A 144,179-nucleotide genomic window follows, 5' to 3' on the forward strand; every position below is an offset into this window, starting at 1 on the left:
CTCTTTAGCAGCAATTTCCATAGATGCTGAGAAAGCGTTTGATCAGTTAGACTGGTCTTTTCTGTTAAAAACTTTAGCCTGGCATGGTTTAGGGCCTCATTTCATTTAATTTATCTCTTTGCTTTATCAATCCCCAATAGCCTTGATATTGGTGAATGGGAAATTGTCCAGATACTTTGTATTACGTCGAGGCATTCGTCAAGGGTGTCCACTTCTCCACTCCTATTTATCCTAGCCCTAGAGCCATTTCTATCCTGTATTAGAAATAACATTAACATTGAGGGCTTCCAATATGGTGAGAAACATTTCAAATTAACAGCATATGCAGATGATATACTTTTATATATTTCAAACCCTGAACTCTCGATTTCATCTCTACTTCGGGAGATAGAAGACTTTTCTTTGATTTCAGGTTATAACAAAGATATCCAATAAAACTGAAATCCTTCCTCTAACAAAATTTTGTTTTAGATCATTGTTCGATATTACTGGCTTTCATTGGAATACTTCCAAGATTAAATATTTAGATATTTGGTTCACCTCTTTCATGAAAAAGTTAATTGAAGTAAATAAGGTTGATAGATCCCTTTTGTTATGGAATCCCTTATTTTTATCTTGGTGAGATCGTCTTGACTCTATCAAAATGATGATTTCTCCTAACATTTTATATGTCCTATCCATGATTCCGATTCCTTTGCCTGTTACTTTTTTTAAACAACTGGACTCCAGATTGTCTAAAATCCTTTGGAACAATAAGAAATCTAGAATTTCTCTTAGTCACCTTTGCCATTCTAAACAGGAGGGGGGAGCCAATTTTCCTGATTTTAGACTGTATCATAAATCCTTTTGTTTGCATCAAGCTTCTAGATGGATCTCCTTGTCAAGCTCTGTGTTTACTCCCTTATGGTTGGATATTGTTTGTTCCTTTCTTCTACCTTTTTGACCACGTGAGTTGCTATCCTTTTCTTATAATATTTCGCTTATCTCCTCCCCGCTTCTTAAACATACTTGTGCTCTTCTGCGTTCTCACTATTTACCTCCAACCGTCACTTATTCCTCTTTTCTGAATTCCCTATTTGGCATAATCGTCTCTTCACTATCAATAAAAAAAAAAAAACCTTATTTTGAAAATCCTGGCGACAAAGAGGCATAGAGTGAGTCAAAGATTTATTTTCCAATGATACTACACTTTCATTTTCACAATTCCAACTTCTATTTCATTGTCCTAAGTCATTATGTCTAAATATCTTCTACTTATTAATGTTATTCATTATGTACTTTTTTCATTGCCTTCCCTTTCTTCTTCTTCGGAATTACCCCTTTCTTTGTCCTCCTTTCTTACCTCATTTCCTAAGGCATCAATTATTTATAAACTTTTTCAATCTCCTGTTTTGACGCGGCCTAAGTCTAAAATTGAATCCGAATGAGAATTGGATTTGGGATGTTCCTGGACTATTCCCTTCTGGAATAAGATATGGCATAGATCTTTTAGAATATCTAGATCAGCTTCTACCACACAGTCACTTTTCTTTCTTTACCACAGACTTTATTTTACCCCGTCTACTATAGTTAAATTTTCTGTATCTTCAACTTCAAATTGTTGGTCTTGCGATAGCCCAAAGGGAGACCTTATGCATATCCGCTTTGAGTGTCCTCCCACTGTCTCCTTCTGGAGAAAAGTTTGGTGTCAGCTTACCTCCATTTTTCATTTGCGATCCCAATTATCTCCCTCAGTGCTTTTTCTAGGTAGCCTCTCTGCCGACATTGTTTCACATGATGATAATATAAAGTTGTTGGATTTCATTTTAGCTTTAGCCTTTCAGCAAATTACTCTTAATTGGAAAAAAAACACCCAACATTTCCTACAAGGCTTGGTGGTATAATGTCAGCCACTACCATAGACTAGACATTGCTTTTACCTCTTTATGCTGCCCCTCCATAAATAGAGATCTGTACTGGTTACCTTTGACTGATTATCTGAATGCTGTTACTTGCAATTCTACTAATTGTATATTATCTGAGAATTTTAAGCCGCCATGAATGGTTTGTTATCTCTGTTCTTGATTGAATCTAATTTTAACTCATTTTATGCTTTACTGAATATCACTGTTTTTTAGCTTTTCAATACCCATTGTATCTTTCTTATTTTCATTGGTCTTGTTCCGTTTTCTTTTTTTTTTAAATTGTTTTCCCCCATTTTATACTTTAAAATGTTAAACAACTTTTACAATTCCTTTCAAGTTTATCTCATTATCATTGTGACAGATATCTTGTATTGTTATTATGAGATCCATATGTATTTTGATTTTAATAAAGCTGATTTACCTTACAAAAAAAGTACATATCCAACCTTTTAATTACAATGCACTTTGCCATATGGGTTATCTGGGGCCTACCTTAGGGGAGACTCATATGCAATAAAACAAGAGTTTAAGGCTTGACAAGAAAGTTATATCGCCAAGTCAAACTGCCAGTTTAAAACTTTGTTCAGGCTGCAGTGGCAGGCCTGGGACAAGTTTTAAGGTTCTACTTAAGTGGGTGGCACAATAATGCTACAGGCCTACTAGTAGCATTTAATTTAAGGGCCCTGAGTATACGGTATGCCACACTACAAGGGACTTATGAGAAATTAAATATACCAGTCAGGTGTAAGTCAATCAAACCATGTTTAGGGGAGTGAGCACTTCAGCACTCTAGCACTTTAGCACAAGTTAGCAGTGGCAAAGTGCACAGAGCCCCAAGACGAACAAAGCGAAGTTCAGCACAAAAATGGAGGTACGTAGGCAAAAGATTTGGGGGAAGACTACCCTAAGGCTAACAGGTCTAACAATGTTCAAATGAAAATAAAATTAAATGATTGTGACAAAAGCTAAAATGATTGCAAACTATACTAAAATAATGTGACATGCAATGAAATCAATATGGATGGGTTGACAGGGACATAACATAGCTTGACATTAGTATGGCATGTTTTGAAATTAATTTGAAATTAAATTGAAATTAATATGAGATGGACTGAAATGATATGAAACATTTTAAGAGAAATGTGACCTTTGTTAAAATCAATGTAATCTATGCTTAAGTGAGTAGGCCCAAGGTGGCGGTGCGGCGCGGGGCAGGCTCTGTGCGGCATCCGCGGGTCGTGGTGGAGACAGTCGCAGTTGACGACACTGGAGTAGATGGCGCTGGTGGCGGTGGACCGGGGCTGCAGTGCAGGACAGGACGGTGAGTCGTGTACCTCACAAGCGGTGTCCTCAGGCCACAGTGCAGACAGTGGCTTTAGTTTCAGCTTCGTCATTGGGGATGCCAAGTCTGAGGTGTGAGCAAGGCGATGCAGAGTGTGAGGCCCAGAGGTCACGGTGCAAGCAGCGGTTTGGTCACAGCATCAGGTGGCAGAGTCAGTGAGACCAGGGTTGCAGTGCGACGTCGTCAGGTCACGGTGCAGGCAGCGGAGTCATTGACGGCGCTGCAGTGGTTTTTCTTCTGTGAAAGCACAAAACACACAGTTCCTAGTGCTGTAGGCAGATGAAGGTGAAGTCTTTGATATCCCTGAGACTTCCAACAGGAGGCAAGCTCTACTCCAAGCCCTTGGATAAACTTTACAAGCAGGTTACACAACAAAGTCCAGTCTTTCCCCTCTTTAAGGCAGAAGCAGCAACAACCTCCTTGGAAGAGATTCATCTTGATCCAGAAGTGTTTTGAAAGTCTGGAGTTTTGGGTCCACTACTTATACCCCTTTCTGCCTTTGAAGTAAACTTCAAAGGAAAGTCTCTGTTGTTGACATGATCCTGCCTTGCCCAGGCCTGGCCCCAGACACACACCAGGGGGTAGGAAAATGCATTGTGTGAGGACAGGCACAGCCCTTTCAGGTGTAATGTCAGCTCCTCCCTCCCCACTATAGCCCAGGAGACTCATAAGGATACGCAGGCTGTAGGAAAGTGCCCTCTTCCTTGGCATGGTTACCCCCATTTTCTGCCTTTTGTCAGTGTGTTTCACTGTGTTCACTGGGATCCTGCTAGCCAGGACCCTAGTGATGATGCTCTCTCCCAGGGCTGGCTTTTGGGCAGTGTGGGCAGTACAACCGCACTGGGCGCTAACCTTCGGGGGGCGCTGTGTTTAGCAATAACTTCAGAAAATTGCGATTTAAAAGCACCTGCTGAAAAGTTCCTTGTGCGTTCAGCCTTCAGGAAACAATTAAAATGTCAAGATACCTCTTCTGATTAATGTTCCTGCTAGGGAGAGAGATGTGAGTTTTGCCTAGTGGCAGCTTTGACTCAACATAAAGTAGCGTAGAGGGTTAATAGGCCTGCTGCAAAAAAACAGAACTGTGGGGCATATTTAAGAAAAGTGGCGCTGCACATAGTGCAGCGCCACTTTTCTTGCACTCCTTAGCACCCCCCTAACGCCACCATGTGTACATCATATTTAAGATACGGTGCACCATGGCGGTAGTTAGGGGACTAGTGTCAGAATGTTTTATGCCAGTCCGGCGCTTTGCAGGATTAGTGTCAAAAATGTTGACGCTAATCTTGCTAACCACCCAGAGGCCCATTGTAAACAATGGAAGCCTCCTTTTAATGCCTGCTCTGAGCAGGTGTTAAAAGTGCCTGAAAAAAATGACGCAAAGAAATCTGACAGATTTATTTGGTCATTTTTTTGGCCTCCGTAATGGGGGGATGCCCCCTTTGCATACATTATGCCTGGCACAGGCATAATGTAGCGCAAAGGGTTACAAAGTGGCACAATGCATGAGTTGTGCCTCTTTGTAAATATGGTGCAGGGTTTTGGCCTTCTAACGCCACATTAGTGTAAAAAAAATGACACTAATGTGGCTTTAGAATGGCACTAGGGGCTCTTAAATATGCCTCTATGGCAGTGTTTAATTTGTGCTTGATGTTTCTGGTGTGGAGCACCAGCACTTATTTTTGAGGGCCAGCGCATATTTTTCTGCCTCAAGCATTTACTGCGAGAAAAAGACACATATGGGAAAGACGGAGAAAGAGAAAAACAAAAAAGCGTCACAATGGGAAAAAGCAGAAATCCGCAAGAGTGAGCTCAAGGGTCAGGGAGTGCCTGTAAATGGATTACGCTGCCTCTGTATTCCATGTTCCCACATTTAATTGCAGGAGCTGCGTGTTCAAGAGGAGGGCTTTGGGCACCGGCACTTTTTTATAAACAAATTAAGCACTGCCCTATGGGGCATACTTGGGAAAAGTGCCGCTGCTCACAGGGCTGTGCCCTTTAGCACCCTCCCTAACGCCACCATGTGTGCATCATATTTAAAATATGGCGCACAATGAAGGTAGTTAGGGGACTAGCATTAGAATTTCTTATTCTAGTCTGGGGCTTTGCAGGATTAGCATCAAAAAAGTTGACGCTAATCCTGCAAAGCACCCAGAGGCCCATTGTAACCAAGGGAAGCCTCCTTTTAATGCCTGATCTGAGCAGGCATTAAAAGTGCCGGAAAAAAGTGACGCAAAGAAATATGTCAGATTTCTTTGCTCCATTGATGGCCCCTTTGCATACATTATGCCTGGTGCAGCCATAATGTTGCGCAAAGGGTTACAAAGTGGCGCTATGCTATGGCAGAGCATTTTTGGCCTTCTAAAGACACAGTAGCTTAAAACAAATTACACTAATGTGGTGTTAGAATGGCACTAGGAGCTCTTAAATATGCCCCTATGGGGCATATTTGAAAAAAGTGGCACCAGACACAGTGCTGCACCACTTTTCTTGCGCCCCTTAGTGCTCTCCTAACGCCACCATGTGTGCGCTGTATTTAAAATACGCGGCAACATGGCGGTAGTAAGGGGAGTAGTGTCAGACTTTTTATGCTAATCCGGTGCTTTGCAGGATTAGTGTAAAAAATGTTAATGCTAATCCTGCAAAGCACTAATAGGCCCATTGTAACCAATAGAAGTCTCCTTTTAACGCCTGCTCTGAGGCGTTAAAAGTGCAGGAAAAAAACAACGCAAAGAAATCTGTCCGATTTCTTTGTGCAACCTTTGCATACATTATGTCTGGCGGAGGCATAATGTAGCGCAAAGGGATACAATGCATGCATTGCGCCACTTTGTAAATATGGCACAGCGTTTTTGGCCTTGTAACACCACATTAGCATTAAAAAAATGACACTGAATGGCGTTAGAATGGCGCTAGGGGCTCTTAAATATGCCCCTATATTTGAAGTGACTAGCTGAGTGGATTAGGAAACCAGCCTTTACAAGTGCTTTAAAACACATGAATGTATGTGAAATGAGAGCAATGGGGAGATGAGGGGCACATTTGCTGGGTGGTAGTGAGTGAAACCGAGGAAGAGGTCATGGGGGGAGCACCACAATAAACTGTCGCACAGGGTGCCACCTGTCCTAAAGCCGGTCCTGCTCTCTCCCTTCTAACTTGGTAACTGTACCTTTTTCTTCTCACAATTGGCATACTGGTCCACCAATGTGAGTCCCTAGTATATTGTACCTAGGTACCCAGGGCATTGGGGTACCAGGGGATCCCTAAGGGCTGCAGCAGTTATTCTGCCAACCATAGGAAGCCCATGCAAGGGATTCTGCAGGCCTGCCATTGCAGTCTGTGTGAACCAGGTGCATGCAGCCGTTTTCACTACAGGTCACTGCACCAGGTCACTATAAGTCACACCTATGGTAGGGCAGGGTGCAGGTACCTGTGCAGGTACCTGTGTGTGAGGGCACCCCTGCACTAGCAGAGGTGCCCCCACAAACTCCAGGACCATTTTCCTGGACTTTAAGAGTGCGAGGACGCCATTTTACGCATGTACTGGGCATAGGTCACTACCTATGTCCAGTTACATAATGGTAACTCTGGTATCAAACATGTTGGAATCATACCCCAATACTGTTGCAAGTATTGGAAGTATGATTCCATGCACTCTCGGGGCTCCTTAGAGGACCCTTGGCATTGATACCATCATCTTACATGGTTTTCCGGGCAGCCCAAGCTGCTGCCACCCGTCAGGTTTCTGCCCTCCTGCTGGCTGATCTGATCAAGCACAGGATGGCAGAAAAAAGGAGGTAACACCCTCTCCCTTTGGAAATAGCTGTGACTGGCTTGGGAGGGGTAGCCTCCCCAAGCCACTGGTATGCTTTGAAGGGCACATTTGGTGCCCACCATGCATAAACCAGTCCACACCGGTTCAGGGACCCCCAGTCCCGACTCTGGCGCAAAACTGGACAATGGAAAGGGGAATGACCACTCCCCTGTCCATCACCACCCCAGGCGTGGTGCTCAGAGCTCCTCCAGAGGGTCCCTGTGTTCTGCCATCTTGTTTCCAAGGTTGGCAGGGAACTCTGTGAGTATCTGAGTGACTAGGCCAAGCAGGTGACGTCAGGGCTATTTAGGGTCTCTCTCTTGGGTGGGTCCTCAGATTCGGCTTGCAAGATTCCAGCAGGAATCCTCTGCAACCTCCACTTTGAATTCTGGACACTGGAACCATGACTGGACCCTCCAGGTACTGACAACAGTGCAATTCACGAAGAAGACTAGTCAACAACTTTGTTTCCATGGCTCCTGCCAGCATTGCAACATTTTCCTGGCTGTACATCCTAAGAAGACAGCAATTCTTCAGCCTGCACAAGCAGAAGAAGGAATCTCCCTTGGAGTGAAGGAGTCACTCCCCTGCATCCACAGGTACCAGCTGCAATGACGACCGGCTGCGTGGATCTCCTCTCATCCTGAGCTTCATGGATCCTGCATCACAGTTGGTGGTCCAGAGTAGTCCTCTTCATCCTCTCTGCCAGCTGTCCAACTTTGGTGGAGGTAAGCCTTTGTGTTCCCACGCATCTTTTGCAGCGCCTAAGGCACGTTTACATCTCCTTCAAGGGATCTTCAGGCGATGTATACCTCCAGTCTCCAGCCCTCCTTCCTGCGATGCACAATCCTCTGCGTGGTTCTCCTGCATCGTGGGATCCCTTCCTGTAGTGCTGCGTGGGTTCCTTCTGCGACTTCTGTGTCCCCATCCTGTGAAACTCCTGTGGGTGCTACCTCTGCTCCTGCGGACTCTCTGTGTCACTGAGGGTCTCTTGTGACTCCTCCTCCTGGGTTGAGCCCTCCTGTACCTTGCTGGTCCCCGGCAGCACCACTTTTCCACTAACTGCGAGCTTGCTTTCGCTAAGGCTTGTTGGTGGAATTCCTGCACCGACATCTGTTTGCAATATTCATTCCAGCGTGGGACATATTCTGCATCCATGAAGAACTCTTCTCTGGCTCCAGTGCTGCAGTGCTGACCCATTCTGTCTCACTGTTGACCAACTCCTGCAACTACAGCTGGGTGGTTAGTAGCTCCTACTCCTCCTGGACTCCACTGAAACTTTTGGACTTGGTCCCCTTTCTTCACAGGTCTTCTTCAGGAATCCAGAGCTGATTTCTTGCAGTCTTGTCTGGGTGTCTTATTTTTCCTCCTTTTGAGGGGTTTGGGGAAATTCCAGTGATTGACTCCTGCTTTCCAGGTCGTTGGGGATTACTGTGTTACTTACCTCTGTGGTTGTTAAGTACTCCCAGCTCCCCTCTACACATTTCACTTACCTAGGTGGGGGGGGTTCTGTGTTCGCATTCCATTTTTTTAATATATAGTTTGAGCTCCCTCTAGGGTCACTATTGGTTATTGCTATTTGCACAGTTTTCTAAGCTTTCCTATGCCTATTGCTGTTTACTAGTGTATATAATTAGTGTATTACTTACCTCATATTGGAGGGTTGCCCTTCTAGTACTTACTGGTATTGTGCTCCAAAAATAAAGTACCTTTATTTTTGTACAACTGAATGTTTTCTTTCATGTGTGTAATGCTGTGTGACTACAGTGGTTTTGCATGAGCTTTGCATGTCTCCTTGATACGCCTTGGCTGCTCATCCACAGCTACCTCTAGAAAGCCTGGCTTCTAGACACTGCCCAACCCAACTGGGTATTATAATGCCCGTACTGAGAACCTTATTCTCCCCCTTGGTAAATGCATCCTCACTCACTCCCTCCCTGCCAAAGGGGAACTTCAACATTGCACCCGCTAATAGCCACAGTCATCCTCAAAATTCAATTTTAAAATCGGATCCTATGGAAACATGGGTGTCGCCATCTTGGTCGGCAGCCCTAAGGGCCTTACTTCTGCAGTCACCTCAATGTTGGCTGCTGCTTCCAAAGAGTCTTTCCTCAAATTTCTGATGCGTGCGAGGGTCAACTTGAATTCCTGCCCTCCTGCAATGCGCAGCCTGCATTACCCACCCTCTGCTGCCCACTGTCTCTCGGAATACTGAACCGCTCTTCCGAGACAGACTTGGCACTCCCCTCCTTAAGAAGCCGGTAAGGGCTCTGTCAGCAACTGAGCCTTCTGGAGCCATTGGAGCACTCAATCCACAACCTTCGTGTAACACACAAGTCTGCAGGCCTCCTTCACTCTTCTGCCTGCATTTTTTTGCTTATGTGCTGGGGCACAGCGTTATCACCACAGCTGCAAACCCCCCAGCCTACCCAGTCGTGTTCCAACACACCCACCTGAAACAAATCTTCTGACCCTCCTCCTGCAAAAATGTTAAGCCTCCACCACTTTATTCATTCCCGTTATGTTACTTACCACAGCAGTATATTTGGGCAACAGAATGAAACTCCAATCCCTTTTGGCCTACCTATGCATCACACCTATCATATTTGTCTGCCCCTGGGTGTGACAAAGTCAAAAAAGGCTGCCTTCCACCCATACACCCCTTATAAAGCCATCCATTATCTTCCCACCCATCAACCAATGGGGCCCTGTGCTTGCTGCCAGCGTGCACTACACGCCCAACAAGCCTGGGGAGAGACTGGGCAAGCCCATATCCCTCAAACCCAACTGGCAGCAAGCTGACTGCTGTTTGTCAATGTAACACTTTGAAACTGTAGAAAATTAAAACAAAGAATTAACTTAATCAATAAGTTAACTCTTCGTTTTAATTTTCCCCCATTTAAAATAATTCTGAAACAATATTTTGTTCTCACACTCCAATATTGAGTTGCCAAGGACTTTTATTTAAGAGTTAAATATCTCAGTGCTTCACAGTTCTTCACCCCTGATGCCCCAACCTGGGTCATAAAGCTAGACCACTGCTCAATATCAGGCCCTGCTATCTGCAGCCTGGTGATAAAAATGTAAAATAAGCCAGCCTCCCCAAGGAAAACCAACACCTATTTGTTAACCCAGTGCTTATTTAAAACTCAAGACTGAAAGCTACTCTGAAGGTGTCAGTGAGCTACTGGTATCTCGCAATCAACCAGTTGAAGGCACCTGACAGAGATGTTTGTATGTTGTGATCAGGTGCTGTTGTAGTGTCTGAGGATGTGACGGTGTTCCTGTAGTGATTTGCAAAGATTACCACCTGCTCTGAGCAGGAATAATACTTTGTAGGAATGTCCTCAGATCCTTCTCATTTCTAGAATTGCCAAGCTTTCTGTGGCTCATTAGACCATTGTCAAGATGTCTAGAGTGTAATGCTCATTCACCACCTGTCTTGTTAGATCTTTGGGGGTAGGGTGGCAGAAATGAGTTAGCTAGGGTTATAGATTGTGTTATTATAATGCTGTCTTCAGGTTTGAAATGAGATATTTGGGGCTAGGGTGGGAGGTATATTGAGTTAGGGAAAGAGATATTGCTGTTACTAGTTTTGTTACTAGGGTTGTCGGGGAGGTTTTTTTTTAAATGTAAGTCTTTGTTCACACATTTCTTAACAAGACAATATTTCATATCTAGGCTATATCACTTGAAGTCTGGGTTTGTGATGTTCTCACCCAGGAGCCATGTCTTTGGTGTTGTTTTCATCAGTTCACTGTAGCTGTGTGCACGGTTATTTTTGTACATTTGGCTTGGAAGTATTATTTCTGGGTATGTTTTTGTAATTTGTCATCATATACTGCCAGCCCTTGGTATCTGAAACATTTCAGGGGTATTTCCACCTATCGGACAGAATCTTCAGCAACTTGTAAGGAGAGTTTTAAATTGTACACAGTATTGGTTGTAATTGGACTGAGTAGTACCTATCACAACTCCATCTTGTGTCCTACGTGCTGTGGGTTTTAGTCGCTGGTCTTATGTCATCCTTCTCTTGTTACAACTTCTTGTCTCAAGCACTCTATGGCACCACCTCCCAGGAAGCTTGAACCATTGAACCTCCTGTTCTGTTGCTAAGCAAGTTTGGTCTGTTTTTGCACCTGCCAATTATCATGTGTCTTTAGAACATGTTACACTATCCACTGTGACCCACTGAACTGTACCATCATGCACTTGGAGTTTGGTTATACTTGATAATTGTTTCCAAATAAAGTTTGCACCTGCCACCTGTAAGGCCTCATATCTGTGGTATGTATTGGAATATTCCACGCTTCCACCTGAGACACGTGACTTCTGGAACAATCTTTTCTTCTAGCATAAATACCCCCTCTGAACCTTCATTTACACGTGGCCTCATTCCAGTTCTGCGCAAGTACCGTCCCTGCACTCACCTCCTGAATCGCTCGGAACATCCAGCGCTCTAGTTTTCTACAGTTCATGTTCCTTTGTTGAGTCCTTTGGCTCCAGCTCCCTCAACTCATCCTTCATCCCCACCTTCTGCACAGTTCCTAGCGACTTCAAGAGTCAAGTTCTCGAGACCTTCTATAAACTCCGGATAAACTTAAAAACTTGGCTAAGTGCTCAATATCAGATTAGTGCGCACCAATCCACTTATACTAATAGCAAGCCTGAGTATCTGCATCTTCAAGACTATACACTTGCATTCAGTTCCTTCCCCATGATTTTCCTCTAACTCTGTTTGCCTGCTCATGATTTGGACCCTCCCTGCATTCTTGGTGCTTGAGCTGTTATTACATACGGATTAGAGACTTGAATTCTGCGTTTCTCCAATGAACAGTAATGCCAAGGAGAATGTTCTTAAGAATGATTGATATTTGTATGTACGACATCCATTTTAGGACATCCTCATTCCTCACTCCTCATCCCTAATTCTCATTCCTGCTTCTCATCCATCATCCCTACTTCTCATCCATCATCCCTGCTTCTCATCCATCATCCCTGCTTCTCATCCATCATCCCTACTTCTCATCCATCATCCCTACTTCTCATCCATCATCCCTACTTCTCACGCATCATACATCATCCCTACTTCTCACGCATCATACATCATCCCTACTTCTCATCCGTCATCCCTGCTTCTCATCCATCATACATCATCCCTACTTCTCATCCATCATACATCATCCCTACTTCTCATCCATAATCGCTACTTCTCATCCATCATCCCTACTTCTCTTCCATCATCGTTACTTCGCATCCCTGCGTCTCATCCCTGCTTCTCATCCATCATCTCTACTTCTCATCCATCAAACATCATCCCTAATTCTCATCCATTATCCCTACTTCTCATCCATCATACATCATCCCTACTTCTCATCCATCATCCCTGCTTCTCTTCCATATCCCTACTTCTTATCCCTACTTCTTATCCCTACTTCTTATCCCTGCATCTCATCCCTACTTCTCATCCATCATACACCATCCCTACTTCTCCTCGATCATCCCTGCTTCTCATCCATTATCCTTACTTCTCATCCATTATACACCATCCCTACTTCTCATCCATCGCTCCTAATTCTCTTCCATCATCCCTGCTTCTTATCCACCATATGGCATCCCTAATTCTCATCCATCATCCCTGCTTCTCTTCCATCCTCCCTACTTCCCATCCCTCATACCTGCTTCTCATCCATCATATATCATCCTTTCTTCTTATCCATCATCCCTGCTTTTCTTCCACCATGCCTGCTTCTCATCCCCACTTCTCTTCTATCATTCCTACGTTCTCATCCCTCATCCCTGCTTCTCAACCCTACTTCTCATCCATCTTCCATCATTCCTACTTCTCATGCCTCAGCCATCACCCCTACTCCTAATCCATCATCCCTACTCCCCATTCCTAACCCATCAGTCATACCAACACATTTTCAGTCTTATGAAACACACCTTCACACTGATACATATGAAACTGAAACCAGAAGGGTTTTTGGTTGAACTGTAGATGACCTCTATAACCCTTTCTACAAGAGCTGATTTATGGCTCAAGGTGGGGCTCCTTGTATTTCCCAAACCAGCAGAGCTTTCTGCAGAGGCTGTGTAAACAGGAAAACACTTAGTTAAATAAAATGAAATATTGTGCAGCCTTGAATTCACAGGGAACAAATGCACAGTTGCATTTCTTCTCCTCCTTCTTCACCCACCATTTGCAACAAGAAGGCTGTTTTTCAGTGAAATAGAATGCAGCTCTCTGTCATAATTCTGATTGGCTGTTCCCAACCAATCAGTGTGAAGGTGTGTTTCACAAAACTGAAAATGTGTTGGTATGACTGAGGGATGAGGAATGAGGAGTAGGGATGATGGATGAGGAGTACGGATGATAGCTGAGGCATGAGAAGTAGAAATGATGGATGAGAAGTAGGGATGAGAAGCAGGGATGATGGAAGAGAAACAGGGATGATGGGAGAGAAGCAGGGATGATGGATTAGAAGTAGGGATGATGAATGATGGATGAGAAGCAGGGATGATGGATGAGAAGTAGGGGTGATGGAAGAAAAGCAGGGATGATGGATGGGAAGTGGGGATGATGTGTGATGGATGAGAAGTAGGGATGATGGATGAGAAGTAGGGATGATGGAAGAGAAGCCGGATGATGGATGAGAAGTAGGGATGATGTATGATGGATGAGAAGCATGGATGATTGATGAGAAGGAGGGTTAATGGATGAGGAGTAGGGATGATGGAAGAGAAGTAGGAATGATGGATGAGAAGTAGGGATGATGTATGATGGAGGAGAAGTAAGGATGATGGATTATGGATGAGAAGTAGGGATGATGGAAGAGAAGCAGGGATGATGGATGATAAGTAGGGATGATGTATGATGGATGAGAAGGAGGGATGATGGATGAGAAGGAGGGATGATGGATGTGAAGCAGGGATGATGGAAGACAATCAGGGATGATGGATGAGAAGTAGGGATGATGTATGATGGATAAGAAGTATGGATGATGGATGAGAAGTAGGGATGATGGATGATGGATGAGATGCAGGGATGATGGAGGAAAAGTAGGGATGATGTATGATGGATAAGAAGTAGGGATGATGGATGAGGCACAGGGATGAGAAGTAGGGATGATGGAAAAGAAGTAGGGAAGATGGATGAGAAGTAGAGATGATGGATGAGAAGTAGGGATGATGGATGAGAAGTAGGGACGATATATGATGGATTGGAAGTAGGGAAGATGGATAAGAAGTAGGGAAGGTGGATGAGACATAGGGATGATGTTTGATGGATAATAAGTAGGGTTGATGGATGAGAAGCAGAAATGAGAAGTAGGGATGAGAAGTAGGGATGATGAGTGAGGCGTGAAGATGTTCTAAAATGGATGTTGTATGTATGAACCTTGTAAGCTCCAACCTGTGTTTCTAACCTTGGGAGTGTTCCTAACTTCAACCCAGGTTCCCAGTGTAACCTTGGGAGTGACAGTAACTCCAACACATGTTCTGGGTATAACCTTGGGAGTAAAAGTAATTCCAACCGATGTTCCAAGTGTAACCTTGAGAGTCCCAGTAACTCCAATCCATGTTCCCAGTGTAGCCTTTGGGAGTTCCAGTAGCTCCAACCCATGTTCCGAGTGTAACCTTAGGAGTGTCAGTAACTCCAACATATGTCTCTAGTGTAACCTTCGGAGCATCATTAACTCTAACCTGTGTTCCGAGTGGTACCTTGGGAGTGCCAGTAATTCTGATCTATGTTCAATGGATGAGAAGCAGAGATGAGAAGTAGGGATGAGAAGTAGGGATGATGAGTGAGACGTGAGGATGTTCTAAAATGGATGTTGTATGTATGAACCTTGTAAGCTCCAACCTGTGTTTCTAACCTTGGGAGTGTTCCTAACTTCAACCCAGGTTCCCAGTGTAACCTTGGGAGTGCCAGTAACTCCAACACATGTTCTGGGTATAACCTTGGGAGTAGAAGTAATACCAACCCATGTTCCAAGGGTAACCTTAGGAGTGTCAGTAACTCCAGCTGATGTTTCAAGTGTAACCCTGGGATTGTCAGTAACTCCAGCCTATGTTCCAAGTGTGACCTTGGGAGTGACAGTAACTCCAACCGATGTTCCAAGTGTAACCTTGAGAGTCCCAGTAACTCCAATCCATGTTCCGAGTGTAGCCTTGGGAGTTCCAGTAGCTCCAACCCATGTTCCGAGTGTAACCTTAGGAGTGTCAGTAACTCCAACATATGTCTCTAGTGTAACCTTCGGAACATCATTAACTCTAACCTGTGTTCCGAGTGGTACCTTGGGAGTGCCAGTAACTCTGATCTATGTTCTGAGTTTATCCGGGGAGTGTTGAAGGCTGCAATAAGGATTTCGAGTTCTTCCTCAAAAGTCTCAGAGATTCTTATCCAGGGCCTTGGTTATTCTGCTCTCATGCTGTGATTTTGAAGAAGTCTGTGTTTGTCGCTGTAGTTAATGCACTGTTAAAGTATGTAGATGCCTGCTGGTGTATTGATGGTAATTACCTCTTCCTCCTGTTCTTAGTGTAATGTGCCCTCACGGAACCAGAGGTTCTGGTCCAGTTGACATCCACCTTCACAAACATAGAAGGTCTCATTAGCAACATTTCCGGTTAAGCAGCATTGCACCACACTGAGCAGATCTAGTACAGTTAGTCTCACTTTTCCTACTTTGTCCCAACTTCCCTTCCCCTAGGGGACAGTGCAGGTTCTAGGAGTTCCATTCTTGGATCTTGCACAGTCCTGAGAGGGAGAGGAGGTCCAGCATCAGCTCCAGTGTTGTCTCCGCAGTTGGGACCAGATTAGTGCGTCACAACCATATGGTAATACCTTTCCACACAGCTTGTAATGGGGGCCATTGTCTTTGTCTTTTTGCCCCAAACGCCTCATACAGCACATACTGGTACCAAAACCTCCTTGTACTGCATGTCCGTGTGCTACAATTTAAAAGTATGTGTAGACCTGACATCTTTTGGCGTGTTTCCCCAGTCTTTTTGTCTTATGAGCTCCTGTTTTTATGGTATGCTGGACTCTGTTTTTGCTGGTTTATTTTCTCTGCACACTTCACCATTGCTGATCAGTGCTTAAGTGCAAGTGCTCCCTATGTAAATTGTATTGGTGCTTGGTTTATCCACAATTGGCATATTTGATTTACTCATGAGTCCCTAGTCCTCCTGGAGTCTGGGCAGCCCCAGCCCAGGAAGGCAGAACAAAGGATTTCCTCTGAGAGAGGGTGTTACACCCTCTTCCTTTGGAAATAGGTGTGAAGGGCTGGGGAGGAGTTGCCTCCCCCAGCCTCTGGAAATGCTTTGATGGGCACAGATGGTGCCCATCTCTGCATAAGCCAGTCTACAACGGTTCAGGGATCTCCCAGCCCTGCTCTGGCGCGCAATTGGACAAAGGAAAGGGGAGTGACCACTCCCCTGACCAGTACCTCTCAGGGGAGGTGCCCAGAGCTCCTCCAGTGTGTCCCAGACCTCTGCTATCTTGGATTCAGAGGTGTTGGGGGCACATTGGACTGCTCTGAGTGGCCAGTGCCAGCAGGTGACGTCAGAGACCCCCTCTGATAGGCTCTTACCTTTCTTGGTAGCCAAACCTCCTTTTCTGGCTATTTAGGGTCTCTCCTCTGGGGTATTCTTCAGATAACGAATGCAAGAGCTCACCAGAGTTCCTCTGCACTTCCCTCTTCGACTTCTGCCAAGGATCAACCGCTGACTGCTCCAGGACGCCTGCAAAACTGCAACAAAGTCGCAAGACGACTACCAGCAACATTGTAGCACCTAATCCTGCTGGCTTTCTCTATTGTTTCCTGGTGGTGCATGCTCTGGGGGCCATCTGCCTTCACCCTGCACTGGAAGCCAAGAAGAAATCTCCCACGGGTCGACGGAATCTTCCCCCGCTAACGCAGGCACCAAAAGACTGCATCACCAGTCCTCTGGGTCCCCTCTCATCCTGACGAGCGTGGTCCCTGGAACACAGGAACTCTATCCAAGTGACCCTCACAGTCCAGTGATCCTTCAGTCCAAGTTTGGTGGAGGTAAGTCCTTGCCTCCCCATGCTAGACTGCAAACCTGTGACCTGCGTGATTTGCAGCTGCTCCGGCTTCTGTGCACTTCTCCAAGGATTCCTTTGTGCACAGCCTAGCCTGGATCCCCAGCACTCCGTCCTGCAGTGCTCAACCCTCTGAGTTGGACTCCGATGTCGTGGGACTCTCCTTTGTGACTCAGAGCCAGCTCCAGTTCACAAATCTTCTAAGTGCCTGCTCCAGTATTTCTGTGGGTGTTGCCTGCTTCTGTGGGGGCTCTCTGAGTTGCTGATCGCCCCCTCTGTCTCCTCATCCAAGGGGCGACATCCTGGTCCTTCCTGGTCCCCAGCAGCACCCAAAAACCTGTACTGCAACCCTTGCAGCTAGCAAGGCTTGTTTGCAGTATTTCTGCAACCTTCAGCACGCCGTGGGACATCTTCCATCCAAAGGAGAAGTTCCTAGCTCTCTTCGTTGTGGCAGAATCCTAGGTTTCTTCCATCTGGAGGCAACCTTCTTGCACCTTCATCTGGGGTTTCCTGGGCTCCTGCCCCCCCTGGACACTATCGCGGCTCTTGGACTTGGTCCCCTTGCCTTGCAGGTCCTCAGGTCCAGGAATCCGTCTTCAGTGCTTTGCTGGTGTTTGTGGTTCTTGCAGAATCCCCCTATCACGACTATTGTGTCCTATTAGGGTAGTAGGTGTACTTTACTCCTACTTTTCAGGGTCTTGGGGTGGGGTATCTTGGACACCCTGACTGTTTTCTTACAGTCCCAGCGACCCTCTACAAGCTCCCATAGGTCTGGGGTCCATTCGTGATTCGCATTCCACTTTTGGAGTATATGGTTTGTGTTGCCACTAGACCTATGTTCACCTCCTATTGCATCCTATTGTAATCCTACACTGTTTGCATTACTTTTCTTACTATTACTTACCTGTTTTGGGTTTGTGTACATATAATTTGGGTATATTACTTACCTCCTAAGTGAGGGTATCCTCTGAGATACTTTTGGCATATTGTAACTAAAATAAAGTACCTTTATTTTTAGTAACTCTGAGTATTGTGTTTTCTTATGATACTGTGCTATATGATATAAGTGGTAAAGTAGGAGCTTTGCATGTCTCCTAGTTCAGCCTAAGCTGCTTTGCCATAGCTACCTTCTATCAGCCTACGCTCCGAGAAACACCTCTATTCTACTAATAAGGGATAACTGGACCTGGCACAGGGTGTAAGTACTACAAGGTACCCACTATAAGCCAGGCCAGCCTCCTTCAGGAGCGCCATGTTACCCATTATTTGGTGACTTTTTATTGGTTGGGAAGGGAGACTCGGGTGAGTGCTTTAAAGCATTGCAAGCCTTTCAAAAGGTCATGAAGGAAATGGGAGTTCCATTTGCACCGGAGAAAACAGCAGGTAACTGTACAGCACTCCTGTTCCTCAATAAAGTTAGCTACCCACAGAGAAGCTGCAGACCTTGATTTCCCTATTTGGAGGAGGCAGTACTCTGCTGTAAGCTAGAATTGAGGAAAATTCAGTGCCTCTTGGGACATCTCAATGTTGCTTCCCGAGTTGTGAGAAAAGGTAGAGCATTCTGTAGATGGCTTGATTTTTCTGTGAAAGGTGCCTACCTCGTCATAGGTATGGATGAAAGCCAGAGTCAGAACAGATTTGAGAATGTGGATTTAATTCTTTAAGATTTCAACGGTGTCACAGTGTGGTTGAGGGTGAAGGATTGGCTGCGGCAAGTGCAAATTTTTCCAGTGCTTCAGGAGCGCATGGTTTTGGCCTTTTCTGGGCCGGCATTGTGTGGCAGAGAAATGACTGACAGCTTGGTTAAAGCAAAAGTATTGCTGACTTGGAGCATTTCCCACTGGGAGTGGCATTGGTACTGTGGGGGAAGCTTTTGGCCAAGAGTAGGGTTTTTTTTTCATGTGATAACCACACAGTAGTGACCTTGGTGAAAACTCAAAAGGCTTGTGATGAGAACGTTTTAAAGGGGTAGAGGATTTTCATGTTGAGTTGCTTGAAGTTCAATATCTTGTTTAAAGCACGCTATGTTCTAGGCATGGATAATAATGTAGCTGATGTCCCATCTCATTCACAGTGCCAAAGGTTCTGTGGGCTTGCACCGGGAACACACCAGGTGAAGACAAAGATACCTTGGGATCTGTGGTCGCTGGGAGAATGAGAATTTTGGATTTGATTGAGAAGTCAGTTGCAGTCTTGACAAGCATGTCTTACAGGCACACATGGGTGGACTTTTTGTGATCTGGAGCACGTAGGAGGAAGTCAGGCCCTTTGGATGTGGTTTGGAGGACAGCCAATGTTGTGCCCTTTGAAATGAGTCAGATTGCCTTAGGTGGGTCAGCAGTGACAATATCAGGTAAGATGGCTGGTAGTTAATTTTATGGTAAGTGCTTTTGGGGCTATAATCTGATGGAGGGTGAATTTGTAGAAGGATACCGGGGGGTTGAACTAGGGAAGTTGGGTTGCTCTGATTCTCAGAGACCGATAAATGGTAAGTTATTGTGTGAAATTTTACACCAGTTGGACAGGGTTTGTTCTTCAGCTTAGGAGGTAGCCCTGTTTTCATTGTGCATGGCATGGCTTTTTCACATTTCAGAATTGCTTGGTATCAAGAGACAACCTGGTTTGTTACATTCAAATGTCACTGTGTCGAAGGAGAAGATCAGGACTTTGTTATGGCGTTCCAAGACTTATCAATTGGGTAGAGGTCAGTATGTGATTTTACAGAGGGGCTGTCGCTCGGCTTGCCCTGTGGTTTGCTGGTTTGGTTTTCAATTAGTTTTTTTGGAGAGGCTACAGGTTTAGTTTTTGTTCACGGAGATGGTTCTCAGCTGACGCCTTTCTAAGTTTTGGTGGTTTTAAGGTTAGTTTTGGTGCAACTAGGTAGATGCCTAAGGATTATGGCACTCTTTCTTTTAGGATTGGGGTGGATACTGAATCAAAACAAGGTCTCTCAGAGAAACTTGGTAAAGATTTTGGACAGATGGAAGTCTAGTTACTATAAGTGCTATGTCCAGGCAGGTTTGGTTGAGTTGAAGTAATCATGTTTCCTGAAGTTTTAACTATCCGTTAAAAGGGGGTGTGAGCATACAGCAGTGAGGTCAGAGATATGGGCAAGGACCAAAGGGATGGAGGGGACAATGGTAACAATGGGCGAATGCAAGCTAATCAGAGGAGACCAGGAATTGTGTCACGATGTTGGGGTGGGAAGGGTGAATTAAGGAGGGTAAGAGTTTTAGGGGGTGTGGGAATTGTAGAAATGTGTAATATATTTGTGAGGCTGGTTTAGTTTTGTAAGGCATATTGCCCAGGTGGTTAACAGTTCTGTTACCAGACCTGTTCTATTAAAGTGGCCTTCAACCCCTCAATTTATGTGTAAGCAATTTTTTTTTATCGGAGACATTTAAAGTAAAGAAAAGATGTTAATATGAAACATTAAGTCTTAATGTTTTTCTCCACTTTTAATTAAACCACATACGTCCTAATGTTTTATGAAGTGTTTTTTTTACTTTATATTGCACCTGTTTAAACAAATGGCTGTGTGTTTCTGTTCTAAATATGGCACTGTGTCTACAGGCCACTGGAAGCACGTTGCCTGCTGATGTAATTGTGAACTTTGAAGTGGGAGAAAAATAAAAGGATGAGTTTCATGGAATCCATATAAACAAAGTTAACTGTTCAATTACATTTTCTCCCATTTCAAAATAGTGCATCTACACAAAGCAAGTGCCTGACTCCCAGAGGCTGGTAGACAGGGTGTCATATTTCTAACTGAAAAATACAGTCATTTTTAGGATTCGCCTGCACACTGCGTGCTTGCGAGCTGTGCTTGCAAAGTCTTTTGTTAATAAAAAAAACAAAACAAAAAAACTTAAAAAGAGGCTTAGAACCCGCCTCTTACTTAAACTGAAACTTACTGTTGGTTTACTCCAACGTCGCTCTAATCTACATGGCTCTCATTAGCCAGCAGGTTGTTCTGCATGTCATCGCGTGCACTTCTGCTGTTACTTTGACGTCCTTGCCTTCCTCGCTCTTGGACCAAGTACAGCTTCCGGGCACTGGCCTATTCACTGCCTACACACCCTGAAGGTACTTTTTATTATTATTTGTCTTTGCACACTCCATGCCATGCATCAGTAGGCCGTATTTTCTTCACCCCGGCACTCTTCCATTGGCCTTGCCAAACAGTAGTACAATCCACACTGCCAGATGGCGATGGGTATAAACACTGTATTCTGTTGCATCAATTCTACAGGAAAGTCCGCTGTGGACATTTCTGTTCTGAACAGATTGAAAAGAAAAAAATGTGCAACATCTGTTTTCAAGGTTTGAAACTGGAAGCGATTGGTGGCGACCAAAGAGGAGTCAAGATAAAAGAAACTAGTTTATCAACATGGACTTGCTCGCGACCGAGCTGAGGCAATGTGAAATGCACAGTCGATAGTAACCAGAAATGTGGGAGGGTTGTGATTATTACCTGGTGTTCAATCCAAAACTCAAATGCAGCTCAATATTCCCATCTGCTGGCTGATCGGTGCAGATGCAAATGACGGCTGCATTGACTATTTCCAAGCTCCAAATGTGTGACCGCTCAGTTGTGAATAAAAATGTAGATTTTCCTAGTTCATGACGGAAAGTCTTAATTTTATTAAAGACGTGGAGGCGAGTATTATGCGTTCTCTTCTTGCTTTATTAAAACAGCAGTCAAGACAAAAAAAGACTGCAAATCCCATGTGGCCAACACAGACAGCCAATGGGACTGAAAACGTAGTATAGAACATGTTGACCAATAGAGGTATTCCCCATGCTATTGTGACGTCACTTGACTGCAAGCAGCCCTCTTTTCTTGCAAATAAAGTCAATTGCTGAATAAAAGTGGAAACAGCGTACAAAGAATAAACAATGCCATTAGGAAAGCAAACACATCAGAAGAAAAGTCCAAAATTCTACAAATGAAGGCATATTCGGTGAAATCAGGACAGGATCCTGAACTTGTAATGAGCGAAGGATTCACACGATGTGAGGAAATCCTATTAGGATGCTGATGGATTGGCCGGACTTGGCGCTGGAAAAAAAAGGGAGGGAGAATCAGCATTTATTACCAGTGGTGGGATAATACTCGCCTCCGTGTCTTTAATAAAATTAAGACTTTCCGTCATGAACTAGGAAAATTTACATTTTATGACAAGACCGGAGGCTCCTATTATGCGAGTTTAAGGCATATTAATTACATTAAGTGAAACATCATCAACAGGTTTGCAATAATAGACTCTAAAGGTATTGTCATTAGACCAGTCTGCAGATTTTAGAATATCCTCTAAACGGGAACCCGCCCAGAAAGCTTTGGAAGCCATTGCCCCTCTGGTAGAATGAGCTCCAAATCTGGAAATATCGATACCAGCTAAGGACATAATCCATTTCACCCAACGAGCTAAAGTGGCAGATGAAACCGGGTGGTAAGGTTTCCTAAAAGAAATAATTAGTTGGGAAGAGGATGTTCTCAAATCTGCAGTCTTTTGTTCATAAACTTTAAGACATTGGCCTACACATAATTTTGGTTGCTGTGGGAAATAAGGATAAAAAACTGACGATAAATTGGTTTTGGTACGTCGAACAACCGAAAATAATACCCCCGAAGGGGTAAACTGACGGTTGGAGACGTCAAATGCTTTTACATCTGATAAACGTTTAATAGAGATTAGACATAATAACATTGTTAACATAGCAGATATCATTTTAAGAGATAACAACGTGTTATCCGGCAATGAGATTAAAAACTTCAGAACAACGTTAACATCCCATAATTGATTGTATTTTGGAAGAGGAGGTTTGGAAAATTTTACTCCCTTTAATAATCTGCACACCAGTGGATGCTCGCCTATGGGTTTACCGTTGACCTGGATGTGATTAGAAGAAATAGCCGACCTATAAAGGTTAATGGTACGAAAAGCCTTGCCTTTACTGGCTTCTGCGGCTAGGAAGTTAACTACAAAAATCACATCTGCTGAAAAGGAATCAAGTTGCCTTCCCAAACACCAGCCGTCCCATAAAGACCAGGCTGCTTTGTAGGCTTTCTTGGTACCCGGGGCCCATGAATTTGAGATGTATTGAGAAGCTTCTGACGAAATGACAGGGCTAGATTGGGGATTCCTGAGATCTTCCAGGCGGACAGAGTGAGGATATTGTCTACAATGAGGGGATGGGGACGCTGAAAGGGGTCCAACAGTAAGTCTGGGAAGGATGGGATTAACAAGGGAAAGTCCACTGAGAGTTCCAGTAGAGTAGGAAACCATACTTGGGATTGCCAGAACGGGACGATGAGAATAAGGGATGCATTCTGACGTCTGGCATGAGCTAAGACCCTGTTGATCATGATAAAAGGGGGAAAGGCGTAATTGAGGGAGAGAGACCAATTTTGAGAGAAAGCATCTGATGCCAAGGCTAATGGATCTGGACGCCAACTGTAAAATTGGGGAAGTTGAGTGTTCAGTCGGGATGCGAACAGATCTATGGAAAACGGACCCCATAAGGAATGAATCTTGTGGAAAACTGAAGGATGAATTCTCCAATCGCTGGAGTCTCGGAGGTGACGAGAATGCCAGTCTGTGATTGAATTGAGAGCTCCTGGAAGGTACTCTGCATGAACCGAAAGATGGTTTAAAAGGCAAAATTCCCCAAAACTCTTGGCTAGATCCCCCAGAGGTTTTGATTTTGTGCCTCCAAGATGATTTATATACCTGACTGCAGAGATGTTGTCCATCCTGAGGAGGATTGCTCAATGAACTTTGTGCTTTGCTAGGCTTCTGATTGCAAAGGAGCCGGCAAGCATCTCTAAACAATTGATATGCAATTTGGACTCCTCGGAAGACCATGTACCTCCAGTCAATATGGGAACACATCGGGCCCCCCAGCCCGGACGACTTGCATCGGATTCTAAGACAAGATCTGGGGCTGATGGAAATATACTTTTTCCGTTCCAAGCGTCCAAATGGTCTATCCACCATTGAAGCTCTGTTCGGGACTCTACGTCTAAGGGAATGAGGTCGGAATAAGATAGACCTTTTCTTAAGTGTTGAATCTTCAGTCTTTGAAGGGAGCGGTAATGAAGGGGACCTGGAAAAATAGCCTGAATAGAAGAGGACAGCAGGCCTACTATTCGAGCTAAGGTTCTGAGAGAGATGAGAGAGCTGCGAAGAATTTGCAGGATCTCTGACTTTATGGATCTTATTTTTTTGACGTGGGAAGAAGGAGAGTAGCTGAAATGGAATTGATTTGAAATCCTAAGAATTCTATGGTTTGGGATGGAGTTAGTAGGGACTTCTCTCTGTTTATTATAAAGCCTAGATTCTCTAGAAGAGAGGAGGCTGTTTGTAAGTGAAGTAGAAGAATTTGAGGAGATTGGCTTAAGATTAGGATATCGTCTAGATAAATCAGAAGCCTTATGCCCTGGGATCTTAGGAAAGCTACCACGGGCTTCAATAGCTTGGTGAAACACCAAGGGGCAGATGATAGACCGAAGGGCAGAGAGGTAAAGTGATAGGTTTGGTCGAACCAATGGAACTGAAGGAATTTCCTGGAGCCTGGATGTATCTGGACGACTAAATAGGCATCCTGGAGATCCAGTCTGACCATCCAGTCGTTTTGAAGAAGTATGTCCCTGATTTGAAGAATTGTTTCCATTTTGAAATGTCTGTACACCACAAATCGGTTGAAGTGTTTTAAGTTGATGACTGGACGCATCTTTTTGTTTTTCTTTTGAACTAGAAAGATTGGGCTGGTAAACCCTAAAGGATGTGGTTGGGTGACTGAAATTGCTTGCTTTAGTAAAAGGGAATCTACTTCCAGAGATATTAACTGGGTCATTTCTGTGGAGAATTGGGGAGAAGGAGTGTAAAATGTTTGAACTGGGGTGGAATACAGTTCTATTGTGTAACCTTGCACAGTATTTAAAACCGATACATCCGCTGTAATTGTTAACCAATTTGAAAGAAAATGGCAGATGCGACCCCCGGTTGGAAAAGAACCAAGCTGAGGGCTTACCTGTAGGGTTGGAGGCTTTGGAGTGTCTAAAGGATCTGGAACGATAGCCTCTGCCGCGCTGGGGATAGAACTGCGGTCTAAATTCATGTTGGTAGGAACCGTAGTATCCTCTGGAGCCTTGGTTGACGGAACCTCGGCCGGTAAAGCGGCCCCTGCCTCTACCGGCCCTGGCAAAAACCCGTTGGTTGAACATTTTCCGCATAGACTGTTGTGCTTTGTCTAATGAGGTAAATGTGGCAACGTACTTGCTGAGATTTTTGATGAAAGAATCACCGAAAAGCTGTCCTTCAGTATGAATTTGGGGTTGGACCGTTGCCAAATTAATCAATTTAGGGTCCAGTTTGATCAGGAGGCCTTTGCGTCTCTTGTGTATGAGAGAGGAGTTAGCATTCCCCAGAAGGCAGAAACAACGTTGAACCCATAAGGATAACTCTTCTGGATCTAGAAAGCTGCCATCCAGCCTGGCTGATTCAATCATGTCAAAGATTCTTGTAAGTGGACCTATGACGTCCAATAGTTTGTCCTGACAGGACGACCATGCCTTATCTACTCCCTTACGAGGGTCTTTGCCCTGTTTAGTGAAAAACGTTAACATCTGTTCATCAATGGAGGGAGTGGACGTAGCTTTGTGTGGAAGGACGGGGCGTGGACATTCGGACTTGAGCTTGGCTCTGGTCTGCTTATCTAGGGGAGAAAATAATTTCTGAGCCACGTAACGACCGACATGGTCAGCAGGGAGCCATTCGGTGGAATTGGGGCGAAGTATGTTGGAGGGGTCAAACATGGGAAAACCTTCTGCGTCAAACAAAGGGGGGAAACAGAAGGACCTTTGGGTTTCTTAGGAGGAGGTGAAAAGGAATCAGTGTCGTCTTTGTCAGAGACATAGAAATCTGAATCCGCATCTGGGATATCATCATCCGAATTAGGGGTAGAGGTATAGGGATTGGGAAGGGGAATGTGACGTTGTTTGGCTTTACGTTTCAAAGAGGATTTGGAAACCATATTGTTATACTCCTTGTCAGGAGCCTTGTGAGGAACCGCGTCCTCTGTCATATGTGAGGTAAACTCACTCTCCGTTTGTGCCGGAACCATAGGGTTGGCAGGCTGGCGCTGACTGCATTCCCCCGCAGACTGGGCCGAAGATTTGGATAAAAGGTTAGAAAAATGTTACTCCAAATTCTTAGATAATTTCTGCATAGATGACGCCATAGCCTGTTGAACAGAACTTTTGATAAAATTACGTAATTCGTTTCTTATGTCCTCAATTTCACTGGGAACACCCTGTTCCATAGCTGAGGAGTTGGTTTCCATGTTAAAGTTAAATTAATAACAAAAGGAAAAAATATTTCCCTGGTGAAAATATGGCTTTTAAATTACAGGAATTAAATTTAACAGAATTTCCTATGTGAGCTGGGCAGGCGGGGGTTAACTAAAGAGAGGACCGAATGAAAACAAGGAAGAACCCTCCTACACGAGGGCGGGGCCAAGGGAATTGGTGCCGTGAGAACCCAGAAGGCAGCCGATAAAGGCACAAGGGCGTTGAGGTGAGGAAGCGTTTAGGAGAGTGCTTTGTAGGGTTTCCTCTGCTCGCGTCAGGCAACCGAGTGACGGTTGGTCCTGTACGCGAGGGGAATCCTAGAAGGAGCGGCGCGCGCTGCGCGCGTTGCGCATGCAGAAATATTTCAAATTCCTGCCTCGGAAGCACCCGCAGTGTGCTGCCGAGGACAGGAAAAAACGAAAGCACGAGCGCAAACAAGCGCTTATGAAACATAATGCGGCAACATGCCGACCACAGTAAATAACAATATATTTATATGAATAAAACGTAATAAATATAAAAGAAAGATATGACGATAGAAAAGCGTGACTTATCTTGACTGCAGCAGCAAGAAAAGAGGGCTGCTTGCAGTCAAATGACGTCACAATAGCATGGGGAATACTGCTATTGGTCAACATGTTCTATACTACGTTTTCAATCCCATTGGCTGTCTGTGTTGGCTACATGGGATTTGTAGTCTTTTTTTGTCTTGACTGCTGTTTTAATAAAGCAAGAAGAGAACGCATAATAGGAGCCTCCGGTCTTGTCATAAAATTGGGAATACTTAGAACGAACCCAGTATTAACTGCGATATGGAAAAATTGACATATGTATTGCTTGTGTTCATGATATTTTGTCCAATCCTGCTTATTTCGAAGGTATTAACAATCCTTAACAACCGAGTTCCAGGGAATTTTGCAAAATTACAAATCCGCCAGTGTTGCTGAAATAGTGTTTTCTTCTTCTGGAAAATTAAGGTTTGAGTTGCAGATTTGCTTAATTAAAACAATACATTAAAGTAGAAACATGTTAAATTGTTACTTATAGTTTGCAGTGTGAAGAAAATGCCACACATTGTTTTTCCTGGCGGTAATTCTCTTTCCTTCCAAATGAACTTGGGTGAAGATGAAGTGCTGTGGCCGCATGTACAGTGTCCTGATTTTGTGAGCAGAGAGATAGAGTCCCCGAATGTGACTGGGGTGGGACACAGGCACATGACAGTTATTGTGACACTGATTGCCCACAATCCTCCAGTGGGCCCATGAAGCTGACATTGGGAGGGTGCTGGGGATGTTACTGGGGGTGTAATGTTTAGATGCCCTCATGTACAACCACACTGCAAAAACAATCCTTTTTGGGATTGTGCTAGCTGGACACTGTCCTCGCTAGACAAGTAGTTAATAGGTGACCCATTGTGAAATGTGATTTTCAGCCTTGCGTGGCATTTTACACATTGCTTTGTCTTATGGGAAATGTAGTCCCAGTTCTAATAAATATATACTGTTACCTACTATTTTTAACCACCTGCACAAAAACCTTAAAACTAGGCTTAAAGCCCACCTATCACTGACCAACACTTACCAGTGGTGGCCTTTCAAGTCACTCTTGTTTCCTTTTTAAAAACATTGGCAACGCCAATAGATCTTGCATAGGAGAAACCTATTGGTTTTGCCAATGATTGTTTTAAATGGGAGAAATTTAAAGTGTAGAAAAATGTTCCATATCATAAATACTTTTGCAGAAATGTTTTCTCTCATTTAAAAAAATGGGTATGTGCTTGTGTTACACATGTTCTGAATATGGCCCTCCCCGAAGGAATATAGCAAGCCCAAAACTGAATATGACTGCATAAAATATAATACAATGTTTGTGAAATGACTGACATGTTAAGAGAATTATGGCATATGTTGAAAGAAATATGATGTGCCTAAATGAACATAACCAGTGAAATGAATATGACATGTTAAAATAAGTGTATTGTATTTTGAAATGGATACAAATTGAGAAGAATGTGATACACCTTGAAATGAACATTAACATATTGTAATAAATATGATTGAGGTTGACATGAATATGGCCCTCATTGACAGGCAACCCTACCAAGTTTCAGAGGGCCATGTGTGATGTGCTGCTCCATTCCAGGTGTTTTCTTTTAATTCTGCGACTTGTAGTCCTGGTTTTTTTTCCATTATAAAATTAGACTACAACTCCCAGAATGCAAAGAAAAAACCTGAAGTGGAGCAGCACATCATGCATGGACCTGGAAAGCCTGGCAGCAATGGACACGAGTACGACTCACAATGAAATGAGTTACACATTTTAAAATGACAATAAGATGCATTAATATAAATACCAGATGTGTTGAAATTAATATAAGCCACATGGAAACTAATATCACACATGTTGAAATTAATATGGAATTTGCTGAAATGAGTATGGCAGGTGTTAAAATGATCATGACTTACGCTAAAATATATGCGATATGCACTTAAATCAGTATGGAATCCATTAAGAGGAAAATGACAAAGCATGAAATTATTATGGCATGTATTAAAATGAATATTAGAACATTAGAATGTTGGGGGCTCCATTGGAAACAATGGAGTGCTCTGGGCTTTAACTGGCTAGTTAATGCCTGGAGCGTCAACATTCCAATGTTCTTTGTCACAGTAATAGTTGTGAACAAAGGCCTCACGGATTGTAATCTCCTTGGGCTCCTGTGACCTTTGTTTTATTTGTTAGAACATTCTGCTGTCTAGTGGTAGAATGTTCTAATAGCCTTGTAGCCCTTCCTAGCTGAGCTATACCGGCCATTAAAGTCCTGCTCCCTTGTTAAAGGCCTTTGGCTTGGGCCTTTAACGCTGGAGAGGGCCTTTAATAGCCGGTATAGCCTGCTCCGGCGGGCTCTAAGGCTTTATTAGAACACTGGAATGTTGGGGACCCACTGGAGACAATGGAGTGCTCTGGGCTTTTGCTGGCTGGTTTATGGTTTATTCAATTTGCAATACGTCTTAATAGCATTCATTAAGTAAAGTCTTTATTGTTTTGCTAAATGGAATGCTGATTCTACAAAGTCGTTTTAAAAATATATATATTCGGTTTACTCTGAGTTATATAATTTTGCTGTTTGCTATGCATTTCAGGGGGTGTCATAAAATGTTAGAGCTGCAATATTAACATTAAAGGCATCCCATATAAGGACGGCATTCAAATGTCACACATAAAACAATGCAATGCCACGTCACAATGAACAAGCAGAAACAGAAGCTATGATACTACGGTACTAATGCTATATCACGAACATTTCTTCCATCCTCCTTGAGTTCACCAGAAGGTAAAATATGGATCCTCAGTCATCTCTTCCATCAGTTTTTATCAAGCGTCTTCTTTCCACATGACGACACTATCTCTTTTCTATTACTATTGAAAGCCCGCTCTAAAAGTTCAGGGGAGCTGATCAATAAACCAAGAATAAATGTATCGGGGCGCAAATAGGTATGTTTCTAGCTTTTTACTTGATTTCCAAACATCCAGCCAAGATTGTATCTTGTCTTTGATTGTTAAGAATACTTTTATGTTTCGCTTGTGGAATTCTGAAAAAAAACGATATTATACTTGTAATGACGTGCATATCGATTAACTTCTCACTGTTCCTTAGCAGGACTTTAACAATCCAATATGGCGTCCACATCGTCCGATGAGCGGTCCTGTAGTTCTCATAGTTTTCAGCTTTTACAAAGCACTTACGTACCTTTATGTATGTCTACTGTGTCTATGCTTAGCCATCCCGCCCCTTGTGTAATTGCCGCCTTTTTACGCCCTTAACAATGCTTAGCGCGGGAATTACGCATGTGGCGCATACCATTGCGTTTAGGGGGATATAAATAATATTGCCTAATAAATTACGTACTGTAAGTCGAAGCCGTCAAAAGTATATTTTACCTCTCATAACTAGAACATTTCTTTGGCTTCCTGGTTGTGTGGCGGTGACGAGAGTTTCTTTGACTGATGCTAATTTTTCCCAATCTAACCTGCGCCCCCTGCTTTGCTGTTGTATTGGGCTTACGCTCTCGCTCTGTGGTCCTGCTGTCAGGCCGGTGCGCGCAGTGTCCTAGGAGCTATGGCGGCAGACCAGGCTGGACAGAAGCGGGCACTGGAGCTGGAGGACGAAGTGCTGTCTCTCGAGGACGTTCTGGAAGAGCACGATGCCATGGAAGAGGAGGCGTGCGCTGTACTGGGTGGCAGCGACCCAGAGCGGTGCTCTTATCCTCAGGTAAGGAAATATTCGAGCCCTCGAGGAACTCCATTCCCTCTTAAGTGCTTGTGATACAGCTAAAAGGTTAGTAAAGTGACGTCTTCTCTTGAAGTGCTGTATTGATGGCCGTGTCCCAATTAGATACTCAGTTGGGTTATATTTATGTACCACGAAAAGTACTGTGCATAGAGATCCCAAAGTTAGATGATTAGTACGCTGGAAGCAGAGAGTCCAAGGGAACCTAGACTTCAAGAGAAAGTAAGATAGTGGTATAGGAGCAGCCACTCCTATATTTCTATAAATATCGTAGGGAACACCTAGACATATTGTACTTCTAAGGGGAGTGTCTGAGCAGCAGCTTGTAGTTAGTTTTTTGTTTGCGGCTTTATATAGAACTCCACCCTGTTAGCGCGTCTGACCTTTAAAGTAAACTTACAAGGGGACAAGAATAGGTTGATGGACATTTTGACTCTCAATTATGATGTTCTTATAACTCTGGTAGATGCAAAACAATAATCAATACGCCCTGTCAATCACCAACAATCAACCTCAATAATCAATGGAGTAAATGTCAGGCACCATGACCTTTCTGTCATGAATAACCACACCATTTAACAAAAGTTAGAAAATTTGTTTTCCTATATTAACAATGCTAAGGTCATGTAGATCAAAATAAAATGAAACAATACTGGTTGTCCAAAGCGCCGGAAGAAAGGTAGTCTAATCAAAGGTTGAACTATAACCTATTCTAGGGTTACAGTGCAAATTAATAAGTCATCTGTGTAAATATACATTCAAATTCAGCAGAGAAATTAATCCGGCATTATTCGCTATTAGCACAATTTCATTAGTGAGGATCCTTAACTAACACCAGATTAGCATCAGATTGTTGGGCATCATACAAAACAATTTAGTAACACAAATTTGGAAAAACATCTAACACTTGCGCTATCAAAACGATGCAGTTGGTACTTAGAAAGGAAAAGCAAATATGCATAATAAACAGTCTCATTCATAATACCTATCCTCAATGTGGATCAGCAAGCAGTCAGTCTTCGTTCTCAGGACATCAATCAATCAACAAGGCAATCAGGATTCAGCATCAAAGTTCAGAAAGCGCAAAGTCTTTAAGCATTAAAGTTAAGCACGTCTCTTGTCAAGACGCATAAGGAAATATTGACCTTTCGGCCAGCAAGAAATTGGGCAAAGAATCTCTCTTCTCTTAGTGCAGCGTCATTTTATTAAAACTACTTCCCAAATCCTCATTGGTCAGTTAATCGCATGTTCACACTTTCTTTCATAAAACTAAAACTCCAAATCTATGAATTCTACCATTACTCCGTTCACGTTGTTGATTAGTTTGTCCTGCAATGTCCTCCTCATCCAGCTTGTCAGGTAACAATATTGTTGCAGCTTCCACTCCAGTCAGTATCTCCATTGTTCTTCTCCTGAGAGAGTCAGTCTCTCACACATTACACACAAAATGTTACATTAGCAAGAACATCATCTTCTAGTAGTCGGTTCTCATGAGAAACGACTTCAGCTATGAACACATTTAAACAATGCAAAATAGAAAATCACAGTTTAACTCTAGGACAGCCATTTATTAAATGTTAAGAAATACAGCTTTGACATGAGGCCTGGCAACTAGGCCAAGACACTTGCTAAGTTAAGGCCCTTCAATTAATAAAGCTAAGGCAGAATACATAACCTTTAATATGACATATTACTACATTAGTCAAACATATATTCAGCATTTCACAATATTAATACCACTAATAAGTACACTTTGTGAACATTGGCGGCCACTCTTCGTAATCACATTTTCAAATGCATGCATTCTTTTTCTATGTTATTATATTTTCTGTATAAATCCCTTAATACATAAACACTTGTTAATAATTTTTATTAATACACCTGCGCTAGCAACCCGAAGGTATTGGAGCGCTTTAAATGAGCACCAGTTATATTACTGTGGAGAAGTGTGGCACAATGGTTAGAGCGGCAGACCCTGATGCAGAGATCTGGCCCGGGATCAGGGTTCAATTCCCGCCTCAGCAGATCTTGAGCTCAATTCCCTTGGACCAGCTAATTCTCGCCTCAGTGCCTAATCTAATTAAGGGTCCCACTCTGTAACTCTGGGCAATAGCTTGCTTAATCTCCACAACAGCCCTCACAGCGCTTGGATGCCTGGCTTCACCCTGGGGCTGTCCAGGAGTGGGCGCCTCACAGGGAAAAGCCAGGAGGGGTTCCACAGCGGTATGCGTACAGCGCCTTGAGACCCTAATGGGTGAGTAGTGCGCTATACAAGTGTGAAGTTTACAGTTTACAGTTTTATTACTGTGGCAGGAACAGTATGCTCGAGGTAAGATGCGCCATTTTTTATTTTTTTGCAGTTCTTAGGTCGAGCCTGGCAGCGTGCATGCGCTGTCTGTTTGCAAGACATGTTTTTTTTTTTTTACTAAAAGGGCCTTGATCCTGCCTGCTGCTCCCTATAGGTTCACTCCAGCGTCACTCTTCTTTGCTGGCTCCTGATTGGTTGGTGCACTCGATACATCACTTCCGTTTGTAGCTGAGGAGCACGTCTGAATTACAGATTAACTCACCTTAATTAGTGCCCATCCACTTTTATCGGGTACTATTTCTTTTACCCCACCCCACCCCCATCCTGTTTCCCCTGCCCTAGGGCTTTATTCACATATCTGCTGTGCTTTTACACAGCATGGCGGCATCTTGTTGTAGATGAGCATTGTTCATTAGTGCTTATGTTTTGTTTTCTATTTAGCGCGCTTTATTATGCAGCTACCTACTGCACAGCAACCGCTTAATTCCTTTACTAATCGGGACCGTGCTTTTTCCAGATGCACATGTCCCACGGTCCACAAATATACACACGTGTGCAGCACGGTCTTATTCTCCATGTCTTGATCTGGCACATGCTCAATATGATCGTCCTTTCAGTTACTTAGCTCACTTTCAACAAGGTCTGCTTTTTAGTCATATTATCCTGAGCTGAGGTCACATGGTGCCTCTCACTTTTGTGCTTCCTTTTGGCCATTAAGTAAAGTTGGCACGGAGACAGTGCTAGCAGTTCACTGATGTGTTGGCACCGAAGCAACGACATAGGTAACAAAAAACACTTAGCTAAAAGTCATTGTCATTTACAATGCCGGTAGCTCTAACTCTTGCAAATGTGAGACCTATTGCATTGCAAATGCTTTTTAATTGTGCGAGCAAAGCCTAGGGCATTAGATTGCTTTACAGTAGAACGAGTTTACACTGCATGTTTCAGTATTTTTATTTGTAAGATTATTAAGTAATTTGCTCTGAATAAAAGGATGTTGAGCTGGAGCTGAAATTGGAACCTGGTTCCTTCCTTATATTCCAAGATCTGCAACTCTTAACACAGAGCAGAGGCCATGGCGAAATGCTGACCTGCACACATTTGCACTATGGGGTCCTAGACAGTGGGGCTGTATGGTGTTAAGATTGCTGTGAGATGCTGTATTGGATAAATTGATCTCAACAGTTATGCTCTGTGGACCGCTTGTTTTTGAGGTTCTGTGTGTTGCGGGTACATGTATTGTTTGGGGTGCCCTGGATGTAGGTACCACTCAGTTGTATTTTAATAGGTACCTGATGCTTTTGATGTGTATGGTCATCGCAAAAGATTCTGTTTTCACCTGGCTTAATTCTTGAGCTTATACCACTGGGAGATGAGCAGGTTGCCAAGGTGAGCAAGTTATTAGATATAGTATAGACAAAACTTGTGGTTATTTCATTCAATAGTGAACTGGGCTAAATTGTTACTGGGATTTGTTTTACCTTCAACATTTTCAAGGTATTTTCTAAGTCCCATGATTTTTTAAAATTCTACAGGGACAAGCTGATCAATTTTACAAGCTCAAGTTACTGTGTGCTGTAAAATTGATGGAAGTGTGTATATGCATATCTTTCTGGGGGTGGGGGCATAGATGTGTAGCGTACGCGGTAAGACAATTCATTGAGTCTTAAGAATGGTACACTTAGACGGGGCAGGCAAATCTTGCCTGCTATCAGTATTCATTAAAAAAGACAAACATTTTGAGTGATCAATTTACTATCCTTTTTTCTTGTAATGTCTAGTTTGTAGGTTTAAAAGCAAAGCCTTTATCAGTATTTATGTTCTTGTTTTTTTCAGCCATTTTCCTCTTTGTGGGTTTTGCTATCACAGTGCATTGTAAATTTTGCTATCATAGCACATTGTAAGCAGATAATTAGATAGCTGTCCTTGCATCAGTTAGCTTTAATGCCCTTATGAAATTAATTCACCAAATTATTTTTTTTAATTATGTAGTGCCTAATGCTGGTATTTGACTAGATTCTATTGCGGTGTATGTTGTCAAATAAGGGCATTTAGATTTATGGAAATAGTGATCCATTATAACACATAGTGAAGTACGGATTTTTCAGTCTGTTTTATTCAAGCCTTTAGTCTTTTGCTCTATAAACGTTTTGTACGTTGCCACTAAACCAGTCACTGATTTTTATTTATAGGGTTATATAAAGCGACAAGCTTTGTATGCCTGCAGTACTTGCACACCTAAGGGAGGAGAGGCGGCTGGAATTTGCTTGGCTTGCAGTTATAAGTGTCACGAAGGACATGACTTGTTTGAGCTGTATACTAAAAGGTAAGCTGTTCTTAATTGGGGTAAATTATCCTTTTTTTAATTGACTAGCCTCTCATTCGTGTTTAAATAGTAACAACTGTACTACCACATAGATATCTGTTGCCCAACTTTTTTATTAACACTATTGTTTGTTTTTTCCCCAAATAGGAACTTCCGCTGTGACTGTGGGAACAGCAAGTTTAAAAATGTGGAGTGCAAGCTATATTCAGTGAGTACCGTGCTTCATTTTGTCCAGTGTCAGCAAGGCTCTTGAGACACCAACACTACAATATATGGTAGAATGCAACCACTCTGCTTCTTAGTGTTTTCTGCCTGCAGTGTTAAACCCCCTTTAGTTACTTTTTTTTTTTTCACAGGTTGAGGCTAGGCAGCGCGCAAGCGCTGTCTCTCAACATATATTCTACATCTGTGGGGTTACACCATGCCCATCTCACGCCCATTGCTTTCATTAGTTCCTTGGCCTGCCTCTCAAAATTCCCTTTATTTCATAGGTAAATGCTTTGGGTTTGTCCTGCCTTGAGGCTGCTTTGTTACCACCTTGGAGACTGACCCTGTTATATGAATTATTGCACAATCGGTCATTTACCTTAATGTAGCGCAGTACTCTTGTCTTTTGCATCACTACTTCGTGCTGCTTGGCTGTATGTTGTTTCTTCCTCTTCCTTGTTTTGGCCATGCCGCTGTTTCTTTGTGGTGTCTGCGCACAAAGGCTGGAGGGGGATTGTTTTTTATTTATTTAATAACTTTTTTTCAGCACACCAGGAGAGCAGATACTACAATATTTACCACACTCGGGGAAACACGGCCCATAATGCTTTGTGGTCATTTCTTTTTCAATTATTTTTTTGCCTTTAGCTTGCAATAGTAATCTCTACCACCATTCAATGCCTTTTTTTTTTGTGATAAAGAGAATTTATTGGTTTTGCATGAAACAATAATGTGCACAAATTAACATGATGCCTACGGGCATTAAACAATGATGGTCGAATCCTAAGTCCCCGCTACACAGTGTTGATAAATATAGTACACACTCTAGAAACCTAAAAGCCTGCCATGCCCTCCCACTTCCCCCATATCTTGTTATGTTTATTTAAGCAACCTCTGGCCTCATATACCAGTTTCTCTCGCTGCACACACCAGTCCACCCCGTCTCCATTTAGTCAGTGTCGGTGCATTCCTGGCCTTCCACTCTGCCATTATATCCCTCTTGGCCACCAGGCATGCCACCCCTAAGAAGGTCCGGTCTGCTCTTCGCAGCCCAATGTCTCCCATAACCCCCAGAAGAAGGGGCAAAGGCAGCCTCTCCACCTCTTCTTGTAAGACCTCAGAGATCTCTTGCACAACCGCTTCCCAATAAGCCGCTATTATTGGGCATGCCCATACCATGTGGAAGAAGTCAGCTGTGGGGCTCCCACAACGGGGGCATTCCGCCGAGGGGCAGAGGCCCGCTCTGTGTAGTTTGTCGGGCGTGAGATATGCGGTATGAAGAAAGTAGGTTTGTATTAATCGGAGGCGAGTGGCCATTGTAAGAGAGCGTGGGGCCATCAGTGCTTCTGTCCAGTCCATTTCCTCCATGGGACCCACCCAGTCTTCCCACCTTTGGCAAAGTCCTCCCTGGGGGCCCGCCGCGACAGTAGTTAGAGTGCAATATATCCGGGAAACCCCTCCTCTACCCAGGTTTCCCATCAGAGCCTTGGCTTCCATGGGGCTATGCTCGGGTATGGTGTCCCCTGCCTGTATGTGGACTAGGAGGGCATGACGCAACTGAAGATACCGGTGGAACTGTGTCTTGTTCAGAGAGTATTGTTTCTGGAAGTCCTGAAAGGACCGCATATGTGACCCTCCCCAGATATCACCTAGAGTAGAGATACCTATGTTTTCCCAGTTCTGAAAGCCCTCCAGACCTGCCACATGTACCAGCTGCCTCCCGTGCCATAGCGGGGTCTGTTGGGTAAGACGTCTCCACCACCCCGTCACTTTCTGAGCCGTCCGCCATCCCTGTAGTACCACTTTGGTCACGTCTGGGACATCTCTGGGGATCGGATTCCCGTATAGGGCGCCGAAGATCCGTGGGTAGCCCATTGTCTGTAGTTCTAGTTGATATGCGGGGTCTGTCCACCCACCTCCCACCCAGTCATTAATTATGAGTGTATGCATCGCTAGGTAGTAGTATTGGATATTGGACATGCCCAAGCCCCCGTCGTATATGTCCCTCTGACATGTTTTAAGCGACAATCGTGCGCGAGTGCCGCCCCATATGAATTGGCGCGCTAAGGAGTCCATCTCCCTGAACCATCTCGTGGGGACGGGAAGTGGAAAGTTCTGCAGAAGGTATAGGAGCCTGGGGAGGATCATCATCTTGTACAGCGCTATTCTGCCAAGTAGATTCAGGGGAAGCGCCTTCCAGCGCAAGAGATCGGACTTGATTTTCTTAGTGCCGTGATATTAAGTTCCAACGCTAACTCAAGAAGAAGTGAAATATGTATTCCTAGGTATTTGAAGCTGTTTCTCCGAACTGGGATGTTTCGTTGCCAGTCTATACAGTCGCGAGAGCGGTGTAGGGGAATTAGCAGAGACTTGGCCGGGTTCAGGATCAGTCCCGAGGCTTCTGCGAAAAGTCTCAGGATCTCTAGGACGCGTGGGCCGCTTTTGGGTGGGTTCGAGAGATACAGGAGAACATCGTCTGCGTATAATGCCACTCGGTCCTCCAAACTGAAGGGCCAGTGCCAGCCCTTGATCAGTGGATCGCTTCTCAGTAGTATCGCCAGGGGTTCTATTACTAGCGCAAAGAGTAGGGGGGATAGCGGGCATCCCTGTCGAGTTCCACGGCCAATGGGGAACGGATCGGAGACTACTCCGTTCACCCGGACTCGGGCAGTCTGGTTAGAGTATAGGAGTTTCACTAGTCCTCGGAATTTAGGTCAGAGTCTGTTCTTATGCAGGACCTGTTCGAGGTAAGACCAATCCACAGTGTCAAAGGCCTTTTCAAAATCAAGTAAAAGTGGTGCCAAGTGCTTGTGTGACAGAGTTTTGTGGTGCGCCAGGGCCAGATGTAACCGCCTGATGCAGTGCCTAGTACTACGGGTAGGCATGAAGCCACATTGGTCAGGGTGTACCAGCATGGGCATTACCTCCTTCATTCTGGAGGCAAGGATCGAGGAGAGTACCTTGATTTCAACATTTAGGAGCGAGATGGGTCGGTACGCTGAGCAGTGTCGTGATGGGGGTTGGGTTTTGGGGATCACCACAATTGTCGCTTGGTCAATCTCAGTGGGGAAGCGGCATTGGTTTTCAGCTTCGTCGTACATGTTAAGTAGGTGGGGACCCAGGATGTCGCTGCATTTACTATATAGTTCTGCTGGGAAACTGTCTGGGCCTGGGGTTTTGCCCGTTGCCAGGCTGGATGTTGCATTGCTGATCTCTGCGAGGCTGATGGCCTCCTCCAGTCTGTTTCTCTCCTCTGGGGACACCCTAGGAAGGGTAATATCGTTTAGTAGTGGGGTCTCTCTCTCAATGGCGGCGCACGGGTGCTTGGCATATAGACGAGTATAGTAGGAGGCGAAACTCTGTGCAATTTCTGCAGATGTTTTGACAAGGGAGCCTGAGTCCTCTAGGATCTCAGGTATAATTCTGTTGGCCATGGGGCGGGTGGCTAGCCAGTGCAGCAGCTTTCCGTTTTTATCCCACCATCCGTATATTCGGGCTGCTGAGGCTCTCCACATGTGTTTGGCCGACTCCAGCATTATATGTTTGATATCCTCTCTCACCCTAGTCAGTTGCCTCATGGTAGAGGCTGATGCCGAGTTTACGTGCTGGCGTTCCAGTCTTAGGGCCTTGGTCTCCATTTCAGAAATCTGGGAATTCTGGTCTCGATCACGGGACCGAAGGATGTGTTTGGCGTGCCCTCTAAGAGTAGCCTTACAAGCGGCCCATATTATTTCCCGGGGATCGAACCGACCCTACGTTTAATTCAAAGTATTGACTAAGGAGATTCCTGAGCTCCTGCGTGTAATCTTTATCCTGTAGGTGCCAAGCATTCAGGCACCACATAGGCCGCCTGGTGGGGTCTACTCCGCCCAGTCGGATACGTATTGGCGCATGGTCCGAGACCCCCTCGAGGGAGAATCTCCGCCCCGCGACGTTTAAGAAGTCCAGGGCGGGCATAAACACAAGGTCTATTCTGGATTGCGTCTGGTGGGCAGCCGACGTGTGCGTGTATTGGCGCTCTCTGGGGTGCCAGGTGCGCCACACCTCGCAGAAGCCGATGCTCTCCGCCCAGTTGCTTAGGGTTGAAACCCTCTTAGTTTTATTGGTGGTGATCTCCCCAGATACGTCCAGAGTTGGGTCAAGGACCGCGTTGAAGTCGCCTCCCAGTAGGGTGGTTCCCTGGGGAAGTCCCGAAGTCACTCGGTGGATCGAAAGTAGGAAGGCGTCCAGACCCGCTGGAGGAGCATAGGCGCAAACAAGGTTTAACGGGTGCCCCTGAAGAGTCCCTGTGACTACTACGAATCTACCCTGTGGGTCGGACTGCGTGGCTGTGATCACCATGGGTAGAGATCGGTGAAGTAGGATGGCCACCCCCCCTAGAGCCTCTGGAGAATCCCGCATGATATACTCTATCATATCCTCCTCGCGCAAGCATAGGACATCTGGACCCAAGGAGGTGGGTCTCCTGCAGGAGTACCACGGAGGGGGAGTATCTACGTAGAGTGTGGAATACTGCTGACCTCTTGATCTTGTCTAATAGGCCATTTACATTCCAGGAAAGGACTTGGGTCATTGAGGGCCAAGCGTGAGATGTGTAGGTGCTATACAAGGTTTAGTGTGCGGGTGCGAACCTAGGGACGACCATTTCAAACAATTCGGTGGAATCTCAAAATTACAAACCGGGCTAACTAACTCGTAGCCCTTTAAACCTAAATCAAACTCCCCCCCCCCCCCCCCCCCTCCCCATACTCCCACCCCGGAAGCATCTGTCGCCCAAATACCCAACCAGAACCAGACAGCCAGTAGAGCTGTCATTGGGGTGGAGTGGTGGACCCCTCCTTTCCTTTGGATCAGCTGCAATTAACGGTCACAAATCGAGCATCCGACACCATACATTAGGAATTCTCCGGTGTCGTCAATGGCAGTCCCACCGGGGCCCGCTCGAGCACACCAAGCGCGGCCAGTCTCCCCCCCCCCCCCCCCCCCCCCCCCCGCGTCCAGCGAAGGGGTCGCACATATCCTGTCAGCCGAGCATCGGAGATTGACTTAGGCGACCGTCTTCCGCCGCCTGGGCTGGTGTCTGAGGCCCCGGGAGAGCGTCCGAGGTATTCTCAGTCTGTGGGTCCGAGTCTTGGGCCGCCTCATTGTCTGCAGGAGTGTTCAGGTCCTTCCGCCTACCTCTCCGGGATCTGGTGCGCCGCCGGCTCCTCCGGGGCCCCTCTGAAGAGGAGGGTTCGATACATGGGGTTTTCCCAGTAGCTCTTGGGGGTCCTTTTCGGGCTCCGATGCCCTCCTCCGTCAGCCAGACCCATGCCTCCTCTGGTGATTCGAAGAAGTATGTTTTTCCAGCCATGAGAACTTTGAGGCGTGCTGGGAAGAGGAGCATGTACGAGAGTTGCATTGCCCTGAGTTTTTGTTTAACAAGCTCATATGACCTGCGGCGGGTTTGGACCTCTCTGGTGTAGTTCGGAAAAATTAGGATTTTGTGTTTTTCCCATTGAAGATCTTCCAACCTTCTAGCTTCTTTAAGGATATTGTCTCCGCCTTTAAAGTTAAGAAATCGTGCGATCATTGGGCGCTTCGGGCCGCCCGGAGGGGGGCGAGGTGCGAGCGCCCTGTGGGCTCGTTCAACTGCGAACAAGGGCGAGAGGGATTGGTCTGGCATCCACGATTTGATCCATTTCTCTAGGAACTCGGAGGCCTTGTCATCCTCTATGCCCTCGGGGAAACCGATGAAGCGTAAGTTGTTGCGTCTTGCCCGGTTTTCAGCATCCTCTGCATGGCGGTGAAACTCGTTGGTTCGGGTCTGCAGCTGGGCCACTTTGGTTTTGAGGTCAGACAAATCGCTTTCATTCTGAGAAACTCGGGATTCCACCTCAGTGGCTCGGTTTACTGCATTTCTAAGGTCTTGTCTGATGAGGCCCATGTCCACGCGTACTTCTCCGATTTTTGGTTTCCACGGCCGTCTGCGATGATTGGATAGCTCGGAGAATGGCGCTCACTCTGTCCGGGGCCGGGCCCCCGCTGGCTGTCTCCCCCCCTCGGCCCGTTGTCGTCGTGAACGGATCGTTTTTTTTTTTTTGCTGGGAGGGGTGGAGGTTATTTGTTCGCCTTGTCCTTTCCCATCGTGGCGCCTGGGGTGAGGGTCAAGTGTGTCGCACTCTCCGTATTATGTTTCCAAGCCCAAGATTTCAGTTTGTTTTCAAGTGTCTTGGACCGGGGAAGGGTTCGCCGCGTTGCTCCGCGCGGGGACGGTGGGATGTCACTGTCTCAAGGGCGTCCTCCAGTCTCTTTTACTCTCCCTTGGACCCTGTGGAGGCATCTCTTGCCGGCGCCGTTGGAGGGCCGGGTCGTTGGTTCCCATCCGGTAGCGCCCCTCCTCGCTCCCCCTGCTTAGTTGGGAGGGACTCGCTATAGATCAGGGCCCTAGTCCCCCCCCCCCCCCCCCCCCCCCCATACCCGGGATCTGGTATTTCAGTGGAAGGTCTTGTCTCGCCACACGTTGGCCTCTGATTTCCAGATCTGTTTCGACAAGGATCAATTATCTATGATTTGAGGCCTTAAATTTCAGACTGTTCTGGTATGTGTTCCTCCACATCTCGGATCCTGGTCTGCTCCTAGCTCTTGTTATGGTCCTTGGCGAACCCCTGCTGGTTGAAGGCCTGAGGGGGAGCAGGAGGTGGGCCACCGCGTGTCCCCTTCGTTGTGACAGAGACAGGAGAGGGGGGTATCACAAATCACCCCCCCCCCCCCTTTCCTCCTCCTCTCCTGGGCCTTTGAGTTGTGCCTTCGTCCTCTCGGGGGCTCCCAGCCGGGTCTTGATCCCCCGCGCGGCCCCAGCCCTTATTTCGTGTCAGAAGGGGGCCGCGGGGGGAAGGGCGTCAGCTGCGGCGGCGGTCCTCTTGTCCTCGTCTGGCCGCTTCACTTCCGTCTCCCGGGCATGGCAGGACAAATGGGGGGTCTCGGCTTCCCGGCCTGCACCTGCGGGGCAGGGCCGCTCACCTGGTGCTTTCTTTCTCGGCCGGGGTTTCAGCGGCCTCCCGGCCACTGGGATCCGCCGTCGGGGCCCGGTCCAGGCTCCCCAGGGGCTCTCACCGCTCCTTCAGTTCGCCGCGTACGCCATCAGCCCGACCTCAGCCCAGCCGGGTGCATCGCTTAGCTGCCGCCATCTTCTTTTCCCTTCCCGGGATCGGCTGGATCTCCACGCGAGCGTGGGATGTAGGATCCTCGTTCGTTTGCAGTATACGACCCCCTATGAGACCCAGGGTCACAGGGGTGCCCGAAACAGCGTCTTTCTGCTCCTTCAGACCGCGTTAACTATGGGCGGATGACGGAGGGGTCCAGAGCACTCTGAGTGCGACCGCCATATTGACGCCCGAAGCCACGCCCCCCTCAATGCCTTTTTAAAGCTCTTGTATGCCTGGAACTTTTGTTTTACAGTTGGGAGTAGTTTGCCTTTTAAGGGCCTTGTTTGTAATAATATTGCAGTAGGCCTGACAATGTGTAAGGTACTACGTACTCTAGAGGCTACATATATGGTTACACTGCATTACTTTCTACCTTTCTGTTTTAATGTTGTAATGGGGTCTGAATATATGGTTACATGCTCATGTTCCTTACAAGTGCTATTTTTATTATGGTATTCTGTAGGGGCTGTTCTGAGCATTACAATCAAGATACTACAATTTTCGTTACCCTTGGAAACTCGCCCCATAATGCTTTGCGGGGCATTCCTTGTACAAAACACTTTAGCCCATAGCTCACCGCATGACTTTCTTCCTGTCTAGGTCATCCCTGGGTCCCCACACTAGGTTGTGGAGGGGGAGACCCCAAAATAATAATACAAAAAAAATGACTATTCATTTTTTGCTGCAGTTAGACGAAGAAGGTAAATGGAAACGCATGAGTTATATGCAGGCCACTGGAATTATGTGGCAAAGAAAGCCAAATTATGCGACTGGGTTGACCAATTTACGTAGCAAGAAAAGTCCAGTTATGCATTTACAACGCCAATAGCTCTAACTCAAGCAAACACAAGATCTTTTGCATTGCAAATGCTTGTTTTTTTTTTTTGGGGCAGTTCGTGTTTAATACTGTGTACCCATTTTCCACAAAAGGTATACAGCTCAAAATAGTGTGTTTTTTTTTTTTTTTCCCTCCTACATTTTGTGGATTCTCCTGGAAGGAACCGAGAAAATGGCCAAAATATAACAACGTTTAAAAAATAAAAAATAAACTTACTGTGCAAGAAACCATTTTTTCCTTTTCTCCTAAGAATAGCATAATGAAAAGGTTTGCTGTACTAAAATCACCAGCTTTTAGAACAATCTGAGTGGTAAGAGAACCATATCCCCACCCCCACAGTTGCTGCATTTTTGTAACCAGCACTGTTTTTTTTTTTTTTTTTTTTAAAGTTTCAACCTAGTTTCTCTTTGTGTTGGAAATGGGTGTAAAGTCCCCGGAGTGAACCCAGAAAGTTATACATTTCTTCCAAAAAAGAGGTCAGTTGTGTAGATTGCTAATGGTTTCCAAAACAAATAGTTTAAATTAAAAAAAATATATATATAATAAAATGACCAGGTGGAGGGGGACAAAATAGCAATTGATGGCGTCTTTAAAAGAAAAAAAAAAAATCCGTAATTTTATTGCCCTGCTGGCTAATATACAAAATAATACATCATTATGACTGTAAGACTATACTGGCTGCTGGGGATATAAGGCGCCAACAATCTGCCACCATTAAATAGCTCATCGCATTCATACGCCCACAGGACAAACACCAATTGCACTGTCACTCAACTAGCCCACTTGCATACAAACATATCTCCAGCAAACCATACTCGTGTTAAGCCAGCCATCTGCCGCACCTTTGGCCAGCGTTCTTTCTGCCAACCAAAGTTTCAGGATCGTACCGTGACCAGAGTTTCACTTCTACCTTGGTCATCTGCCTTCTGTGTACAAAAGATCCCTATGAAACCAAACCTAGGCTAAGCTTTGACTACCTGTTCAAGTCTGTCTCAACCAGTTTTCTTATTCCCTGAGGGCAGGAGCTGCACCTTCATTAATGCCTCTTTATACAGCCTGCTTAAGCTCAAAGATTTGTCTTTCGTGAGCCGTTAGTGTACTCACGCTAAATCCAACTCTTTCCAGTGTGTGGGAATATGTTGGGGGTGTTAGACACCCCCCCGCCCCCCCCTCCCCCCCCTTGCTTGCAGAAGTGGAGCCCCAAGATATACTATCAAGTGCGCGTGGCACTGTTCTTAGCTGCTGCTCGTGTGAATCTGTGCGCTGGGCTGACGCAAATTTGATTTCTTGCCTTTTCAAGTACCCACACCGGTGAAGCCTCTGGCGTGAGCACCGGATGTTCCCTTGCAACCCCACGTGAATAATCGATTGATGTCCTCTGCACTGCTGAGGTAGCACAGAGGATATTGTCACGCCGTCCAGCGCGTTGTAGAGTTTAAGGTATTCGCTTGCACTTCTTCTTTGAAGAATATTTAAACCCAAGCTTGCACCGGCCAGTTCGCCGCCCCCCCCCCCACACTCTTCAGTTATAGATCACACAGACATACCTGTTAAATTGTGCAATTTGCTTGCTAGATTAAGTGGTTGGAAGACCGGGTTGGAACATTAGTAAGGGAAATCACTTTCCACCCAAAATTCTCACTCAGGCGTTAACTCCTGTCCTGCAGGTCTTTTTTTTGTTGATTTCGAGTCAGAAGAAATTTGACTTACAAGTGTTGGCATCAAACCATTATCTCCCAAAGTACAGCCTCACACTGGCATGTAGAAGTTGCAGCTTTAAGAATGGAGTTTTTCCTGTGACAGTAGATTTTTAATTTACTGTAAAATCATGTTTTTGCTATTGCTGGGCATGCTATCTGTATATATCTTTAATAGCACCCTACTGGCGGCCTTTCGCTCGGGATGCATATTTGAATTATAATTGATAATATAAAGCAGTTTAGCGACTTAAGTCAATATACTTTTTAGGTTAAAATAGTTGGATAGCCTTTGGTACAATGAGTTGGTACCATCTGGTCCTGAGTTAACACAGCCAGCAGTGGTTGACCATTTATGTTTGGAATACGCTTAAGTGTGCCATAACAATAGATTTTAGAAAAGTGTGCCAGGTTCCATAACTGATAAAAGTAGAGATTAGCCTCTCCACGTAATTGCTACATTAACTAGCTTATTTAAAGATATCAAATTATGATTGCTGAAAGAGGGCCTCCAGTTCTTAGATGGTGGAGGTTAATTTAAAGAAGGGGCGAACCCATTTTAAGTATATCCTTTCAATGATTTTTCCATCTATGGCGAACGCAGACTTGAAATTTCGCAATTTGTGTACATTGTATAGTTGATCACATTTAACAGTCCCCTTCTCCAGTGTGTGAAGAATGTATGGTAGCTTAGAAATATAAACCTCAATTGCTGTTACAAACAGACATTTTGTGTTTCAGGACAAAGACAGAGTAAATATACTCAATAAATATGATGACAACTTCTTTGGTCTGTATTGTACTTGCAAGAGACCGTATCCAGATCCAGAAGATGAGGTAAGATTCTCACACAGCCCAAGCTAGATTGATTTGTCTGGGTGTTTAGCTCAACATAGAGGATACTGAACAGATCTTTCACCTGTTACAGTAATAAAAAGTTCAAACCATATCCGTGTATGCAACATATCCACTCTTTGCTTCCTTGAATTTTTGGAGCGGGATTAGATGCAAGTGTGAATGCTCTGGCCAAATCAGTGACTTTTTTTTTTTTTTTTTGGTCTGGGGATGTAAGGTTCTACCACACTGCAGCTTTAAAAGTTGTATATTCAGCAACCTTCGGTAGTTTAACGCTTTAGTGTGTGTCCCTCGTTCCATGAATCACAAGAGTAGAGATGCACATAAAACTAGGAGTTCTGATTGTTAGTCAAGCTTTTATCCATTGATATTTGGGGAATTTCATAGCAAGACCTGTTTTGTTTTTGGTAAAGCTTCTCACACACTCAGTTCAACTGTTTACAAATATTTCTGCATTAGAATGCACACTACTCAATGCAGACAGCCTACAGACTCTGGTTAAATGATATTTGATTCTTTGTACTTGCAGACTCCAGATGAGATGATCCAGTGTGTGGTTTGTGAAGACTGGTTCCATGAAAGGGTAAATATAATAGTGTCCGCCTTTTGATACGTTTGGTTTTATTGGTGTGGCATATACAACTAAAGGCTGGGTTTGGCACTTTGAAGCAGCCAACTGTTGTAAAAACAATATGAATAGTACAGATATTCTGACGGGTTGAAAGCACACCATGGCCCAACAGGATTTAAGTTTCCTTAATGACTTTGTTGTAAATATTTAAAACCAACCTAAACCGAGGCAGGTTGTAAAATCTCTTCTCGACTGGTCACCAGTCACTGGTACAAGCTTGCCACTACATTTGTCTTATTTTAATAGACTGAAGCCATGCCTTTTGCTAGTCACTGTTTTGTGTGTGTGTGGGATTTTGAAGGGAAAGACTTCAGTGTTGTCACCAGGAATGTTCAACAGTTAAAACACTGGCAAATAATCCGATACACTGCCATGAGATAGAGTGATTTGAACCTTTAGCCTACTGAGTGACAGTGCAAGAGCTTTACCGTTAGGCCAGAAAGTGACCGTGTTCTGCTGTCTGTCAAAACTTTACTATTACGTTCAAACCAAACATCTTGCTAATTTGACGCTGTGAAATCATTGCATACAGTGACCATTAAAAGAGCAATCTCTCTCTCCAAAGAGAGAGTGATTGAGTGACAGGACCGCAGGGGGAGCCTCAAGGCCCACCGCTGTCCTAGCCTGCTCCTGGCATCCTGCTGGAGCTGGCATTGCTCCCACAAGCAGGGAGCTGCTTCTTGCGGGAGCAATGGTTTAATTTGTTTCCTTGCGCACATAACTGTTTTTTATTTTGCATGGGATGTATTTTCTTGTGGCTTTTTATTTTCAAATACTCATGCTTCCAAATCAGTCTTTCTAATATAGCAAAACAGGAGTTCCCCCAAAAAAGTCAACACGTTTCACACTCACTGCACTTCTTCAGGCAGGGCTTAGATGTAGTTTGTCTCCCTTGATATGTTTTCTTTTAAGTAGACCTAATTTATTCTTTTCCCATGGAGATTCTTTGCCATGTTATCGTATCCGCTGTACTGAAGTTGCTTTCAAATATTCCATAATATGATGCTGGAGTTCTGTGTGGATTCTTAATGCAATCTGTATTCCTCAAAATTCTCTGAACTCCGCCTTCCTTTTCCTTATAAACATCAGTTCGGTCTCATAGAAGTATTAAAGTCGGATATATTGTCGTCTGCAGTTAGCCCACTTTTTTTTTTTCTTTTTTTTCTTTTGTAAGAACCCAATGATAGGGGAATCTCCCCAGTAGCAGAGTCCCCAGGTGAACTAAGCAAGAACAAAACGAGGAGTGCTGCAGTCTGCTACTGAGGAGATTCCCATATCCTGGGGTTCTTATGAAAAACAAGTAGCTGGACTAACTGCAGAGGACAGTATATCTGATGGCTGTTTTGGATACGCTGCTTTGGAAGCATGAATATTTGAGAAGGAAAATCCATCCGACAAGACGTCACTGCTTTATATTTCTTCTCAGTATCTGCTGGTTCTATGGTCCTAACCAGCAATGAAGAGCACTGCTAGCAATCCTAACTATCAAAACTGCCTTAGTCATATTTTGTTCACGGTCATATTTGGTGTTTAAGAAGTTGTCATTGTCTAAATGTAATGTTCCCCCCGAGGCCAAAGCATTACATCTCCCTTTAGATAGGAATGATCACATTACCCTGTCAGGGGTCTTATCTCAATTTAGTAAGATCACTATTCCTTTTTATTAGCAACCTTCTTCACAAGGTGAGGCAGGTATCTAATATGACCAAAGTTCTGCTTGCCTTTAAAAAGCCCAATTTAGTCTGAATTGACTAACTAGCAGCAGGGAGTTAAATCTGTTGGTGAAAACATTCATGTAAGTTTTACTGTGTACATTAGAGAGGGTGATGCTTCTTTAACAATCACCTACTGTTTCAACGTTTCCCTGCTTGTAAATCACCATTTAGTTTATCGCCATCATTGAGGACATTGCTGCGCCTGTGTTCCAGAAGGAACCATACTGATCTGTAATCCTGTGGACCAGTTATGATTGGAATGTCCTGTAGAATTTGCTGCAAAATCAGTCCGAATCCAGAGCAGAGTTGTTCTTCACGTTCTTAGTAGCTCATCGGGGTTCCATTGTGACTGGTGTTTCCAGAGTCTTTGTGGGACAGCGCTGTCATGAGAATATTAAGTTTGTCAGGAAAAGCGTACTGTGCAACTGCAAACCTATAGCCCCTCAAACATCTGAATAGAGAAGCTCAGAGTTCCCCAAGATTCTATCTTGTAGTGGTCTTCATATAACCAATATGCCGCTGGACTCTCACCCTCTCAAAGTGCTGTTTTACTACATAACCTCAGTCGGAACTTACCCCTAGCAAATTGGGGGTGTAAAATGCAACAATATTATAGCGGTCTCCCTATTCGTTCCATTTACTAATTAGTATCTATCCTCTTAAGCTGCTCGTTGGATGCATCAAATAAAAAAGTATTGTGGAACAGGAATACTGATTTTGTTTCTGGAGAGGAATTATCCATCAACCAATTTAGATGTAAACTTACTTACGCATTACCTCATCAGCTGCAATTTTTGTAATGCTTTCACTTTGCTTGTACTCTGGACCTGTGTGAAGCATTAAGCCCCTTCACATTCAGCATTAAGATGTGTCAATGTGTAGAGCTCTACTTTTGTACCTTATGGGCCCTCTCTGTGCACCTTTACATCCTTTCAGTTTCACAGTCTAGATAAACATGACTAAGTACACCATGACATCAGGTCTACTGCCTCCTTCATAATAATCACCCTGATATAGGCTGTTCTGGGGTGATTTTACAAATGTTCATGTCATTTGCAATGTCTACAGGCTTCATCTGTCATGAAAAGGTCTGTGTTGTGACCAGGCCTTGGATTCTTTCTTTGTTTTTAGTGGCTATACCTCTAAAATGCAGAAATGTCGTATTCGAAACGTGTCCCCTTGGGTTCAGACTTGTTACTTTTGCCATGTCATAGCAGACCTTGAGAATCTCCGTTGTTGGGGGTGCGTCGTCCTTTGTCATTGTTAAATTAACAGGCCTTTCACTCAGCAACATCTAATCCAGAAAGTTTGAGACGCCTGGGAACAATTTCTGCTCCCAGTGAAAACTGCAGGAGAAGTATCTAGATACTTCTAACCTTTTCAACCCTGTAATGGTGCCTTCAGTCCCCAACATATTGCTTGGTCTGGCTCTTTGGTCATTAGGCCTATAGGCTCCTAGCTGATGTGACATCTTTCAAGGTTCCCTCTGCCCCCCCCCCCCCCCCACCCCCCCCCCTTTTTTTTTTTTTTTTTTTTTTTTTTTTTTTTTTTTTTTTTTTGCAGTAATGGGGTTTCTGGTTGGCTAGGGCATGCACCCAAGTCAGGCAGAACCCACCCACTCAAGTCAGGGCAAGTGGGTTACACGTCCAAGATAACCCCTGCTACCCCTTGGTAGCTTAGCACGAGCAGTCAGACCTAACACGGCAATGTGTAAAGCATTTGCACTCACCACACGTGACGCAATATATACATCACAAAGTACACACAACACTGAGCTATGTAAAAATAAACTGTACTGCACAAAACATATTTAGACCAAACATTACATGCCAGAGTTGTCAGAACGTTACACCAGTTACTAATACTCTGCAAGACTAAGTAGTAGTCACAATACAACACGTAAGTACTCAGAATTCTGCAACATAAGGTTGGCTGTTTATATCAGGGTTAGGGGGGTGGCACACACCCTCTCCGTTTCTATCGGGCCCCTCCTGGGACCCGTGCGCAGTTGGGTTCCCCTTCACGGGCCACTATGGGCCTCTCGATAAAGAGGGTTGAAGAATCAAGACCCTGCAAAGGGGAGGGGGGGGTGGAGATGAGACATAGCGATGCGCAAACCCACAATCTCAGGTGCTGGAAGGGAGGCGGGAGCCTCCGTTGAGGACTCCCTTCCTGCCTCTAGTTCCTCTGAAGATGTGGTGGGGGGGGGGGGGGTTGTGCTGCTGCTGGCTCCCTAATGCAGGGAGACGGGTGAGAAGGCGCAAGGTGAACTCTCCTGAGCCCAGTGGCTCCCTCTCTCCGCACCTGATCCTGGTGCGCAAACTCCTCCTGGGCCGCGCTTAGGAGCGCTGGGGCAACTTCATTGTGCCCGGGGTTGCGGCAGTGAATCTCCTTCACCGTGACTTTGCGGAAAAGTGTGGGGGGGCCACAGAAGAGTGCTTTCCAGGTGCTGTATGTGCAGAAGAGAACCATGCCTCGTGCTTTGTATTGCAGGGGTCAGGGGACACGGCACCCTGCCCGTGGAGACAGAAGGGGGAGGGGGCGGGGGAGAATCACAGGGTTAGCAGGCCCCAACAACAGGCCAGCTCAAGGGATGAAGATGGTGGCAGTTCCTCCTAGTGACCTAGGAGGTCACAGGTCAGCACAGCAGCAACAGTCCAAGGTGGGGTCCTGGTGAGTCCATTCAATAGTGTTCTGTGTCCTGAAGATGTCCTAAGAATGTCTAAATTGTGGGGGGAAATCCCCTCTACTTATACTCAGTTTACAGTGTGTTTCACAGGTGAGAGGAGGTTCCAACCAGTTACAACTGGTTCCCTGAATGCCCCCTCTCTCCTCCAGCACAGGCACCAAATGTTAGGGGTAAACGACCCTATTGTGTGAGGCCATGGCACAGCCTTTACAAATGCAAGTGTGCCCCAGCCTCTCTCTTCTCTCAGCCCAGGAAGACTATGCAGATGCACCTCTGTGACACTTCCACCCTCCTTGTGTACAGGCTGTCTGAAAAGTATGCATAAAGCCCAGCTGTCACTCTGCCCAGATGTGGATTGGAGTCCAGCTGCAAAACACCAGAGTCATACGCACAGAGAAATGCTCACTTTCTAGAAGTGACATTTCTGTAATGGTAAAATATCCACCTACATCAGCAAGCAGCATTTCTCACTACCGTTACAACCATACCAAACGTGCCTACGCTACCCCTCGTAAATCAGACAATACCCCCCTACACATAAGGAAAGGCATTTCCAATGCAATCCTACTAGAAGGCAACACTCACAGCAGTGAGAAACCATATAGGCTGTTTGCCACTACCAGGACAGGCTAGCTAGAGCCTACCTTAGGGGTGACTTACATGTAATAAAAGGGGAGTTCTGGGCCTGGCAAGTAAATTTAGATGCCAGGTTCCTGTAGCAGAAAACTCTGCACACAGGCCCTGTGCTAGCAGGCCTGAAAACCGATTTGGAAGGTACTTCAGTGGGTGGCGCAAGCAGCGCTGCAGGCCCACTAGTAGCATTTAATGTACAGGCCCTGGGTATAGAGATACCACTTTACATGGGACTTACAGGTACATTATTTTTTTATTTTTATTTTTTTCTTGGTCCAAACCACTTTCTTCAGGCCTTTACAATTACTTCAGTGCTGATGTTACACTGGATTGGTAGTCCTGTGTCAACAGTTTCTGTGCTCTGCTCAACTTCAACTGCTCTTACAGAAATGTGGGGCTTGGTAGCTGATGCAGCATTACTATCCCCCTAACCTTCTTAAAAGGAGAGTGCTTCAGTATTCACAGGAGGAAATGTACACGGCTTACAAATATGATACTAACTGGTTTGTCTTTTTGACTATCCTCCTTTTCTTTTACCCATCACACCAGTTAATTTGAGCCTTACCTCATTTGTGGAGGTGATTAAACTGCTACTGGTTGTTTTTCAGTTCTCTTGAATCTGAAACTAACATCTTTTCTGTTAGTTGTCACCGTTACGATATTTTGATTCTTAACACGTCAAAATTCTAGTGTGTTTATTTAAAAATAAAAAAGGATATTGCTGTCCTGGCAATTATTCATTCGCTTTTATTCTTTCATGAGTTTACAGCTTCGGTTAAGAAAATGGAGATCATTTAATTGAAGATGTCATTTCCCCCTTCTTTACATAAGGTAGCTAATATTCCCCTAGTTGCTTTAATTCCTAGTGGTTTGAAGACAAAAAGGCAACTTGTGGTAGAATAGAGAAGCACTTCTTAAGTGTGGTGCTCAGTTTTTAACCGTTTTATGAAGGTAGCCCAACAAATCTTTTTCATCATATCTTTGTTCTTATTTTAGCGAAGATTAATCGTAGATTTTGGCGTACATGTGATGTGCATTAAGTGACAATATAAATGTTTTGGCAGCACCTAGGTGCATCACCAGAGGAGAATATGGAATTTCAGGAGATGGTCTGCCCGGCCTGCATGAAGCTTTGCCCATTTCTTTGGGCCTACGCTGCTCATCTGTCAGGTAAATAAAATGGTGTTAAGTTATCCAATATTAGTTTTTGAATATGACTTTTTTTTTTTTTTTTTTGGCCCTTTTGTTGGAATGACCTGCAATAATGTGGTTGGGGAGATAATTGTGTGCTTTTCAACGATATATCGAGATACATCTGATGGACGTTTTTCCAAGTTTGGGGTGTGTTGTGTCCCATAGAGAGAGAATGTGGCTTCATTCCCATCCTAAGCCTAAGCTTAAATTAAGACATTTCATATGAATCTTTAAATCATCAGTGTTTTGCATACATTCTAAAAGTAGCCTAGGACCCCTATTAGTTAACTTTGTCACCGAAAGCTATGCGAATGGCAATAACCATGCACTTAGCCCTGGTTGTTTAGCATCAAACATTGGCAGTTATCAGTCTGTTGCTGCTTGCGTATCGGAGGGTAGAGGTCAATATTTAAGACAATCCCAACTGACACACATTATCATTTATTTAAAGCCTCGGACAATCTGCTGCAGCTTCTGTAATCCTATTCTGTACTGACAGCAGCACAATCTGTCAGCTGTTTAGGATGATGTTGCATCACTGAAAGTAGTCCTACTGCCCTGGTCACATACTTTGCTCTTCTGATAATCCTGTTTAATACTCCAGTTAACATCACATGACTTAAAATACCACTGAATATTCTTAGACGTAACCCTGAGCATGGCTGCATTAATGAGAAAATAATAAATGTCTACCCTCTTGTAAACTAAGCTTAAGAAAAAAACGTTGTTCCAGAGTGCTACTTGTCATAATCTTCATTATTTGCTAAACTCGACCACAGAAGTGTGTAGACCACCAACTGAAAAACAAGTGTAATGCAACTGCAGAATTTTTCACAGACCAAAAATAAAGGCTCCATCTGGCTGCAGTTTAATACCACTTAAATACCATTTATATCAGCATACAATTAAAGATCATCTTCCCCATATACAAGTTCCTTGCTGCAACAGCGGCCCTAGGACCTCCATTGAAAATACCCATCAAACTTCAGAGATTTATAATTCTCCTTCTATGCTCGCTCCTCCCCTGTACAGCAGAAGGTAGAGATGGGCATTTCTTTTTAAATGTAAAAAAACACTGGGGGGTGGCTGCTGTCAGAGCAGGGCTAGCTCCTTCACTAACTTAGTTCTTTATGGGTTTTTGTGTTTACTAACTAGGTGAACATTTTAGCCATATGCAAACATAAGTCGCCATAACTCATTGCTTTATAAAAGCATCCTATTAGGGTTAAAGTACCCCCTGCTGTACATTATAAGGATACTGCAAGTCACAGGAGTTCCATAATCACATAGAAGAACAAGACTAAAAGCAGAGTTCCTCTATAAGGTTACAGAACTCGGAGATGACTTGCAGTATCCTTATTAAGTGTTCCGGGGGGGGAGGAGGTACTTTATCCCATATAATACAAGCTCACACCATCATCTTTCCAACAAACCACTTAAAACCTTGGTGTGTAGCTCTTTCGTATGAAAGAGTGAGCATGTTAACAGACCTGATGAATAAAAATAAAACCTCTACTGCAAAAGTAAACATATCAATCACCTGTTATATATTTGGAAGCATATTAGAACCGTTCAATACAAATCAGTTTAAAATTGTAAGAAAAAATAAGCTTTATCTCAGAATGTGTAGAAAGATTCTAGCTTTTTTCTATCTAAGGGGTACAAAAAATAAACCACCTAACTGCTTGTCATTGTAAGCTATTAAAATAGATCAGAAGAAAGAAAAGCAACATTTTGTAACTTTAAACAGCTGCTTCAGTTATGCTCCGTGACCTGGCCTGCCTTTTCGTTCAGTTGCTTGCTGTTGGCAACAGGCATTGTGATGTCGGAACTTGTCTTTAATAAACTTTCTAATAGTCAAGTTCTGACGTTTTTTCCTTAATCTGTGACTTTTGGATAGTTTAATGGCTCAAGTTCCATACAAAGGTTTCATTTGAAGGAGGCAACAGAATGGAGAAACTGCAGTAGTAAAATGCATTGTACAAAAGATATGCTCTGGACTTTTTAAAGTAATCTTGGCTAGTTAAAAACATACTTACAAGAAAGTGTCCGTTATGGGGTCATTTTATAACACACTCTGAACTGTGTTTTTTTTGTTGTTGTTGTTTTTTTTTGTTTTTTGGGTGTTTGGACTTGTACTTGAAGAATTGATAAACAGAAAATGTCACTATTAGAAGTTTGAAAAATCACTTTACTTTTAGACTTAATATATGATCTCCAGTTTGGTTAATTGTATGATATTGATTCAATATTCTAGTTCCAACCGTGACCAAGGTAACTCCTCTGGATGACAGCAGTGAAGACCTGAAGGTTGAAGTGACTGAGGACTGTAAAACAGAAAGCACAATGATTGAGAATGGAGCAGGTTTGACCAGCAATGTTTCCCAGATTGGTCACAAAGGGCACTTGGCAAAAGAAGCTAGCATAAAGGAAGAGATAGAACAGTGTAATGGCCCATCTACATCAAAGGTAAACTAGTAAAACAAATTTACCTTAAATGACTGGTAAAATCTCAAATAAGACAAGCTAAGCATAAGATTACATAAACTCTTGTGCTTATTCTCAAAATTTGAGCGTGCACATCAGCCGGGGATTGTCTGGGGTTGACTTCTGTCTTTGGGCATTGCTAAGCTATGTGGTTGGTAATGGATTTGTAATGGCTTTCTTATTAGTGTGTAATGGCTAAGTTCTCCATTATTGTCATCTTTCAACATAGAATAACATGCTTGAATCATTTCCTGTTGTCTAAGTGGGAGGAAAACTGCAAAGCAGTAAAATAAAGTACATAGTGCCTATAATGGCTAGAAACATTAATTTGATTATTGTATCCACATAGTTTGAGGAATCAAACTCCAGCCAGTCAAGCAACAGCAACCTCTAGGACACCCCCCAGAGGCATAATTCCCTCAGATTTTCTAAATCACAGCGCGTGTGAAGAGATTCTCCCTGAGCTCTGCTCAGTTTATCAACAGTTTTTTCTCCTTTAAAGCTTTGTCATCAGGAAGGGCAACTTTTAACTTGCAACAGCCAAGATCCGAACGTTCATAATGCCAGAATCAACAAGAAAAGGACTCCTAAGAACTTGTGGGGGAAAAAAAGACTTCATTAAGGAGATCCACATAAGGAGTGTATTTGTTTGCATCCTTCTCACAAGGTAAAGGATTGTAAAATCTGCCATACTTTTGTTCCTCTAAGACTTTTATAGATGGATAGGCGAGGCTATTTATTTGGCTCCAAAAATTAAACACTAAAGAGGATGTGTCCTCTGAGGATAGTGAGGGTTCCTCATATAATGAAGTGAGGTCACAAAAAAAGGGAAAGGTCACGTGACCATGGGTTAACTAAGTCACCAAAAAAGACTCAAGTCTTCAAGAAAGGACATCAGAAGAGCGCTCTGAGAAAATGGGGGGGGGGGGGGAAGAGATCTCCTTAACCAGTGTGGTTTGAGCCTACTAATCGATCTGCCAGTTTGGCGTTGCAGTGGAAAAAAACCCTACCTTGGAACCATCAACAGCAAGTGCCAAACCAGCTTTCGAAATAATATTGCTGTAAACCATACCAATGACATCAACAGTGACGCCTGTGACATCGTTGACAACGGTAACAGCTCAATTAATGAGGATTTCATTGATAAAGACACTGTTGAGGCCATTGAAGTGCTCAGTGGTGGAAAACAAGTCTCCCGCGTAGATTTAAAAATAAACAAAAGAATCTTTAGCGGCACCACCAATGAGGGAAAAGATGGTCAGAAATTTTAAGGCCAGAACCCACCTCTCCAAACAAAGTTTTTGAGCAATTCCAGTAGTGAATTGTATTGGGGAAAAAGGGGATCATGATACTGAAAAAAACCCTGCAACAGTTTCTGCTGTTTTACCAAACTAAGACCAAAAATTCAAAGCACCAGAAATCTCACCAGCACGCCTGGCTGGTCATCCAAAACCAGATTCTGGGGTGACTCAAGTTTCTCAACTTCTGTCCAAGAATCCTTCTAGGTCCATCTCCACACCAACAGATAGAGAAGGCTGGTGCCTAGACAACATTTGTAAGTGTTTTTCAGTCATGTCAATGTTTGTTTTTGCTGCCAATTCGCTAGTGCAGGAAGCTGGCTGGCTATGTAGTGTATCAAATGTAAGGAGGTACCATACAGATAGTCCAGGTGACCCTTATTTGATTACAGGAGTTAAAATAATCCCAAATGCTCTCTTGTGGTAGTGTGGTTGAGCAGCTTAGGCTTACCAGAAGGTAGTGCTAAGCATTTGTTGAACAGTCAATAAATGTGGCACTCGGGAAGAAACTTGAGATCAGTGTTTAAAAAAACCCATAACTTTTATAGAATGTTTCAACACCAGAAAAACTTCAAAATAAGGTAATTACTGGTCCAATGTATCAGTATTTGCAGAGAACAATTCACTCTAATGCACTTTTACATGGTTAAAGACTTCTTTTGGATATAGTACTTTTACTGCATAGGTCATAGGATGCTAGGGGTACAAGGTCACAAGAAACACCAGCAGTTAAGTTTTTACCTACCTTGGGTCGTCTGGGTTCTGAGGTGCTGGATAGGTCGGGAGCCTTGCACACTGCACGGTTGCCTTAGAGGGTGCCATGTGGAAATAAGCTTCAGAAGGGTACTTGAGTGACAAGAGCCAGCAGGGGTCTAGGTCAGTGGGGTCCTGGGAGCAAAGGAACACTGTTGTTGTGGAGCCTGGGTGCAGCAGGTTTTGGACCTCTGGTGCTCCTTCATCAAGGCGCCCACAGTTCTTGGGTGGTCCTTCAAGGAGGAGACTAAAACTGGGCGGCTGGTCCGATCTCGGTGATGGCCTCTGTGATGCTGATGTCCCTTGACTGCTGGTCTCTGGTTGCGGCATTAAAGTGATATGGATTTAAACAAGCATTGTTTGCTGCAAGGGTCTGGTACCCTGGGCATTGGTGCAGGTGAGCTCTGGTAGGTCTTGGGGTTGTCTCACTTGGTGGGGAGACGGTCCTGCTAGAGCTCGGTGACCTCACTCCTGAGCTACTGCTGAATTAGTGGGCCAGGTGTTCAGCAGAATGTTAAACTGGATGTTGTGGTTGGTTCCGGCAGGAAAGTGGCTCTTCCCCCTTCAAGGAAGCCGCTCTCGGCTTGGCATATTGCTGGAGGCTCTCCGAGGCTTTTGGAGGATGCACAGCTGCAGGACGAGTCAGCTTGTCACAATAATCAGGACAGGAGCAGGTAAGCAGGCAGGGTTTTGCACCAGAGTCCACCAGCAGTCCCCGGTTCGTGCTTTTTCTGCTCCTTTTTTTTCAGTCAGGCAAATCTGTTCTTCTGGTGTCAGGGTTGGGGGGGCGGTGTGGTGGCACCTAAATACTGAATTTAGGGAGTGTTAGGGGAATGTTGGGTAGTAGCCGATGGGATACTTACCCTTGGAGTGATTACACCACCTATATGACCACTTCCTGTGGGAAGTGAGCCTAACCCTGTGAAGATGGTGAATCTCCTCTTTCGTGCAGCACATCAGGCTGCCCACGTTAGGGGTGTGACGAGCCTGGTAGTGCACCACAACTACCTGCATAGCTAATTTCCCACCTTTCCTGGTGCCAAATGGGCCTCAGGGCAGGGGATGGCAACTCCCAGGTATGGGGGAAGCCAGGGTTGCATACCAAAAAAGGGCAGGGTCTTTGAATTCCCTCAGAGTAACCTTTCCCAAGGGAGTCTCCATTGCATTGTCTAAGTGGAAAAACCTGGAAAGGGCGTTGGCATGGTCAGTTCCAGGTCCCTGTACCACTGTAAAGGCCATCCTCTGTAGGGAGATTAGCCACCTCAACAGTTGAGGCATACCCCCCCCCCCTTCATTTGCATCAACCGTTTTAGAAGCCTTGGTCAGTTTAAACAACGAAGCAAGTACCAAACAAGCATGGTCTCTGCTTCTTCAAAGATCAAACCACATAAAAGCTTCCCTCTCAGTGGCACTACAACGCTGTTCTCTGGGGAGTAACCTCCTTCTAATAAAAGCAACAGGCTGGTCCTGGCCATCGTTGTTGGTCTGGGATAGAACTGCTCCTATCCCATGCTCAGACATGTCTGCACAAAGAACTGCTTTGTACAATCGAGTTTTCAGAATGGGTGCTGAACACAGTGCATCTTTCAGGGTGTCGAAAGCCTTTTGACAACTTACTGTCCAGTTTACCCTTTTAAGTTGCTTCTTGGGGGTGAGTTTTTTGTGAGGGGTGCAACAATAGTGCCATACCCATTCACAAACCTCCTGTAGTACCCAGTCAAGCCAGGAAATGCCCTGACTGGAGTCTGGGCTGCTGGAGTCTCCCAGGCCAGAACATCCTGGATTTTGGATTCTAAGGGTGGAACTTGGCCTCCACCACCAAGATGATCGAAGTATACAACAGTGCCCTGCCCTATCTCGCACTTGCTGACCTTGATAGTGAGTCCTGCATGCCGCAGGGCCTCCGGGACCTTTCCAAGGTCACTCAGGAGATCCTTCCAAGTGGGGCTATAGACAGCAGTATCATCTAGAAATGCAGGGCATTATTTAACCAAATGGCATTAGTGAACTTGAAATGCTCATCTGGTGTTTGGAATGCTGTTTTCTCTTTGGCTCCTGGGGTCAAACCAGTCTGCCAGTGCTCTGATGTTAAATCAGAAGTACTGAGAAATGTGGCTGCCCCTAGCCTGTCAATAAGTTCATCAGTCCTCTGAATGGGATGTGCATCTGTCTTGACCGCATTGAGGCCCCTGTAGTCCACACAGAACCTCAGCTCTGGTTTGAAGCATAACCCCTGGGCTAGGAGAGGGATGTTCAGAGGGCTTAATCCCCACAGGTTCCATCACCTTGTTGACTTCAGCTCTAGTTCTTTTTCTGCCTTGATCAGACTGTCTATAGATTTTGCTTTTGACAGGCATGCTGTCTCCAGTGTCCATGGGAACACCAGGTAGTCTGACCAGGAGTCAAAGAAAAGAGCTCATCATACTGCCTCTTGACTTGCCTGCAGGCAGTCTGCTGTTGTTTAGTGAGGCTGTGTGAGAAGACCACTCCCTCCACAGCCCCATCTGCATGGTTGTGGGAGAGAAGGTCAGGTAGAGGTTCACTCTCCTCTTTCTGACCCTTATACGTGACCAGAATGGTCACATCAGCCCTGTCATAGTAGGGTTTAAGGTGGTTCACATGGATGACCGTGTGGGAGCTCCTGGAAGTGCCAAGGTCCACCAGGTAGGTGACCTCCCCTTTTCTCTCAAGGATGCAGTTTGGTTGAATCAATTTGTCCTGGAAGACCCTAGGAGCCACGGGCTCCAACACCCATACCTTCTGTCATGGTTGGAACGTGCTCTGTGGTAGCATGATCCACTACTACCAGTATAAATCTGTACCCTGATGCTGTCTCAGTGTTGAGGGGACAAACAATGTCAATCCCCCTACCCTTTCAAAAGGAGCCCAACCACTAGAAAACAAATTAGGGGACCTTTGGTTTGCCGCCTGTCTTGCACTGGCTTGACAAAAGACACAGGAGTTGCAAAACTTCCTTACCTTCTGGGACATACCTGGCCAGTAGAAGTGGTTCACCTACTCCAGATGTACAAAGATACCCAGCTAGGGGGATGTCACTGGTCAGTGTGAGCAAGAACTCCCTGTACTGCTGAGGCACTACCACTCTTAGTGGCACCAGGTTGGTGGGTCTCTGGCCTCAGTGTACAGGAGCCCATCCTCCCATTATATTGTGAGGGAGCTTAGGAAGCTGGCCTTAATGTGGTATGGGAATACATGTAAAGGGTCCAGGGGTCCCCCAGTGAGTGGGCAGGGCTTGCTATACGATCCCAAAGTGCTCTGTTTAGGGGATGTGTGGTCGAGCAGCCTTAGGCTTAACACTGAGGAGTGCAAGACATCCACAAATACACACAATAGTTGATTAACGAGTCCCCTGGTTTAAAAAAGAAGATCCACACCAATTTATAAAAATAGCAAGTATCTTCATATGTTTAGGCATCGGAGAAAAATCGTTCAGGTAAGTACATTTTTAAATAGAAATTCTTTTCACTTTAAAAAGTGAATTCGGTGCAATTTCTGAGTTCTGCAATGTTTTCCTATGGGAGAAAAACAAGTTCTGCAAACAGGTTGACTACAGCTACTTACAAGACCAATCTCCAGGAGTTAAGGGACTAGTGGGCAAGGTCCAAGACAGCACCAGCAGTTCAGGGGGGCACCGGGTGACAAACAGTGTCGGGTGCCCAATGCGTTTCAATGGAGATCGGTTATTGCAAAAAGAGGCTGGATGCTGAGGCCAGTTGGGCTGAACCAACAGTGGGATTCAGGCCTCACAATGTTCTGGCACTTTGGTCCTTTTCTCCAAGGCTTTTTTTTTTATTTATTTTTTCTTTTGGACCAAAAACCCCAACCTAATGCTTTAGGCTAGGCTTTGAGCTTTCTCGTTTTACATGCCCTAAGGCTGTAAACCACTTCGTGATATCACCTTCAACATATTTGGGGACACTCCCTTTGGGGGATTTTAGGGTTGAAAGATTCCTCCGCATTTCCTTTCTTGCTGCCACCATTCATGGGTGCTAGACCCAATTCAGCCCTTTCTTTCTCTTTGGCCAAGAATTTTATCTCAAGGTCTACCCTTCTGGCTCGTTTCTCTAGTTCGAAGTCTGGATCCTCTAGTTCCTCTGTGGGCCTCGAGGAGCCTGGCTTACCTCCAGGTACAGTTATATGGTAGAGGCACCTTTTTTCCTTTCCCTCTGGGACATTGGAAGGAGATCCCTCCCAAGGAACACTGTTGTCAGACTCATCCTCGTAATTAGTTTTTTCTTGGAGTGCCTGGGCCTTATCTAACTCAACAAGCAACTCCTGGAGTTGTTCCTTTGTTGGTTGAGGCCCAGTTATAATTTTGCGAGCCTTCCAGATGCCTTTTAACTGCTTCAATGTAAGATGCAGGTAAGGGGTGAATTTGAGCTCCTCAACACTGTTCTCTGAGGATGACCTGTTTTTAAAGTTTTTGGGTCGTTCTAGGAAGTTAAAAAAAATTCTAAACGGTTTAGGGCCTAAATATCTAATAACCTTGTTACATTTCTAAATAGTTGGACGGGGGACTTGACACCAGGCCCTAACGGATCCGATTATAAATTTGGAGAGAAAAAATCGAAATAATTGAAAAAATACCTTTTGTCTAATCTCAATTGTGAGTTTCCTTGTGGAAACCCCTATTTAAGTTATCAGTAAAGTCCTCTATCCCCCTGCTGAACTTTCAGTGTAGGAAGCTGGCTATCTGTCGTGTGCCAATGTAAGGGGATACTACGCAAATAGTCCAGGCAACTCTTATTGGTTTACAGGGCAGGGGTGTGGAATTTAATAAAATAACTATTTGTCCATGGGACAGGTTGCTACTGAAATCTACTTGTCCTGTTAAAAAATCCACATGTCCCTTTGGTGTCATGGAATGGCACAATAAATTATGGCAGCAATCTCATTACAGAAGACCTCTGGTCATACCCTCTCTGACCATGATAGGGCTTATACTACAGTAGAGTTTGAAAGGTAGTATTTCCAGCATTTGTCTACCTTTCCACAGACCTACATACTGGGGCTAGAGGTAGCATTAAGCAATAGTTCCAGGGTTTACTCCTCACAAGGCAGAAATAAAACTTCTTCCACATTTGGGGAAAAAAAGTGGCTGGAGGGAAAGTGAACTTGTAAACACTTGAAAGATTTTCTCATGTGCAAAACTACATATGCATATCTACTCGTGCTAAAAAGCAATTCCCTGATATTTCCTGAGAGCAATTTCCTGGCCTACTTCCTTAAGTTATTGTGAATTCATGAAAGCTATAAATCTTCACTAATGCAAGGACATATACCATGGATGCACGTTGACTTTAAGAATTGGGCCCCTAATTAGGTTTTGAGTTATCAAAGACATTTTGTTTTTAATAAAATTTTGTCTGTGTGTAGGTTGGCTTCACTGTGAGTGACCTCAGTCTGGCCTTTCACTAGAAGCATGACTGCACACAAAGTAGTTTTGTTCAGTGCCAGACTACTGTGTGTGTGTGTGTGTGTGTGTGTGTGTTTTACCAAAACATTTCACCTTTTGCCAATAATTGTTGTAATGGTGAGGGCCTGGCAGCTCCCACAACAAAGTTTTACATAAAGACAACAAGATATGCATTGACAAAATGAAAAGTCTGACCACCAATGACGGTCCTATTGGCTTTACCAATGATTGTTTATTTTTGTTTCGCATAATCATGTTGAAACTGGTTGCACTACTTTTCCATTACGTATTTGTTTGGAAGATTAGCATGCATCAACACACTTAAGTAGATGATGCTTCACAGAAATGCTGCCTAAAATTCACAGTAGTTTAGCAGAATGTATTTTGTCCATGTTGCATTTTTTTGTGAGCATGTAATTTCAAAGCAGACTCCTCAATCTTGTTTTCAAGCTTCTTCTGCAAATTTTCGCTTCGACCCAGAGAGCATTCTGGGAGCATTGTACTTCGCCTCATTGTTAAACTTTGAAAACGTGTGTAGACACTTTTATACTGGGACCACTGTCTGCTGTGCAGTCCGAGCCTACAACATTTCCTTGGAGCGCACACCCTAATAATAAAGGTTGTGCATTAATGAACCATAAATTAGAAGTTCAAACAGCATTGACATGTGGACACAAATATGTCCTTAACTGCAGACAATGCCCTTCCTTGATCCATGATGTGCTACTGTAAACTGGCAGCCAAAGGATTTTTGCTGCAAGAGGTTGGGCCTACTTGTCCAAAGGACAAAATAAACATGAGAAAGTGTTGTCCTGGACCCCAATGTCCTGGCAGTTAGACAATAGGAATTACACACCACTGCCTCAATGGTTTAAATAATCTCAAATGCTCTTTTGTGATTGTGTGGGCATGTAGTTTAGACTTATCAGAGGGTAGTGGTAAGCATTTGTTTGTCACAGTCAGTAGATGTGACACACACTTGAAGAAACTCGAGACCATATGTTTATTAAAATAATAATTACTCTTATATAATGTTAAAACACTAGAAAAACTTCAGGAAAAAGGTAAGTACTGTTGCAGTGTCAATTTTTGCAATTAACAGTTCACTCAAATTAACTTTTACATAGTGAAGGACTTTATTTTGGGGAAAAAGTACTCTTGCTTTTTGCTGCGAGGCCGTTTTGGTAGATACGCGCCATACAAGTCCATGTAAAATAACATAACTTTGCAGTTGATTCTCAGGGGTCCTTTTTAGGTCGTAGGGTGCTAGGGTGACAGGGTCACAAAAAATGCCAGCCGTTCAGTTTTGCCTGCCCCTAACCGCCCAGCCGGAGAGGGTGCAGCTGGATGGGTCAGGTGCCTTGCGCATTGAGGGGGGGTGGGGTCACATGGATTCAGGCTACAGAGGGAGACTTTAAAAGAAGTCCAGGAGTTCCCAATGGAGGGCAGTGTAGGAGAGAGAGAGAGCTCGGTTGGTGAGGGTCCTGAGAGTAAGGGAACAGTCTGTTGTTGTGAACCCAGAACGTGGAGCTTGGGTGCAGCAGGTTTTGGTAACTCAGTGATGGCCTCTGCGATGCTGCCATCCTAGATGACTGGTTTCTGGTTGCAGCGTTTGTGTCCAGTCTGGACTCAAACAAGCGTTAGTTGCTGCAAGGGGTCTGGCACCCAGGATATATAGTGCAGGTTGGCTTCGCTAGGTCCTGGGGTGTTCTCACTAGGTGGTGAGATGGGTTCATCCTGCTGGAGCTCAGTGCCGACCTCCTGGGCTGCTGCCTCAGTCGGCCCGCTGGTCAGCCATATGTTACATTTGGTGCTTGCAGAATGCAGGGAAGGGGCTCCTCTACTTCTAGGGATATACTGATGGCTTGGTTATGTCCTAGAGGCTCTCTGCTTTTGGAGGATGCAAAGCTGCAGGACCAGTCGGGTCTTTGGGACAGAAGCAGGCAAGGTTTTGCGCGAAAGCCCACCAGCAGCCCCCAGTTCTTGCTTCTTCAGCTCTTCTTTGTCCTTTCTTTCTTCAGTCTGTTCTAGTGTCAGGGGGCTTGCCACCTAAACATTGAATTTAGGGGAGTGTTGGGTAGTAGCCAATGGACTAACTACCTTTTGAGTTGACTACACCCCCTAAATGCCACTTTCTGTAGGAAGTGGCCATAAACCGGACTCTGGGAAATAGTTTCACCAAAAACAAGATGGTAGAACCCTTCTTTCTTTGAGCACATCAGGCTGCCCACTTTAGGGGTGTGACTAGCCTAGTAGTGCACCACACGTACCTGCAGAGCTAATTTCCTGCCTTTTCTGGTGCTAAATGGGCCTCCGGCCAGAGGGTAGCAACTCCAAGGTCTGGGGGAAGCCGGGCTGCAAGGCAAAGGCAGCAGGGTCTTTGAAGTCCCTGGCCTTGGTATGCAGATTCACTAACCATCCTGGTGGAAGCGGTGATAACACCTTCCTCTGGAGCAGGCATTGTTTGACATCTGAGAGTGCAGGCTCTTGCCTCCAGGGTGTTCGAAACATGTCTGTGGTGGCAGGCTGGTTGGTACCAGTCATTTAGCACACTAGAGGACTATTACTGTTTAGGGGGCACCTCTAAGATGCCCTCTGGGTGCATGTCATAAATCAGACTGGCATCAGTCTGAATTTATTAAGACGAGGTGTTTGATACCAAACACCATAGGTTTCATTGAAGCCATTCTGTAGCTGGGTAACCTGTGTTGACCAGTGCCCAGTACATATCTTAGGACGGCTTCCCTGTTCACTTGCAGTGTCTAAGTAATTGAACTAAACATCACAGGGGCATATCTGCTCATGCAGATATGTCCTCACATCATATACAGTGCACCCTGTCTTCAGGCTCTGAGGCCGGCTGTAGGTGTGACTTAAGTATATTTAGATGCAGTGAGCGGGGCATGGCACACAACTACGGTCATACCTTAGAATTCCCCCAGAGTCCACCAAGGGGATTACCCCATTCCCAACAAGAAGTGCTGATCATGCCGCGGAAGGGATCAATAGAGAAAGTGCCACACTTCCAATAAGCAGTGGGTTTCTGTTCCTAATTTCCTTTTTTTTTTTTTTTTCTTTTTTTTTTCTTTTTTTAAAGAAGAATCCGGAGAATGGCGACCCATTTTGGACCTGCGGAAGCTAAACAACACCCTGAGAAGGCAAACTTCTTGCATTATAACTCTTCGGGACATCGTTATTGTGAATGCAGGGAGATTACATGTCAACTTTGGCTATACAGCATTCCTTTGGTCATCGCCATTCATCCAAGACATCCCATATTCTTGAGATTTAGGGTGGCCGGCAATCATTATCAACACAAAGTTCTCCCCTTTAAGCTCAGATCAGCTCCCTGTATGCTTACAAAATGTTTCTCTCCGGTGGTAGGTCATTTAAGACAGAAAGATTTGTAGGTATTTCCATGCCTCGACAACTGGATGATGAAGGCACAAACTCCTTGTCAGCCAACAAGAGCTTGTCTAGCTCTGTTCAGCAACTTGGGAATTACCATCAATCATCAGGAATCATCAATAAATCCTTCCAGTAAGATAACGTTCCTAGGAGCAGCTCCGGATACAACACATGGCATTCTTATCACAATTAATGTAAATATGATTCAAACTGTTGGCGCAAAGGTGACTGAAGAGTCAGTTTCTGTGAGCCGGTTCAAATCCCTTCTAGGGATGGTGTCTATTGACAGGACTAACATACCTACCTCGGATACCCAAATTCATTATTATCACAGATATTTCGTAGGGGGATGGGGTGTCCACCTACAGCCATTCCTACCAAGAATAACAGGCTTGTCAGTGTTGATCCACACAGACACCACCAGCATGCATTATACAAACAAACAAGGGGCACAAGATCTCCGCTTCATCACAGGAAGCGCAAGAAATCTGGAAATAGGCACTGCAGCAGCAAATAACAATAAGAGTGTAACATCTTGCAGGGACAATCAATAGTCTGGCTGATACATTGAGCAGGTCAGAAAAAAACTACCACAAATAGGAACTCAACCAGAGATCTTTGGACAAAATCTTCCATCGAGGGGATGAGCCGACACTGGATCCTTTCGCCACGCGATAATTGTATGCAAATTTTACACAAACTGGCACCCACAACGGGTGCTGTATGGAATATTTTCAATGAATTGGTCAGGTATCTGCCTACACCTTTCCCCAGCTCCCCTTGATTCCAAGACTTCCATGCTGAATAATTCTTATTGTTCCAAGATGGCACATGCTGCACTGATTCACAGAACTGTTACTCCTATTGGAAAGGACTTTCACCCAGCTGACACCCCCCCCCCCCCCCCCCCCCTGCACCTCCTCCCCCTCCTACATTGTTAACAGCGAACCAAGTACTTAATCTGGACTCAAATTCCTTCCACTTATCGGCCTGGGTCCTCAATAGAGTGAATTTGCAAGTATGAGTGGCCCTCAAGACTGTAGAGATTCTTGTGAAAGCCAGAGCTGATACCACTAATGGAAATGCTTCCATTTCAGTTTATATGTTCTGTTTATGGTGTCAGAAATCGAGCTTATTCTGCCATATTTCTTACTTTTGGGAGTTAGGTTTGATCCATGTAGTGGATCGATTGGGTCACTGTTCTTGTGGTCTAGTAGGGTGATTGAACAGTTTCTTAGTGGCCTTTTCAGATTCCTTCCTCCAATTTAGGCACTGCCTGCATCTCGGTCCTCACACAGTGCTTGTGCATCTGACGAAGGGTCCATTTGAACCTATCCACAAAACAGATTAAAATGTTTTTTTTAAAGTGGAAAATTGCATTGTTTTTGGTCCTTACATCAGCAAGGAGAGTTGGTGAGATACTTGCCTTCACAATTAGCCTTTTCTACAGTTCGCCTTTTGTACAATTCAAGATTTTTATCTAAATGAGCTTATTGTCCTGATGCCATTCTTTCCGAATTCACAAACAGCAGCTGAAAAAACACTGCAAAGATTGGACGTTAAGATGCCTGAAATTTACAGGCCATGGGCACATGTAGTGCACTTGACTAGGGACTTACAAGTAAATTAAATAAGCCAACTGGGTATGAGCCAATGTCACCATGTTTTAGGGGGAGAGCATATGCACTTTAGCACCGATTAGCAGAGGTAAAGTGTGCAGAGTCCTAAAGCCAGCAAAAATTAGGTCAGAGAAAGAGGAAGGCAAAAAGTTTAGGTGTGACCCTGCAGAAAGGCCATTTCCAACAGTCTGTCTTCCTGAATCTAGTGCTATGTAGATAGAATTAAATGCTACTAGTGGGCTGCAGCAGTGGTTGTGCCACCCACATAAGTAGCCTTCTAACCATGTCTCGGGCCTGCCACTGCAGGGCCTGTGTGTAGTTTCACTGACACTTCGACTTGGCATTTATAAATAATTGCGAAGCCTTAAACTCCATTTTTTCTACACAGACGTCCCCACTAAGGTAGGCCCTAGGTAACCCATAGGGCAGGGTGCTATGTAGGTAAAAGGCAGGACATGTACCTGTGTAGTTTATATGTCCTGGTAGTGTAGAACTCCTAAATTCGTCTTACACTGCTGTAAGGCCTGTTCCTTTCATAGGCTAACATTAGGGCTACCCTCATATACTCTTGGAGTGGCAGATTCTGATTTGAAAGGAGTAACCAGGTCCTATTTAGTATGGCCAGAATAGTAATACAAAATCCTGCTGACTGGTGAAGTTGGATTTATTATTACTATTTTAGATATGCCCCTTTTAGAAAGTGAGCATTTCTCTGCACTTAAATCCTTCTGTGCCTTACAATACATGTCTGGCTAGGTTAGTTGACAGCTCCCTTGTGCATTTCACTTAGGCAACCCCAAACACAGGATGCTCAGTCACATCTGCACACATCTGTATACTGAACTTCCTGTGCTGGGAGGGTGGAGGGCCTGACACATTTGAAAGGACAGTGGCCTGCCCTCACATGGGACTGCCAAGCCCACTACTGGGACACTGGCAGACAGGATGGAACTGAAAGGGGACCTGGTGCACTTCTAATCTGGTCTTTGAAGTCTCCCCCACTTCAAAGGCACATTCGGGTATTTAAAGAGGGCCTCTGACCCTACCAACTCCGACACTTCTGGACAAGATACCACTGGTGAAGACACTCTAGACCTGCAACCTGCCAAGAGGAGCTGCCTGGCTGCCCAAAGGATTCACCTGACTGCTTTTCTGCAAAGGACTATTGCCCTGCTGCCTTCTGACTCTGCTGAGAAGTGCTCTCCAAGGGCTTGGATAGAGCTTGCCTCCTGTTCCGTGAAGTCTCAGGACTAAAAAGACTTCATCCTGCAAAGAACTCCTTGTGCAGTGAAAATTCAACACACAGCCTGCCAGAAACGATGCACAGACTGCATCGTGTGAGAAAATCACTGCACGCAGAACTGGAACGACGCAGCCCGGCTCCCCGAGAGATCTACACAGCACCAACGTTGCGACTGAAACTTTGAACAGACCACTGGATCGACGCATAACCAAGCCAGAACAAGGCAGCCTGACTTCCTGCGAGAAGAATCGACTTAGTGCCTGCAGTGCGACAGATTTCCCTGCATCGCCCACTGGATTGACGCAGCTCCTGTCACTTCGCCCTGCACGCCCAGGATTTCTCCTTATCGTCCCCGGGGCATCCGAATACCCTGCAGTCCGAAGAGGATCCAAGACCGCATGCGGGAAATCGAAGGAAAGCCTTCCCTTCGTGGGAAATTGACACATCGTCTCTGTGCGCCTGGAGAAGCCGACGCACAAATCCCCATTTTCCACACATCCCCCTTCTCTGCGGTTCCTTGCAGAGAATTTGAACGCAAACCAGGTACTTTGTGCTTGCAAGAGAGACTTGTTGCTTTTTAAAGACTCTTTAACATTCTCTGAAGTGATGTTTCAATGTGTACTTATCAAATCTTGATCGTTTTGACCTGCTTTTATCCAGATAAATATTCTATATTTTTCTAAATGCTGTGTGCTGTATTGTTGTGGTGTTATACTGTGTTATTGCATGATTGATTCCACAAATACTTTACACATTGCCTCCTAAGTTAAGCCTGACTGCTCAGTGCCAGGCTACCAGAGGGTGGGCACAGGATAATTTGGAATGTGTGTGACTTACCCTTACTAGATTGAGGGTCCTTGCTTGGACAGGGGGTAACCTGACTGCCAACCAAAGACCCCATTTCTAACATTGGCGATCAGCGGTGAGGATAGGACTTGTATTCGTGCAGTGACATACAATAGCTATGTGTACACTACGTACCCACAATTGAAGGTCAACTTTATTTATTTTTTTAAATCTTTTTCTGCAATTCCGTTTTCTGCCTGACATTAACTAAATCCTTATTCAACAAGTCTCTGGCTGGGTCTCAAGCAGGAGCTAAAGATTTTGACCTAGCCAAGCTGGAGACATACACTGTAAACCAGCTGAAGGGGTTCTGCAAAGAGATTGGAGTACCTACCCAGGGTGCCTCCAGAAAGGAGGAATACCAAAAGGCGCTGAGGGCCTGGGCAGAAGCCCATTCATATGAGAATGTTAAGAAGGAGTGTCCAGAGGAGCCCCCCCCTCGGGATTTTCTTTGCCAGTAGTGGGGGATGTTACCCCTGTAATTGTGGCCCCTGCTAAACCAGGAAGCAGTGTATCTAGCCATGGCCTGACCGCAGAGGAAGGGAGGGAAGAGAGAGAATTTCAACTGCAAATGGCAAAGTTAAAAATTGAAGCTCAACAGAATGAGAGGAGGGCAGAAAGAGAAGCCAAACAGGCTAAAGCTAAGGCTGAAAGGGCCTTGGCTGAAAATAAACTTTTGTTGGCCCATGAACTGAGTCTCAATTAGCTGGATATCAAGGCGAGGCAGTCTGAATCCAGCATTGATGGTGGCAACATACATGCAGGACCTGCTGGGGAAAGGAAGGTTTGTATACCCAAAAATGTAGTGCCAAGTTATGTGGTGGAATATGACATTGATAAGTGGTTGGCTGCTTATGAAGTTGCCTTAAGAGCTCATGGGGTCTCTGTGGAGGGGCCTTGTGGAAGTATGTACCAGTAGTGGGGAGGGACGCACTCCTTGCATTGGTTCCTAAGGATCTAAACAGATACACACCCATGAAAACAGCTGTGCTTGCCAAGTTTGGGTTGACACCTGAGAAGTACCGTTAGAGGTTCAGGGACAGCACCAATCTCTCCGCACAGAACTGGTTAGACTTTTTGATTTCTCCAGTAAGGCACTGAATAGATGGGTGTGGGCAGTAAACTAAACGATTTCACAGGGTTATGCAATTTCATTCTGAGAGAGCATATGCTCAGTATTTGATCTACAGAGTTGCGCCAGCACCTGGTTGACAGTAAGCTGACTGATCCTAGAAAGCTTGCTGAGGAGACGGACCTCTGGGTTAGCACCAGTGTGTCCAAAAAGGTACCTGGGAGTGACACCAAGAAGGGTGGTTGTGGTTCCCCCCCCCAACTGATTGAGGGGGAGGTTAAAGATGACCCAAACAAGTCCCAGAGTAAAGGGGGGGGGGAGGGAGGAAAGGGTTCCCATGCCCCATCTGAGAAACATGGTGGTGGTTCTGGTGGGGGGTGGCCCAAAGCATCCCGTTCCCAACCCCGCTGCTTTGAGTGCTCCCAGCTTGGGCACAGGAAGGGGGACTCCGTCTGTCCAAAGAACTCACCCACTGGTGGGACCTCTGTAGGGGTGGCCTTAGGGGAAAGTAGTCCCCAGGGGCAGGTCGTAGACCATGCCTTCATCTCCTTCAGTTGGGAGATATTCAGAGGGTAAGCTGGTGATCCCTGAGGGTGGGAGTCGTCACTTCCACCAGGTGGGAGTGAGTGGGGTCCCCGTCACCACTCTTGAGGGACACAGGGGCTAGTCTTACCATGATGGTGGAGAGACTAGTTTCGCCAAAGCAGTACACCGGACAGGTGTGTAGGGTAACTCCAGTCCATGAGGAGGATTTCTCTGCCCCATGGCCCTGGTATCCCTGGAGCGGGGAGGGAAGGTGACCCAGAGGCGGCTCATAGTTAGTCCCCAGATGCCCATTGACTGCATTCTGGCAAATGAGTTGCCCCTAGTGGCAGGAGAACTGAGAGGGGTGACCCCTTAGGGTGCCCTGACAGTCCAGTTGTCTGGCAGTACCACTCCCCAGAGGAGGGTACGTGAGCCCAGATGTAGGGGCAAGGTGAGGAAGGACTCACCCATGTCTCTAAGTTCAGCCTCAGAGTGCAGACCCTGGGTAAATTGACCAGTGTCAGCGCATCACTCCTGAACTGGTGGGAGATACAATGGAGAAGTTGTACAAGCCCCCTTGGGCTACTGCCCCCATTCTGTGATGCCTCAGGAGCCTATTGTGACCTACTAATGAAGATTATACAGATGCTTTAACTGCTGGCTGTTGTGATTCAAGAATGCAAATCTCTTAAAGATCCAATACTGCGTAGGTTTTTCTATAAATTGTTGTGGTCCTGAGGAATAATATTCAGTGTTCCTCTTCATCCTCGTCTTGGTATTTGACATTTAGTTGGGAAGGACTGTGGGCCGCTCCAAATTGTCCTTCATAGACTGAATACTTCTCACTGACTATCCTTTCCCTCGTCCATGGTGCCATCGATGATTCGTGTGTGTGTGTGGTTTGTTTGTTTGTTTTTATTTTTATTTTTTAAACACACACATATATTCTTTAGCATTTTTGTGGATGAAATCTTCACCAATGGTGCAGTAACCATTATCGTTGTTGAGGAAGTAATCTGTATGTTAAACAACTGTCATCATTTTGAAGGCTGATTTGGCATCTCTTGCCTGGCTCTGAGGAGGTTTTTTTTTTTTCCTATGCAACACCAAACTGGCGGATGAAGTGGTAGACTCAGATCTCACTCAGAGATTTTATTCCTTTTCTCTCTGAGCGTGCTCTTCTGATGTCCTCTTGAAGACTCGTGAGTCTTTTTAGGGCTTTTGTTGGTGACTTCCATAACCTATGATCACGTGACCTTTCCCATTTTTGTGATTTTTCAGTATATAAGGAATCCCTACTATCCTCCATAAAACACAACCTCTTTAGCTTTTAATTTTTGGAGCCATATAAAAAGCTTCCCTCCTCTATAAGAGTCTTGGAGGAAAAAGTATGGCAGATCTCATCCTTAACATTGCAAAAAGGATGCAAGGATCCTTACGTGGATCTTCTGAATGAAGTCTGTTTTTTTCACAATGTCTGAAGAGTCCTTTCTTTATCATTTTTGACATGGAGTACTCACATTTTGGCTGTTGTAGGTTAGTTTATCCCTTCCTGATGACAAAGCTTTAAATGAGAAACTGTTGATAAACTAAGCAGAGGTCAGGGAGACTCAGTCACACGTTGTGTGCAATAGAAGATCTGAGGGAATGATGCCTCTGGCAGTGGTCTGGAGGTTGCTTAATTGGCTGGAGCTTGGTTCCTTATAAATTATGTGGATACACTAATCAAATTAATGTTTTCTAGCCATTATAGGCTATGTTTAGGCTATGTGTACTTTATTGTACTGCTTTACAGTTTCTGTGGGCTCCTTTAGTGACAGGAAATGATTCAAGCATGTGAATCTATGAAAAATGCCAATGCTAGAGAACTACATTTGCAGGTAAGCAACTTCCTTTTCAAAAGCATGCGATAACTTGAATGAACCTCACTTCAAATTAATTGTGGCTCTGCTCTTCGTGTAGCACATGATAGTTGTACCTTTTTAAATGTCTATCACATGGCTTCCAGCAACCACATTTGCACTGTCACCAGAGTCCGGTAACCTCAACTAGGACATCCATTATGTCCATTGATTGTCTTTCAGGAACAACTTGCCCTCTTTAGGAAATGGCTTTTGGGTCCCATGTGAATCACTGTCTTGATAGACTTGAATTGTGCCAGATAATTTTGATCACCAACATGGTTTATCTTGCTAGGCCCACAAGAATAAGGGTATTCTCCATAAGACAAAGAAGAACTAGGACCTCATTTGTTGCAGACTAAAAGGCAGTTCCTTTGTCCTTTTAACGCAGTCTGCTTCAGATGGGTTAATTTATCTTGTAATTGCTCATTGGTCTTCATATGGTTGCTGTGTTGAATGTAATTCTTTTATTGGGTCTTTCTCTGCCATGTGATTTACTTGAGTAGTAAGCTCTGGTTACCCAGTCGGGATGTTTGTTAGACTACGATAGCCAAGCATATGTTTCTAGGCAGTGCTCGTGAGGTTCCCTATTGATTGCCACGGCCAGACATATCTAAACCTACAGATCAGCATTGGAATCTTGGATGCATTGTAACCTGGCAAACTTCTTTGTTCACTTTTTGAAGATTGAGTTTGTTTGGTCGTGTCCACAGCGGGGTTAGAGAATCCATAATGTCTCGGTAACGTGTATTTCTTATTATTTCAGGAATTATTTCAGTGTTGTGTAAGAAAAAGGAACCAGAACCAAGGTCCTAAAAGCATTGCATGAAGTTTTTTACTCTAAATCAGTAGTAGAATTTGAGAAAATATGCAACAGTCTTACATAACTATGGAAGTTTGGCACAAATGGACCGCATTTAGCTGAATAGTTTAGCTACAATTAAATGCAAGACCAGACAATCTTAACCTGTTGGAAAACGGATATGTTCTTTGAGGACTCTAGCTGCTGTGCTGGTCAGGTGAAACCAAAACTTTGTTTGTTCCTTGAATGAGCTTTGCATCATAGAAACGAGTAGAGGACACCAAGTAGGCAAGTTTTTATGATGCAAGCACAAGAGCATGTTTTAGGTACCTATAAATGGACATACCTATAAATAGACAACTCTATGGTCTGTGATAATGCTGAAGTAATCTTCGAGAAGACTGAGAATTTCCATATGGCCACCCACTGCTCTTGAAAGAGAAGGGTACATTTAGTCTGTAAATAAGTGAAACCATAAATTAGTAGACCTTCAGTATTGCACAAATATATGATCCAGTTTGGACAAGGGCACAAATAGGATGTCAGTAGTTGATAAAGTTATGTAAATAGAAAATAGTTTCAATGAGTTATCAGTTTAAAGCTTTTAGAGTTCCTGCATAACTGGTTTTCCTACAAACGGCTCAATGTTACTTCACACTGTTCTATTCGCTCTGTCTTCTTGCAACCAGTGGTTATGAACTATTTTGTTAGCTCTGTAACCAGTCATTCTCTATGGCTTTTCCGAAGGTTTGCAGACATCAATTGCCAGAAAATGAAATCATTTTCGCTTTCTCCACCTCTGTGCCCAATCAGGCCTTTGGAGGAGTCTTACTGTTTCCGCAGTTAACCCTCAGGTGAATATTTGTGTCAGTATCTTTCACCTGCCCCTTCACCGCCAGTGAGGTTTGTTAGAAATTAATGTCTGCACTACTTGATTGAAGTCACGTTATTCCAGATGGACTGTGCTAATGTGGAGTGCAGCAACCTCCTACCATGGGATGCTCTGTTCAGAAGCCCATGTAGCCAGTCTACTTTGGGTTGGCTTGTGTAGTCTGGCTTTCTCGCCTTCTGTGTCTTTGTTCTTGTCTGGGCTGTTCCCTACCTGACTCTTGTTTCCTACTCACTGACAGCTCACATTTTCTCCTATATGACGATTAAGGTCTCTGACCTGGAAGTAACTTCACTTGTGCTTCCAGGTTGTGTCCCTCCTTCGGCTTTAAACACTGGGTTGGCATTCTCCCACAATGTTTAGAGACATGGAGTCTCAGTTTCACCATATTTGCTCCTTTCCAACCTATTCCTGAAACTTTTTAGTCAAGATTATTTAGCCCAAAGCAGCTATTCCTCTACAGTCCTCCAGGCGAAGATTTTTTTTTTTTTTGTTTTTGTTTTTTTAAATTGAGCCATATGGATAGCCTCTTGGGTTTGTAGGTGCTCCTGCTTGAGTGTTGTCCTCTAAGAAGTTGCTATTGGGTAACTGTGCGCCCCACCCCCCGTCTTTGTTTAGTTATGTCACAACCATATGTGTCCAGACAGACTGACTTTTTTCTGGATGACTACCCAGGTCTGTGATGCCCAGATTGAGACTTCTGCTGTCCCCTTTTACAAGGCCTGTATTTCATATCAAACCCATACATGATTTTCCCCTAATTTGCTAATGTCTTGAAGGGAGATGAGACTTAGCATATACATTGTTTGGGGAAATATTACTTTTTTATTTTAGTCTAAGCTGTAGATCTTAGTATGTTGGTCAGTATTACAATTAACATTTTGCAAATGTTTAGAAATTGTTCTGCAAGCCTTTCACAGAAAGACTCCAATGTATACATATCAAGCTTTTTTCTTTCTGTTCAGACTACTTCCAATGGAGATTCCTGTCCCATAGTGAAGATGGAAGATGAAGGGACCACATGCAAACTAAAAAATCTGACTGTCCATCAAGTCCAGAAGGGAGAGACTGCCACATACTGGCCATTGAACTGGCGTAGCAAGCTTTGTGCATGCAAGCACTGTCAGGTAAATGTTGATCCTAAAAGTACATTGGCAACAAAGGGAGTGCCTCGCTATGATGAGGTATTTTATTATTACTATTATTTTTTTCTTGCAAGCTCAGCGGGAATAGACTCTTAAGTCACTGTCTCCTTTTTAAGAGTATAGTTTTCCTTTTTAGTTGACAGCCCTAATGCATGTTGCATCTTCTTAAAAATTAGCAAAACTGTCTTTTGAAATTTTATGCTAAATAAAGTTGTATTTGACATCTTTAACCACCAGCAATGAAAGGTAAAATTAAAAATAGGCCATGAGAATCAATGGTTTTATTAGCTCTCCCATTTCTGTGCTATTTATTAAAGCATTCCAGGCATCACACAAATTGTACCCGTTTGTATGAAAGATATCTAAACTATGATCCTACTTTGTGCCATGGAACATCAGTAAAACTGATTGTTACATATTTTTAGGTGTTTTTTCATATTGGGTATTGATGTGGTTTTTTTAGTAACAAAACCATAGAGAATGAGGCTTATTTTAAGTTTTACAAAGTTAAAACTTTCAAGATGGCGCAAAACTTCAGATATCTGCATTTGTCCATTCATGCATAATGCTTTGTCTGGAGATGATTGGAGAGGGCATTAAGGAGACAGACAATCGAGATGGAAAAGGGGTTAGCGTGGGGAGGAATTCGAGGAATCTCTAGATAGAGGCCTTTATTTAATAGGTGTTTTTACATCTTTGTCTCTGAACGGGAGAAAATCTTTCCGTCTTCTGGTGAAAATGTACACATAGCTGTGGCTGCCCTTGATTTAGTTCAATTTATTGATTTCAGTCAAATGTATTTAGCTCCTATGGGTTTGTCTTGTCTCCTGAAATTCGCAAGGATGACATGATTAGGTTATTTATGAAAGATTTTAAGATGATGCACACCATATTGAATTCACTGTTTGATGTGAATGGTGCCAGAAAGCTTGTGCCATTCTTTTTATTTTGTCATTAAATGTTAGTGTTGGCCGCACATTGGTGAATAGAAATGTTGGGATACACATTGAAAAAAGGATTATCCTGAGGGAGCGCCGCAGGTGATGGATCAGAGGAGAGCCACCCTAAATCAGTGGTTTCCAACCTTTTTACTTCCGTGGACCCCTTTTTATTAATACTGGAACCCATGGACCCCCACTGAAACATTACTGGAATCCGGGGACCCCCCCCCCCCACTGAGTCATTACTGGAAGCTGGTGACCTAATGTTAAAATTTATAAAAATTACAACAACAAAAAAATCTAAGCAGTTGTAGACCCCCAGGGATCCCTGGACCACAGGTTGGGAACCACTGCCCTAAATTAGAAATGTGTTTGTATTTGTTTAGAAATTAAGTGAAGCAATGATGTACCCTGCTTTTGCAGCTCATTCTTGATTTGGATCAACTTATGGTGTTCCTTCTATATAGGAGGCTGCAGCTATGGTTCCAAGGAGGACTAGACAAGTTTGCCTTTATCATCGTGCAGGTTATTGTTCAGCATTAAGAGGGTAATGGAACTATTCAGCAGGCAGATTGATACAGTGTGTTTTTTGTTTTTTTCTCTATTGAGCACACAGAAAAACGTTCTAATGTATTTAACAGGCCATGATAGGTTTGTATAAGCCAGAAGATGTCTAGTTAGTTGACCTGGTTTGAGGGCTTTGTTTTTTCTTTTTTTCTTTAGCAAAGTCTGGAATGGGGAAGATTGATCTGGTTTTTGGTTTAGTCGCCAGGAAGATGCCTTCTCTTGAGGAATTGTTGATTATTTGTCACTGTAGTTAATTGCATCATCTTTTTGATTATTGGAGGTGTAGAAGCGTCGTAGAAATGATTGACTTCAGACATTTGGTTTATTTTCGCAGTGGGTTGGTGTGAGTAAGGCATTAGTAGAGGGTGGGAATTAAGAATGTTAGTGATAGTTTCAATTAAGCTGAGACCTTTCAAAAGTCCAACCTTATGGTGTTGAATTTTACTAACTTTTATTCAGCTTTTGTTTGGTGCTTCAGTTGATCAAACAAAGTTCTTAGAGCATTTTTTTTTTTTTTTTTTCCTTCCACAAAATAGGGTTGGAAGAGAATGTTGCTTGCTGGTTACTTTTTTTTCCCTCGCTGTTGAGGATTGTTGAAAGCTAGGCTGATCTTTTTTGATCTCCATCATCTATCTAAATGTACCTTTTTGGTAAACTTGTTAACCTCTCAAGGTTTTGTTAAGTTGTTCAGAATATCTGACTTGTGAGGAGAAATCAGTTGTAGATAACACTGCATTTGTCAAACGCTTTTTAACACATTTGTTTCTAAATAAGAACAGTTTAAGTGCCTGAGCTAATGCAGTGTCCAGACCCCAGTAAAACGTTCCGTACTAATTAATTTTGATGTCCTGCAGAGGAGCATTGATTTTAATGAAAACCTAAAATCTCAAATGGTTAACGTTTTAAAATATGATGCTTTTGAGGATTCTGGTTGTTTTGGCTATTCCATTTTTTTAAATAGAAGGTAATGGATTATATGGCCAGTAGTGGTCTCTAAGTTGACAGTATTCTACTAGGATATGTATTTTTTTTCTTTCGAGTTTGTCAGTATTTTGATTGAGTTTACAGGAGTGGTAAATGACATCATGAATGTCAGCACATGGATGTCCCTATGTTGTCACTATGCTGCCTGCATCAGTGAGAGGATAGCCGTGGGATGTGGAACTCGCGCAGGGGTCTTGATAGACTCACTGTCCTGTTGTGCATTAGTGAATGGAGGACCAGCAAGCAAGATGCTGGTGAATGTCTCAGCAGGTTAAGGTTCATCGCAGACTTCATTTACGACCTGCATGGCAAATGTTTAAATCGTTGGAAGAGTCTGCTTTCCATCCTTCAGGGAATGGTAAATAGAATACCATTCAATTGAGCCTCATTGCAATCTGTTAATTATGTTACTTAGAAATTACACTAGTTCATTATGATATTAAGCGTTTCAGAAAAGAACAAGTCAGTATTATGATGGACTGTACCAGAATAGAGTAGCAGTACTTGGGGAAAGAATTGTGCTGTGAGGGACCAGGGTGTGGGAAAAGGGTACAAAGGATAGGATGACATGGGGAAACCATAGGAGAGTGACAGTAGATGGGGTAATGGGTAGCCATTTTGGGGATGGGTGAGGGACTACCCTTGAAAAGAGTGAAGCGCACCAGATGATGTGGAAATAGGAGGAAATATTTTAATGTGCAGTTCATTAAGTGTAGAGTGCAAAAGAAGTGCAGCTTAAAGCAGACCAAACTGGAGGCAACTAGGGAGGGGCATAGATGGGGACAACAAAGCTTTTGCTTGTGTTAGAGCAAAGAGGGAAGGTAGAAAGGGAAAGAGGCAAATGGTATCTTGTGAGACTGGTAGATCTGTGTTCACCTTTCTGGGGTAAGTAAATCCAGTACTATTAAATTAAGCATGTATCATTCGTTTTTTCTGTGCTTGGAAAGTGCAGGAGTGAGGTATAAAAAGAAAAACCTTAACTCTAAGGGTAAAAGTGTAGCAGTAATTGGGAAAAGTATGGTGCTCTGGTGATTTACAGTTGGAGCTAAGTAGGAGGGAATTGACAGGGTCAGGGACGCGTAGATGCCCGGTAGTATAGGCTAGAGATGTGAGCAGGAAATGGCAAAAGCACAGTGATTTAGTGGAGAGGAAATTGCAGATAAGCATGTAAGGACAGACCCTGCTTGCAGAAGTACTTGGGTCAGAAGGTACAGAGTGGGAGTAGCTAGACAGATGGATAGTGCAAAAATGTGTTCGGAAATCTGACTGGACCCATAGTTGATCTCAGTGGAAATTAAAGAGGTGAAGTATGTTGTGTTAAGTCAAAGGAGTACAAGGAGGGTACTACAGAATCATGAGAGGGTGGAGGTTCCAAGCTACAAATAAATGCTTGGATAGAAAATGCAATGATAAAGGTGCTGTACACAGTTGACAGGATGCCATAAGGCAGAGGGAGGATGAGGAGGAATGCCTCTCTAAGATAAAGAGAAGTATGGAAAATTATGGAAGCATAGAATACTTCAGAAGTCCTAGTGAGGAAAAGATGGCACATCCATTGCTTCCACACTTTGACAGCAAGCTTGAAACAAAGTAAGGAATACTAACATTAGTCCCTACTTAGGCACATGCTTACTGGACATACGCTGATAAGGAGAGGAGCTTGCTGTCGCAGTTCAATTTCCCTGTATGCCTCTACAGCCAAGTGCAAACTAATGTGACCCACAAACTACATGCTCAATTTTCATTTTTTCTTCTTCTTTAGAGCATAGCTTTCTTTCAGACTTCTGCATGAATAAATCTGTGTAGTAATGGAGCGCTTTTAGGCACGCTGCCTCACAGAAGAAGCAGAATTGTGGTTAATATAACTTTTTGACGATCACCAAGTTAGAAACGATAGGCAGATGAGTGGTCATATTTAACTTATATCTATTAAATGTTGCTTGTGTATATTGAAAAGTAGTGGAGAGTCCAGATTTGTGCATTCCCATGGCTTATACTTTGAGCTCAGTCTGTGTTTAAAAACCTTTTTCCTGTTGTAGGAAGCTGGCTGTCTATGGTGCACTAAAATGAAGACAGTGTACAGTCCAGGCAAACTTATTGTTTTACATGGCTTTATTCAGAAATCCCAAGTGGTCTATTTTGTGGTACTGTGGTCGAGCAGCTTAGGCTAATCAAAGGGAGGTTTGGGCATTTGTTGTATACACACAGTCAAAAAATGGCACACTCAAAGAAATCTGACTCCAATTTATAAAAAAGAAAATGTACAGATTTTTATATTCTAGACCCAATTCTTAGTGATCAGGCAAGTAGTTCTTAAGGTAAGTATTCAGCATTTAAATCAACAGTACTGTATTTACTGTAAAAAAAAAAAAAAAAAATTCTTGTGGGGAAAAATACTTGTCAATGATTTACAGAATTGTTCTTCTGTACTTCAGGTGAGTAAGGTCCAAGGTAGCACTAACAGTTCGCGCCTTCTGGGTGTCGAGGTGCGTTTTGGTGTCGGGCTGTCTGTTAAAGTCAATGGGAGACTGTCTCTTTATAAAGTAGTTTCAAGCTGAGACTGGGGAGGGGGTGCACAAACCAGTCTGTTTGAACCCGACTGTTTGAACCCAAAAGGGGGCTCAAGTCTTTAGGGTCTCTGGAGGTGGGATGCACTGTCTAATGATCTGGACTCTGGTTGCTGTGGGGCTTGTGTGCAGTGTCTTTGGTCGGACCTGTTGCAGCAGTTGGAGGCACTATGTTTCGTAGAGCCCCCAAGCAGGGACTGGCGTGGCCCAGTCTGGCAGAACTCAAGGTTGAGCACAGGTCTTTGGATGCTAGGGCCACTGTCCGTCCAGTTGGACTTAGGCTGTGGGGCTCGGGTGTAGAGGTGCTTTGTGCTGTTGGGTCGCGGCGTTTGAGACCCTTCCCTCAGGTGATGAACTTGAGATGGGGACAAAACAGGACATCCGGGCCACTCTGGATGATGGCTTCTGCGGTGCTGACGTCCCTCATCAGCTGGTCAATCTCTGTGGGGCGGTGTCTGGGTTGGACCACCAAGTCATGCCTGCTGCAAGGGGTCCTGTAGTGCTGGAGTGCTCTTGGCGGGTCTAGCATGGCGTTACTTGCTGGAGAGACTGGGCTGGCCTCTAGAAGCATGGAACATCTCTGCTTGGGTAGCTGCTGCATTGATGGGGGTCGGGGGTTGTTGGCTTCTGCGTTGAAGAGGCTGGGGACAGCTGGCAGGGTTGGTGCCAAGTCCTTTGCTGCTCCTCAGTTCTTGCAGTTCTTCTGTGTCCTTGAGTAAGTCAGATCTGAATTCCTGGTGCTAATACTAAATTTAGGGTATTTAAGTAGAGCAAAGGGTAATTGCCAATGGGATACCTAACCTTGGGGGTCACTACCCCCAATATATGACCACTTCCTGTGGAGAGTGGGCATAAACCTGTCTGAGTTCCTAGTTCCATCAAAAACAAGATGGTGGAACACTTCTTTCGTGGAGAACATCAGGCGGCCCACCTAAATGGCCTGGCTGGCCTGGAGGTGTGCAACATCTCTTCTGCATAACTAATTTCTTGCCTAACCTGGTGCCAAATGGGCCTCAGGGCAGGGGGGGGCTTCTTCCAGTTCTGGTGGAAGGCGTGGTCACAAATCCGTCGGCGGGGGCTTTCAAATCCCTGGCCTTGGTATGCAGATTCACTACCCATCCTGCCTGGAGGACATGTAAACACCTCTTGCCAGAGCAGACATTGTTCCTGACCTCTGAGAATGGGGCTATCTCCTCCTGGGGGAGGCACGGGGCTGGTTGCAGAAGTGCATCTGTGGTGGCAGGCTGAACTGTTCCAGTCAGCCAGCACACAAAGACTAGTAGGTTTTGTTGGACCTCTAAGATGAGTGCATGTATTAATAAATCCATCATTGGAATCTGTGTGGGTTTATTAATACTAGGTGTTTGATACCAAACACCTTTGATTTCCGTGAAGCCATCATGTAGCTGGGAAAATCTTGATCACTAATGCCCAGTACACATACTTAAGATGGCTTCCCTGCTTCACTTGCAATGTCTGAGAAACGAGACTGACATGCCAGGGGCATATCTGCATGTACAGGTATGTCCACACATTTAATGTGATGCACCCTGCCTTAGGGCTGTAAGGCCTGCTGCAGAATTGACTTAAACATATTGCATGCAGTGTCGACAGGCCTGGCACATGGGGTGTGCCATGCCTTGTTTTTACTTTTATCTGCACCATTTCATGCAGCTTGGTGTGTCAGTTTGCATGAGTATGGTGAGGGGTCACTTAGGGTGGCATTATACATGCTGCAGCACTTGCAGACTCTTCAGTAGCTGTACCCTAGGTACCAGGGGTACCATTTAGTAGGGACTTACAATGGTGCTAAAGGTTTTGACAATTGGGGGAAGCGTACAGACTTAGGGAAAGAGTTCTGGCACTGGGGTCCTAGTTAGCAGAAACCCAGTGCACTTTGGTCAATGTTGCGTTAGATACCAGGCAAAAAAGTGGGGGTGACGATGTCAAAAAGAGACCCTTTCCTACACCTGTTACCGGAAAAAATGATACCCAAGTTTGGTGTTTTCCACAAATGTAAAATATGGCTCTAGGCAATCAAGCAGACCATTCAAACTCTGATCAAAGGGCAGAAAAGGCAGCAAAAGTGGCTGTGAGGAGACCATACCTTGGGTATTGGGATGTTAGTAATATGAGCGCAAGTCATCTTGCTGGCACAGCAATCCTTCGACGGCAAGAATGGTGTAACAACTTTTTCAACCAGATGTGCAAGGGAAAGGTCCTCCATATTCCATTTGATTGCCAAATGCAGTTAGGCAAACAAGTGGATGAGGCTCTTCAAGTCATAAAAATGGATACTAACATGGACACGATCTCAACAGCATTGCAATTTGGTAAATCCTCTGTGTGCCGGAAGGTCTTGGATCTTAGACGAGGCGCCTAGCAGTTTGGCGGTAATGGCCAAAAACAGGCTCTGGTTTCTGTAATATTCTTCAGATAAGAATGCATCCCAGCAGAGACTGGACCCAAAAAAATCCTTCACAGAAGCAACTAGGATATTCGTAGCGCTTCGGTCAAAGCCCGGCTTACTTGTGACGTCTTATCAACCATGCCCTTTTATCCTGTTGGTGGAAGTTTTTCTGACTTTACCTTCAAATGACAGTACATAACTTAGGAACATTGGGTACTTCAGGTTGTCAGGGTAATACTTGCAAAAACGGGGGGCAAGCCTGTGTTCCAAGGTACACGGGTAGTAAATGTGTGTGAGAAAGTGTTACACTAGGAATCATTAATCGAATATTTTACATTACAATGAGCTACAACATATCATCCTTGCTATCCAGTCACAAACAAATTAATACGGGGTTGGGGGGGGGGGGGAATTATGAGATTTATATTGTTCACATGTCAATGCATGACCTCACAGTTCAGACAGAGGTACTCCTAGTGACGATGCAGTGCAATTGAAAAATAGTAAACCAGTATGTTACACAATGCACAGACTGTGTGTGTGTGTGTACACTCAGTCTATTAGAATGTATTATTAGGATCCAAACAAGTAAATGTTGTAGGTTGCAAAAAATCCAGCTATGAATGAATGGTTGGGACCAAAAAGTTGACGTTTCGACCTCTGAGTGATTTGAATGGGTTCTTTCTAAGGACAACAAACCGCTAGCAACCTGATCATGGATTTTGGGTGCAATTATAAGATGCACCCATGACCTTAAATGTAAAATTCAGAATCCTTCCACGTCTCGCACAACATGTCTGTTTTACAAAGAATGCACCTCAGGCAGGGCATGTTACCAGGAACACCTATTGACATGGTGACTTTTGCAGTATCTGGAAAACCAAGACCACTTTTGTTGAAGTAGCGCCGGACAGAGGTACATCGTGTGAATGTGCTGCTGCAGCAGTTGACACTTACTATACCTACAAACTACTTTGAAAATTAAAATGATCAACATGGAAGGTATGTCAACAGGTTTGTTCGCAAGAAGTCTTCACATATTGCCTTTACACATTTCGGACTTTACATTTTAATTCCTTCCACACAATGCACATCCAGAACATATGCCGAAGCTGAAGGGACAGAGCTTCTTCACTATCTGTGACCCTTGAACTCCTTATCTTGGTTCATAATTACTTTGAAAGTGGTCTTCTGAATGTGTACATTTAGATATCCAAAGACTGGGAAGCACGGTAGTTCAAATATGTAAAACACTAAATGGAAGCAATTCTGTAAATGGTGTATGAAAAGGCCTACTTCCACTGTCATGAAATCCCACCATACATACTGGTTATGGTGAAATCTGTCCTTAAATACGTCATTAAAGGTATGTTTGGCAGCTATCTTGAGATACAGATTTTCACAAGAACAGTCATTCTTTTCACACGTGCAAGTGACTGAGCAATTTATAAATGGTCTGTTCCATTCTCACTCCTCACTGCATCCCCTCCTAAAGTAAGAGTCCAGCTTGTTGTGTTCTAAACAGTCTTGAGCTGTATTTTGGTATCTCTGTTGCAACAAACCCCCAAAGAGGGCTTAAAAACCCTTTCCAGTGTTTTCTTCTAGAAGAAGTCAATGGCCAATCCTTTACGAACGGAGAAACATTTGTCCAGTTCTTTAAAAAAAAAAAAAAAAAATGTGGTCTAAAGTTCAATCTGTCTACCACTTTCACATTCCAAACCCTACCACCAATGCAGAAAGATGCTACCCTTTCCTAGACATTTGCACTTGCTTTTTTTTTATTTGGAGAAGACTAGAGGCATTAAAAACAGCGATCAGATCTTTTTGGCTTTTGTTCATCATGAAAGGTCGTACTCTCTGAGCAAGACCTGTTTCGACGGGTGTTTGCTTGCATCCTCTTTCTTCACAATAAAGTTAGTCTACTGTTGAGTCTCCAAAAGCATGTCTTCAATGGCAGTGCGCTGGGCTGGTGTGACTCTAAGCAACCTATGCGCTACTTCAACATGGAAGGACAGGGAATTACTAAGCACAGCTTCTTCGAGACATAAGCAATTCTCTTCAACCTCTTTCGATAAAGTGAGTGTGCTGTCTAGCTTTTCAAATTAAAGTTTGTGAATCCTTGATAAATCCAGTGCTGGTGAATGAACAAATTACTGTAGCTGTAGTTCTCTAGCATTGGTATATTTCTTGCAGTTCATCAACTTCCCCGGTCAGATGTTCACTGGTAATTCCTTTTTGTTTGTACTATGAAAATCTGAGCTACGATGGCTTCTAGGGTGACTGGGTATTGTTGCATTCACCTGATTGGTTAAAGTTCAGTCATGTGATTGCTTTGAAATTAACACTGTTCTTCAGCCATTAGCCATTTTAACAGTGTTTCTTGCTCTTTTAACTGCTGGAAATTCCCAGCCTGCAAAGAAGTAAGTCATATTAAAGGTACCAGGATTTGAAAACTGTTAATGGGTTATGTTAAGTAACTCATCTCTTTTCTTGATGAGTAAGTTCATTGTGTCAAATATGTGGTCCTGCAGTTATGTAGGTACATAAGTACTAGACCTGGTGATCTTGACATATAGATTTTTTTTTTTTTAAGATTGAGAGTCACTTTGTTTCTTGGGTTATGAATATTTGTGGTTTAAGTTTGGATCTTTGAATAGACCCGCCAGCCTTGAGGGCACTACATGGTGTCCAGAGTATGCCAGCCCAGGATCACCACCCAGTAACTGGCCTCCCAACCCCAGGTGACCACCTTTGGATTGCACCGGGGTCCAGGGTGAGTACCTCTATAAGTTACAGACGAGGGGGAGAGGGCCGCACCCCTCCACCCCCCTTATCAGTTTACCCCCTGAACCTGAGCATCCAGCCCAGAGTCACCAATGCTAGAAATAGGGTCTTTGGTTGGCAGTGCTGACACTGGCTTTTTTTCTATGCCTGGTACTGTTGATCAAAGTGCCCTTACTTTAATTTTTTATACCAGACAAGAAGAAAAAAAATTATAACGTGAAGACCACAAAAGGACTTTGTGCACAATGCCATTAATCACAAACCTGACCCATTTTCTCTTGCCATATAAATACCCTTGAGAAAAAAAACTGTTAAATCTGATGGTGGAATCATTTTATACTGAGTTTGAATCCGATGTGATAAGAATGTTTTTCGGATAACTTATTTTGTAAAGATTGCGCTATTTTGTTGCAAGATCTGTAAAGAAGCTGGGCTGTTTTTTTTGTTTATAAATGGTTGGTTTCTGGTGCATGAGCTGCACGTTTGCTAAACCTGGAGCTATTATAGGTTACCTTTTCAAGACGGACACTACTGTAGTTATTATGCCTACTCCTAATAATAGCTGTTGCATAAAGAAATATATTGTTAGGATATTGGTCAACAGTACAAACTCAATAGTCATGTTTTGTTTATAAACTATAATTTTAATAATTAATCTGCACCTTAATGAACTATAGCTGTCCATGCACACTTAAGCGCTTGGGGTGGGGATTTTAGATTAGCGTGAATGACTCAGTGCTTTCCTCGACTGGGACCACAAATATTATGTTTGGTATCTTGTTTTAAGGGAGAATTGCAAACCGGAATGTAGGGAACTTGTCTGGCCCCTAACGATTAAATGAAATCGCTTTTGGTAGTCCCAACAGGATAGCTGTGAAATTGTGTAATGTCGCTACTTAAACCTGGACAGGTGGTTTCACTAAAATCTAACAGTTACAGAAATCAAAGCACTGAGGATTAATTTAGACACTAATGGAAGATCGGTTTTAACATTTTGATATTTCATGAAATTTGCAGACCTGTCACAATTTCCATTCATCCACCGTAGAGGATTACACCAAGGTCTTTTGCATATTCACAGATTTCTAAGTTTGGAGGCTCTTCACGGTACACATTCAGGTCATCTGTTACATATACTATAATTCTTTTTCTGTCAGTTTCATCATATTCGTGAATGGAAGATCGTGTCAATGCTCCTTCTGAGGCTACCTATGTATATGATTTTAGTATAGTAGGAACCATGTGTGAAACCAAGCTATTATTTAGTGTAGATTTCATTACTGCAGGGCAAGTTTTGTGTAGAGCATTCAAAAGAATTCCTTGGTAGCTTATAAAAAAACAATACATGATTAGTCATCTGCTTCTGGCACTAGCAGAATGTCATCTCGACAAATTTGCACCTTCAGTTGGCTCATGATTGTTTGATTCTGGGTATTCACTATATAAGAAGTAAAATCGTCACTCGACTGACTACAACTGGAAAATCTGACTGAGATCCTGAAATGTGATTTCTGCATGTAAAAGAATAACCTTCATGCTGAACGCCTCAAATTCTTGGGGTAAAATGATGGAATAAACTACTGATCGAGTTGAGGCAAGCCTCTTAAATTGGTCTATAATGAGGTTCGCTTTTTTGTTTTAGGATAGACATTATTTAGACAGGGAGGGAGGAGGAAGTGGGGGTGGGCTCAAGAATGTGGTAGTGCCTGTCTACCAAAGGGTTTATTACAACTCACAAATTCCTAGACTTTTTTTAGGTGAGTAAAACCTTTGTGAATTTCAAGAGGGACAAGAACATAGTGTAAGGAATCCATTCATTTGGGATTTTATTCACAATTGGTTCCTCAAGAATGTACCCATCTAACACACTTAAGGTGTTATATTGTGCACATTGTTGAGGTATTTTGTTTATATCATACTTGTGTTGCACACAGTTATGAACCATTTCAGCATATTTAGCTGTCAAACTGAAGGAGAATCTAGTTGATTGTAAGAAAATGTGTTCAAATGAAATACATGATTATTAGATGCATGCTGCTTCACGGAGTGTTATAGGATATATTGTACCCTTTTCGAAATTAGCCAGGTGGATGCAATGCACCTTCAGTATACTAGCGCTTTTCCTGATGCTGTGGGTAGTTTTGGGGAGTTTGGGTGTGTTTCTCACATCTGCAAAGCCATGTTCTCCCTTGTTACTAGGCAGGCTGATGGCACAAAGAGTACTGATGGCTGGAGTTTGCATATTGACTGAGACGTTGTTGAATTTTATAAAATAACCTACAATTTATTTTTCTCCCCATTGTTTGAAGAAAATGTATTTGGAGCTGGACTTGCCATTCCTGTTGGATGAATGTGATACAGTAGTTGCTTATGAGACAAAGGGCAAAAGTGATAATGCGACGAGGCAAGATCCTCTAATGTCTGCACTGAGTAACATGGACCGGGTTCAGCAGGTGGAGTTAATATATGGTAAGATTCATGTAGCCAGTCCAATTTCAGACCTATATCTTGCTTTCAAGCAGTTTGTTTTCAGCTACCATGTATGATGCTTCATGGGGCATTTAATGGGTTGAACGAACAAATGTAGTCATCCATTGAGAGTGATAAACTAGTTAAGGACCGCTTGTCTTATTGAAAACATCCTGAATTTTGTTCAGTTTTCCTTCTGTCTGGGATGATCTGAAAGGGCAGTTTAGTACAGGTAATTGATCTTTCTCCAGTCATCTTGGTTTTTTCATGCTTCCCTCCACCTTTAGGCCCCTTTTTAATTTAGGACGACTGACTGCTTTGGCTGATGTGTAGTTTAGTGAGGAAGATCATACTGGTCCATGATGGGTACATTTGTATCCTGTTGCAAACGGGACTTAGCACGTTTTGGTATGTTAGTATAAGTCGCTCCTTTAAATTTCCTTTTTTTTTTTTTCCCCTTACACAGAATACAATGACATGAAGACGGAACTTAAGGATTATTTGAAGAGATTTGCTGAAGAAGGAAAGGTTAGTTATAGCTCATTATACATCCTGCTCCATCTTTGATCTAGATTGTAATCATGCCACAACGTGTCTGTACATTTTTTATTATAAAATGTTGTTCCAACCATTTTCACTCCTACTGCTCAAGAGGTTCAATCTCTTTAAATTGACTAGAACATGTTCTGAAGCAGCAATTAAAGCACTTACATGCCCTGTTCTTCGCACACATGCTTGCTGTCACTTACCCTTGTCCATATCGACTTGCGGATAAATATAATCTGCTCTTCAGGATCGCATTTCTGAATTTGTTTCACGCTTATAAATTTTCCATTATTTTCTGATATTTTTATCTGGCATACTAGGTTATTCGAGGTCTTCAATGCCATATAATATCAAGTGTAACTGGTGCCATTGAACAGTGTGTTTTCCTATTTTGCATCCCACCTTACTCTTCTTCCTGTTTATGGTTTGTGACTTCCCCATTCAAGTGACACTCTAAACTATTCTACGTGTTGAGGCTTCGCTTACATTGAACTAGTTAAAGGAACCCACCTGACTGTGATGATGGGTGGGTCAAAATCCCAAGACTGGAAATTATGTCCACACTTACATGGAATGAAGCGGCCACCCTAGTTGAGACTCCTTTCTACTTGAAGCTGAATTTGCTTTTTGATAGAGGTTCGAGGTAGAGGAAATGTTACACTTTTTTTAATGGGTATTTATATAGCATAACTACCTCTCCAGTGGAGTCTCTTGGTCTTTTGGTCTCGCGCATGAGCCTTGCAATGAGGTGTTTTACTGGTTGAATTGCCAACACACTTTAGCAGAACTCGCTGCTGGGATGAGACTACATCCCCCCACCCCCCAGCAGCCCTTGCATCGCCCAGTGTCAAAGGGCTCTCTGTCTTTGTGCTATAAAGTGCTGTTGTGGGGCTGCAGTGCGGGATGGTTCTGAGCAAAGTCTGGGCCAAGGCCGACCCGTCCTTGACTGGAAGAGACTGGGCCGCCTCTCTTGGCCTTTGGATGTAATCCCAGTATTTGGTAGGACCTCAAGCGCTGTGCTTTGGGTCCCTGACTTTTGTTTTGGTGCTTATTAGGGGCAATTCTCCCTCAGGGCAAGTACAAGTTACTAGGGGAAAGAGCTAAAGTGATTTCTAATTCATCTGGAGGCACTACACTTGACTCCTTTCTGACTTATCCTGTTGTGGTAATCTCTAAAGAAATTAATCTCCTTGAGGGGCTTACCTTCAGATACTGGTGAGGGTTCTAGCCGCATCATAATGGCTCAGTTGGATCGCCATCTGTGTGGGAGAAGACTCTTTATCAATAAGTTGGCCGGTCTTATTAATGCCCGTGACTGGTTTCTAATGGTTTACTGGGCCTTGCTTGAATTCCTGCCCCACCATACCCCCCCCAAAAAAAAAAAATCCAATTGTTACCCCTCTGTTGCCATCCTTACAGGCGTGCAATACTTCAAACCACACTCCCGCTAGGGAGGAATCCACACTCCAGCTTAAAAATAAAGCAAGCCATTGGTTGACCCATAACTGATTATAATTGCATTTTGTTTGGGAGGAGGATTGGGTGGATTGGTCCTTCGCCCAAACATTTACAAGGGATCGTATTGCGATTAGTAGCAACAATCTGGGGTTGGCTCACTTCCTAATGCATTGTGTTGCCACGAGGCACTTGCAGGGTGCCGGCATCAACATTGTTCTCTTTGGGTATTTTTATAAACACTTTCTCCCTAGAAGGGATGTTGTGCAAGTGATCTCCCCAACTAGGTTAGATACCCTAGTTAGTCCTATTGTCCCCACCTTAAATGTATTTACCCCTTTTGTCAGATTTGGTGCTCTCATTGGGGTTTGTGTTAGGGAACAGTGTTTTATTCATTAAAAAATGGTCTGTTGGATTGTCGCCTGCTTAGAGTCTTGGAGACCAGTTTCATTGATCATAATTCTATTGCGTTTTCCTGATTCTACCTGTCAACCCTCACTCTCTTGCTGTCCCAGGGATTACTGGCCTTTTCCATACGGATAAGGGCTTATGGTTAAAGTGGAGGGTGATTTGATATCCCCACCCTGATGCGTTTGTTAATAGCAGAAAATCTGGCCATAATAGACTGTCTTTTAACCAGCGATTCACCAGCCTCTGATATTTTAGGTGCTTTCTCAAGCCTTAGTAGCTGTGCTAGAGAAATTATGCTAAATCTTTTGGGAACGAGAAGGCCTTGTAAACTAGGTGTTAACAGTGTAGAGTTACAGTCTTGGGCTTTGTGAACTTTTAAATGTGAGGCCCAGAGATCAGCAATGAATTAAGGTTGTAAGGACAGATTATTAAAAAAAAAGCCACCAAGAAAAGGAAACTTGAGCTAAAGGAGGAAAGATGGGGACATCTAGTCTTTACATGAAGAGATGGCGATACAAGGGGGTTTTGGGAGATCATTAATTGCAAACAGGCCTTCCTTCATTCGTCCGATGGCCTGGGGTCCAACATCAATCCTGAAAAATGGGTGCCTCATTTTAAACAGATCTATTATTTGGCACCGAACCCTGTGACCAGGCCTGCAGAGGACCTCTGTCTCCCTTGGATATTTCTTTTGAGAACTCTGAAGTGATAAGTAGCATCTTGGCAAGTGCAGCAAGTAAGGCCCCAGGGTCGGACGGGGTGCCCAGGATTTGTACTTGGACAATATTGAACTATGGACTCTTCTGGCTACTAATGTTTTAAATGCCGTTGCCTCCTTCCTGATACCTGGAAAATGGCAACAATTGTCCAGGCCTTTAAGGAAGGTAACAGACAGACAGGAGCCATAGCGTTACAGACCCATATCACTTCTGTTAAAATTGTGGTAGTTTTTTTTTAAACCAGATTGAGGCTTCAGTGAGGGGAATAATGTCCTATGTCAGATGCAGTATTGCTTCAGAGAAGGCATTGAGACCTTAGAGCAATGCTTAAACCTTAATCTCATTGTTGGCAAGTGCACAATCAATCAGGGTACTTGTAGAGTGCTGCTTATCCCCCACAGGGTCTCAAGGCGCTGGGGTGGGGTGGGGAATGGTAGCAAAACAGTCGAAGAGACATGTCTTGAGGTCCTTCCTGAAATGGATCAGCGAGGGGGATTGCCTGGGTGGGAGAGGAAGCGTGTTCCAGGTCTGCACAGCGAGATACAAAAAGGGTCTACCTCCAGCAGAGTTCTTGCCGATCCATGGGATGGAGGTAAGGTGGCAGCTTGGCGGAGCAAATCCATCTGGAGGGTGTGTAGGAGAGGCGGTGGTTGAGGTAACCAGGTACGATGTTATGTAGGTCCATGTATGCATGCATGAGGAGTTTGAAGGTGAATATTTTGTTGACCAGGAGCCAGTGGATGGGGTGGTCTTAGGTGGGCAGTGATGTTATGTCCGGGGATGTCCAAGATGAGTCTGGGCGCAGTGTTCTGGATTCTCTGCAGTCTTGTCTGGAGATTCTTGGTGCTGCCGGCATTGAGTGCGTTGCTGTAGTCAAGTTTGCCGCTGACTAGTACCTGGGTGACTGTTCTTGCCTCGATGAGGACCCATTTGAAGATCTTTCAGAGCAGGTGGAGCATATGGAAGCACAAGGATAAGATGGCGTTGAATTGGCAGTCCATTGAGAGCGTGGAATCGTGGATGATGCAAAGGGTGCGTTCGTGGGTGTGTGTTGGGGGGGGGGGGGGGTTGCTTGTGATTACCGGTTTAGGTTACCAGCACTAATTTTTGAGGGCCAGCACATATTTTTCTGCCTCAAGCATTTACTGTGAGCACAAGACATATGGAGGAATAGAAAAACAAAAAAGCGACCCAATGGGAGAAAGCAGAATGCTGCACGAGTGAGCCGAAGGGGCAGGGAGTGGGTGTAAATGGATTGAAGGAAGAGGCCCGGGATGGCTTCCGGATTAGGCTGCCTCAGTATTCTGTGTTCGCACATTTAATTGCAGCAGCCGCCTGTTTAAGAAGAGGGCTTTGGGTACCAGCACGCTTATATTTACAAATTAAGCACTGGGCCCTGAGAGTTGTGGGCTACCAGGAGTCATCGCAGGCGAAGGGGGGGGGGGGGGGAGGGCGTAGCCCAGGATGAGGCCCTTAGTCTTGTCCGAGTTGAGCTTGAGGCAGCTTTCTTTTATCCAAGCGGTGACTGCCTTCATTCCATTGTGGAAGTTGCTCTTGGCTGCTTCTGGTTCATCGGTGAGGGATAGGAGCAGCTGGGTGTTGTTGGCGTAGGAGACTGAGACCATGGTTTCTGACTGTTGGCAAGCGGGGTCATGTAGATATTGAAGAGGGTGGGGCTCAGAGAGGAGCAATGGGGGACTCTGCAGCTAGTCTCCGTCGTTTTCGAGGTGAATGGCAGGAGATTGACTCGGTTCAGCCGGTGAGGAAGGATTGAATCCACTCAAGGGCTTTGCCATGGATGCTGGCGTTGTGTAGTCTAGTGTAGAGGGTGGTGGGGAGATGGTGACTAAGGCGGCAGAGAGATCCAGGAGGATGAGGGCTGCTGTTCCGCCTCGGTTGAGGAGGGTGCGGATGTCATCCGTTGTTGCAAGGAGTGCAGACTCTGTACTAAGATTGCTCCTGATTGGATTGTAAGGGGTCCAGGATCTGGTTGATCTGAGGAAGTCGATAAGCTGGGCATTGATGGCCTGCTCTATGACTTTGGCTGGGAAGGGGAGCAGGGAGATGGGCCTGTAGTTTTTTGGGTCAGTGAAGGGCTCCCGATTAGAGGATTGAACTCCGTGTTTCCAGTCTTCTGGGAAGGTGGTGGACCTGATGGAGCAGTTGTTGGTGCGGCTAAGTACTAGTCGGGAGATGGTTAAGTCCGCTATGGATTTGCTGAATAGGGGGGGGTTGGGCTAAGAAAGGCAAACTCCTATTTAGCTTTCAAGGATTTGAGTAGTGCTTTTGATCGTGTCAGTCAGTTTAAACCTGTGGGATGGTTTATCACAAATTGGCATGCCTGCTCCTTTGGTTGATTTCTTGCGGGCATTGCACACAGGAGATAGTGTCCATTAGGTATGGTACTGAAGGGAATGTACCAAGCTTTTTGATCTTTTCTGTGGTGTTCGGCACAGTTGTGTTCTGGCCCCCGTTATTTTTTTTTTACTCTACATCAATGGCCTAAACCCTTTTTTAGGGTCGAGCCTGCGTCGCTTGCGCATGCGTTTCGCTAGTGAGACGCTTTAGGAATTAATAAGGGCTCGGAGCCCTGTCCACATGACGTCAGTGGTTTTCATTGGTTCGTGGGCTTGCCTGTTAGAATCTGCTTTATTTAATTAGTGGAAGGCACGCATACATCATGCCTTTTCCGTGGGTTAGCCCAACTCGAGCTCAGCGAACAAGTACAGAAAACATGTGATGCTCGCTGGGTTTGTGGACTACTTTTTCTCTATTTTCGCAATGCAATCTCGCTTGGCAGAAGTAGAGCGCTTTGCATAATATCGACCCTGTTACAGTTAATTGCCCTTTTTCCGGTTACTTACATGGTTTATGTCGCAAGAAATGTCCGGTTAGGAGTTTACAACTCTATTAGCTCTAAATTGAGCAAACGCGAGTCCCGTTGCATTGCAAATGCTTGTTTAAGGGACCTTTTGCGGGGGAGGTCCTGAAGGCTGTGGGGGGAATCTCCAATTTCTCGTTAATAATCTCTTCACTAGAAGTAGGGCCAAGTTAGCAAACCGGAGCACTACTTTAGATCCTTGGATCTGGGGTGTAATCCCAACCAGCGTTGTGGGTGTTCCTTTGGCGTCCACCGGTAATATCTGAGAGTTGTAGCTATACCCAACCAGTAGGAGCAGGGCAGGCCCCCATAGCATGTGTAGTAAATCAGTGTCTGGGCCTTTACATCATTTTGCTGAGGGCTAATATTATTTTTTTCAAAGAATTATCAACCTTTTAGCACAGGTACAACCAGACAGTTCAATGTTATACATTTGTCGTGTACATACACGTCCCTTTCCTCTCGGGGGAGGGCATATGTTACCCTGGTCTCGCTCTGTGGGGAGGAGGACAGTCCGGTCTGATCTATGACAGTGTTCTGAGCCAGGGGCCCCATATTTTTTCATATTTCCGGGGGCATCCTCTTGAGTCATATATTTGTTTCTCTTGGACTGCAGACCAATCTACTCCCTTTCTCCACTTCTGCAGGGATGGGCCGGCAAACGAGGTCCATGCTGCGGCTATGTCTCTTGGCCACCAACAAGGCCATCCCAATGAAAGCTCGGTTGGTCCGTGACCTCAGCCCCCCTCCATAATCTCCAGTAGTACCATAGTGGCAGAGAGTTGGAGCTCCGTCCCTATTGTCTTATTTAAGTCACTTAGAACCTTTCCCCAGTAGATCTGTAAGATCGGACATGACCAGACCATATGGAAGAAGTCTGCGTGTTCCCTGTCGCATCGGGGGCAGCGGCTGTTCGGCCATAGCCCAGCCTGTGAAAGACTATTAGGTGCCAAATATGCTTTATGTAGGTAGTAAAATTGTACGGTGGGTAGTTTTGCTGATATGGCTAGGGTTTTGGGGGCCTCTAGTGCTTCTACCCATTCAGAGTCTTCCAAAGCCCCGGTCCAAGTCTCCCACCCAGTCCTCATCGAGTTCACATCTCCTGGCGTATTGTTGATCAGCATTTTATAGAGTTGTGAAACCCCTTTCCCTCACATGTTTCCCATTAGTATTTTGGCCTCGATGGGGCTAAATTCCAGTAGCAGGCTATTGTGGAGTTGTGTTCCCTATGGCATGTCTGAGTTGAAGATATCTAAATAATTGTGTTCGGGATAATTGGAACTCTGTAACTCCTGAAAGGATTTTACTGTTTCTCCCTTCCATACATCGCCCACTAATGAGATCCCCAATAGGTCCCATTCTGCAAATCCTTCCAGTGCGGCGGTGGCGCTCATCCATTTCCCTCTCCACAGCGGAGTCTGCAGGGTGATTATTGCGTTCCATTGGGTGTGTCTCAGCGCAGCCCGCCAGGCCAGGAGGACAGCTCTAGTTGTCTCGCCCATGCAATGGGGGAGAGGTGCACCGTACAGCGCATCTAGGATGCGTGGGAAGCCTAGAGTGCTCAGTTCCATTTGGTATGCTGGGTCTGACCACCCTCCGTTAAACCAGTCATGTACTATTAGAATCTGTGTCGCCAAGTAGTATAGGTATGGGTCCCCAGGCCTCCCTCGTGTGTTCCCCTCTTACAATACTTTACGGCTACACGCTGTCTGTTTCCACCCCAAAGGAATTGTAGTGTGGCTGTTTCTAGGGTCCGAAACCATGAATGCGGGATGGGGAGGGGGAAGTTCTGAAAGGCATATAATAGTCATCATTTTATACAAGGCCGCCCGCCCCATTATGTTCAGTGGTAGTGTCTGCCACTTTTGTAGGTCTGTCTTGACTTGTGTTAGCAGCAAGTCTACGTTCTTTGCCCAGGTCAGTCCCGGCAGGAGGGTCACCCAGACGCCCAGATATTTAAAGCTCAGTCTGCGAAGGGGTATTGTGTCCTGCCAGTCAAAACAGTCTCGGGTGTTCACCCAAGGGACCAGAACCGATTTGGCAGGATTAATTTTCAGGCCTGGAGCCGTTGCAAAACTCTTAAAGAGTTGGAAGCTGCGTGGGCCAGACGTGCTTGGGGTGCCCATATAAAGTAGCACGTCGTCTGCATATAGGGCTATTCTATCTTCTGTAGTGTGTTTCCATTTCCAGCCACAGTATTCCGGATCTGTCCGGAACATCTGGGCCAGGGGCTCTATAGTTAGGGCGAAGAGGAGGAGGGGACAGCGGACATCCCTGTCTTGTTCCCCTTCTGACTTCAAAGAGTGATGACAGGGTTCCGTTAATTTGTACCCGGGTCGAGGGTTCTGCATATAACGCTCGGGTCAGTTGGCAGTACCTCAGTCCCAGTCCGGCCCTCTGCAGCACCATGAATAGGAAGTTCCAGTCTACGGAGTCAAAAGCCTTCTCAAAGTCAATAAAGGGCAGCGCTAGGTCTCGGGGTAGTTTGTCTCTCCCATCAAGGGTTACGTGAAGGCGGCGGATACAATGACTGGTGGTGCGGGCTGTCATAAATCCACATTGATCTGCATGGATCAGCTGTGGTAACACTCTTTTGAGATGCGTTACGAGTATATTAGCTAGGATCTTGATCTTGCAGTTAATCAATGAGATCGGTCTATAATCTGCACAGTGCGGTGATGGAGGACTAGATTTGGGAATCACCACTATGGTGGCTTCATCCAGCCCCCTTGGGAAACGCCCCAGTTGTTCTACTTCTGTGAAAAGGGCCATCAGACGTGGTATTAGCTCCTTCCTGTATTTCTTATAATATTCTGCCGGGAAGCCATCGCGGCCTGGGGTCTTCCCAGCTCTCAGTACTGAGGTGGCATTGTTTACCTCTCCTTCTTTCAAAGGCTCGTCTAGAATCTGCATCTCCTAAGGAGGCAGTCGGGGCAGGGGGATTGTGTCTAGTAGTCTACTGCCGTGAGCTGGGTCGACTGAGTCTGAGGCCTTATATAGTGTTTTGTAATAGCAGGCGAAGGCTTCTGCTATATCTTGGTGTTTCTCGACCTTGCGCTTTTCTCCGTCCCATATTTTGGAGATAATGGCTGAGGCTCTGTGGTGGTGGAAGATCAGCCAGTGTAGTAACTTCTGTTTTGTCCCCCCATCCATATATTCTTGCTGTGCTTGCTCGCCAAAGAGCTTTTGCTGCCACTAGGGACAGGTCTCTGATTTCCTCCTGTACCAGGGATAACCGTCTTGCCCCCCTCTCGTTGGGGTTCCCTTCTTGTGCCTGTTCTAGCTCTGCTGCTTGTTTCTCTAGTGATTCAATAATTTGAGTTTTTAAATGCTCTAGCTTTCTTATCAGGCCTCAAGCTGACCCTCTCAAGACAGCCTTGCCCGCGGGCCATAAGATGCCAGGAGAAGACACTGATCCCTCGTTCAGGCCAAAGTAGTCATTTTGTGCCTTTTGTAGCTGTTCTATAAATACTTAGTCTTGTAAGTACCAAGCGTTTAGCCTCCACATGGGTCGGTTCATCTGCCGGGCCTGATCTAGAACCAAGCGGAGTGGTGCATGATCAGATATGCCTCTTGCTAGTATTTCAATATGTGATAAGGCACTGCAGTCTATACTGGGTAATAGTATCCGGTCTATTCGGGACTGTGAGCCGTGCGCCGCCGAGGTGAGAGTGTATTGTTTGTGTCGTGGGTGTCGCAGTCGCCATATGTCACTGAGTCCCATTGCTGTCATCCAGTTTGTAAGGCCTGTCACCATGTCCCGCCTGTGGGTGGTTATTGGGCCTTCCACGTCTAGTTTTGGGTTTAGGACTGCATTAAAGTCACCCCCTATCACTGTCAGCCCTGAAGGTAGATCTAGGAGGAGTCGGGTTAGTTCTTTAAGGGTTCCCCGTTGTAACGTTGGGGGAATATATATACTAACTATATTGATTGTCATGCCCTCTACTGTCCCAGTGATGGCCACAAATTGGCCTTGCTTGTCCTTCCAGGTCTGCATCACCTTCAGAGGGAAGGAGTGGTGTAGAAGGATCGTGACCCCTCTCGAACCCTGCATGAACCCGGCGTGATAGACTCTGTCAAATCCTCTTCTCGCTAGGAAGGGGCAATGCCCTCCGCAAGGTGTGTTTCCTGCAAGAGGAGTACCCCGGGTCGGTGCCTATGTATGAAAGTAAGCACTGCAGTGCGCTTAATCTTATCTAACAGTCCATTTACATTCCATGAGATGGCCTGTGTTGGATACATCAAGGTTTGTGTGTAAGATTGTCTTGGCTCTACCCTGCGGGCGTGATTGTTTTAGGTTTAGGGTGTCTCCCTCCCCCGTCTCCCACTGCGCCTTCGAGGGCTGTTACGTTATTACGGTTTGTCTGTCGGTTGTCCTGTATTTTAGCCATATTTAGAATCAACAAACATGTCATCGTGACAGTAAACAATGTTTTACCCTCCGTTAATAGGTGTAACGTTTGACACCCCCAACTCCCTCCCCACCCCATACGAGGGCTAATATTTTATTAATCCAGCACGGTATTAGATATGCTCTATGCAATATAAAAAGTTGTATGAGCTTTAATCTAGTGTTACATGATATAATTGTGGGATATTCTAGAATTTCAGCCCATTCAGAGAATTTGAGGCACACGTCCTCTTCCCATTTGAGTTTTAATGTATGAATGGGTGCTCGTGAATGAGCTTTGATCCCACGATACAACCAATGGGCCAGGTGTCTGCCATCGCCTGTGTCATGTAGAGTCTGAAGTAATTCTTGTTTGGATGGTTAGCACCCGGCCGGTGCTACATTTTTCCACACATAGCAGAGAAGGCTCACGTATATCAGAAAGAGTGGGAGAAAGGCCATGCAGTCCTACAAAATCAGTATGCAGCATTAATATGCCACCATGGAACAAGGAGCCCGGTGTTAGTTTGCTTCCTTGCTCCCACTTAGCAAGTCAACGTGTTGTTGAAATACCAGAGTCCATGGGGAGCCCTCTCAGTGGGACGTTCATGGGTAGGAGAGAATGGGAGCAGTCTATTTTTGTGCCATCTTCCAATAAATGAGGACTACACGTAGTAACAGATGTATTTTGAGGCCACACCCTGTCTGGGTATAGCAGACTATGTAGCTGACCATTATTCAATTGCATCGGTTTGTAACCAATCTCAGATGGGTTGCACGCAGCAAGCCGATAAGACAGTCGTAGTTGTCCTGCAGTACAATATGCCTTGAAGTCTGGTGCCCCCACTTCCCCGCCATCTGAATGTAATTGCAAACTGGGGAGGCTCATTCTATGGAGTTCCGATTCTCTCCCCCCTCCCCCCAAGCGAGATCTATCAACATGCTCTTCAGTAATCGGAACACCCACGCTGGTACTATCACTGGTTGATTTGTGAAGTAATAAAATAGTCTTTGGAGCATAACCGTTTTAGCAATGGCTAAACTACCTGCAACAGACAATGGCAAGGTGACACAGAATGCAGTTTGTGTTTTAAGGGAGTTAATCGCACATGGGAGATTACCCTCTGGTAGATCTACAGATTACCGATACACCTGTATTTCTAGGTATTGGAATTGTGCGGGATGCAAACTGAAGGTCCGCTTTGCCAAATTGTAACATGGGGTTCACGAGAGTGGAGAAGAAGGCACAAGATTTGTCTATTTTAATGCTCTCCAAATGTATTCAGTATTTGAGTGATACCTCCTAGTTCCATAGGTAGAGGATCATATAAATCGCATCTAGAGATAGGGAGTATAATGTGCAGCCTATGGGTATTCCCAAAGCTGAGGAGCTCTGCCAGATCTGTTGTGCTATAGGCTTGATTGCCAGCACAAATAAGGGCGACCCTGTCTGGTCTCTCAGACTCAGGATTGGGAAATAAGGCCACCAGTCTTGGCCCTTGCCGTGGGTGGTGTATAGGAGGTGTATCCAACCGATATACGCCTGGGGTATACCTTTATCGTGCGAGGACTTTCAACATAAAATCCCATCCTAGAGTGTCAAAAGCTTAGCAAACATCTAGTGATATGCAGCCAGCACATGGGAAGCTCCCCCGTGCTGCTTCCATTATATAAAAGAGCCAGCGTATATTTAAGGAGGTACTGCAAAGGGGGACCAAAAACCAGAGTGGTCTATATGTAAAAGGTATGGCAGTAGAGGGAGCAGTCGTCTGGCAAGAATTTTGGTCAAAATTTTGAATTCTCTATTTAGGATAGACAGAGGCCTGTATGAGGAGAGCTCAGGGCCTGCCGGGCTTCAAGAGGGAAGTAACTAGCGCCTCTGGTGGTGATGGGGGGAGAATGCCTGTATCAAACGAGGAGTTCGAGTTTTTCCAACTTGGGGATTAATCTTGCCGAATAGGTGAAATAAAACTTGACTGGGAGCCCTTCCGAACCAGATGTTTTATTCCTGGCTAGTTTCCATATGCCACAGCACTACACCCACCCCCCCATAAAGGGTTATGGTCCAGTATTGTCTTCCCCCAAATATGTTTCCCTTTATGAAGGAGTGGCGATTTTTCGGACCGAGAATTCTACCTAGGCATGAGTGCAATGCATGAGGTGTTTGGGGATCGGAGTGTGTGGAAGTAAAAGGAGTATTCCCAGTCTCCTACCTGTCTCTCAGGCCAAACATCTATGGCTTCCAGCCAGCAATCCAGTTTTTAAGTGCCTTTGTTTAACACACTGAGACAGCTGCCGGCAAAGAAGGGGGAGGTGTGTGTGTGTGTGTGTGGGGGGGGGGGGGGTCTAAGGAGGTATTAATGACAGCATTAAAGTCACTCTCAGTACCCAGGGGTAGTCTAACTAATCCGCTAGTACAGAGGATAGCCGGGACCAGTATGCGTCCTGTTATTTATTAGGTGCATAAATGCAACCCAGCACAAAAAGCCCCCCATCAAGGTTACCCTGCAGCAGAACATAATGACCCTGAGTGTCCTAGTTTCCAACATCTCAGAACCGTATCGCCACTCCTCGTACAAAAGCAGAGTAGTATGTATGTAACAGTTTTACCTGCCATTTTCTGCACATTTTTTTTGCTTTGTGTGTTGTGAGGTTAGTCTCTCGGAAAAGCGCTATATGTGCTTGACGCCTATTTAGTTGTGTAAGTTCTCTATGCCTTTTTAGAGAGAAGTCCCTGCACATTCCATGTGATTATATTGTATTCATTACTGTGCACGTCATTTATCTCAACAATATAACCATTTCTCCCCTACAACCACCCATGCCCCCAACCTCCAAGTATCTCCATATAAGACGATTTTTGTTGGTGATAATCTGCATATGGATCCTTAAAAAGGAACAAATACTCGGTCCATTAAAACCTATTTGTTGGACAGTGCTATCAAACCAAACATAACTTAATAACCAATGATAAAACAAGTGCTTCTGCTATTTGGGCGTAGTATGACGCAAGGCAGTGTTCTCAAGAGGTGTAAGAAACAAGAGCCTTAACCTTGTATCCAGGTCTACTGGCCCTGGTGCCCAGACTTTGTACATGAGTGGTCAGAATCTGTAAACCCCTAGTTATTCATGAGCATGATGTGAGCCAAGCGTCCCCGAAGTAGGGGTGGAGGAAAAGAGGGGCATTGTTTATATATCCAAAGGCTTTCAGAACCTCGAAAGCAAAGACAAAGCGACAGATTACTGAATAATTCCAAACTTTCAGCCTACATCATAGAGCAAAGAGGATAACGAAAATCCATTGATTAAAAACACCAAAGTAGAAGATGGGACTTGTGGGTGACCAACTGGGAGGTTGGATTATGCGCAACAAAGGGGCTGCCTTTGCTGGGCGATATGGGGAACGCACCCTTTAGGTTTTCCCCAGTGCGCCGCCACAAGTTTGCCCAGAGAGAGAGAGAACCACCAAGTGTGCGCCCTCTGTTAGCTGAGTGACCACAACAGAGGGCAATGACGTGTTGAATTCAAACTGAAGACTCTTAGAGCCAGGGAGATGCAGAGATGGGCACACAATGCAGGCCCAAGAGGGAGATCATCACTGAGGGACTACGGACTGTCAAGCAAGGGGGATAACATTGCTGAAGGAGAAGACTCAGACATGGAAGTGGTGACAATCGAGGTCGACCTGCACCAGGCACAGAAAAATAAAGAAACTCATTGACTTGAAACCCTTAAAGGTTGTCTCGGTGTTGAAACTCTTCGATCGAAGACCGGGGGAGAGGGGGAAAGCAGCTGATGTCAAGTGGGCTCGATGCTGAAGAGTGAGCACTCAGTCTAACTGGGTAAAGGCGACTCAGTGCACAGATGGCAGCAGTTCAAGACTTTGACTTTTTTTGCCTCCCTTTTGGGAATTCTGTTGAAACCTTTGACGGAAAAGAACCAGGTGGAAGGGGGGTTATGGTTGACCTGAAACCACCAGTGCCCCAGGAAGAACACAAAATCTTCTGTGCAGGAGACCCCAGAGTCTCGGAGACTGCTCCATGAGGCAAAGGACGTGGAAGATCAGTGACAGGATCGCGACACACAGTTTGCAAAAGCGGAAGTCAACACATCCATTGAGTCACTCTCCTCTGGATGACAAGGCCATGTATAATACTGTGGTGAAAAGAGCGGCAGATGTGTCTATGAGGTCCCACTAGGGGAGGAAAAGACAAACAGGCTTCCTGCTCAAAACTCCTCTCACAAAGCAATTGCCAATATCCCAATGCTTCTCATTATTTTGGAACAGGGGAGAGAAACAATCTGCCAATGACCTTGCCTACATACGAGGCAACACAACAGTTTTGATCTTAGTGCCCACTGCTAGGAAAACAGCCAGTGTAGCAGCAATATCAGGATCACCTCCTAAAAAAGAAAGCAAAAGGATAGGGATGGTGTAGCCACAGTTTGAAATAGCAGCAACACAATGGTGCATCGCCAACGCCCTACTCAGTTACATTCACCAACACTAGGAAGTAGAACTGCTTAAACATCTGCCAGGTTAGTACTAAAAGAGGAAAACTTCCCTTGAAGAGGGCAAGACTTTAGCCAGCATGCACTTAAAATCAGCACTAGGTGCTGTGAACTTGGCTGGCAAGCTGCTGGAGACTGGAACCACAATGAGGCGAGCCAGGCTACGAATGTCAGGCTTTAAAAGTGAGGTCCAGGCAAACATAATTAAAACCAGGTTCAACTGGGAGCAGCTGGACAAACACTGCAGCAACTAAAAGAACAATGAGGGGGATAAGTCTGGGGTTGAGATGCAGTTTAGGGGCTGCCCCCCAAACAACCCCACCCACAGAAATCAGTGGTGGTTTAATTTTCACAAATGCGGTTTGGCTTCACTAGACCACCCCAAGGCTTCCCAGGTCCTTCCTGATGGTCTTGTAAGGGCTCTGCCGTTTTCGTGCAACCCAAGGTACACTGTCTACAATACATAGCCATGCCCAGAAAAGTACTACTTGTGCGACAGTTAAAGGTTTGCGGCACTTATAATGGCTCGTAGTCGATCAAGCAACATGGGGTGCTCACTACTGGAAATTCTTTGGCCAGGCGATCTGTGAAGACAGAACTGCAATTTCTCCTTTGAAACCTTATCCCTTTCAGCCATTTTGGTGAGTAGATGGAATCTACCATGCAGTGACCTAGAGTAACAGATGCTAAAAGTAATTCATCAACATATTGAGCTAAAGTGGAAACTCTGAGAAATATGGTGTTCTGTTGATTGTTTAGGGACTCTAAAAAGATTGAAGGGGGCTCTATAAAGTTTTGCAGAAGTGAGTCAACGAATGTTGAGATTCTGAATAGGATCTAGAAGAGATACTGACTAACCTATTTGGATGGGAAAAAAAGCAAAGTAGAGTTCAACCACAGTGAACCATTGGGCATTTGTAGGGATGCAAGAAAATGGTGGCACAGCTTGGGACCACAGGTAAACTTAGGATAGCCACAATATAAAATGCCCTTCTATCTTGGACATATGTGAACACACAAGCCTTACCAGGCTTGCATTTCTGCAAAATCCAGGTATTAAATCTACTAAAGGCAACACTAAAACCCTTTGCTTAATAACATCTGCTACTAAAGAGTACATTCCTTTGTCTTTGGTTTTAGTGGGCATTGGGGTATCCTGGGTAGTTGCTTCTTTGGATTGACCTTTATCTTCACTTGTTCCATTGATTTAAATCCCACGGCAATGGCCGATGTGGGCCACAGTTTGAGCAGTACCTGTGAAAGAAATTCAGTTAAATCTGGGACACCAGTTTATTCCAATTTTGTTTATTGGTGTTCTCAAACAGTAGTGCAGGTACTTCATTTCCTTGCGATGGGGTATATTTAGGGGGACACAATCTTTAAATAAAATAAACAGTACTGTTTAGCTTACAGAGACGCTTTGCATCTAGCAAGTGAACTGATGAAGTTGGGCTAAGCAAAAGGAAAACTTATTACTAATGGATTGGTCCCAGGGAGCTTGAAACTTGGGGCCCTTTTGAACTGCAAAGATTAAGGTACTCCTGGCACAATCGGAACCTCTCTGGCGGTCTTAAAACTTATAAGAATTTTGGGTAAGCTGATGGATTTAGGTCTATCGAGGAGACCTTGTGCATCAGATAAGGTATTCTCACAATCGTGTTTCCAATGCACTAGCTGGCCTCAAGCAAAACATCAGTAAAGGAACCTCCCTGCTTCTGGGCTTCTCCCTTCCCCATTTTTCCTACTGTTCGCTCCATGGTTTGCAACTTGAGTTACAATAACTTTGATTCGGATGTCTTTCTCCTGTAAGGCAACACAGTGACTGGCACCAGACAGGGACTTGGCCAGCTTTTTACACTTTCATCGGATGCAGATAGTCATTAACTGGCTTCTAAAATTTGGTAACTCCCACTGTGCAAAGGCAGCACCCAAGCTTCCTGAGCAAACTCTGAAAAGGTACTAGGGTATAGCCTGCCCAGCAAACGCATCCTTAAGTCTGTCTAATAGCTGGTGCTACATGCTTATTTTGTTTACAGTTTGAGATCTCCATTAATTCGTTTTCACCAGGCACAGTGTAGAAAAATGCCACTGTCATGGTTACCCCCCTAACATTTTGCCTTTTGTTGATGCCAGCTTTGAAAGTGTGCTGGGACCCTGGTAACCAGGCCCCAGCACCAGTGTTCTTTCCCTAAAACTGTACCTTTGTCTCTACAATTGGCACAACCCTGGCACACAGATAATTCCCTTGTAAAAGGTACCCCTGGTACCAAGGGCCCGGTGGCCAGGGAAGGTATCTAAGGGCTGCAGCATGTATTATGCCACCCTGGAGACGCCTCACTACTCACATGCACACTGCCTAACAGCTTATGTGTGATGGTGGGGAGAAGGACGAAGTCGACATGGCACTCCCCTCAGTGTCATGCCCACAACCCACTGCCTGTGGCATAGGTAAGTCACCCCTCTAGCAGGCCTCACAGCCCTAAGGCAGGGTGCACTATACCACAGGTGAGTCCAAAGCTGCATGATCACTATGCCCCTACAGTGTCTAAGCCAATTCTTAGACATTGTAAGTGCAAGGTAGCCATACTGAGTATATGGACTGGGAGTTTGTCAAACACGAACTCCACAGTTCCATAATGGCTACACTGAATACTGGGAAGTTTGGTATCTGACTTCTCAGCTCAATAAGACCACACTGATGCCAGTGTGGGATTTATTGAGAACTGCACACAGAGGGCATCTTATAGATTCCCCCCTGCATGCCAGCCCAACTGCTAGTGCTAGGCTGACTGGTCTCTGCCAGCCTGCCACTTCCAGACAAGTTTCTGGCCACATGGGGGGAGTGCCTTTGTGCACTCCGACCAGCAACAAAGCCTGTCCTGGGTGGAGGTGCTTCACACCTCCCCCTGCAGGAACTTTAACACCAGGCTTGAGCCTTTGAGGCTCAACACCAGGTGTTACTGTACCCTAGGGCACTCCAGCTAGAGATGTGCCCCATTCCTCACCACCACCCCAACCCCGTGCTCTACTAATCTACTAAACCCCACTGGTCTGCTCTCCGAGGACATGGGTACTTAACTGCCAGCAGACTGGAACCGGAGCACCTCCTGTCTCCATGGGTGCCCATGTTGTTTTGGCTCCTCTTTGACCTCTGCACCTGACTGGCCCTGTGTTGCTGGTGCTGGGTGGTTTGGGTTGACTTGATCCACCAACTGTGGGCTACCTATGCCCCGGAGATTGAACTTTGAAGTGCTTTAATTGCCACATTAACCTAACTGTACTTACCTCCCCAGGAACTGTTGAATTTTGCAGTGTCCACTTTTTAAAATAGCTTATTGCCATTTTATGAAAAACGGGGTACATTATTGTTTTGGTTCAAAGTCCTAACTATACCTATGCAAAGTACCTTACATTTAATGTACTTACCTGAAATTTGAATCTTGTGGTTATAAAATAAAGAAAATTATATTTATATATATATATATATATATATATATATATATATTTTTTTTTTTATACATAAAAACCTATTGGCCTGGAGTTAAGTCATTGAGCGTGTTCTCATTTATTGCTTGAGTGTGTACAACAAATGCTTAACACTATCCTCTGATAAATCCTCTGATAAGCCTAACTGCTCGACCACACTACCACAAATAGAGCATTAGTATTATCTGTCATTGCCTCTGTCAAGCCTCTTGGGGAACCCCTGGACTTTGTGCACACTACATCTCATTTTGAAATAGTATATACAAAGCCAGCTTCCTACAGAAAGTCACTCTTTCTGGCATGGTTACCCCCTTTTTGTGCCTGCTATCAGGGTGCTCTCTCCCTCCACATTTGGTTGCCTAGAACCTTTATCCACTCCACAATTAGCATACTGGTGTCCCCTTATAAGTCCCTAGTATATGGTACTTAGGTACCCAGGGCATTCTGTCACCTTGGGTCTCCCATGGGCTGCAGCATGTATGCTGCCCACCCATGGGACCCCAGGCAAAATGTGTCTGCAGGCCTGCCATTGCAGCCTGCGTGTGAGGTGCATGCACCCTTTTCAGCACAGGTCACTACACCATTGTAAGTCAACCCTATGGTAGGCCCTCCTAGCTCAGAGGACAGGGTGAAGGTACCTGTGTGTGGGCACCGCTACATGAGTAGAGTTGCCCCTACGAACTCCAGTTCCATTACACTGGACTTTGTATGTGCGGGTAAGCCATTTTGCTGAGTACTGGACACAGGAACCTGTGTCCAGCTACATAATGGTAACTCCAAACCTGGGCATGTTTGGTATCAAACATGGCGGACTCATACCCCAATACTGTTGCCAGTATAAGTTGTATGTTTCAATGCACTCTGGGGGCTCCTTAGAGGACCCTCCAGTACTGCTCCTACCAGTCTCTTGTGGTTTTCTGGGCAGCCCGCACTGCTGCCAATATTCAGACCGGTTTCTGCCCTTCTGCTGCCTGACCAGCTCAGGCAGGGGAAGGCAGAACAAAGGATATCCTGTGTGAGAGGGAGGCGACACCCTCTCCCTTGAAAATAGGTGTTACAGTGCTTGGTAGGGGAGCCTCCCCAAGACACCCGATTTGCTTTGAAGGTCCCAGGTTTGAAACTGGTTAAAGGAAAGGAGAGTGACCACTCCCCTGTCAAGGACAACCCCATGGGTGATGCCCAGCGCCACTTCAGGTGGCCACTCGATTCTGCCATCTTGATACCAAGATGTGCAGAGGCCCCTGGGAGTATCTTAGTGGCCAGGGCAGGCAGGTGACCAAGCCCCCCTTTTGAGGACTGTTTAGGGACTCCCTTGCAGGTGGGTTCCCTAGATTCGATGTGCAAGATTCCACCAGGACTCCTCTGCATCGTTTACTTCTACTTCTAGTCACTGGAACCCTAACTGGACTCTTCAGGAGCCGAGAAGACTGCAACTACCGAGACCTCACCTTGCAACATTGTTTCTCTGGCTCCTTCCAGCAACTGCAACATTTCCCCAGCTGTGCATCCTCTGGGGTCAGTGAGACTTCAACCTGCACCAAGAAGCAAGAAGGAATCTCTCTTGGAGTGAAGGAATCACTCCCCTGCATCTGCAGGCACCTACAGCAACGATGTCCGGCTGCATGGACAGAAGGTGTGGGTCCTGGAGGAACCTGGGCATGTTTGTTATCAATCATGACGGAATCATACCGCAATACTGTTGCCAGTATTAGTTGTATGGTTCCATGCACTCTGGGGGCTCTTTAGAGCAGTGTTCCCCAACCCCCGGGCCGCGGACCGGTGCCGGTCCGTGGATCAATCGGCACCGGGCCGCCCCACTGTGGCGGGCGGTAAATGTTTGATAATGTTTCCGTGGCCCGCTTGTCACACAATGGGGCAAGCGGGCCACGGAAAAATTATCCAACATTTACCGGTCCGCAGCGATAAAAAGGTTGGACAACACTGCTTTAGAGGACCCACCAGTATTGCTCCTACCAGTCTTCTGGGATTTTCCCAGGCAGTCAGGGCTGCTGCCAACCATCTCACAGGTTTCTACCCTCCTGGTGTTTGACCAGCTCAACAAGGAGAAGGCAGAACAAAGTATCTCCTGTGGGAGAGGGAGGCAACATAATCTCCCTTGGAAATAGGTGTTACAAGGCCTGTGAGGGGTAGCCTCCCAAGACACCGGTTTACTTTGGAGGGCATATTTAGTTCCTGGTCTGGCACGAAACTGGAAAAAGGAAAGGGGGGAGTGACCACCCCCCTGTCCATCACCACCACCCAAGGGGTGGTGCTCAGAGCTCCTCCAGGTGGCTACTCTGTTCTGCCATCTTGAAACCAAAATGTGCAGAGGCCCCCTGGGAGCATCTGAGTAGCCAGGTCAGGCAGGTGACGTCACCACCTCCTGATAGGTGATCACCTTGTCAGGTGACCAAACCCCCCTTTTAGGGCTATTTAGGGCCATTGCGGGTGGGTCCCCAGATTTGATGTGCAAGATTACACCAGGACTCCTCTGCACCATTTACTTCTACTTCTGGCCTCTTCAGGAACCAACAAGACTGCAACTTCTGAGACGACCTCGGCTTGCAACATTGTTTCTTTGGCTGTTTCTCGCAACTGCAACATTTCCCTGGCTGTGCATCCTCTGGGGTCAGCGAGACTTCAGCTTGAACCAAGAAGAAATCTCCCTTGGATTGAAGGAATCCCTCCCCTGTATCTGCAGGCACCTACAGCAACAACATCCAGCTGCATGGATCTGCTCTCCTCTGGAACAGTGTGGATCCTGCATCACACGTGGTCGTCTGTAGTGGTCCTCTTTGCCAGCTGTCCAACTTGGGAGAGGCCGAGCCCTTGCCTCTTTTTGGAGGACAGTACCCCAATTGTCTGCTCTTCCACAGCTAGAGAGCTCTGGCTTCCTAGACACTGCCTACATTCACTAATAGGGTATGCCTGGACCTGGTATAAGGTGCTAACACCAGAGGTGTCCATCACACACCAGACAGACACGCACACTCCATGCCACTTTATTGCCAGGTCTATGCTGATTACGCCAACCTATATCTCACTTTACTTGGCACCACCATTCACGGGAGCTGATTCATATCAGCCTAATTCGGTCTGTGGGTATCACACTAACTTTTTTAGGAACTTAGTAGGGTTTCCTTTTGATGTTGGGGGATTGCTTATTTCTGCTTATCAATTCTGAGTGGTTCCAAGGAACATGGACCATAATTCTGCTGCCACGTAGTCTCCCAAAGGGAGAAAAGCAGAATGGCCCTCATTGATAGCCACTTGAATGGGGAGACAGGAAATGCCTTCTGGACATTTGTTATGTGGTTTGTCTTCTACTTTCCAGAGTATAGGTGGGGGGGGGGGGAGTTAATTTTTTTTTGGTTGCTTTACGTCCTGGAACAGACATAGCCTGGATTGAATCATGGTGCCTTTTGTGTAATTGCTCTCGCCACTCCTGGGTGCTTTACTGTCAGTCACCCGTATCGCAGTGCTAGCTTGTGCCGTTACCGTTTTATTCTCCAGTCGCTGATGGTCCTACAGGCACCACTCCATTTACAGGTGCATCAGCGGCTGCCCCAAGCTCTTATGAGCAAACCTATCCAGCCGATCCTCCTCCCTCAGGTAATTGGTCTTTCTCCTTTTTCCTGTGGTTCAAGTGATCTGGAGAAATAGAAATGGAATAAATATATAGTAAGTACAGTTAGACTTCACCTAGAATTTTTGTTCAACATGCTCACTGTTCAGCCAAATCAACAGCTCCAGTGTTGGGCTGTGCTACACCCTATTCCAACAGGAGAAACTTCTTACACCTGGGGGTGTTGTACAGAGTCCGATCCCGCACACTCCTGTCTTCTCTACATGAAGTGGTTTTCCCACGGACAGTCTGCCATCAGTTAAAATGAAAAGTGTCAGGAGGCCTGAAAGTAATGTGCATTTAATGCGCACACAGATAGCAAGCGGCACAGCAAACCGGGCAACAATTGGCATTTCAACCAACCAGGGCTCTCAAAAAACCAATTGGAGCATGTAATGCTAAAATGCATACAATTTTAGATGGCTATTATGCACTTTTCTCTTAAACACTGTTTGTCTTCTAGACATTTCTTTCAATACAAGCCTATGGAGCATAAATAGGTCATACTGTTTCTTCAACAAAACTATTGAGCAGGAGGGAGGATCGACTCACATAATTTGCAATACGTTATAGAAATGGAGAGAAGGTTCTAGAAATAACTCAAGTGCCATGTGGTATCCCGAGAAGCTCAGAATCTGCTTGGTGATGGGAAAAATTCTGTAATTTCGTTGTGGCTGCCATTATGCTGTACAGTGAGCAGCCCTGAACAAATATTTTAAAGTTTTACAGAGTGGTGGGTGACTAAAGAATACGTGGACATGGTGAGTCTCGTCTTATCCCAGGGAAGATGAGGGGCGTGGCCGAAATCGAAATATTCTCCTTAAAATTAAAATGGATATAATGTTACCACCAAACTAAAGTGTGGAACAAAAAAAAAAACAATAGGAAAGGATGTATGCACAGTAACGAATGTGCATGGTGAAAGTTGGGGACCATGGTGAGCATACCTGCCGGCCAGACCTTGGTCACACCGAAAAGCTATATATAGTGGAGTCTGGCATGGTGTAGGTTAAAGGACTTAACTGCATTTGGATCAGCCACCAGATACCTCTACTGTCATTACGGCAGAATTGGTAGCAATGGTGGCAGGTGCCGGGCATGACCATGGGCTAGGCCTAGGACTCATGGAAGATGAAGCGTGCTCAGCAAGGAGGCATATACCCTGTGTACAGTCTACTGTTCATGGCCAGGGGTCAGGCCTTCCTTTGGCTAATGTAGGGCCTTTTTAGTGAGTCGCAGAAAAACATTTAGAACCCGTCCCCCTAAAGTGGCAATTAAATATTTATGCACAGTGCCTTTTGAAAGATTGCTGTGGCATCCTGCGATATTGTTTTAAGGCATTTTTTTTTTTTTTTATTATTATTTTACGAATTGGTTTTTGTAATGGAAGCCATAGTTAAACATTAAAAATGTTGGTGTAGAGCCGATTATACTTAAGGGTTCTATTTTTGGGCCAGTAAAGAAAGCTCACACTTTTGGATTTTTTTTCTAACTTTAAAAAACATACTTTAATCGGAAAAGATTTCCAAAGTGAAGTGGAAGTGCAGAATCCGGTACGTTGAAGTAAGGTTTGCAGTCCAAAATGTAGGCAGTTGTTAGCTCGGAAAGCAATGTGCTTGGCATTTCATGTTGCTTGGCATTTTCCCCTGTGCTAATCTTTGCAGCTTATGTTGTACAGTACTATATACTGAATGTTTGTCCACATCTCTCTTCTGGTTTGCCATGTAAGGCACAACAGCACTGGGGGTAGAATCCAAATCTTAATCAGTCTCTTCTGTTCAAAAAAACAATGTCCGGCTTTTTGGTGCCTTCTCGTAGATGAAATGCAACTACTGTATCTGACCTGCCATATGTAAGCCACGTACTGAGGTGTTAAGTGGGGCACGGGGGTGGACCTTCACTGTAAGAACAGAAATCTATTGAGATGATTTGCGGACTCTAGCTCCTTCTGTAAAGAGGATAATTGCTTCTGTGAAGGGTTTCAATGGACCCAAGTGGTGTTAATTCACCTTTAAAAAAACAAAATTAAAGACTTTCCATGCTGGGTGCAGTGTTTTCTGTTCAGTTAAAAAAAAATAATAATAATAATGCTGAAGGAAAATGTTGTGATCTGTCCATTTTTAAAAAATTAAATTCTTAGGTATGAATTCTAGAGTGGATGTCCCTGTGTGGATGACGCTTAGGGTACGTGAATAGTCCTTCTGGAGCAATGTTTTTTTATTTATATTTTTACTAAAACTAGATGAGCGGAGACCAGTACCCTTAATAAAAATGTCGCTGGCTTCCAGTGTAAAGTTTGGGTTTAGACTGTTTTTCCGTAATATTCATTCCACTGGTGGGATGTCTTGAGGGCATTCTTCTTTGAAAATGTGGAGTATTGCTTAATAGTAATACATCCGATCCTAATTTATTTTCGAAAGAGTTGCTTGCTGTACCCTGGCAGATAAGTATTGTACCTAATAGACAGTGGGTTACTCTTATGTGTGCATGCCTCCCATCCATTTTAAACTTTTAAAAAATGGAGATGCTTAAAACGCAAGCTGTTTGCGTTTCACTGCTATGATATCGTTCCGTTTACCCATTTAGCCACGTATTAGAATTGGGGGACTGGGAGGGTCTGGGAATATTTTGTTTTGTAACTATTCCCACTGCCTTAAACAGCTTTTTCAATTACTTGTATTGCTTGCCAACAGGTTGTTAAAACGGAGGACATACAGCAATTTTTTGAAGAGCTGCGGTCTAAGAAGAAAAGGCGGATTGACGAGATGCAGTATTACTGCCGTTAAATGTGGGCCAGTGCTCTGAATTAGCCATCCCGTGTGCTAACAATTGCTCTAGCCACTTTGCATAATTTAAAACCTGATTCTTCCCACAAGTCTTTGAATATCTTGCTCTACATCCAATGTTGAGACTGGGCCATGTTGCTTTCTATGAACATGTAATTACTCCTTTTATGTTTTCTTTGGTTACCAGAGAGCAAGAAAAACACTTTTTTTTTTTTTTGAACATGCATTTCTTGTGCTGCGTACGAAAGTATATTTTAAACTTTTGATTTTAGATAAGTTGTACTTGTATTTCCCCTGTCTTTGTAGGCAGAGCTGCCGTGATGCAAAAGATTTTCCGATATAGGAAAGTTTCTGCAGCTATGCTATTTTGGCTGTATCAGCTGAATATGTGCTTTTTCGTTGCTATGAAACCTTCATCTCCGTATTAGTAAAATAACTGTTAAGATTACGAATCAAAATGTAAACGCCCACTTTTATCCTTTTGGTTTTCAAGTGCACAGCTCTCCACTTGATTTTACATTTACCCATGTTTATAAAATGTGTGTCGAACAGTTGGTCGCATTTCTTCAGAGAACAGCCACTGTTCTTTGTTTAAAGAAGCCACTAACTTGATTTGTCATTCATCTATTGATACAATTTGGGTTGTTCTTATAAACGCCGATAATTTTACTGGGCTTTTGAAAGAAGAAAGTAGCATATTCTGCTTTCGTACTTTCTTTCCTCTAGTAATTATTAGCTGCATTTTCTTACTTTGTATTATTGTAAAACTTGATCAGGTAAAAGATAGTTTATGTTGTGTAGTTGGCACCCATCACAAACTAGGGTTTCAGTGCCACAGTGGAATTATAATTGTCCTAAAGTATTCTCCACAAGAGAAGCAATTGATAGATGTACTAGTCACGGAAGATGTTTGCCTTGGTCAAGAAATATTCTTGTGGTATGTTACCTGGGACAGGGACCCAAATATTTGTATCTACTTCGTTTATTGCCAAGTGCAGCGTTTTCATCTGATAGAAAAATAAAATGATAGAACCCTCGGCATCCTTGTGGTTTAATATCGGATTAAAGCGGTGTCATAAACGGATATTTGAATTAAGGCTGAAGTGGAGCAAAAGGACGACTAGTTAGATGGAGGGCTAATACTATGTTGGTATTTCTCTTCCAAACTTCTGTTACTGTTGATTCCAAATATTTGCTAGAAACACGTGTCTAGGCCATTTAAAACCAGTCTTCAAATGTTGCCATGTATGATTTCCTGGAAAGGTTATTACATTTGATTTTTATTAAGTTGTGTTTCATGCAGTTTAGAGTAATGAATTTCTCTTGGATAGAAACACCACCAAGTGTTTTATTTTTTTCCAAACTTTTACACAAAGCTAAATTTTAGTGGTTTGATTTGTGTTAAATAATTTTTGCTCTCTGCATTTTGTACAAGTTGTTCAGTATTATAATTCAATAAATTCTGTTACGAGTATCTTCTCTGAAATTGTTTTAAACAAGAATAGTGGGTCCCAGCATTTTGACTAATTTTAGTCCTGCATTAAAAGCGACTGGTTTCAAGAGTTCCTTGTACATTGTATTTGCAAAGATGCTAGTGGGGGGAAAAAAAACTACTGATACTAACTCAGATTCCAAGATGTGACTAATTTGTTAGCATACGGCAATACAAAAGTTAGGAACTGGAGTAACCAGTTAAGCACCCATATCATTGGTTCCCTGGAATTGGTTTATATTACACATTTACATGCTATTGAATATTCTAACAAACCCGGGACTCATCTGGTTAATTTCTTGAGCAAAAAGCCCAGCAAAGGGAAACTTCACTACAGTTGAGTTGTGCTTTCCCTAACCCATACCTTCCAAATCTGCCTCACCAGCACCTCCTGTGTTCAGGTTGTTTTTGCCTAATATAACCATGGCATGCAGAATGACTTCCTTTAAAACACCATGCTGAGTGGGTGTTCTTTAACTCAACGAAGGTAGTAATCGTAGAGAATTGCTTTTAGAGTTAAATACCATCCTCCAGCATTAGTTACTTTATTAATGTACATGGTATTTGAATAGAATACCAAACGGCTGATACCTAGGCAAGTAGGCAAACAGTTGCAGTAGCATCCTAATATGTTCTTCAGTCACATCTGCCCGTGTAAACATTCAGGCAGTAATGCTTTGAGTCACCCTACTATTTCCAGCTGACCTCTTTGCAGTTGTACACAAGGGATTTTTCTATCCATTAAAAAAGTTGTGGTGGCCCTCTCGTAGAATGGGCAGTCCACCTCCCTGGCAATTATGTCCCCATTTATGGTAGATATGGCTTATGCTAAGTGGGAACTGGCAGCAAATGCTATAGCCTCTACCTGGGCTTTCCGAAAGTTCCATACAACTGAGTTTCCTTATTTTGTTTTTGCTATAATAGCAAAACTCCCTTTTCACATCCAGTTTATGCAGTGGTCTTTCCGCCTTGCATGTCAGTGACTTAAAGAAGGCTGTTAAACTCACAATGTCAGAGGTTGAATCAGTTTTAGCTCCTCCAGATGGTGTTCCGTCAGTGGATACTTGATATGGGGATCTTCCGTGAATGCTTGAGAATCTAGCTGACATGAGGACCACCCCCCAGGATCTCCATTTTTCTCATTAAAAACTTGAATCTGACTACTTCATTTGCAAGCAGTGACTGGAGGCATGCCAGTACTCAGAGTTCCATCTTGGCATGGATACATTCAGCTTAGACCCTTCAGAAAGTCACATCACAAATAAAATGACTGGCACCATATGCAAGTCTTTTCCTGTACTGAAGATTTGCTGTCAGATGCGCTGCTATACGGACTTACTTTGAAGTCCTGATTTTGCCAAGCAGATTTGGAATCAGTTTCTCTCAGCATAGTATGCAGCTATTTCTGTGCTGATATTCTGAAGAAGAGGGTGGAAGAGCTTGTCAGCCATTGGATATGAATGAATCACCTGTTTAGGCGGTTTTCATAGTGTTCTTCAAATGGAGTCACACATGAATCACTGGCTACCTTTGTTCATTGTCTGAAACTCTTGTGCAGTACTCAGTCTGAGCTTGCGCTGTATACCACGATGATGCAAGATGACATGAGGCCTAGTGAGGCCACAGTTGTCTTGCTTTGGTTGTCTCCCTCACTGCAGTAGCCTTGCACAGCATGTCTTTACCACTTGTACCACCAGTTTGTCCTGCAGCACTTGAAATTGTGTGAGACTAGACTAGTTCTTGAAATGGTGTTAAAAGGGATTTCTGGAAGCTGATGTACAGGCATAGAACATGCCTGCTTCACCCCTGCCAGGAGTGCCATTCTTTTTGTGAATAACAGTGATACTGGCTGTAGCCTGAAGGACAGTACCTGCAACTGCTGCTGCTATTTGCCGTCTGAATCTGAGCAGCCTTTGATTTTAGCAGATTGGGATATGGAAGTGCGTCTTCTTGAGGTCTGTTGGCAACCAGTCTCTGTATTGCAAAGAGTGAACATCCTCTGTAATCATCTCCATCTTGATTAGTGCTTCCAGCACCCTGACCTTTTGTTCTAGTTCAAAGACTGGTTAAGTTCACCTATGCCTGGCACTGAAGGACTAGTAAGCATGTGTCTGTCTATGAATAAAGTAATAGCATGCTTGGAGGCAAATCTGCTTCTATCTTCTTAGCTTCTTGCTGCTTGTAGATCTGCAGGAACTGGAGCAATGTTGCCATCTTCTCCCACTTCTATCCTTCTGATCTAGTGGGCAGGATCTCTACACTGGCAACACTAAAACTGAATGATGCCACCCTTGATCTGTTTCTGCCCTGCCAGTAAGATTTTAACTACAAACCAAAAGATCAATTTCTTGGAACCACTAGTAGTTCGATGGCATATGTTGCTGCAGATACACATGTTTAGCACAGTCCGCTGCCTGGTGTTGGGCTCGGAGTATTACAAGTAGTTTTTCTTCGAAGAAGTCTTTTTTGGTCACGGGACCGAAGGACTCCTCCCTCTTCGGCTCCATTGCGCATGGGCGTCGACTCCATCTTAGATTGTTTTTTTCCACTGTCTGGTTCGGACGTATTCCTTTTCGCTCCGTGTTTCGGTTCGGAAAGTTAGTCAGAATCTCGGAAGAAAGCGTCGGTATTGTTCCGTTCGGTATCGGGATAGTTAGGTACATCGACACCGATCATCGGAAGACTTTGGGGTAGCTTCGATTCCCCCATCGGGGCCTGGTCGGCCCGACCACGTGCGACATCGAAGCCGATGCAACGGACCCCGTTTCGTTTCTGCCCAAAATGTCACAGTAAGTATCCTTATACAGATCAGCACTTGGTCTGTAACTTGTGCTTGTCCCCCGAGCACAAGGAGGATACCTGTGAGGCCTGTCGAGCCTTCCGGTCCAGAAAAACACTCCGGGACCGAAGAGCCAGGCGTCTACAAATGGCGTCCACGCCAACAAAACAACGTTTCGATGACGAAGAGGAAACTTTCTCGGTTCCAGAATCAGAATCCGGAGACTCCGACGTCGAACAACAGCAACAAACAGTGAGTAAGACGTCGAAAATTAAAACCATTGAGAAGACAAAAGCCCAGGGGACGCCACTGCCAACAGGCCATGGCTCGACCCATAAGACCGGCGACCCGTCGAAGGCGCCGAAAAAGGGCACGCCCATAGCGAAGACACCCGACTCCGGTCGAGGGACCGCCATGGAGCAACCTCGGAGCCGAGATAGCGGCTCCGAGAGGCAAAAACAAGATGCCGGCACCGAAAAACCTCGGCACCGAGACACACTGCCGAAATCCACAAAAATTCTGTCGGTGCCGAAGCCGAAAAAAGATTCTCTCTCGGCGCCGAAAAGTTCCACACCTTCATCCTACACAGAGGAACAAGGAATAAGTGGCCAGATGCACAGATTTGGACAAGAGCTCCAAAGTGTAGAATCAGACTACACACAAAAGAGACTGTACATCCAGCAAGACACAGGGAAGATATCAACCCTTCCCCCAATAATAAGGAAAAGAAGGATCGGACTTCTTAAGGATGACGCACAACCACAAGCCAAAGTGGTTAAAAAAGTCACGCCTCCGCCCTCTCCACCACAACAGGCATCGCCGGCACAAACACCGCCACAAATGCACTCACCAGCGCAAACTACCATAAGTCAAGATAATCAGGATCAAGACGCTTGGGACCTATATGACACCCCAGTGCCGGACAATGATCCCGATTCATACCCCACAAAGCCGTCACCGCCAGAGGACAGTACCTCATACTCGCAACTGGTGGCTAGGGCTGCAGAATTCCACAATGTCCAACTGCATTCCGATCCTATAGAGGATGATTTTTTATTTAACACCCTCTCGGCTACACATAGCCAATATCAATGTCTCCCAATGCTACCAGGGATGTTACGGCACGCAAAACAAATTTTTGAAGAGCCCGTAAAATCAAGAGCCATCACCCCAAGGGTGGATAAGAAATACAAACCACCACATACAGACCCAGTGTTTATTACTTCGCAGTTACCACCTGACTCCGTAGTAGTAGGGGCAGCTCGCAAGAGAGCAAATTCCCATACATCTGGCGACGCCCCACCTCCGGACAAAGAAAGCAGAAAATTTGATGCGGCAGGAAAAAGAGTAGCATCACAGGCAGCCAACCAGTGGCGCATCGCAAATTCTCAAGCGCTGCTGGCCAGATATGACCGCGCACACTGGGATGAGATGCAACTCCTCGTAGACCATCTTCCCCAGGAATACCAAAAAAGGGCGCAGCAAATAGTTGAAGAGGGACAAACAATCTCAAACAATCAAATCCGCTCTTCACTGGACGCAGCCGATACTGCAGCGAGAACAGTCGACACTGCTGTCACCATAAGGAGACACGCTTGGCTCCGCACTTCAGGCTTCAAACCTGAAATCCAGCAGGCTGTCCTTAATATGCCCTTCAACGAGAAACAACTTTTTGGCCCTGAAGTGGACACAGCCATTGAAAAACTTAAAAAGGACACAGACACGGCCAAAGCCATGGGCGCACTCTACTCCCCGCAGAGCAGAGGCTCTTTTAGAAAAACTCCATTTAGAGGGGGGTTTCGTGGCCAACCCACAGACACCACCAGCCAACAAACAAGAACCACACCATATCAGGGTTCATTCCAAAGGGGAGGTTTCAGGGGATATAGAGGGGGTCAATTCCCAAGGAGTAGGGGAAGATTCCAGACTCCAAAAACACCTCCACCTAAACAGTGACTTTCAAGTCACACAACCCCTTCACTCAACACCAGTGGGGGGAAGACTAAGCCAATTCTACCAATCTTTGCAGCAGATTACAACAGACAATTGGGTATTAGCAATAATCCAACATGGCTATTGCATAGAATTCCACAAATTCCCACCAAACATCCCTCCAAAAACACGCAAAATGTCACCACAACATTTAGAACTTTTAGGACTAGAAGTTCAAGCACTACTGCAAAAGGATGCAATAGAGTTAGCACCAGTACAACAAAAAAACACAGGAGTTTACTCCCTGTACTTTCTAATTCCAAAAAAAGACAAAACATTAAGACCAATATTAGATCTCAGGACACTAAATACCTACATCATATCGGACCACTTTCACATGGTCACACTACAAGACATCATTCCACTGCTCAAACAGCAAGATTACATGACCACATTAGACCTAAAAGATGCGTACTTTCATATACCGATACACCCTTCTCACAGAAAGTACATAAGGTTCGTATTCAAAGGAATACATTACCAATTCAAGGTGTTGCCATTCGGAATAACAACTGCACCAAGAGTATTCACAAAATGTCTAGCAGTAGTAGCAGCACATATCAGGAGACAACAGATACATGTGTTTCCTTACCTAGACGATTGGCTAATCAAGACCAACACAGTAAAAAAGTGCACAAACGATACCACATATGTCATACAAACCCTTCACAAACTGGGTTTCTCCATCAACTATACAAAGTCACACCTCGAACCGTGTCAGACACAACAATATCTAGGGGCAACCATCAACACATCAAAAGGAATTGCCACTCCAAGTCCACAAAGAGGGCAAGCATTCCACAAGGTAATAAGTGCTATGTTTCCAAACCAAAAGATACAAGCAAAATTTGTGCTAAAACTTCTAGGCATGATGTCATCATGCATAGCCATTGTCCCAAACGCAAGACTACACATGCGACCCTTACAACAGTGCCTAGCATCACAATGGTCACAGGCACAGGGTCAACTTCAAGATCTGGTGTTGGTAGACCGCCAAACATACCTCTCGCTTCTATGGTGGAACAGCAACAATTTAAACAAAGGGCGGACATTTCAGGACCCAGTGCCTCAATACGTTATAACAACAGATGCTTCCATGACAGGGTGGGGAGCACACCTCAATCACCACAGCATTCAAGGACAATGGGATGTACACCAAACAAAATTTCATATAAATTACCTAGAACTAGCGTTAAAAGCCTTTCAACCCATAATAACACACAAATACATTCTTGTCAAAACAGACAACATGACAACAATGTATTATTTAAACAAACAAGGAGGAACACACTCAACACAATTGTGTCTCCTAACACAAAAAATATGGCAGTGGGCGATTCACAACCACATTCGCCTAATAGCACAATTTATTCCAGGGATCCAAAACCAACTAGCAGACAACCTTTCGCGAGACCACCAACAAGTCCACGAATGGGAAATTCACCCCCAAGTTCTGAACAAGTACTTTCAAATTTGGGGAACACCCCAGATAGATTTGTTCGCAACAAAAGAAAACGCAAAATGCCAAAACTTCTCATCCAGGTACCCACACCGCGAATCACAAGGCAATGCTCTATGGATGAGTTGGTCAGGGATATTTGCATACGCTTTTCCCCCTCTCCCTCTCCTTCCATATCTAGTAAACAAATTGAGTCAAAACCAACTCAAATTCATACTGATAGCACCCACATGGGCAAGACAACCTTGGTATACAACTCTACTAGACCTTTCACTAGTACCGCATGTCAAACTACCCAACAGACCAGATCTGTTAACACAACACAAACAACAGATCAGGCATCCAAACCCAGCATCATTGAATCTAGCAATTTGGCTCCTGAAATCCTAGAATTCGGACACTTAGACCTCACACAAGAATGTATGGAGGTCATAAAACAAGCTAGAAAAGCTTCCACTAGACACTGCTATGCATCTAAGTGGAAAAGATTTGTTTGCTACTGCCATACCAATCAAATCCAACCATTGCATGCCTCTACGAAGGACATAGTGGGATACTTACTACATTTGCAAAAAGCGAATCTCGCTTTTTCATCTATAAAAATACACCTCGCAGCAATATCTGCTTACCTACAAACTACTCATTCATCGTCTCTATTTAGAATACCAGTTATTAAAGCATTCATGGAAGGGCTAAAAAGAATTATACCACCAAGAACACCACCAGTTCCTTCATGGAACCTTAACATCGTCTTAACAAGACTCATGGGTCCACCTTTCGAACCCATGCATTCCTGTGAAATGCAATATCTAACGTGGAAAGTCGCATTTCTCATTGCAATCACATCCCTCAGAAGAGTAAGTGAAATACAGGCATTTACCATACAAGAACCATTTATTCAAATACACAAAAATAAAATAGTTCTAAGAACAAATCCAAAATTTCTACCAAAAGTAATCTCACCATTCCATTTAAATCAAACAGTAGAATTGCCAGTGTTCTTCCCACAACCAGATTCCGTGGCTGAAAGGGCACTACATACATTAGACATCAAAAGAGCACTAATGTACTACATTGACAGAACAAAGCTAATCAGGAAAACAAAACAACTGTTCATAGCTTTTCAAAAACCACACATAGGAAATCCAATCTCTAAACAAGGCATTGCTAGATGGATAGTCAGATGTATTCAAACATGCTATCTTAAAGCCAAGAGAGAATTGCCTATTACACCAAAGGCACACTCAACCAGAAAGAAAGGTGCTACAATGGCCTTTCTAGGAAACATTCCTATGAGCGAAATATGTAAGGCTGCAACCTGGTCTACGCCTCATACATTTACTAAACACTACTGTGTAGACGTACTAAATGCACAACAAGCTACAGTGGGCCAAGCTGTACTAAGAACATTATTCCAAACTACTTCAACTCCTACAGGCTAAACCACCGCTTTTAGGGGAGGTAACTGCTTTATAGTCTATGCTAAACATGTGTATCTGCAGCAACATATGCCATCGAACTGAAAATGTCACTTACCCAGTGTACATCTGTTCGTGGCATTAGTCGCTGCAGATTCACATGTGCCCTCCCGCCTCCCCGGGAAGCCTGTAGCCGTTTAGAAGTAGATCCTAAATCTTAAACATTTGTACATTTGTAAATAATTATTATAAACTTTTTATGTACATACGTATTCACTCCATTGCATGGGCACTATTTATAGCAAACAACTCCATCCTCACCCTCTGCGGGGAAAACAATCTAAGATGGAGTCGACGCCCATGCGCAATGGAGCCGAAGAGGGAGGAGTCCTTCGGTCCCGTGACCAAAAAAGACTTCTTCGAAGAAAAACAACTTGTAATACTCCGAGCCCAACACCAGGCAGCGGACTGTGCTAAACATGTGAATCTGCAGCGACTAATGCCACGAACAGATGTACACTGGGTAAGTGACATTTTCAGTACAAAACATGAGCAAACCTTGTACCTGTTGGATAAGGAAATACGGCCACCTAGTACTAATGATGGACAAAAATACAGACCTACTACAAATTGTTCCAGCATGCTGATCTTTGGGTCTGCTGTATTTTCATTCTCTAAAGTTAGTCACTTAGAAAATACTGAGTGGGAAAGTAATTCTGGTGGTAACACTGAAGACACCTGTAGAAAAAAAAAATGCACTTAAAACCTACCATTCATGGCCCTATTCCAAAGGTAGGGACGTCCCAAAAAATGTACTACCTATTAACTCATGCTGTGCTTTGGGGCACTGAGAACTGAGCAGTTGAGGCAGCACAAGTGTGTGGACATTACCACCACTGCATCTGACTTAGCCAAGGTCTGCAGGCATATGGGTGCAGAGACCTGAGCCTCTCCATCTCTTATTTTGCTGTAAGGAGACCACCAGCACGAAGGATGCCTTCCTGAACAGAGGTTTTACCCCTTTCACATTTGGTCTACCAGGGGTCAATGACGTTCTCAATTTCCTACTTTATCCCAGAAGACAAGCCTGGATACTTGACATCAGATTGGAAGGCCAGATGGAACTGATACTGCTCATCATTTGCCCTATACTATTCTGTGTTGTCAGATGTCCTGGAATGAGAGGATGGGAACGTCCTTAGAGAAACCAACTCATGCTGTGGACTGTGGGATATCTGCGTTTGCAGAACCTGGGGGTGGGCGGTGGTGGTGTCGAGGAGGTATGGGGGTATACAAGTAAGGTAGAGGTCGTGACAGTCTTAAATTTGATGCTAATGTAGACAGGCTCAACCTTGCCCCGATCCCCAGCGTTTGGAGTTTTCTTCTAGTTTACCTTGAGGATCAGCTTCAGCAGCCTTTTACATTCTTTATTCATTCTTAGTGCACCTCTCAATATGCAGCATCTCTCATGCACTGCCTTTCTTTCCTTTTTTTTTAATCTTTAGGCGGTACTGTTTTCTTTCTCTTTTGTTTTTCCATGGCCTGTGAAAGCAGGAAAAAATAGACATCAATTTGTGTGACAAGAGCTGCCATGTCAGGGGTGGTGACAGAAGTGACAGTGCTAGCCCTTAAGTTGAAGGCCCCAACTTCTGGTTCAGTGTCCACTTCTTAGTTCTGGTGAGTGATGTCTGGTCTAATATCTTTTAAGCCTGGAACATCTAGGATGGCATGACACTGATACGAGTTGAAGATGGTCTAGACTTACAGGAGTACTACTGTTTGGATTTTGCAGTATTCCTCTACAGGTGGCGCTTGTGATCTGGATTTTTAGTTTGGAGGAATGTATCTTTGACATTTTCCTTTTCTCGTTTAAAATGAAAAATGCATAGCACTGATCCTATTTGTTGTAAAGGTTTGGTATTTTTCACAGTGACTTTGTAATCTGGATTCAGGGTGTAGAATTTTTTTAGGTGCATCTCTGATCATAAGTTGTAAAAGCACTTTCTAATTAGGATCCAAACGATCAGAAACACCAACTCCCTGGTACTGATAGTACTGTCCATGAATAAGTGGATGGCAAGAGTGGAGTTCTTAGTGGCTTCCCATATACTATTATTTGTACCATGAATATGACCAGGTGAGGTTTGTAGAAAGAGGAAAAACCATGGCACATCGCAGATTCGTAGATATGTCAATTTATTCTTCTGTGGAATATCAGAGAAGACATCACCTGACCCAATGAGACAAATGGGCGCGGTGTCAATAGGCCAACACAGTTCTCATATTTGGAAAAACAGCCGACACGTGTTTCATCAGAAATGACTTTTTCAAGGCTCCAAACTTTTTGGAAGTATCAGGTTATAATGTCAAGCTCCGATGGATACTACAAATTGTCAAGTAGAGTGAAGTAAACAAGTCCAAAGACCATGATAATCCTCCGAGATGAACGGATAATATTTAGTGGAGCTGCTAACGGCGTTGCATGGTGAGTAGATAAATTGACAAATCTACGAATCTGCGATGTGCCGTGGTTTTTCCTCTTTCTACAAACCAACTGTGGCCCCTCCAAGGCGACAGTTCATACACCCTGTGGCTGGGTGTCAAACCACTTGAGCACTCCTTTCTATAATAGAGACTCTATTATTTATGGACTTTGTATTCTTGTGTCAGCTTACCTTCCGGAAGTGTGCTCCATCTCTACACAGCCACAACTTTTGTTGCCATGACCAGGTGAGGTGTTTGAGAGGGATCATTATGGGGCATGGAGGTATGGGGTAAAGTTAACTTCCCCTAGACGAGAGCCTTATGATTTAAATGGGGAGGAATGGTTGTGGTGCTGCCTAGAAAGACAGTTGCAGGCAGTACATATGGTTACTGCTTGTAACATTGGGCTTCACACCCAAATCTTCCTTTTGGTCTTCGTAAAAGCCTGTACACACCTGTGACTCTCCAACCAGTGTTCATTCCTTGGCCGAAGATGTGCACTTCAGCGAAAGGTATGTTAATTAAGAAAGCTCTGCGGTTCTGTCCAAAAGTATGCAACCAAGACAGTGTGAAACAATATCAGTGGTTTGTTGCCTGCTGACAGCGTCTGCTCATTCAAGTGGGCTTTAAGGCTGGTATTGGCAATTGTCTTTGACTTGCACTACGAAATTCTCTTGTACACCTGAAGCAGCTTTTTTTTCTACAATTCTTTGTCGTATGAAAAGAAGGGGGTGTAATAGGTGATGCACCTTTCACTGGCTATAGATGCCTCAATATTTAGCCCAGCTGCATGCAGTTTAATACTGCCCATGCACAAGTCTGTCACTGAATCATGTTTTTTTTTTTTTTAAGGATCCATGTTACCCAAAATGTGCAAGTTACCTGATGGGTGAAGGCAGTCACACGTCTGTTATAACTGGCGGTGTTCTGCCTTTTTGAAGACAGTCATAAGGCAACAAACTGTTGAAATGTTGGCGTTCTACCAGAACAAAGTCCAAGTCCATAGATTGACAAGCACCCATCAAGTGGCTGCAGGAATAGAGGAGTAGGTTTTTTTTTCAGTAAAGATGGGACTCGTGCATCCAAAATCAAAAGTGGAAAGAAAGTTATGTTGGGTGTCTGGAATCCAGGGTCACTGCAGATTGTAGTCCCTCATCATTTGAGTTATGTCAACTTCCCAAAATTTGACACAGAACAGTTTATTTTTGCAGACTATATTGGAATGGTGTACAGCATGTCAAGTAAAACTGCTGTTAAGTAGGAGAGTAAGTAATCTCTCGATAGTTAATACTAAGGCTTTTCAAATGAGTGTACATTCTGTGGGGACTGAGTGGGTCTTGAGGGCAACAAAGAGCATGGCTCCTTTCTTGAATCCTGCATGTTACCCTAAAATGTGATCTGTACTTTGGCCTTGGACTGTGACCTGGAAGCTTGGTGATGACCATGTTGTTCTGCCTGTGTCACTGGATTGTACTCTGCATCAAAATCTGCTACACATTAGCTAAAAAGCAGCCCCTTGAGGGCTTGTGGGCCCATTCTATCATTATTGTGTTAGCACACAGGGTACCTGTCCTGGACATCTTCCAAGCTGCCATTTTGGCATCACTCCACATATTCACAAGGCACTGCTGCCTGGATGTTCTGGAGGGGCATTTTGTCTATTGAGTCTTCCTGGACCTTTTGGTTTGAGCTAGTTCCCAGCCCAGATCTCTGAGGTATTGCTTTGGTATCTGTGGTTAGACGTCTGTCAGAAGAACATTTTACTTACCTTCAGCAACCGTTTTTTGGGTAGACTCCACCTAACCGCATATGTCGCTGACCCTCCCATCCTCCCCATTCTGAGAACTGGGCTGTTCACCTAAATTACCCCAACAGATGCAGCACACTGGTTAAATATTATTTCCATGTGGCTCTGCGTCTTTGGCTAGAAAATGGTTATGAAATGCACTGATGGATTGGAGCGCATATGGGTACTGTAACGTCACTTCTGAAGCGAGTGAACCTGATGCAGAGCAGATTGACACCACCTACCAGCGCGCAGAGATACTGCTCAAGATTTTCCAGATACTCTCGAGAGGAATCTGTGGTTAGGTGGAGTCTTCAACAAAAAAAAAAAATTAATGTGTAACTTGTTCATTTATATTTAATGCACAAATAACTTCTGCAAAGCCAACAATAAGAGTTTGAGTTTCATTTTTTTCGGTACGACTACTGAGACAGCAAGATGCTGAAAACAAAAATTTGTTTCTGCAGCTTCATTTTTCTGGCCCACAAAGAACCACTTTTCAGCAACCGAAACTTGTGTACCCTATAAGGGGAAGTGTAATCTTTTAATAGACTCAAAGAAGCACACATTTTACTGGATACAATTAATTCATAGATAGATCTTTGGCTATCAAAATGTGTATTTGCAGCTTGATTACTAAGTTAAGGGGGCTTGTTCACTTTTGAGAAACTACATATTCTATGATACACAAAAAGTGTGTGGAGCAGTTGCTCGGGATCCTATCTGAGCAAAACTCTGAGCACCATCAGGTTGGCGTGGGGATGCAGGGTGTCAGGATTTTAGCAAGAAAACTGGGTTTGAAAATGAGTGATCATTGTAACATTTGCCACCAATATTGCCATATGAACCATATGCTCGTATACAAGCTATTAAGATTGTCATTCAATACTAGTGGGTTGAATAATAGAAATAAGTATAAACCCTTAATAGGTTGGCAGAGGACTACAATCCAGACCTTAATTTTCTTTGTAAGAACTAAATTCTGAAAATCCAAAAAGTAAAACATTTTGGGTTCAGGCTGGATTTCTCATTTTTTTCAAGTGATCTTTCAAATGTAAAATATTACAAACTACCTCAGATAAGGAAGGCTTCAGGGTCTTAATGCTTCTATTTATAGAACTATTTTCTCTTGGGTCTCTTTTATGGCTCTATTGAGAGTGATTGTAAAACTTTACAATTGTGGTTTTCCCTAATTAATTCTTCTGGCTATCTACTATAGGGAGTTGATTTTAACTCTTAGCAAGCTGTAGACTTAGATTCTTCCAGAAAAGATAAACTCAAACTAAGAACTATGGGGATGACCATATGTCTCAAGAATGACTATGGTGTGATTACCCCTTGAATAGTGGATAACCCTATGACAAAACAGTTGAAATGCTTTTCAAAAGGTTTAATTCCGCAACCTGCATACATTTTTCATTTCACTGTAAAATATGAGGCATAAAACTGAAATCATTACAAATAGATTAAATGTAATGGCAAAAGCAAATCTTAATCAGAATAGGATTATCAACAACCTACATTCAACCACACACAAATAATCCAGGAGAAGCAGGACATATATTGGGTATTTCTTGAATATTAAAAATAAGTTTTTGGTGTCATAGTTAATATCACTCATAATAGGATAAATAAATACCTCGGTTAAATACCATTTGCTCAGTAGGTGAGAAGGCTCAGGAAACCATTAAACCTATACTTCGAACAAAGCTGACAGCACTAAAGAACCCTGCTAATGCCAGTGGTAATGATGGTCTACCGTCGGTTTTATTAACTATTTCTTCACAAACTCCTAAAAAAAATCTTGAAGGGCAACCTTATTGACTTTGACACAACTTGGAGATTCCTTGTGATTAAAGACCAATTAGTTCAATACAGATGATTAAAATATATATATGTTCGATGGCATGTGTAGCTGCAGATACACATGCTGTGCACAGTCCGCCATCTGGTGTTGGGCTCGGAGTGTTACAAGTTGTTTTTCTTCGAAGAAGTCTTTTCGAGTCACGAGACCGAGGGACTCCTCCCATTTCGAGTCCATTGTGCATGGGCGTCGACTCCATCTTAGATTGTTTTTTTGCCGCCATCGGGTTCGGACGTGTTCCTTTTCGCTCCGTGTTTCGGGTCGGAAAGTTAGTTAGAATCTCGGAAAAAAACGTCGGTATTGTTTGCGTTCGGTATCGGGTTAGTTAGAACAAATCGACACCGAATTCTGAAGATCTCCGGTGGCCCTTCGGGGTTTTTTCGATCCCCCGTCGGGGCCTGGTCGGCCCGGCCATGTGCGACTTCAAGACTCATGGAACGGACCCCATTCCGCTTCTGCCCAAAATGCCATCACAAGTATCTGTATACGGATCACCATCTGGTCTGTAACTTGTGCTTGTCCCCCGAGCACAAGGAGGATACTTGTGAAGCCTGTTGAGCGTTTCGGTCGAGGAAGACGCTGAGAGACCGAAGAGCCAGGAGACTGCAAATGGCGTCCACGCCGACAGGTCAAGAACGCTTCGAGGAGGAAGAAGAAGCTTTCTCCATCCGCGAGTCGGATTCTGAAGAACTCGACGCCGAAGAAATACACCAAACCGTGAGTAAGACGTCGAAAATCAAGACTCACGAGAAGTCTACAAAAGCCCAGGGGACGCCACCGCCAACAGGCCATGGCTTAACCCGAAAACTAGGTGACCCATCCAAGGCACCGAAAAAGGGCATGCTAGTGTCGAAGTCATCCGACTCCGGTCGAGATACCGCCACACGGCAACCTCGGAGCACAGAGACAGCGGCACCGAAGAATTTCGGCACCGAGACACCACGCCGAAAACAAAGAAGGTTTCTTCGGAGCCTAAAAAGACTTCCGAAAAGGTTTCGGTTCCGAAACAGCCAACCTCGGAGCCGAAAACTAGTTCCTATACAGAGGAACAAGGATTAACCTCCCAATTACACAGATTTGGAGAGGAGCTTCAAGCGGTAGAGCCTGACTACACGCAAAGAAGGCTTCATATTCATGAGAACACAGGGAAGATAACCACTCTTCCCCCAATCAAAATAAAAAGGAAACTTGCCTTTCAACAAAAGGACAAGCAAAGGTGGCAAGGAAAACAACCCCACCACCGTCTCCACCACCATCAATACATGCATCACCAGCAACAACTCCACCACTGATGCACTCACCAGCTCATACCACAATGAGTCAGGATGATCCCGATGCATGGGACCTCTACGATGCTCCAGTGTCTGACAATAGCCCAGACTCTTATCCTACAAAACCGTCACCACCTGAGGACAGTACATCCTATTCACAGGTGGTCGCAAGGGCAGCCGAGTTTCACAATGTCTCCTTACATTCGGAACCCATTGAGGATGACTTTCTCTTTAACACCCTATCCTCCACCCATAGCCAGTATCAATGCCTTCCCATGCTCCCAGGAATGCTAAGACATTCAAAACAAATTTTTCAGGATCCAGTTAAAGGCAGAGCCATAACTCCAAGGGTGGAGAAAAAATATAAGCCACCGGCCACAGATCCAATATATATCACAACACAACTAACACCGGACTCAGTAGTTGTGGGGGCTGCTCGTGAGAGAGCCAACTCTCATACCTCAGGCGACGCACCACCTCCAGACATGGAGAGCCGCAAATTTGATGCTGCGGGAAAAAGGGTTGCAGCACAAGCAGCAAATCAGTGGCGTATTGCCAATTCACAAGCACTTTTGGCAAGATACGACAGGGCTCACTGGGATGAAATGCAACATTTCATCGAACACTTACCCAAGGAGTTCCAAAAAAGAGCGCAACAGGTGGTGGAAGAGGGACAAAGTATCTCAAATAATCAGATACGGTCTTCCATGGATGCAGCAGATACAGCTGCAAGGACAATAAACACTGCAGTCACAATATGAAGGCACGCATGGCTGCGCACTTCTGGGTTCAAACCGGAAATCCAGCAGGCTGTGCTCAATATGCCGTTTAATGAACAGCAATTGTTTGAGTCGGAGGTAGACACTGCCATCGAAAAACTCAAAAAGGACACCGATGCAGCCAAAGCCATGGGCGCACTCTACTCCCCGCAGAGCAGAGGCACATTTCGGAAAACACCTTTTAGGGGAGGGTTTCGAGGTCAACCCACAGAAACCATAACCTCACAAACAAGGCCTACCTACCAGGGTCAATATCAAAGGGGAGGTTTTCGGGGGCAATTTAGAGGGGGCCAATTCCCAAAAAATAGAGGAAAATTCCAAGGCCCCAAAACCCCTCAAAATAAGCAGTGACTCACAAGTCACACACCCCCATCACATAACACCTGTGGGGGGAAGACTAAGCCAATTTTACAAACCTTGGGAGGAAATAACAACAGACACTTGGGTCTTAGCAATTATCCAGCATGGTTATTGCATAGAATTTCGCCAATTCCCTCCAAACTTCCCACCGAAAACACACAATATGTCAAAACAACATATAGATCTTCTAGGACTAGAAGTGCAAGCATTGCTACAAAAGGACGCAATAGAATTAGTTCCAATTCAACAGAAAAACACAGGAGTTTACTCACTGTACTTTCTAATACCCAAAAAGGACAAAACTCTGAGACCAATACTAGATCTCAGAACACTAAATACCTACATCAAATCAGACCACTTTCACATGGTCACCTTACAAGACGTAATCCCACTGCTCAAACAGCAAGACTACATGACATTAGATATAAAAGATGCGTATTTCCATATACCAATACATCCTTCACACAGGAAATACCTAAGGTTCGTATTCCAAGGAATACATTACCAATTCAAAGTGTTGCCATTCGGAATAACAACTGCGCCAAGAGTTTTTACAAAATGCCTGGCAGTAGTAGCTGCACATATCAGAAGGCAGCAAATACATGTGTTCCCGTACTTAGACGACTGGTTAATCAAAACCAACACGCTAAGACCATGTTCACAGCACACAAACTACGTCATACAGACCCTTCACAGGCTAGGTTTCTCCATCAACTACGCGAAGTCGCACCTTTTGCCGTGTCAAACACAGCAATACTTAGGAGCGACAATCAACACAGCAAAAGGGATTGCCACTCCAAGTCCACAAAGGGTTCAAACATTTCACAAGGTAATACAGGCCATGTATCCAACACAAAAGATACAAGTCAAAATGGTAATGAAACTCCTAGGCATGATGTCTTCATGCTTACCATTGTCCCAAACGCAAGATTGCACATGCGGCCCTTACAACAGTGCCTAGCATCACAATGGTCACAAGCACAGGGTCAATTTCTAGATCTGGTGTTGATAGACCGCCAAACATACCTCTCGCTTCTATGGTGGAACAGTACAAATTTAAACCGAGGGCGGCCTTTCCAAGACCCAGTGCCACAATACGTCATAACGACGGATGCTTCCATGACAGGGTGGGGAGCACACCTCAATCAACACAGCATCCAAGGACAATGGGACATACATCAGAAGCAGTTTCACATCAATCACTTAGAACTGTTAGCAGTATTTCTAGCGCTGAAAGCATTTCAACCCATAATAACCCAAAAATACATTCTTGTCAAGACAGACAACATGACAACAATGTATTATCTAAACAAACAAGGAGGGACACACTTGACACAGTTGTGCCTCCTAACACAAAAAATATGGCATTGGGCGATTCACAACCACATTCGCCTAATAGCACAATTTATTCCAGGGATTCAGAACCAGTTGGCAGACAATCTCTCTCGAGATCACCAACAAACCCACGAATGGGAAATTCACCCCCAAATACTAAACAATTACTTTCAAATTTGGGGAACACCTCAAATAGATCTATTTGCAACAAAAGAAAACTCAAAATGCCAAAACTTCGCATCCAGGTACCCACAAGATCAATCCCAAGGCAATGCTCTATGGATGAACTGGTCAGGGATATTTGCGTACGCTTTTCCACCTCTCCCTCTCCTTCCATATCTAGTAAACAGGTTGAGTCAAAACAAACTCAAACTCATACTAATAGCACCAACATGGGCAAGGCAACCTTGGTACACGACACTACTAGACCTTTCAGTAGTACCTCATGTCAAACTACCCAACAGACCAGATCTGTTAACACAACACAAACAACAGATCAGACATCCAAATCCAGCATCGTTGAATCTAGCAATTTGGCTCCTGAAATCCTAGAATTCGGGCACTTAGACCTCACACAGGAATGTATGGAGGTCATAAAACAAGCTAGAAAACCTACCACGAGACACTGCTATGCAAATAAGTGGAAAAGATTTGTTTATTACTGCCATAATAATCAAATTCAACCTTTACACGCATCTGCAAAAGAAATAGTAGGATACTTACTACATTTGCAAAAATCTAACCTAGCTTTCTCTTCCATTAAAATACATCTTACGGCAATTTCTGCTTACCTACAAATTACACACTCAATTTCATTGTTTAGGATACCAGTCATAAAGGCGTTTATGGAAGGCCTAAAGAGAATTATACCACCAAGAACACCACCAGTTCCTTCATGGAACCTCAACATTGTCCTAACACGACTCATGGGACCACCTTTTGAGCCCATGCACTCTTGTGAAATGCAATACTTAACGTGGAAAGTTGCATTTTTAATTGCCATCACATCTCTAAGAAGAGTGAGTGAGATTCAAGCATTTACCATTCAAGAACCATTTATTCAAATACACAAAAATAGAGTTGTTCTACGGACCAATCCTAAATTTTTACCAAAAGTAATTTCACCGTTCCACCTAAATCAAACGGTAGAATTACCAGTGTTCTTCCCACAACCAGATTCTGTAGCCGAAAGAGCACTACATACATTAGACATCAAAAGAGCACTAATGTACTACATTGACAGAACAAAACTAATTCGAAAGACAAAACAATTATTTGTCGCCTTTCAAAAACCTCATACTGGAAATCCAATTTTAAAACAAGGCATTGCTAGATGGATAGTTAGGTGCATTCAAACCTGCTATCTTAAAGCTAAAAGAGAACTGCCTATTACACCAAAGGCACACTCAACCAGAAAGAAAGGTGCTACCATGGCCTTTCTAGGAAATATTCCAATGAACGAAATATGTAAGGCAGCAACATGGTCTACGCCTCATACATTTACCAAGCACTACTGTGTAGATGTGCTAACTGCACAACAAGCAACAGTAGGTCAAGCTGTATTAAGAACATTATTTTAAACTACTTCAACTCCTACAGGCTGAACCACCGCTTTTGGGGAGATAACTCCTTACTAGTCTATGCACAGCATGTGTATCTGCAGCTACACATGCCATCGAACGGAAAATGTCACTTACCCAGTGTACATCTGTTCGTGGCATTAGTCGCTGCAGATTCACATGCGCCCACCCGCCTCCCCGGGAGCCTGTAGCCATTTAGAAGTAGATCTTAAACATTTGTACATTTGTAAATATATTACTTAAAACTTTATTATGTACATACGCATTCAAACCATTGCATGGGCACTATTACTAGCATACACAACTCCTACCTCACCCTCTGCGGGCAAAAAATCTAAGATGGAGTCGACGCCCATGCGCAATGGACTCGAAATGGGAGGAGTCCCTCGGTCTCGTGACTCGAAAAGACTTCTTCGAAGAAAAACAACTTGTAACACTCCGAGCCCAACACCAGATGGCGGACTGTGCACAGCATGTGAATCTGCAGCGACTAATGCCACGAACAGATGTACACTGGGTAAGTGACATTTTCCATATATGTATGTATGTGTATATATATATTTATATATATATATATATATATATATATGTTCGGTGGCATGTGTAGCTGCAGATACACATGTTGTGCATTATCCTGCCATCTAGTGTTGGGCTCGGAGTGTTTTACGTTTTTTTTTTTTCTTCGAAGAAGTCTTTTCGAGTCAAGAGACCGAGGGACTCCTCCCTTTCGGCTCCTTTGCACATGGGCGTCGACTCCATCTTAGATTGTTTTCTTTCCGCCATCGGGTTCGGACGTGTTCCTCTTCGCTCCGTATTTCGAATCGGGAAAGTTAGCTAAATATCGAAAATTCGACGGTATTGTTCTCGCTCGGTACCAGGTTAGTGTTATCGTATCAGCACCGAACGCAGAAGCTCTCCGGCGGCCCTTCGGGGCTTCCGCTCTTCAGCGGGGCCTGGTCGGCCCCAACGCATCCATCGACGTAGACTAATGGATTGGACCCCCTTCCGCTTCTGTCCGAAGTGTCACTCGAAGTATCCTTATACAGACCAACACCTGGTCTGTAATCTTTGTTTATGACCAGAACACAGGGAGGATACTTGTGAGGCCTGTCGAGCGTTTCAATCAAAAAAGACCCTTCGTGATCGATGAGCGAGAAGATTACAAATGGCGTCGACACCGAGAGAACAGCTCGACGCCGAGGAGGAGGAAAGAATTTCCATCCAGGGGATGGACTCTGACGATTCCGAAAGTGAACGAACCACGACGATGCAGAAAACAGTGAATAAACCTGCCCCGTCCAAAACTCACACAAAGATCGTTAAGGCCAAGGGGACGCCACTGCCAGCAGGCCATGGCTTAACCCATCGAAAAGAAGGTGACCAAACATCGGCACCGAAAAAAGCCAGAGAATTGCCGAAGACTTCCGACTCCGGTCGTGATTCCGGCACCGAACGATCTCGACACCGAGAGTTCGACTCACCCAAGGTGAGAAAAATAACGTCGGAACCGAGAGACTTTATCGGAAACATCGGTACCGAAAAAAGTGCCTTCGAAGCCGAAAAGAAGCTCTTACACAGAAGAGCAAGGACTTTCCAGCCAAATGCATGAAAAACACAGATTTGAGCAGGAAATAAGTATGGTTGAGCCAGACCATACGCAAAGGAGGTTGCATATTCAGAAAGAGACTGGAAAAATACAAACTCTTCCTCCAATTAAAACAAAAAGAAAACTGGGATTTCAAGAGTCAGAAATGCAGCCAAAGGCGAAGGTGGCCAGAGAAAAAACGCCACCACCAAGTTTTTCTCCACAACCTTCCCCACTACACTCACCACAGTTGTCTCCGGTGGGAACACCTCCTATGCAGTCACCTACGCATACAGGGATGACGCAGGATGATCCTGATGCATGGGACTTACATGATGCACCAGTATCAGACAACAGTCCGGACTGTTAACCAACAAAGCCGTCCCCTCCAGAGGACAGTACTGCAGGTACTATCAAGGGCAGCTATGTTCCACAATGTAGCAATGCACTCTGAGCCAATAGAGGATGATTTCCTGTTCAACACCTTGGCATCCACCCACACTTCCTACCAGAGTCTGCCAATGCTCCCGGGCATGCTCAATCATGCAAAACAGGTATTCCAGGAGCCAGGAAGGGCTATCACGCCTAGGGTGGAGAAAAAATACAAGCCTCCCCCAACGGACCCTGTGTTTATAACACAGCAACTTACACCAGACTCGGTGGTTGTAGGAGCAGCAAGAAAGAGGGCAAACTCTCAATCGTCAGGAGACGCTCCACCGCCTGACAAAGAGAGTAGGAAGTTTGATGCAGCGGGCAAACGAGTGGCAGCACAGGCAGCCAATCAATAGCGGATCGCAAACTCACAAGCCCTACTTGCTCGCTACGACAGGGCACACTGGGACGAGATGCAACACATTATACAACACTTGCCCAAAGAACACCAGAAACGTGCCCAGCAGGTTGTGGAAGGAGGACAATCCAACAACCAAATAAGGTCCGCATTAGACTCGGCAGCACGAACAGTCAACACTGCGGTAACCATTTGGAGGCATGCATGGTTACGAAGCTCTAGCCAGAAATCCAACAAGCAGTCTTGAACATGTCTTTTAACCAGGAACAATTGTTTGGGCCTGAAGTGGACACAGCAATTGAAAAATTAAAAAAGGACACTGACACTGCCAAAGTCATGGGCGCGCTCTACTCCCCACAAGGCAGAGGCACATTTAGAAAGCCACAATTTTGAGGGGGGTTTCGAATGCAAACACCAGAGCCTTCCACCTCGCAAACCAGACCCACCTATCAGGCACAATACCAGAGGGGAGGGTTTCGTGGCTCATAGAGGTGGAAAATTCCCAAGAGGAAGGGGAAAGTTCCAGACACCTAAAACAAGCCAAACCAAACAGTGACTTAATTGTCACAAAACCCCAACACTTAACACCAGTGGGGGGGAGACTTACCGCATACTATCAAAACTGGACACACATTACTACGGACGCATGGGTCCTAGCCATTATCCAACATGGTTATTGCATAGAATTCACAAAGTTCCCGCCAGATGTGCCCCCAAGGGCACACAATATGTCCAAACAACACTTAGACCTATTACAAATAGAGGTCCAAGCATTATTACAAAAACAAGCAATAGAGTTAGTACCCAACCATCAAAAAGGAACAGGCGTCTACTCACTATATTTCCTAATTCCAAAGAAGGACAAAACGTTACGACCTATATTAGACCTCAGAACACTGAATCTCTTCATCAAGTCGGAACACTTCCACATGGTAACACTTCAAGACGTGGTTCCCTTACTAAAAAAGGACTACATGTCAACATTAGATCTCAAGGATGCCTACTTTCACATACCCATCCATCCTTCTCACAGAAAATATTTAAGGTTTGTAATACACGGCGTACACTATCAATTCAAAGTGTTACCGTTTGGGATAACAACAGCCCCAAGGGTATTCACAAAATGCAGATTTTGAGGAGCTGGAAGGGGATACTGGTGTAGTGCATTGCTGTAGTCTAGGTGTCTGGTGACGAGGGCTTGTGGGACGATGTTTCTGGTGTTTACTGGGATCCATCTGAAGATCTTGCGGAGCATGCGGAAGGCGTGGAAAGAAGAGGAGGCTACTGTGTTGACTTGTTTCATGGTCTGTTGGCTGTCCAAGATTATGCCGAGGTTGTAAGTGTGGTCAGTCGGTGTGTTAGAAATGGGGTTTTTGATTGGCAGTCAGGTTTCCCTCTGTCCAAGCAAGAATCCTCACTCTAGTCAGGGTAAGTCACACACAATCCAAATTATCCTGTGCCCACCCTCTGGTAGCTTGGCACGAGCAGTCAGGCTTAACTTAGAAGGCAATGTGTAAAGTATTTGTGCAACAAATCATACAACACAATACAGTACCACAAAAATACACCACACAGTGTTTAGAAAAATATATAATATTTATCTGGATAATTGCAGGTCAAAACGATCAAAGATGCAATATGAAATAGTAGAGATATCACTGAAAAGTGATATAAAGTGTCTTAAGTCTTTAAAAAGCAAACAAAGGGCCGTATTTATACTCTGGTTGCGCCGAATTTGCGTCGTTTTTTTCGACGCAAATTCGACGCTAAACTAACGCCAACTAACGCCATATTTATACTATGGCGTTAGATGCTTCGGGCGCTAAAGTGCCCGGAGTGTGCGTAATTTTTTAGCGTGAACCCCTTCCTTGCGTTAATGATATGCAAGGGAGGCGTTCCCGTCTTAAAAAATGACTCCCAGGCCTTTACGTGGTATTTATACTCCCGGGCAAAAATGACGCCCGGGAGTGGGCGTGGCCAAAAACGGCGCATTTGCGCCGCTTTTTAACGCCTGGGTCAGGCATGGTGTTAGGGGACAAGTGGGCTCAAAATGAGCCCAGAGTGCCCTCCCCTGCCCCCAGGGACCCCCCCCTGCCACCCTTGGCCACCCCAGGAGGACACCCAAGGATGGAGGGACCCATCCCATGGACATTAAGGTAAGTTCAGGTAAGTTTTTTTTTTTTTTTTTTTTTGTGGCATAGGGGGGCCTGATTTGTGCCCCCCTACATGCCACTATGCCCAATGACCATGCCCAGGGGACATAAGTCCCCTGGGCATGGCCATTGGGCAAGGGGGCATGACTCCTATCTTTACAATGATAGGAGTCATGTTGATGGGGGATGGGCGTCGAAAAAAAATGGCGCAAGTCGGGTTACGACGATTTTTTCGACGTAACCTGACTTGCCCCATTTTAAGACGCCCATACGCCATTTTCCCCCTACGCCGGCGCTGTCTGGTGTACGTGGCTTTTTTCCACGCAAACCAGGCAGCGCCGGTCTGCTTGCGCCGGCTAACGCCATTCCATAAATACGGCGCCCGCATGGCGCTTCAGAATGGCGTTAGACGGCGCAAAATTTTTTGACGCTAAACTGCGTTAGCGCAGTTTAGCGTCAAAGTCTCTTTCAAGCACAAAGTACCTGGTTTAAAGTGGAAAATCCCTGCAAAGGGCCGCAGGGGAGGAGATACTTGGAAAAATTGTGTGTGCGTCGGTTTTGCCCCTTCACACACGGACTTGTGTCGTTATTTTTCACGCGGGGAAGTCGTGCGTCGTTTTCCGGCACGTGGACAGTCTCCTTCTGTGGTTCGCGGGATTACCAGATGTCCCGGGGTCTGTGTGTGGAATCCTAGGCTTGTTTTCCGGCTGCGCGTCGTTCTGGTGGGCTGTGCGTGGGATCTTCTCCCTAACGGTAGGCGTCGCGTCGATTTCCTCTCTGAAATCGGGCGGCGTTGTCCAGGCGAGGCCGTGCGTCGAAGTTCCGGTCGCACCGCAGACGTCGCGTGGCGTCTTTCCGGATCGGCGTGCAGTGAATTTTTCACCGCGGAGCAAGCTTTGCTTCGAATTTTTCGGGGCACAAGGCGTCCAAATGAAAAAGAGAAGTCTTTTTGGTCCTGAGACTTCAGGGAACAGGAGGCAAGCTCTATCCACGCCCTTGGAGAGCAATTCAGCAGCAAGGCAAGAGTTCAGCAAGGCAAGAGTTCAGCAAGGCAGCAGTCCTTTGTAAAAAGCAGTCCGGTGAGTCCTTTAGGCAGCCAGGCAGTAGTTCTTGGCAGGATGCAGGTTCTGGTTCAGGTTTCTTCTCCAGCAAGTGTCTGATGTGGTAGGGCAGAGGCCCTGTTTTATACCCAAATGTGCCTTTGAAGTGGGGGAGACTTCAAAGAGTGGCTAAGAAGTGCACCAGGTCCCCTTTCAGTTCAATCCTGTCTGCCAGGGTCCCAGTAGGGGGTGTGGCAGTCCTTTGTGTGAGAGCAGGCCCTCCACCCTCCCAGCCCAGGAAGACCCATTCAAAATGCAGATGTATGCAAGTGAGGCTGAGTACCCTGTGTTTGGGGTGTGTCTGAGTGAATGCACTAGGAGCTGTCAACTAAACCCAGCCAGACGTGGATTGTAAGGCACAGAAAGATTTAAGTGCAAAGAAATGCTCACTTTCTAAAAGTGGCATTTCTAGAATAATAATATTAAATCCGACTTCACCAGTCAGCAGGATTTTGTATTACCATTCTGGCCATACTAAATATGACCTTCCTACTCCTTTCAGATCAGCAGCTACCACTTCAATAATGTATGAGGGCAGCCCCAATGTTAGCCTATGAAGGGAGCAGGCCTCGCAGTAGTGTAAAAACAAATTTAGGTGTTTTACACTACCTGGACATGTAAACTACACAGGTACATGTCCTGCCTTTCACCCACACAGCACCCTGCTCTAGGGGTTACCTAGGGCACACATTAGAGGTGACTTATATGTAGAGAAAGGGGAGGTTTAGGCTTGGCAAGTACTTTAAAATGCCAAGTCGAGGTGACAGTGAAACTGCACACACAGGCCTTGCAATGGCAGGCCTGAGACAAGGTAAAGGGGCTACTTAAGTGGGTGGCACAACCAGTGCTGCAGGCCCACTAGTAGCATTTAATCTACAGGCCCTGGGCACATGTAGTGCACCTTACTAGGGACTTATAAGTAGATTAAATAGTCCAATCAGGTATGATCCAAGGTTACCATGTCTAAAGGGAGAGAGCATATGCACTTTAGCACTGGTTAGCAGTGGTAAAGTGCGCAGAGTCTAAAAGCCAGCAAAAACAGTGTCCAAAAAGTGGGGGGAGGCTGGCAAAAAGTTAGGGGTGACTACCCTAAGGCTGTCAGGTCTAACATGTGTTTCTCCCCCCCACCACCCCCCCTCCCCAGCTGAAAGTGGGGAGAGCTACCCAACCTCCTGGGAGCTCTCATAGCTAAGGCAGAAGTATCTGGAGAGACCATCAGCATTGGCGTGGTCAACCCCTGGGCGATGCTCCACCGTAAAGTCCATCCCCTGTAGGGAAATGGACCACCTCAAGAGTTTAGGATTTTCACCCCTCATCTGCATGAGCCATCTGAGGGGCCTGTTGTCTGTCTGAACCCGGAAGTGAGTCCCAAACAGAAATGGCCTCAGCTTCTTCAGTGCCCAGACCACAGCAAAAGCTTCTCTCTCAATAGCACTCCATCTCTGTTCCCGTGGTAATAGTCTTCTGCTAATAAAGACTACTGGTTGGTCTAGGCCCTCCTCATTTAGCTGTGCTAGGACCGCCCCTATGCCATGCTCTGAAGCGTCTGTCTGCACGATAAATTCCTTGGAGTAGTCGGGCCTTGAGCACGGGGGGCGTGCACATGGCTTCCTTCAGAGAGTCAAAGGCTTTCTGACAAGCCTCTGTCCAATTCACCAACCTAGGTTGTTTCTTGGAAGTGAGTTCTGTCAAGGGTGACACAATGGTACCATAGCCCTTGACAAATCTGCGGTAGTATCCAGTGAGGCCTAAAAAGGCTCTCACCTCAGTCTGTGTTCTAGGTGGTTGCCAGGCCTTGATAGTTTCAATCTTGGCCTGGAGTGGCTGCACCTTGCTACCACCTATTAGGTGTCCCAAGTACACCACGGAACCCTGCCCAATCTGGCACTTACTAGCCTTGATGGTCAGGCCTGCCTGTTGCAGGGCCTGAAGCACCTCATTGAGGTGGAGCAGGTGTTCCTCCCAGCTGGAACTGTAGACAGCTATGTTGTCCAGGTAGGCTGAACAGAAGGCATCCTTGCCAGCTAGGACCCCGTTAACCAACCGTTGGAAGGTAGCGGGGGCATTTTTCAACCCAAATGACATCACCCGGAACTGGTAATGGCCATCAGGGGTGGAAAATGCTGATCTCTCTTTAGCCCCCTCAGTCAGGGCGATCTGCCAGTAGCCTGAAGTAAGATCAAACGTACTCAGGAACTTGGCAGCGCCGAGTCTGTCAACGAGCTCATCAGCTCGGGGGATGGGGTGAGCATCAGTCCGTGTGACTGAGTTTAGACCCCAGTAGTCCACACAGAACCTGAGTTTTGGCTTTGCACCTGGGGCAGTAGCCTTAGGGACCAACACCACAGGGCTGGCCCAGGGACTACTGGATTTCTCAATAACCCTTAAAGCTAACATCTTGGAGACCTCCTCCTTGATGCTGGCCTTCACCTTATCCGATAACCTGTAAATTTTGTTCTTCACAGGGAGACTGTCACCTGTGTCAATGTCATGAACACAGAGGTGGGTCAGACTAGGAGTAAGGGAGAACAGGGGGGAGAACTGCTCCAACAGCTCATAGCAGTCTCCTCTCTGGTTTAGAGTCAGGGAGTCAGAGAGAATGACACCTCTCACTGACCCATCACCTTCTTGGGCAGAAAGGAGGTCGGGGAGAGGTTCACTCTCCTCTTCAAATTCCTTCATCTGTGACCAGAAGCATGTTAACTTCAGACCTCTCAAAATGAGGCGTCAGTCGGTTGACATGGAGCACCCTTAGGGGGTTCCTAGGGGATTGGAGGTCCACGAGGTAAGTGGCCTCCCCTTTCCGCTCCTTTACTTTAAATGGGCCGGACCAGCGGTCCTGGAGAGCTCTAGGCTCTACTGGCTCCATTACCCACACTTTGTCTCCAGGTTGAAACTCTACCAGGGTGGCCTTCTGGTCATACCAGTGTTTCATTACCTCTTGACTGGCCTCAAGGTTACTTTTGGTCTCTTTCCAGAAGCGGTTCATCTGGTTGCGGAGGGCCAACATGTAGCTGACCACATCCTGAGGGGGTGCCCTTGGAGCTTTCTCCAACCCCTCCTTGACAATGCTTAAGGGTCCCCTGACAGGGTACCCATAGAGAAGCTCAAAGGGACTGAACCCTACCCCCTTCTGGGGTACCTCTCTGTAAGCAAAGAGAAGGCATGGTAAGACGTCCCACTTACGCCTCAGGGAGGCCACCAATCATGCCTTTCAAGGTCTTGTTGAATTTCTCCACAAGACCATTAGATTGGGGGTGATAGGGTGTGGTGAACTTGTAGGTTACACCACATGCATCCCACATAGACTTCATGTATGCAGACATGAAGTTAGTGCCTCTGTCAGACACTATCTCCTTTGGGAATCCCACACGGGTAAATATCCCCATCAGAGTTCTGGTCACCACCGGTGCAGTTACGGTCCTCAGAGGGATTGCCTCTGGGTAACGGGTGGCATGGTCAATCAAAACCAGGATGAACCTGTTACCTAGGGCAGTTTTGGGGTCCAATGGACCAACAATGTCGATGCCCACCCTTTCAAAGGGAGTGCCAACGACAGGAAGTGGAATCAGGGGGGCCTTAACCCTTTTTCCTGTTTTACCACTGGCCTGGCAGGTAGGACAGGATCTACAGAACGTATCTGAGTTTGTCCTTATTCTGGGCCAATAAAAGTGGGTGACAAGCCTGTCGAAGGTCTTGCCCCAAATGTCCTGCCAGGGGAAAGTCGTGAGCCAGACCCAGTAGGAAGGTTCGGTAACACTGGGGGACCACCAGCGCACGCGCTGCCCCAATGGCCGGAACCTTAGGCTCACTGTAGAGGAGATAATTCTCCCAATGTATGTGGTGATCGCCAGAGGCTTCACCTGCTGCCTGGGCTGAGGCTTGCTTCCTCATGCCCTCTAGAGTGGGACATTCTTTCTTCGCCTTGCAGAATTTCTCCCTGGT

At 44.7% G+C, this 144,179-nt stretch overlaps 1 protein-coding gene across 1 annotated transcript; it reads left to right on the forward strand.

The window, feature by feature from the left end:
• The first annotated feature begins 30,282 nt into the window (after positions 1 to 30,282).
• Positions 30,283 to 115,481, forward strand: UBR7 (ubiquitin protein ligase E3 component n-recognin 7). The gene is made up of 11 exons (XM_069208220.1): positions 30,283 to 30,751; positions 35,270 to 35,403; positions 35,551 to 35,611; positions 46,074 to 46,169; positions 46,717 to 46,770; positions 52,920 to 53,025; positions 55,307 to 55,518; positions 76,295 to 76,456; positions 89,037 to 89,196; positions 89,663 to 89,724; positions 113,915 to 115,481. The coding sequence occupies exons 1-11, from the start codon at positions 30,599 to 30,601 to the stop codon at positions 114,005 to 114,007; spliced, it is 1,293 nt and encodes a 430-aa protein (XP_069064321.1). The 5' UTR covers positions 30,283 to 30,598; the 3' UTR covers positions 114,008 to 115,481.
• Positions 115,482 to 144,179: the final 28,698 nt, after the last annotated feature.

This window comes from Pleurodeles waltl, chromosome 9 (genome assembly GCF_031143425.1).
Source record: "Pleurodeles waltl isolate 20211129_DDA chromosome 9, aPleWal1.hap1.20221129, whole genome shotgun sequence".
Classification (NCBI taxonomy): domain Eukaryota; kingdom Metazoa; phylum Chordata; class Amphibia; order Caudata; family Salamandridae; genus Pleurodeles; species Pleurodeles waltl.

Excerpts from the sequence above, each read along its gene's own strand:
- UBR7 (XM_069208220.1), top strand. The coding sequence starts at position 30,599 with ATGGCGGCAGACCAGGCTGGACAGAAGCGGGCACTGGAGCTGGAGGAC. Across the intron at positions 35,404-35,550 it reads TTTGAGCTGTATACTAAAAG|GAACTTCCGCTGTGACTGTG; the intron begins GTAAGCTGTTCT and ends TTCCCCAAATAG. Across the intron at positions 89,725-113,914 it reads GATTTGCTGAAGAAGGAAAG|GTTGTTAAAACGGAGGACAT; the intron begins GTTAGTTATAGC and ends GCTTGCCAACAG.